A 119,156-nucleotide genomic window follows, 5' to 3' on the forward strand; every position below is an offset into this window, starting at 1 on the left:
TATTAAACAATAAATTGTGCATAAAATATTAACTTAATCGAATATTACAATATTAATTTTCAAAAGCACATTAAAAAATAACACAAATTATAATTAATTATAAAATTTAAATATTCTAAAGAAACAAAACAAAATAAATCTAAACAATAATCATTTATCAGTGAATGATGGGAACATTTTTTAATAGTATCGCTAGATATTGTTACTACTTAATTTTATTTTTTAGTTTAATATTACCTTCAGTCATAAATTGTAAATAATCTTTACGGATTAACAATATTTTTCAGTTATACTAATCGAAAATTAAATTAATATAGTAAAACAAAATATTAATGGAAGACAAAAAAACAGGGAATTTTGTTGAATTTTCCTCATATGAATTTTTTTATTATTAAAAAATATGACACCATTTTATTATAGAATTAAAGTTTTAAATTATTTTTTAATTGTAACTATTTTCAAATATACTAAATTTTTCAAATGGCAGTTTTGGTCATTGTAAATTAATTTCTATTTTTTATAAATGCAACACAAATAATACAAATTATCATGACATTAAAAAATAAAAACAATTCGTTGGAAAAACAATTTAAATAAAATAATACTTATAACATGCATTTTCTTGTAATTAGCTTTAAACCAGAGTCTTTCATTCTTTTAGTGACCCCATGTTATAAGTCAGTACAATAATTATTAGTTTTATGTATATAATATATTACTTCGTGACTATATTACTATACTATATGCTTTTTATTACACATATTATTTATGAAGCTATCAATACCGTAATGGCGGTATAGGATAATGTAACACATAAAAATTGACACCGATCTATTATGATAATTTATATGCTGTTGAATTAGAGCGGATAAAGTTAAAAATATCAGTCGGTTGTTACAAATTGTAATTTGTATTCAGAAAAAAACGTTTTTGCTCTAAACATGTATTAGATATTAAGATCAGTTTGTTTCAAATTAAATAACAATTTTTAACTGTACATACGTACTATAAAGAGCTGTTTTTAGGTAATTTATAATCATTACGCCAATTGTTTATTTTTAGAATTGGGTTCTACTAGATTCATACTAGATTTTTTCGAGCCATCACAACTATGTTATCTAAAATATCGCCAATAATTCTATAAAACCAATTTTAGCATTGAAAAAAGTTAATAATAATATTTATCATTATTGCATCTAATATAACTAAAAACAAGGATTTGGACCCATAACACTTTCAAGACTACATCTACATTAGTTAAATTTGACTATAATAAGCTAATGTGTTATATTATTACGTATAGGTACACTTTAGGTAGAAATAACTAAAACTAACGTATAAGACTTTGTGTACACCGTATATATAACTTATCGTCAGCTTAGTTATTAAAGGACGTAACTCCAAAATATCAAATTTTACACTAGAAGGAAAAAACTTGTAATATATTAAATTTATTTCAATGAACAATTGCTAACTGTTTATCACGCGTTTCATGGAACAAAACACTGAAATATTATGATTAGCCGTCGCACTATTTGTTTTTTCTTTTAAAAAGTGTAATAATATACTAAAAAAATGAGTTTTTTTGGAGTTACGCCCTTTGCTAACTAGACTGACGATTTATATACATATTTTATAATAAATGTAATAGATATTGTTATCTATAAACAACGGTACCGACTTCTGTACATTTTTAGACTTAATAAAGCTAAGAAAAAGAAGAATCTTTAACCACAAATTAATTTACATATTATACAATAAGTGTCTATAAGATTACTAGGATTTTATCCCATCAGCAAAATGCTAATGGCTTGTGCCGATGAACGTACATATCGGTTTTGTAGATAATGGAACCGTCTAATGATTACCGGGACCCCGTCTTCTTTTTCTTCTTACCCTGCCGCCCTTGTTGTTACTCATGTTGATGGAATAATCATCGTACCAGTTTTGACGACGTCGTTTCATTTTGGCGACGGTAGCCTTTTGTAGCTGCATGCCGGGTCGGCGGCGGTCGGAATGGCCCGACGCTATAGGATGGGCGCCGCCTTGGTCACCGCCGCCAGCCGGATGCTAATCCAATAACTCAAACGTCTCCAGAAAACGACGCCACGGCATGGCATTATTGCACACACCATGCCCTCGCCACCACTCATTGATGTTCCGGTAGTGTTTGGACGGGTAGTTGTCGTGCAGTACAGCACAGAGCCGACAAAAGAACTTGGTGTCGATGAATTCGCCGGTGCCCTTCCAACGGAAGTACTCGTTGTAAAGTTGGTCGTCGCCATCGAGCTGATGCAAGTATTCCGCCAAAGCTTTGGGTGACTCGTAATCGTCGACGTGGATGTAAGAGTGCTTAGGTGCTATCCGATCGTAGTCCTCACGCTTAGCGCCCATCACGATGGGCAACACGTTATGTCTGAAAATTCCGGTACAATAATTAAAAATAATGATTACAACACGTCCTAGAAAAAACCCTGACCTACCACTAATTATTATGGTTATGTTCAGTTAAGTAATAAAATAATCAAAAATACCCTTCATAACAATAAAAAATTATACACTTGGGCTGTGACCGATTATGGACTAACAATCTCGTCCACTATATCTACATATATAGCAGCACTTATCTACCGGAAATAATGACTCGTCGTCATTCCAAATTTAGAAATTTTGGTAAAAAAAATTTCGTAATGGACATACATAGAAGGGTAATGATAACTTATATCTTGAAGAAAACATCAAAATCAAGTCTTTATTCATCAAGTATTTATACCTAAACCAAATTTTTAGAAAATTATTGTTACAATTTTAGTATAATTTTAAATCTCCTCATCAAAACTTCCGCCAAGTAGGGTGATAAAGAATTAATCATTGCTTGCCTTTAGTTAGTACAAAATCCCTATTCTGAAACTGAAAAATATTTTGACTTTACTAAAATATATTGTTAAATTTTCTAATTCATTAATTTTATCTTTTTTTAATTTTAATTATTTCGCCAATTATGAAACCTATTATTATATCTATGGAAATACTTGGAAAGCTACCAGGCTTAAGGAATCAGCCTGTCATTCAGAATTCAGTTTATGTAATTAATTAATTTGTTAACCAGCTCGATGTTGTTCCTAATTGTAAAGCTATCAAATTTCTTAAAATATAAAAACATTTAAACCTATTGTTAAAATAAATTATAGGTTATACCTACTATAGTCTTAACTCATTCTTAGTTGAATTCTAATCCAATCATAACATTTATTTTTCTTTCATTTTAATTCTATAGGGATGTACGTTGTTACATTAGGAAATTCACTATCTCATACGTTTTGACGTCCGTTATTCTTACCAATCAGGGCTTAGACGGTTTATATTTGTCATTTTTGGGCTTATAGCTGGCTGGCGACCTAACGCTACCAAACAAGTTGGCCCCACTGCGAGGGGCAGGAGGGGGTAACTCCTCCCTAGCTTCTCTGCGAGTCGAAACAATTTATATTAAAAATCCCAAGTTTGTTTAATCTATCACTAAATCATAGGCGGTCCCTGCCGCCTAGGAATTTTCACCTGCGGGCACCCTTGGCTGTACCTATCACCAATTTAGTAGCTGTCGTACTTACTGTAGTCCATTGACGAAAAACTTTTCGGTAACGTAATCGGCACAATTGGAGTTCTCAAACGCCAAATAGAACTTGTAGTGATCGTCTAGTAACTTGAAGCATTTGTCCGATCGGGGACACTTGAATTTTCCGCATACGCCGTACACGTCTACCGGTATGTATTTTGCCAATTCTCTGGCGTATTGCAGTCTACCGTTTTTGGCACCACAGTTGGACACGAACCACGCCACGTGCTTGGTCTTATTGAACGCGTAGTTTCGGTCCATCTGATCTACCTGGGTTACCGATGGATCGTAATAAGCCCATCTTTCGTATGGCGTTACAATATCGCTTTCGTGTCGGTAGGTGGCTGTCCAATTGAACACATCGTTGTACGTTATGAGCTCCGTATGATATGGCGACTCGAGCAAGTACAAGATCCACACCTGGAAAAAAACAGTTAATCAAAGTTTATTTGGCCACTAATTTGATACTGTTAACGTCTATAACGAATACAATTTGGATCGTTCGTGCACAAAGGCACGGAGGAAATAATATTCAACGGTACGGTGTTATAGCATGGTACGCGCTTACTTGATTACCGGATTTCCTGTGGCCAGGATGTGAAAAATGGTCTCTGAACAAAATAGCATCCGCGTAGGGCGCTTCGGACTTCTTGGTTGTGATTACACATCTATTGACGGGACAGTTTTTTGCTAGAAATACACCTTGGCCCTCATTTACCATCCAGTTGCTGAGACCGTTAAACAGTAAGATTTTTTTCATCGGCTCGTCGTCGTACTGGTAATACGGAGGGACAAACATAAGCTGCTCTTCCACGCGATCGCCGTTTTTCTGTTCTTTGGGCCATATGTGAGAAGTCCTGTGGCCAGTTCTGGGACTTATCCGAGATCTTTGGGGTTTTAAGGAACCATCTAAAATGTAAAAATACACATTACATTAAAACAAATAATCAGTGCTTTGCTGTAAATGAGGCTATCGTAATGACTGTGAAACTACTAAGAATATAACTCAAAGGGTAAACTGAAAGAAAGTTAGGAGTGACGTGTTTTTTCTCTTGTGGCTTTCGCAGATTTGGCAGTTTTCTTTTTTTTGGAGGGGGCATCATTAAGTGTTTTGCCGTGTCATGGAGGAGAATGGTAGCCTAATTGTGGACAGGTGACGTGGTGAAAAGTTTAAAAATACTGTTATGCCGATAAAAATGAGTTTTGGGTAAAGAAGATAAATACGAAAGATTGCTGTAAACAAAGATGAGAATTAAGTTTTACGTACCTTTAAAATACCATGGTAATTCTTTTTTAATGTCCTCGTTCAGTTCCATCGAAGCTATAGGGTCTATGTGTGATGAATCTAAATATTGCTGTAATATAAATAATAAACCAGATATTAACTTAAGTTGAATTAAAAATATTAATTTCATGTTAAAAAAGTATTTAATCTCAATGTAAGTTATAAACAAGTATATTTTATAAAAACAAATTTAAAAAAAAAACCTAAGTACAAATAGTTAATAGAATTCATGAGACACCGTAAAACAATTTCATAAAAGAAATATATATTAAATGACAAAAACCCAATACAGTGGGGTCGGGACATTGTGGGAGCAGAGAATATTGGGGTGGGGAGGTCACAGGTCTTTATGAATTATTACAACTGAAAGTGATAAAAATCACTTTAAAATAAACACTTCGATGCGAATCTGTAATGGTAGACTTACAAATATCAATTAAAACATGACAAAAATATTCCATATAAATTTGGAACTAATTGGACTAACTTTGAAAAAGTTATAGGGTGGCGTAAGTTTTAGTTGAAAAATATGTAAATTGTTTGGGTGTTTTTTTGATTTTGAAGGGGAAATCGGTTCAGTAGTTTAAAAAATGTTATGGGTCCAGATGGCACACACAAAAAAAAACGCATCATTGTAAAAAACCCTCAGCTATCCATCGAAGCTAAAATATGAATTGTATTTTATTTATTTATTTTAGACCATACATACGTCTTATCATAATGTTATAACTTTGTTTATCAATTTGTATTTTACCTAATACAACTCTTTAGATACAATTATAAAATAAAATATTATAATTTATTTTATTTTTCCAAAATAAAAACCACTGTCGTCTTTCTTTTCGTGGGAAAATTGTCTATATTTTTATAGCACTATTTATAATGAAATTGATATGGAAATATTTAAAAAATAATCATGATTGTAATCGGACTGAGCACTGTTTCGACTATATGAAAATACTTGCCTACGTGTTATTTTTATTTTTTATTAAATGCTTTCATTGCTTACAGCGAATTAATTTTTTCACATGAGTTTTGTGTCCCATATCGTTTTGATAATTTTACAAAATATTTCTATGAATCATTATCAAAATTATAGTTAACGATCTGTATTTTTGCAAGACAACAGAATTCAAGTAAATGCCAAAATAACTATTTTTTAATACGCATAACTATAATTTAAGTAGTAACGAATGACCATAGTCCATAACTGTTATGGTTACTTCAACGGCCATACTGGCTTCTGTTATGTTATAACATAAACATGTTTAATATAGATTAAATACATGTATTTAATCTATAGTTATAATTATTGAAAACCATAAAAAAATAAACATATCATTATAATGACGCCCGTTACGAAAAAGTGTACTAAAATGTTTCATATTGTGACAAACGAAAAAAAAAGGTGTATTATCCCACGTTTTATCCCACTCGAAAACTTGTGTAAATAAAAACTATGTATAATAAACTAGTATATTTATATCTGTCCTAGATAAAGTATCTCATACGTTACATTCTTCCTGAAGAAAAGTAGTATGATCGGTTTAATAGGAGTTTTGATAAGCGAAACACTTATCGAAGCGAAATTCTGAAACTTATTAGCATTCAGTATAGATTTTACAATTTATACTTAATGGTATTAGATTACGTGGTGGTAAGCAAAACACGCTAGTTTTCTACGTGATAAACGCAGATATTATACTACTTTTTGTGGCGGTATGCGAAACACGCCAGTTTTCGACGTGACTTAGGCCAACGTACTATACAAATGAAACTAATTACTTTTGGTAACGGGCGTCTATAAAATCGCAATTCCTCCTCCACTTTGCATCGAAGCTAACAATTATTTAGTAACCGTTTAGCTTACAAAATCCTGCACACACCACTGAGTTCACTATGTGCGAAATACTAGTGGCTTATAAACCATACAGGAGGTTTTTTACAAAACGATCGCGTCCATAATCAACTGTTCTTCTTTTACAGAGCTAACATTAAAGGTAAGTATCGAAGCTTCATATGCCTTCGAAGCTCCAGTGCCGAAGCTTCGTAGGAGACAAGAAGACGAAATGTATTCAATATTACTTTGTTTAAATAACAAATAATCATGTACACATTTTGAGTACGATTTTGTTTTAGAAATCTTTCCGTTTACGAGACTCACGTTACTGGTGGTTACTATAGTTTTTTTAATTGTTTAAACACATTACCGGGTCGCTGTAGTCGACTTGGAGTCCAGCTTTCCATTGTCTTAGGCTAACTCTGGAGCCGTAGTGCCCGTCCGTGGCCAGCAAGTAAGCCGTGCGACCGCTGTGGAGCACGATTGCGAATAACGCCACGCACAGCAACCCGTACAGTACCCGACGGAACTGGCGGCCGGTCATAATTGATCTCTTACCAAGTCCCCACTGCCGCCGTTGGACTCAGCATCAATTTCCTGAAACACGGTAAAATGTTGGCTTATCATTTCGAAGACATCAATCTATACACGCACAAAAACTTCAACGGATGAATGATACGCGTCCATCGCGCCGCGGCCGTTGTAGCGTTTCTATGTTTACACCAAACATTAAGAGGCAGGCTCAGAATACAAAACTCGAAGTTTGGATTTATTTTTAGAATGATTCAGTTTCACAAAACCATTGGAATGCATTAGCATCGCACATTCGTTACATAATTGTAATTCCAACAGGCGCTTCTCCCGAGACTTTTGGCGTTTTCGAGAACGTAAAACCGATTCGACGAGATTTACATCGGTGACATTGACAAAACGTGTTAAAAATACCAGTAGTTTTAATTACTTATGACGATTTATATTCAATTTTTTACATAACGGCGACAAACGATGTAGTGACCTAGTCGATTTTAGGGCCTCCTTAAATCCCCAACAAGTGTTCCGTCTGCTCCACTTAACGCTTTCACGATTGATTTGACATAGGTAAATAAATAACCATTTGAAGCACTACTAATCGTATCATATCATGTAATAGTAATTTTGTATAATAAACTATATTTAATATATATTATGATTATGTAAATAATGAAAATATAACAAAATTGTGCTTTTATTAGTGTATTTTTTTAAATAGTTAATTTTTTTTTAATAATAACATTCATAGCTAAAGCGGCGCTCGCTTTATGCATTTGAACAACGGTCCGCACTAGACTTATTGTTGATTTGTTTGAAATATATTATGGCGCCATGCCAGATCAGCTTTCGTCGAGTGTTTGGAATAATAATAATAATAATAATAATAATAACAATACAATTCACACGCTTATGTATACGTGACGAACAACGATTTTGTTATTCTAAATTTGTCTTTACTCGAGCTAATCATTTAAACTTATCATCGTTCTTACTAAAAATTTAAGTCAAAACGGACATTTTAATTGTCATGATTTGTGACTATAAAAATTACATGGTAGTTGCCAGAATTATGCTAAAAGTTTGCATACTGATATAAGTATCCGATAGAATCACTTCCATTAAAAAAGCTAGCACTTTGGGAACGTGCATATTGGGGAACAGGTTGAACAGGTCTTCAATAATAATTATAACTGTAAGTGATTAGCTTACCGTTTACTAACATAACAAATTAATTTATCTAGTTACAAATAAACACGTTGATGCGAAACTGTATAAATTTAAAATATAAATAAATGAGATTTTTTATCTTGTAAACTTCTTGTCATACCTTAGCGCACGGTTTTTTATTGTCTTCCTTGACCACAGAGTTTTTTTCGTACATTTTAAATTTACAACTTTGTCTATCATCAGTTTTGTTTGATTTAAGCACTTTTTTTGTCGCGCTATTTTAATTATTTTCTTCTTATTTTCACGATAAGTTTGATTTTTGCCGAAGTACATTTTTTATAAACTTATTTATCCAAACATTGTTTACTTTTTCTTCCTATGTTACAAAATAACACTCTTTTATAGAACTACGGCGATGTATTTTTTTTATACAACTTTGTTGCTATTGTTATCCATATACATATATCACCATAATCAATAATGAAAAACATATCATCAAATACGTGTTGATTTACTCACACGTAGCATCCTAAAAATTTAATACGGTGTTTTTTTTTTGGATTTTTTCTTATAAAAAAAAAAAATTAATTCATATTTTTTTGAAAGTTTTATGTGTTTAGCCTCACTATAGAATTACCTTCAATTTAATTTTCAGATCTTAAGTCATATAACTAACCACATTTTTTTTACGTGTATCCATAGAGCCTCGGGTGGGAACTAGCCTGGTGGGGCATTACTTCCCCCCCCCCCGAGTCATAAAACTAAACCTAAATTAGCGAAATAAAAAGTTCCTACCTCTTCTAGAGAGTGTTAATAAAATTTTCTTGGGTTTTCACTGTATGTTCACTCAAGTTTGGATGTAATTAAACAATTTTTTAGAACAGTTATAGCGCACCGTAATTTTAAGATGAAACATTTGAATATTTTTAGTTTTTCTCGATTTAAAAGGTAGGTGTGAAATGTTTTAATAAGATTACTTTTAAATAAACAATTTGATTCAATTAGATGGTAGAAATACAATTGTCGATAAAAGCATTGCATGCAATTTTAGTATTAGAGTGGATACGATTAGAGTTAGTCAAAATGTAATTTTCCTTTTTTTTTGTCGTAATATTATGTTAAAAATGATGTTAATGTGTTGGGTGTTTTTTTTTTAGATTTTGAAGGGGAAGGGGTGAACTTTTTTAATTTTTGGTCCTTTAAAGTACCTTTTAGGTATGATTTCGGATTAATAGACCTGTTACATGAAGAAATCGGTTTAGTGGTATCCAAAATTGATATCCATCAGAAGTTGATATCCAAGGGTAAGAATAAACAATTCATTGTAAAAAACAATACCTCTCAGCTCCTTAACGAAGTTAAAATAAACGCTTGCCTATAATTTTAAAGTAAAATACTAACAATTGTGGCTAAAGAAAGAGTACATTTTACTACCAACTTTCAAACGTGACAACAAATGAAAAATAAACAAAAACATATTTTCTATTATAACTAAGTCCGTGGTGACTAGTATACGATTAAAGAAATATTTAAGCCACCGCGCTATTCCCTGCTCTTATGTACAGTTTTGTTAACCAAATTTTAAACATTATACACACGTACTATTACAAGATGAAATGGGATTGGTAATAAGATTTTCACACACGGACTGTTTATAATAGAAGACAATTTGTGCATAATATTGAAACGTATTTGTATTCAAATAGGTAACTTACTACTAATTACTCAATACTTATTGTATTGATTGTCGGAGTTACATTGCATCAAAAATCTCTAAAATGTATATTGGAGAGTCTGAGACTATTGTATAATGTACAGTAAATTTATTAGTTTGTGTGTGTGATCTTTGTTTTAGACCATATTAATTAACTATATGTACGTAAATAAATCTGTTACCGTTCCATTGTTAAACATATTGCATTTTAAGGTGTTTATAAATAAAAATAACGATTTCTTAAGCGGAGGATATACATAGAGGATAATTTCTTATAACGATTTTCTTTTATTAATTTGATTTAATTGATTTTTAGTTAGTCATTTATAATGCATACATATGATGAAGTAGTTAATATTATAACTTATAACCATAAGTGTTGCTTAAGTTTTTTCTAGACGTATTAATTAATTACGAATTCAGTATTATGAATTAATTATTTAGTATGAATAATATATATTTTATAATTTTATAAAGAGCAGCGTATATCTTAACTTTACTCCAATGATTATCAGACAACTGTCTAAATAGCACATTTAACACATAATATAATTGATGCATCTATTGATATTAACGCGCTTTCACTTAGTTCTCAATGGGTTAACGTCCCCTAGACCCTTACCAGCAGTTAACAATATCCGCTCTGCTTAATGTTGTCACTCATATGAAATGATCACTTTTATCCAATCTTATTCAATTGCATTTTCCAATAGTTAAAACACGGGTTGAGTACAATTTTAACAGCTATGTGACGTCATAAAGTTAGGTTGGGTATATTAGCAATTTAATAAATAGAAAATCAGTAATACTTATTAAAGAGTACATAAAAAGTTTCGATTACTTCCAGGAAAAAGTTTTTAAGGAAGGGGTTAATTGTAATTTTTGGTTTGTCAACGTTTATCGACAGTACTTTACCTACAGAAAATTCTATACAAATTTGAACCTTATTTGTATTATAATATTGTGATTTGTAAATATGTGTTTAATCCATTAATTGTCATTTTTACCTCTATTACGACCCCCCACAGGCTACACCACATTGACAGAGATCAGGGGGGGGGCTTGGGATACTAAAAACCTTCAAGCTATAATTAGTGATTTTTAAAATACCTACATTTATTTTTTAGTAAGAAATTTGTTGAATTAAAAATAAATGTACCAATCATTTTGAGTTATAAAGTTTTTTTTTAGGTTTTTAGAATCCCAAACCCCCTGACCTCCACCAATGCCACACCGACAAGTTCAGAGGCAATGAGCATTATCTTTTTGAATAAACAAATATTAATAATAAAACATTATAATAATAGCTAATCACAAAATTGTGAAAATAATCGACCAAATTAACGGATTTTTGAAACATTCACCTCAAACTCGTGTGGCCTGTATTTGTCTTTTGACAATACAGGTATTTTAATATAATTTTGTTTATTACTTAGTTATATTAATACAATTGTAAACGTTTCCAAATGTTCATAAATAATGAAAATGGGTTTTAGTTTTCTTAAGTACGTACAGCGAGTAGTAAGTAAGTACTACAAGTGTAGTATACAGTACAGAGGTGTATTGAGTATATTGTAATTTATCATGTCAAATCGAGCTAGCTCCGACGTAGTTAAAAAAGTCCCTTTTTTTAAAAATAAATTTGAAAACTTATAACAAAAAAGCTAAACAATAAACAAATATACATATTTATCTGTACGTGTTTTTATTTATTTTTTTAAGTATTTTTAAAATATTCTTTCATAAAAACAACATGAGTTAATGGCAAACTTTTCGAATGACAAGAAACTAGCAAATAACTACAACATTATTAGCGAAGATTGAACATAACTGTTGTTCATTTATTTTTTACTTTTCATTCGAGAATCATAACATTATACTTAACATTCTAAAATGTATTTGTATATTTATTTATATATATATATATATATATATATATATATAAATACTTATTTAATCAGAAATATAAAACCTTGGGGAGTATAGAACTCCTAAAATATAAAGCGGATGAGCATACGGTTTATGGAAGCATCGAAGTAGAAAAATATAAATTATGTCATTGTTAATTTAAAATGACGGCAGGTTGCCAGCTAAATCGAAACTCGTGTAAAGGCTGAATAAAACAGCAGCCGCGTAGAAGTTGTTAAAAAAATATATGCGTAAAATTAATTTTAGTTTTATATAGAATTACGATTTTTATTTATAAAATTGTAGATCCAAATATAAACCGTATAGAAATTAAAAACAGAAAATTTAAACCATTAGCATTACATTCTGCCTTAATAACTGTCATTTTCCTTACTTCCAATAAAAGCTGAGTGCAACTCTAAGGAAAAGGATTTTATGTCATAATTATTTCATATTAAGACCATAAATATATAATTAAATAATTTATAATTTTTATCTGAAATTAAAAAATATATAATATTTTTATAGCATATGCAATGATCTATATAATTTTGATTTTTTTTTCTGATAATATTAATTTGTTGCGGATATGTGCTGTGATTAATTGTAATTATTATTTTTGTTATATTTGTGCTATTTATTTATTTTTTGTATTAGTTTTTAGTTATTATTCCTGTACTCTTGCCCCTGTGGGCGTAAACAATTTTAAATAAAAAAAAATAAATGTTAACTACTAATTTAATATTAGAATAAAAAAAAGAAATACGACCAAATACAAAATGATTAAATGTACACATTGAGAAAAAGTACTTGGTGTTATATATAACTATGTATATATTGTAAATATATAAATTAAAGCTAGTAGCTACAATAATACGTATATATTATTAATTGTATACCTGATAACTATTTGACTCTAAAACTCTGTTGAAGAATACATTTGGTTGTACACTGTCGAGTATCTATTAACGGAGACAAAAATGTGTGCGAAATTACTTTCTCATTACTAATATTTTACTTAACAGTTATTTGTTTTTTTTTTTGAAATTATCGTTTATGAAATATAACTAATGTGATCCAAATTTCATTTTAAACAAGTTCAAAAATGTTAATTTTAGCGGTATGATTTCAGAGGTGCTCAATAAGTGTAGATAAAAGTGTAGAATAAACAAATCAACTTAATTTTTACACGAGCACGGTTCATTCTAAAAAGTTTAAAGTCTGTTGTAAACACTAAACTGTATACCTACTGTAAATTATTAACGCTAAAGAACTGTAGTCAATAGGACCATATTTTGTGTACAATAAAAAAATATGTATTATTTGCCTGTTCAGATAATATACATTCGTGTTTCGTTTTTCATTGTTATTGTGGTGCAATAGTTAAATGTTTAGGCCATATCGTACAGCTTTTCGCAGCTGATGAGTGAGTTTATGGCGTTTGTTTAGATATAGAAATCAGGATAAACTAAGAGTGTGTATATTACTATGACTAATACACATTCTTTTTAGGATAAGTGAGTATTGTTTTTACAACTGCTACACTCGGCGTTAACGTTAAGTATCAATGCCAGATGCCAAACAGTTATTTCGTGTAAATAGTAATTTTTAAACAAAACCAAAAACTTTTATATTATTATTATTACTATTATTACGTATTAGTGTTACATTTCTAAAGTGGTTAAATTTCAATTATTTTACGTTAACGTTATTTTAGTATTTTTTAATTAATTTGAAGCGTATTTCGGAAACACTATGCTTGACTGCAATATTTGCGAGATTTAGATTTTCTGTATACACATTGAATGCATAAAACAGAAATTGTTACATGCTCGCCGATACTTGTAAAAAACACTATTAGTTTTAATTCAATTGCAGGAAAGCAAATAATTATTACCATTGACCATAGTGTCGTATCGTTGAATCTAATAAAAATTTGGTGATAACTACAACATATTATAATAATAAATATAATTTTTACCATATTTTATTTCTCGGTCTGTATAGCAATAATAAAATAACGTTTGTGATTGTGTTTTTTTTTAGCATATATTATTAAATGTGCATATATTATTATTATTATATGTGTTACTAGTTATTAAATGTTATACTTACTTAGTTTAATAGAACTTAGTCAACGAAACGCGTTTAACTATGGTTGCATTTTACTGTAATCTTTGTAATAATAAAAGTTACCTTATAAAAAATGACCAGGTAATTTAATTTACTCAAATAACGGTGAAATACATAAGTACTATTTGACACGATATCGTTTATCTTCACTGTTTCGCACTCGCATTACAATTTTGTACCTACCTAAGCAAATTGCGTTATGAAAGTAGTGTAGTATATGAACTATTAGAGTACTGTAAACTACTAAAAAAACAGATATGTAATATTACTACATAACTGTTTTTTATTATGTTTACAAATGATGAGGTAGTATTATTTTACGCTCACATTTGTTATTTCAGTTGTACCGAATCTTGACATGTTTCAGTTTAGTAAATATCATGCGGATTATTGAATTCGAAATTAAAAAACAATAATAACCATTAGAATTGAAAAAACTAAAACCTTTGCAGGTTATCGCATCAAATATAAACAAAAAAAATGCTCTGAATTGTAAAAGAAAATTAATTGTATTTAATGTTACCATTACTTAAATTTAACACCATTTGCATGTATAGAGAATAGAGACACTCAATAGATATGTAAGGTTAAGAACATATTCTGGTTTTTTACTCATGCATAACAAAACAAAATAAAAAATAATGATAATAATTTTTCCAACTTTTCTAGACGATTAATCCAATAATAATTAAATTTAACTAATAGTGTCTATTGTTTGTTACATCAATAGAGTGTAATATATAATTAAACGAAAAACAGTAATAAAATAATAATAAATGAAACGTCCTAAAAACACAATATTAGCTCAAAAAACCTTTGCAAAAAGGGTTTAAACATTTGTCTAAACGTTTTAAATACATAGGTACACAATAACACAATACCGATCCAACAAGTTTTTTGTTTGGGCTATTTCTAGATTTGGGTATAACAAATTTATAAAAATTAAATACTATATTATTTAACCACCTTTTAAATCATTATTGCATTCATCTTATAGCAGATATATAGTTGGATAAAAATATTAATATACTTTCAATTTATTTTGTTAAAATCCTCGTTTAAGAAACAGCGTTCAGAAAAAAAATTCTATAGTTAGAAAATTAAATAAGAACCTTTTAGGCTAGGCGTAATAATGAATATTTATTAATTTAACGGTTCAATCAAAATTATATGAGGGGCATGGTGTGGCGCAGTGGTTATCCCACTTGTCACTCGGCACCCTGAAGTTAAGTAGTGTCTATTACTGCTCGATCACGGATGGGTGACCGCCTGGGATTTTCAGCGTAGGCCAATGTCATGTCCCCACATCACGTGTTTGATACATACACAAAACTAACTTACCAAAACCAACCAACAAAAAATAGAATAAATTGCAAAAAAAAATCGTATAAACAAAATATTATTTTCATACTGAATGCGCATTTTATTTATCCTTTAGACTTAAGACTATATTTTGTAAGTTGTAACTATACATTTATTATGTCATTTGTAAGTTTCACTTATTATATTTTTATGAAAGCTTGTTATGTATAATACATTAACCAAAATAATATATATTTAAATTTTGGCAAAAAAAAAAAAAGTTATATTTTGCTAACTCCTGTTTTTATACAAATCATACGTATTCTAATATTTCAGTTAATGTTAAGTAACAATGTCACGGTTGTGTTCATGTTCACAATGATTGATATGACGGTAAAGTGTTTTTTTTTATATTTTACTTCTCTTAATCCGGACAATAGGTAAATATTTACATTTACGTTTCAGTTAATATAAATAAAAAACAAGTATCGAGTGTTACTAGTCGACTATCATCAATTATAGGGAGTTATACAGTAGCATAAAACACAATTCTAATAACAATGATTATCACAGGACTCTCTGGGCGATTCCTGTCTTGTTGCATTTGCATCTGATATTAGGATGTATGTTATGCTTCTTTAATATTGCTTTGGTGGACTTACCCTCGCCTCGGAACCATGTCCGCCCAAAACGAATCCATATTATTGGTCTCCTCTTTTGCCGCTTTGCCTGGTCTTCGACCATGTTGCGGTTACGGTTGTTGTTGTTGTTGTTGTTGTTGCTGTTGCTGTTCGAGTACTGTCCCTGCGACCGCCAGACCCTTGTGTTGTCGCGCTTTGGACTACAGAGAGAAACTTTCGCTTACACAGGGACGACGGCGGCGGCGGCGGCGGCGACGACGACGAAGGCAACACACGCACGTACTCGTCCAGGCCAAAATCTATAAGGGGTCCCTTCATTCATTCTGCTCCACACCCCGGTGCCATTCCAGCAAGCGCCGGTAGCGGCGTCGGCGGTCGCAGCGGCGGCAGTGGCGGCGGCGGCCCATGCGCATTGCCGGCGCAACGTTTTTATTGTACTATTATTTTCATCGTGTTTTGCGGCAAAACTCGCGATTCCGCCCGGCTCGTGACCCTGCCCCGTTTTCATTGCCGCACATCCTTATATGTTAAGTAATTGTGGACGGCTAATTATAACAGTAGTTATAAAATACAGAAAAGCACTTATTGACAAGTGGATATTGTTCATATTAAATGGTCGATTAAAAAAAAAACCTTAAACAAATCAATAAAATAAAGTAAATAGTATGTGTTATCGTAAAGAAATGTTGTTAATTTTGCCCAGAAAAATGGGTAAACGCGGTTTAACTGTTTTATATTTGATCTTCTCATTGATTTAAGTGTGCAAATATTTTTGTTGCGATTTGTAAAACAACTATATCGTTTTAATAGTATACAAACATTTAGATTATTATCAAGCTATATTTTGCATCAATTTATTGTATTTTACAAGAAAACAATATTTAAAATAATATTTATGAATTAAAAAGTTTTAAAGATCATCTAGCCCATTCCTAATGCGATAAGATAAGATAAGATATCCTGATACAGTTTTGATAGACATTTACTTAGTCACGGAACTTGAAATCCTTACCCTCGAAACTACTAATGTAATCTTTTTGTATTCATAAATAGTTTTATTTTCATTATATCGAAAAACTGTGGTCTTTTCAGCATATTCAGTATTATTTATTTTTAATCGGCTTGATAATTTGATGCACTTCTGAAAATAAGATTTGAAAATATAAAAATTTGAAAATACTAATGTAATATTAAGTTCCCCTAAAATTCAACTATAAGTGTGATCACGAGATGAAAAATTGGTTCCTTACACGGCAAGAAGCAATTGACATTAAAATTAATTACCTAAAAGTTTTGCTTCGAGACTGTGTAACCTATTATTTACTTAAGTGGGTTAATCGTTTATGGATTAAACTACAGGTAAATGTACTTAAATAGCCGTTTAACACAACAACCACAAAGGAACACAAAAATACAAATAGGAAATCTATTTAATATTTTATTTTGTCAAAAAAAAAAAACTATTAACCAACTGTGTAAATGAATTCACCCGTACCTTCATAACCATTTTACCATTTGTGTGTATATTATACATTTATTTATATTGTAGAATATTTATGTATTTTGCTAAAAAACGTTTTATTATGTATTATCAGTTTGAATGAAATCGTTTATTTTGGTGTCACAATAATGGTTGGGTATCGTCAGTTAAATATTGGAGGTCACTTTGGGCTTTTTATTTTGTACAAAATATGTAAAATATACATGTTTGAATTATGATCAGTAATATCTATTTTACTGCTATACCATAGCCACACAGCTCGTTTGAAGGTATCATTCGGCTATATTGTACTTTTTGTTTTTTTTATTGTCATATTGAATAACTGTATAAGGTCAAAATTAAACGTGTACTCAAACGTTAACATTTAGACGTACGTCAAATATTAATTATACTTGATGTTCAAACGTCAAAACCAAGTTTGAATAAATAATGGTTGCGCCTGCTTATTTGAATAACTAAAATAAAAAGGTTTTTTTTTATGCACCCCAATCTTGTAGGAATTTCAAAAATTCATAGATAGCAGTTCAGCAAACAAACATAAAACAAAACTTTTTATAAAAACCTTGGAAACGCCCTAACCCAACAAATGTAAAGCGTGCGAGTAAAATAGAAACGCAAATAAAGTAAAATAGAGCCATTGACGATCGGTTTGTTTTTAATTTTACTCTTCAAAATTAGAACGGGACGATGTCGCTTTTTAAGGTTACATAACTTATATTTTATACAAAAAATCATACCTTTGGGAAATCGCTAATGCATTTGCAAACGATAAACACGACTGATGATGATAAACCATAGAAAATGTTTTTAATTCAAAACCACACGACATATTAGCGAGTTATCTTTGAAATCGGGTTTTATTATTATAATATTATTATTTATCATGACCCGTTAATGTAAATTGACTTGCAATATATTCTTACAACACTGGCTAAAGCACGAATCGGCTGTAAATTGGAATACTCGTCCGACGTAAATCATTATGGAGTCTAGACGTACACTTCTATAAGCCATTAACATTGTTTAATAGTTTTTCCAAAAACCCCGCAAAATAAAGCAGAAATGTACATGAAAAAAATGCACGGTGTACCTATATTCCACATACAATAGAGTTGTGGGGTGTGTTCCCCTGCTTGATATTCCATACAATACTCGCCCCTTACAGCAGCTATATGTGTTTTTCCTTCTTAAACAATATAATTGGTAGGGGACGAGGTTTGCTTTATGCCATTTACGAGTATGTGTGTTTGCGTGGGGTAGTCCGATCGAACGCGAATAGTACCGGGTACGAATCCCGAATTCTGATTTCTGACCGAATAGTACAAATTATTTAAAACGACTGCATAAATCTAAAATTCGACGATATTTTAGTCAACAGTGTTTTCATAATGTTATCAGGGATTTTTTTAACATTTAAAAAATATTTCACAACACATGTTTTGCTAGCAATTTAATGTTCTACAAGTATTATTTACAAAATGTTTGCGATTGTTGTTATTAAAATATTGATAAATATAAGACTATTCCATATATTCCATGATAATCTAACAATATTTTGTGAATAATTTTTGCAAACATCGAATTACTGGTCAAAAATTTATTATAATGTTAAACAACTTTTGAAAACATTTTATTTTTCTGTCGACTCTAATAAATTATTCTACGGTTCACATAGTTTTTATAATTTAATATGGAATATTATTAGTAAATCGATTTAACCATATTTGGTCAATTTAAAAAAAAAGAACCTACTGATCACTTCCACTTCTGCATTATAAATCACCTTTTATTGTTCAATGATAAGTTTTTAACTAATTTTTAAAATAAAATATACTAACTTTCATCTCAAAATAGAATAATTAATTTGTCATCGAAAACCATTTTGTTTTACCTAAATAAATGTAAATTACTTGAAAACGACAATTTAATACAATCAATTCAAATCTCATTTTAAGAATTTAAGGTTAAACTCTGAATTAGTATTTTCAATAGTCGTTCGTAAAGGTTTAAACTTTAATACGATAAACGGTATACAAAATACAACCAAAAAATAAAATAAAAATAAAAATATTGTTGTACAACAAATATTAAAGATAATTTTATTTTCAATAAAGTAATACTTTATAATAATAATAATAATAACTAGATGTAATTTTATTAAACATATTCAACATAATTTGAAACAAATAACACTCATGGTGGTTTGATTTATGCAAACAATCGACATCAATCGAAGTACACAATATAATAATAATAATTGTTAAAAAAATGATTTATACATATTTTTATCACAACAATAAACTTGGTACAAAAAATAAAGGAAATCGTTACGACAAAAGTGAAAAAAAATATAGAGGTAACAATGAAACATAAATTATTACCTAAAAAGAAATAATTATTATTATAAATAATTTGTATTTTTTTTACAAAGTTAAATAACAAATCAATAATAATGAAAGTCATAAAATGTTTATGGAAAACACGAAACAAATACGCACGAATATATAATTATAGAGTATAAAAAATAAATTATAATTATATACATCTGTGTAGTTATTTATTGTTTTACATAAATTATTATGAGGTAAACATCGAAACGACACGGCAACACTGCAAGTAGCAGCTTTTATTTGCTACCGATACAATCAGACGTGGAAATAGAACTCTACAATATAATATAAATTGTTGAAACCATATTTCAACAGCCTCTATCTCGTAAGATTAAATCTGCATTACTGGGCGTCAATAGAAATTCAAATTCGGTGTTAAGTTGTCCCTTAAAGTCGATGTGAAATTGTTTGACCATCTGCAAAACAAATTGATTTTAAAAACTATTTTATTTGTATCTGTATATTTTTAAACGTTATTATCGTTGAGTAGTAGGTGCTCAATGGTATTATGTTTTTTTTTTCATTTATAAATGACCGCCAAACCTTAGCCAAGACGACTTGTAGTTCCAGTTCGACGAACCGTTTTCCCGGACACATTCGCTTGCCACATCCGAACGGTACCACCAGGAATGGCGATTTCTTTGTTAGCTCGTCCAACCACCTTTCCGGCTTGTACGACGAAGCGTCGTTGAAATTGTTTTCGTCCAGGCACGCCAACCACGTGTGAAGCAAAACGACCGTCTTTAGAGAAAATGAAAATTATTAGAATTAGTGACCTTTTTCGGTAAACGGCTCGTATAGTGTTTACCCCAGTAGGTAGTCGATAATTGCCGTACTCAAACGACGTCTCCAACACTCTTGCAATACAAGGCGCTGTGGGCAACAGCCTGAAACAATACACAAATGCATTACATAATCGGTATCCGGTGAATTTATCGCCAAGTCAATCAATGGCAAGGCCGACTGATGGCTAGGATAATAATCGATCGCCAGTCATTTGATTGTGAGCCAATAAAGAACCAATCAAATTTAATCGATCGTCGAGGCAACTGTACACTGGCAAACGTCGAGGGCTGAATATGCGATTAAGTCAGCAACGATCCATCCAAGTGAATCGAATTAAAAAAGGTTAATTGTACGGAGCGATTAGGAAAGATAAAATTAGTATTGAGTAGTATTTAAGATATTTAAGTTGCGCCAATATCAGGTCTGAGCGTGTGGAAAGATGAGAATTTAGATTGATGATCTTGCGCACCAAGTATTTGGTGTAGTATATTAATTATTCGTTGTGTTATACCGTACCTATGGGCCTCTGAAATGCAAGCGTGCAAGTACGTAGCATTGTGTAAGTGTTCAGCGGTTATCGGCGTACCCGCGGGCGCTAGTTTCGTTACCTCGTCGTAGATTTTTTCCTGAACATCAGGATGTTTGGCGACCAAGTAGAGCAAAAACACTAGGGTGTTTCCTAACTGCAAACAATCGGGAATTAAGTCAATACATTGTTCGCAAGCGTGCACATACCGAGTGTGCGATCTTACAGTCTTAATTCCGGCAGCGATGTAATCGATTATCGCCGCTTTCTTATCTCTGTTGTCCAACTCGGACGCCTGTAGTATGGATACGAACACACTACGTACATCCATACAGGACTGGAGTTCGTCGTTGAGCGCCGAATCCACAATATCCGAAACGATGCTAAATAATAATAATAAAAAAAAAAAAAACTATAAAATTAAAATCGCAATTCAGCACCGTTTGTTTGAAATCGTTATTTATTCTTTATGGTTTTTTCTTCAACGCGAAGCAAAGATTTGGAAGTTGTACTTGCTCGTAAATGGCGTTTTCGCTGACCACGAAATCTTTGTAAGCCTTTGTGGGGAACAGCTTCCACAGTGGAAGCCCGTAGAATGCTTCCTGCGATGCTCGGAACTGATTAGTCACAGAGTCCGCCAGACTTGTAGCCATTTCGTTGATCTCTTCATCCAAAAATCCAAATCTTCTGCCTAGGATCAAAGTGCACGTGCCTGTGTAAAAAAAAGGTTATAAAAACTCAGTAATGTACCTTTGTAATGTATTCAATACGAGACACATTCAAATAACGTTTTATGAGGCTTTGGCATGCACTTTTATTGTATGAATTCGGCAAAACTAATCTCACGGCTGAGTACATGTGATTTTTTTGCATCACTTACTCTCTAGACCCATCCGGTTACAGTAAGATTCAAACCCCTTGACGACACCGTCACCATCTCTGGCTTGGGCAATTAACGTGTTGAAATCGTCAGCGAGTTGATTGACTTCGGGCAAGAAACGTCGTATTGTTCTCGGACTGGTTAATTCCGGAGTCAATTTATTTCTCAATATCGCCCAAGTCTCACCTTGCCTACGAAGAAGATTAAGTATTATTAGTTTATAGTTGGCACAATAACAATTTTATGACTCATTTTCATTAACCTCCAAGTCTATTATAATGTTATTTATTTTTATATTTATTTTTTTATCAACACTTGGAAGTATTTCAAATCTTCCAAACAAATAAAAAATAATAAATAAAAAAACGAATAATTTAAATTTATTATTTATTCGTTTTTCATAAATAACCGAATAATAAATGATATAATTAAATAAAAGATATAAATCATTCTAGAATAATGTCTAGCCCAGACACACACACTTATTTTAAGGCGTTTTATATAGGCAACTTTTTTTACCAAAAATGCATTTTGAGCTAAATTGTCGTGCATATTGGAATACTAATGAAAATTCTTGATTAGTAATTATTTTTTTTCAGACTATAACAGTGACCCAGAGATAAATAGTTTTACCAAAAATTGATAAGCTTTTTTGAAAATTCATAATATAACTTATTAGTTTAGTCGTGTTTTTTCGAAAAGTTTTTATTTACATTAACAAATTCAGTAATTTGTATTTTTTAAGTAGCTTTTAAAATGACATTGCATGGACAAAATCAAAATATATTTCTCGGACCCGGAAGTTGGATTCAACAAGACAAATCTTTAAAACTCATAGTACATAGGTTCTTGTTGCCAAAAACCACGCTGTACAGTGTAATTAATCAACGAGTACTTCGGTAAAGTAGTTAAACGGGGATTTAGTTTTATCTTATGAATTTTTAATGGTCGTTGAGATAACAAAACATTAATTAGCAAAAATTAGCTGTTGGATTATGGAGTAATTTTAGCTTCTTATTTCCTTGAATAGAATATAATCGGTTCCAGTTTCTCATAAATAATTAATGCTAAACATTAATTATTTATGAGATTCTTTTTTATTAATCTAGGAACTTATCTAAAAACAATTTCTAGCTAATCTATTCAAATTATAATAATTTTTTATTTGCATGTTTTGACGTGTAGGTACTTACTCATTGACCAATCCAAGGTTAGTGTATCGGTCCGGTCGAGATTTCCTATAGTTTGCAGTGACTTCGTTCGGAGGTCGGATCGGATATTTGCCACTATGCCTTAGCACTCGTTCAATGAAGTCTCGATCCATAACGCTAATGACGGGTACGTTCCACAAGGCTTCTTCGCGAATAATTTTGCCATACCGAGCGAACATATCTGTGGGAAGTAACAACTTGTTACAAGTATCCAGTACGTTAAATATTATATCCACCCAGAGGAGTCAGATGTCAGATGGGTTTTTTAATCCGGATAATGTACCACCTGAAACGAACAATATTACCTTGTAAAGATAATAACTTAGGATTTACTTTAACTATTAGTTTATCAGACACGCGTTTAGATGTTAATTTCTACGCTGTACTATCGTCGTAATATTATCATATTGGGTAATAATTAGGTAGTATATTATGCGCGGCCAACGGTTAAAATGTGGTACACTATCCGGGTTGTATCGAGTTGAAAAACATAACAAAATACACACTCTGTAGGTATTATAATACTCGTTGTTTGCTCATACCTTTGTAAGCCAAATGTACTGCGTTCAGTTTGTACAAGCCGAACTTCCAATAGATCCATCTGGTACCGAACACAGGTAAGGACCTTGGCCCTGGGACATCGGCGACCGTTTTGTATATTTTGCTTCGTTGGCCGTCTGAAACACAATGTAAAACAAAAACCATACGTCATTGAAGTCACTGACTTCAGCCATTGACCTTGAATGATAAGAAAACCGCTCAATTGCAAACGAATTGATGCAGGTTTATTAAACGGCCGCCGCGAGCTTCACTACTTATGCCTTAAATATAATGAAACCAGTTTGATTATATTGCCATACAATGCGGAATACAGATTTGCATTATTAATATTATTATAATATCGCCACTTCGAATGGCAATCGATTTAAAGGAATAATTAATATTCGAATTAATTGCTTAGCATACGATAATAACTAACGTATTCGTTGCGAATACCGTGTTGGGAAAAAAACATCACCGGGTTCAAAAACCGTTTAAACTGTTTTGTCCTCCGATTGACGTCATTGTCCCCTGTCTGGAGATAAAACATTATACTTTTACAGTTCCCATATGCAAAAAACATAATAGGGACATTGACTGAAAATTCAACTAAAAGATTATTACGGTAATTTCTCCAAGCAATGAATTTGATATATGATTATGTATCATAGACAGTTTACGCTTATGAGTGTTTAGAAAAAAACTATTTTAGAATTTTACATTATAGTAAATAGTCGTGGATATCGAGTAAAATATGGCGAAAATAATATTTTTTTATTGTGTACTATTTGTATTTTTAACGTGTTTTATATGAATTCTTGAGTTAATAATTCAATAAAAAAAAGTGTATGTTCATTTAAAATAATCTGTCCGAGGGTTTCGTTTAAATTTCCCAAGATTTAAATGATTAAAAAACTATACAATTTGGATTTTTCTAATCTTCAATTCCAAATGTTGCAAATTTCCTAATGTCACATTAATACAGGGAAAAAAGTAAAAGTATGCTTTTTGTTAAATGAACAAATAATTATTGAACTACATTACGGATGTAAATGTTATCACAATAACAATAATACAATTCAATTTTTGAGAGCTAAGCCTCTAGGAAAAATAATAAGTTTAACAATTCTTTGGTAAACGCTGTTGGTTATATTATAATCAAGTATTAAATTCATAGTACTAAGAGGTCGGGGCATAGTGGCGACTGGGAGGTCACATGCCTACAGGTATTATTATAACTGAAAGTGATAAAAACATTTTTAAATAAACGTTTCGATGCGAATCTGTGGATAGTAGGTTCAAATCAGTACAGTCCAAACCAAGCACAGTATAAACTAGCACCGTAAGAAAGTATTATAATATGTAAGTGAGTAAGTAACTAGTAAGGGAGGTGAGGGATGTCATACTTCCAATCTAGATCTACCTTCGGTCTAATTTTCAGATGTAAATCCCTAAAACTTTGCTTGAAAAATAAAATAAAGACAACATTTCTATCCTTTCTAGGGGAAAGGGTTTATGAAATATTTTTGGTTTGTCCGTGGTCGATGTTTATCGGTAGTACTGTGTATAAATAATATTCCATACAAATTTGGAACTAATTCTACTGTTTTTAGAAAAGTTAAAGAGTATCGTAATTTTAAGTTGAACATAAACGAATGAACTTTTTAATTTTTTGGTCCAATGAAGTGCGTTACAGATTTGATTTCTGATCTATAGAGCTGCTACACGAAGAAATCAGTTCAGTGGCTTAAAAAATCTTGTGGGTACAGAAAAAATAAATAAAAACACATCATCGTAAATACAACACATTCTCAGCTACGCATCCAAGCTAATATTAAGAAAAAAAATTAATAATTTATTGTCATTACTTAAATAAACATTATAAACAATATAAACGGTTATTTGCTTTAGATCGAGTCAGATTTTTAATCATATACGCATAACGCAGTGGAGTAGAGACAATATTTTATTGAAAATTTTAAGACAAAAAAACACTTAATACAACTTATAATTTTATATGTATATTAGAAACCGTACATTTGTTGGCCAGAGGACGTGAAATAACATTTTTTTACTTTTTAAAAACTACCTCCGACAAATTAGATACATTTTAACAAAAATTAATTTTCAAAAGTTCAAATAAACTAACTATTAGCATGCGTCAAAACAATATATATCATAATATCCGATGAATCCATTAAAATATGTATACATTTACACCTTTAACCGAATACTTAAAATGTAATTTTTTATTGTTTGTTGTTATGTGTTTATAATTAACAGATAAAATATGAAATGTATTTGCTACTGCCCTTTAGACTGTTTCTATTAGAGATTACTAATAATTACTTTTCAACGATGTATATTAATTATTGATTGATCTTTTTTTTTTAGATATTTTCCTAATTTAGTTTAACCAATTAAAAATAGTTTTGAATTCGGATGTTTGACAGGCTAAATAGTGTTGTGAACGCTTAATAGGGTTGGCCATCTAAAATGTATTTAATCTGTTTGGTTTTAATGTCAAAGCCTATTTATAAATAAATAATATTTATACGGTAGTTCAACGATATACAAGGCTTGTATACTGTGTGGTAGGCTCAATTGACGTCGGGAAATTTGACACCCACTATAGTTTTTTTTAAACGGGGGACATTTGATACCGGATTATTTATGCCTATCGGGTGGCTGTCAGGTAATGCATCGTGTAACTATTTCGAAAAAAGACAACAAAATTAACTATTCATTTATCACTTTGAATATAAATATACTATCCCGATTTCAAAGTTCTAGGTAACACTTTTAAATCAAAATTTACGAGGATTTATATTTTTAACGAAAACTGAAGGAACGAATGTGAAAATATGCATAATTCAATCTTATTATCAAAAATGTTAACGAAATTCAATCGATAACTTTTCTTCAGTGATGTAATAAGCCGCAGGTCATGGTCATCACTGATGTCTAAAATATAATAATTGAAAATACGTACAATTAAGTCGCAAATTGATCGGTTAAGAATAAAAAAAAATTTATGAAATTCGATATTTAATATTATCTTATTATATTTTTAGCTTACCAAATCGATACTTTTATACGGGAATTTAATGTAATTTTAATGTAACTCAATTTTTTTTCCATTATTAAATTTTTTATGATCAAACGTTAGATGAAAGTACCTACACACAAATTCCGCTTTGTATTCGTAGATAATTTGGATTCTTAGGTGAGGACAACCACAATGTAATATCCGTGTGCTGCTCAGGAAGACAGAGAGTAATTGAAAATATTATTATTATTATAGCCAGCGCTATAATATTTATGTAAAAATATTCATGGCCTACCTATATTGACCGTTTTATAGTTTTGCAATTTTCTGGGAACCAGGTGAATGTACCGTTGTAACGGCATTAAATTATTTTTTTATTTGTTTTTTTTTGCGACACACGTGCTATTGATTTTCATTAAATTTATGGAGTCTAGACAGCTTAACATTGGTTCATACCAATGGAGTGAGACAAGAAAAAAAACAAAGAAAAAAAAATATATAAATTATTTCACTTTCATAAAAACCGAAGTATGGGATTGTCTTAAACACATGAAATTTATACAGAATGATTTTTTAAGGATATTTTCTATGATATTAAATAACATAATTTCAATCTTAAAAAGAAAATGTCCTTAAAACTATGTTTTTTGAGTTGTGGCAATTATGCACCAAGGGTGCAAATTATGTATATACGTTTTTTGGGATAAGTATTTTTAAGTTATTACTTCTTTTAGGTAACTTGATCAACGTTTAAAATGAAAATAAATGTTATTTATATACAAACAATTTGAACTAGTAATAATTAAAAGTTAAATATAATACTCTAATGAGTATTATATTTTAATGTAATCATTAAAATTATTCGAACAAGAATCATCTGTTAAAAAAATATTTTTGTGTGCTTTATCCTTAACAATTCATCAATTATTTGGTATAATAATATTATTATAAATAAATGGTTGAAATTTATATAAATATATACAAATTTTTTTTGCTACAATTTGACTATAATAGGCAGTATTGTAGATTGTAATAAACTTCTATAATAATAATAAAGAGCAAAATGCTGAAACATGTTTTATCAAGAGGTGGATTACTAATGGGTAATAATCAATAATCGTATTTATTGTCTACAAATAAGATAACAATGTGTCAATATTTATTAAAAAAAAAAGAATTTGGCAACATATTATGATATTCACTAAATTACACAGTTATATTGTGAGTAAAAGTGTTGATGTTTCTTATCAAAATAAAGATAACGGGTCGATCACAAACAATATTTGACGGTCTAGAACGATATTTTCCAAATCAAACGTCTCCAATAACTCAATTGATATTAATATTGAATTTAATTTTTATAAAGTGACATCTTTCATTTACTTTAAGTTGTTTTAGCGGGAAATTTCAATCATTTAATTGCAAATAATTTGTAGGACGCGTGAACATACGCATACTCCAATTATGTTTTTCAATTTGAATTGATTAAACAGTTAAGAACAAACGACGTGATTTTAACTACTATAATCGCTGAAATAACCTCTCGCCGGCGATTTTTAAAATAGTTTTTTAATTATCATTTCTATAGAGTATCCGAATTCATGGAACAATTAATACTGTTAAGGACAAACAGCAGCATTGAACATAATTAATTTCGGGCATCAGACGATTTATTGCGAAATTCGTTTAAATGGTGTTGCGACTGGGCGTTTCTGTTAAAAATAAAATACACGCAGAACATTATTTAGATTTATGAATTTGTATCAAGGACTTACTATGAACTAGCCATCATCTCGAAAGAATCAATTAATTATAATTTTCTTATGTAAACTCTCATCGTATTAGACCTTTCCACTTTTAAAAAGGATAGAAATATTACAATCAAAATTACTACTATTATAGTGTTCACCTAAATTATAATTTGTATTCAATTTGAACAATACGAAGTACTATCAAGAAACATTGAGAGTTAAAATTGGATTACAATTTTAACCTTAAGCTACATATTATGTAGATACGCTGTCACCTGTCCCATAAATGCTGAATCACTTTATAAACAAAGCTTCGCCGTCTGCAACTTGCTGATAACCGATTGTAAAACAATTAATTGATGAATCATTTTTTTAGCGATGATAAATCAAATGTGTAAACAGTAATAGAGGTTTATGACTCAAATATTATATTTTTAATAATTGAGTAGGCTTTAATGGATTTATAATAGCAAAATATCGAAGTACTGCCGTTCAGATAACACACATTGTTAATGTATTTTGAAAACCGTTTTTCTTTAAGCTTTTACTTGTGTCATGTTTTACAACATGTTAATTATTTTATTCAGATCATGCACAGTTAACAAAAATTCATAATGTTTGCACATCGTATATAGTGTAAAAATAAAAACGTTTTGTAAATTGTACACTGTTGCCAGCCGATACACCCAAAACAATGGATCGCAAATAAATAAGCCGTTATCTCGAATACAAAGTAAGCATTTATAATGTATTATATATACAGTATACACAGAATCTATGTTGCACGATTGTTCTTTTATTTAAATTTATAGTGTGTTGACACTCGTAGAATTCCATTTGCCTGACTTATAAGTTCGGTTAAACAAGTAGAATTGTACACGACTGAAATTGATGTATTTAATCAAACGCGAATGCGAGTGGATCAAGTATGACACTATTTATACTGGTTTTCTTGGCCGTCCAAGTGGTCGGATATTAAACAATAATGGTGTAGGTATTATTTCCAATGCGACCGGGAAATCACAGTCGTGGTCATCTATCGTTATCGTTCAACAGCTATTATTGAAATCGAGAGGAGTCGTCTGCTGTTGGCCGTACTATTTTTGACGGTTAAAAATTAAACGCCGGTGATCCGAGTCGATCTCGCACGGGAAACAACAATTACGGCGAAAAAATGTCGCCGACAACAGTTTTAAAGCTGGCGCGGCTTACATCATCATTGTTTATAAACAGTGTTATTGGACCCGGCGCGCGACAATTTAGAAATGCATTCAATGTCAAGCAGTTATCGAAAATATGTAGACAAACAATAAATACGGAAACGCGGTGGTATAAATAATAACAAATGCAATTCGTTGCATGCGCCTGGCGAATTCACAGACACATTTCCCGACGCGGCGACCATCAAAATACTCGTGTTGAAAAAAAAAAACAATTACATACGTCACAAAATTTTGAATTTTGAATTTTCCACTTACCGGGTGTCGTCGTCGTCGTCGTCGTGTGGGCTTCGAACGGCTTTCTCGATATTTGCATGTAATTGGACACGAGCCTCGCCAGTGCATAAACGCACGTTGACACTATACAGTAGGCGGCTTCTATTTTGTTCCAATATATTCTCCCAAGTCCCATTTCTGAAAAATAAACGCACGTTAACCGCGCGAACATGGCGAGCGCGTTACACGCTGTACACGAGATGATCTCTTTGGGCTATTGGGTTAACTGCTGAAAACTAACACACATTAGGACGCCACAACAGCTGGAACGGACAGTACGAAATCACGATAAGGAAGGCTTGATTTGCTACTAAACACGGCATCATCACACACAAACAAACGAACACAACATGCTAACACGTATTGTTATTATTACACTGGGTGATCGATTAAACGTGAAAATAACAAATCATTTCGCATGACCAGTCGCAGTATGTTTTTACTGCACGTGCTTGAATTTAATTTGTTAGTTATTGTTAGTTGTATGTGTTACGAAACTTGAAAGTTAAGACAATTTTAAAAATCACACTAAAAACGCGTACGCACTAACAGTAAAATTACTGTAATAGAACCAATGCGCAGCTATAAAATATAAAAAATAAAAATAACCCACGTTTTCATTTTTTATTTACAATCTGCACTAGGTACACACATTACACGATGAGTAAAGAGATAACATAGCATTTTTTTATTCACAAGTTTCGAACAGTGGGAAACACCTATATCAAGTGTTAGCAGCCGAGATACAGCTGTTTGAGGCTACGAATTGGGTTTACAACAAACCCAGTTGGAGTGAAGTTAAAATAAAATCTATAATATGTAGAAGAACATTAGCGCAACTAGGGAGAAGGGGGGCTAAGGAAGTCCAAATTCATCTAAAATCCTCCTCGATCTCTCAAAAAACTTCATCAACTAATCAGGCAATGCCTCCAAGGTTACTTGGAACGATTTTAATTTACACTCAAATTCTGTGGCAGCTTTTAGAGTTTTAGGAAGGATATTGTTGAATGGTTGTCAACTATTGGTTGATGGTCAAAACGTATATTGCTATGGGTTTTTATTTTCTAAGTCATTATAACGTGGCTTGTGTAATTAGATATACTAAACACAAATTATATCTAGTCACAGAGTCGACTTTTCAAGATATTTTTAGTGTTTTTTACACTTGTTTAAAAGTTGAATAGGTTGTATTCAAAAACTGTTTACCTACTAAATATGTGTTTGAAGATGTTTAACAACAACGTGATTCTAAGGTTTATCCTATGTTATAACTTTATCATCTACTACTTGTGAAAGATCTTCTTCGTCATTGCACTTTAAAAAGGTTTTCAATTATCTTAGCACCCTCTAAAATTGAACACTTGACTCGATTACTTTATTGACTTAACTTAATAATATGCCATTATTTATTGTGTTCCACGGTAAGTTTGCAATGTTCTATGCAGATCGCGTGACAATACAAACATATTGCTCGTTCACATATACCCAAGGGTTTCTGTGTATAATAAAATGTAGCGTGATGAGACGCAGTTTCATTACAACTCGGCGACGTTGCTGTTTGAAAATCCAAACGTTAATGTCATTTGCACAATTTTCGTAATGTGTATACAGGAGGCCCATAGACTACAGTGTTCCAACTAATCTACATTTGAGTCATAGGTATGTAAATATATTAAAACAGCGTGAGACACCCGGGGTATATACTATAATTTATAGGCATAACGAATAGGTCAAACTTATGGTGAAAGTATAGGTTTTCATATTTTTACTTGTACATAATAATATGTAAATGTTATTCGCGTAAACATGTGCGTAATTTATCTTTATTCGAAATGTATGAATAAACATACATATATTTTATAATTTGTTAGTTACTTTAAATGTTAATCTAATGTGCTGGAGTTATTTTTAACAGTTTTCAGTTTCAGGTCACTGACCAGAAACCGAATTGCACGCCGGATTCAGGTCTTGCGTTTTTGATTGAATATTTTTTTTTCAGAGTACGAAAATGTCATTATAAATAAACTAAAAATTAAATGACAAAATGTTTGGTCGATTTTAAATTGGAAACTGCAATATAGTATTATTATACTGTAAGATTTTTTTGTGCTTACTATTTTACCCGAATACTGGATTTTGATTTTTTTTTATTCAAGTGTCGGATTTTCAGTCGGTTTTTCAGGGGAAGGTGCGTAAAAGTGAGGTTTGGAGTTAAGTTATTTTAGACTTTTAACTCGGCTTTGATGACTACTAGTCACTCAATCATAAAATTAATTTTTTAGTTTCAAGGATTAACTTGTTAACAATTATTTTACATTCATTGAACTATTGTGATAAAATAGTTTAAATATTAAGTTCTCTTTTTTTCTTATCTTGTTATACCTACTTATAAATTCACGGAGAAACAACGCACGAGGGGTAAGACTTACCTTTAACTTAGAAACGCCAAATTATTTAACTAAAAGTTTTCTACGCGTTTTCAATCTTGCAATACAAATTAAGAGCTTTGCTGTAAGCCTGTGCTTAATAATTATTAATACAAATGCATATAGAAGTAGTGAAGTAGCATATACAGTAGTGGTACTTGTATTACCTAATATATTTACAGGTTCATGCGGTTGGCCTTCGTTATTTTATAAATAGGAGATCTAACAGAACCTATTTAGTACCAAAATCCAATTATTGAGATAACTAAAAAATTAGGTAGAAACACCTACTCGTTTGAGCCACCCTAACATGTTGTATTTCGATATCAGTTGATGATGTATTTTGCTTCTTATTTTACAATACTCAAATGAGATTTGGCGCATTGTTTTTGCACCAAAACGTCGTACAGCAATAAAGAAAGATGAATAAGAAATAAAACAACAGAAACACCGGACAAAGTTGACAACGATTAACTCAATAGTACAATGTGTATACATTGTAGTGATGGGAATCGGAAAATCCGGATTTTCACAAAAAAACGCTATTTAAGCTACTTAAAAATCATATAAGTGTTAAATAGTTTTATAATATAAAGCTCTATATTTAAGTAACATTTTTTTGATAAATATGTGAAAATAAAACAAAACACCAAAGAGATAAACTGCTTTTGAATTTCGGATTTGTTGAAATCCGAAAATCCGGAATCCGAAAGCATTTTATAGACAAAGTTAAGAGTTTTTTTTTTTAAATTTTATCAACAAATTTTACTTAGGTACACATCTTTATATTGTAATAGTATTTAACAATTATATGATTTTCAAATGACTTAAAAAGCGTTTTTTTGATAAATCCGGATTTTCGGATTCCCATCACTAATACTTTGTAATGAACGATTGACAGTTTTCTTGTTGGAAGGAACCGAATGAACATGTATAATTGCATTATTATCGTTTCAAACGAATTCGGCCGTACACAGTACACGGGAACCTTACTTGGACTTTCTTCGTCAGCATTGCAGCTGTTGTTGAGGTAGGTAACTGATCGTGTTACAGCCACATATAAAACGTAGTGCACCCTATTATTGACAGACGGAGTGTGATGCGGAAATAGCCGTTTAAATTTAAAAATGAACTACGATCGAGACCTAACGCCTCGCCAATCATGTTCTACTTGCGGCGGGACGCTTCGAGGAGGCAAAATGAAAAAAAAAAACACTATTACACATAAAACGCACATTACTATACTGTGTAAGCCGTGAATTCTACATCGAAAACGTACACCGATTGACGACAACGTCGGCTTCGCACGCGATATAGATGTTCAAAAGTGGTGTTTATCTATGTCTCAATAGTTAAGCGAAATATAACGGATACGACACCGCAACGCTTTATCATCGGTTTCGTTGTTTTCTGTTATTATTTGTTTTACAATAAGTGTGATTATTTAATTAGCCACGGCGTGAACTATAATGCATATTATAGAAATTATTCATGCACTACTAGCATAATACGAAGATGATAATGTGTGTGATCATGCACTGACCGGCTCGTATTCACGAGAGAGTGGTGCGGTCTAACCCGTCTGCGTCTCGTCCGGCATGACAATAAGAAGTCATCGTGTAGTATACGTTATTATTTTTTAGGTACATTTTGTTAGCGGTTAAAGTCTAAAATATGTATGCACTATAGCAGTATTATATTATGTGTGTAACGTGTAATCGAATAGTACGGATGACCTTGAGACATTTAACTCTCGCGTGCGCGGGACTGGCCGGACGCCGTATTAAGACAGACGGAAAATCATAATATATTATTATTTTTATTATTATTGTATATTTAATAGGTTATTTACAACCCGGTTGATATGGGCGCGCAAACCTATATAGGTCTCACGAATAAACGGCGGTTGAAAAAAAAATTACAAGTATGTATGTATAATAAACAACGGCTAATGACCGGTTAGACATACATATTATAAATAAAACTTGAACATATGTTTTCCATATTATTATACCTATATATCACCTATACCTATACCTATATACATCATTATACATATGTATTACAATTATTGCGGTTCGCAGGTATATTACAAAAAGGGTAGGGTGCTGCCTGATCGTTTTGTAATCGTTCGGAAAAACGTTTGTTAAGTTTGGATTTTTTTAGAGTTTCGTAAGCGTTTAACTTGAGAACAGTTCTGAGTTGGCTCAGCACAGTGAGAAAATTTAATGGTGGCCACTAAATTAAAAAAAAATATATTATTTGGAGACATTAATGAAAATATACTATTAAACGGTACACAACATAAAACGTGAGCGGCTCAAATCGCAATGGACGTTTGTCAACCAGCCATCTACCACCTGCCACCTGGCCCAGTCCGCTTTTGGCTATCTAATACTATAAGATAAGACATATTTTATAAATTGCATTGAAAAACCAAAACAAAATACAATTTTATACACTTCTTTCAAAAACATTATTTCATCAAGAACAGTGGGAGTCACTTATTGTGGTATAATCGGTCAACATTCATTTTTTTGATTTCGTCAAGTGAATATTATATTATTAACAAATATAGTCCTAAGAATTGGACTTTGGTAATAAGCCAACCATGCGTTTATAATAAACACCAGATCATGTAAATCAGTAAATACCATAGTTATACACTACTACTAGGTAGCTCCTTCATTTCCCTTTATTTCGGAAAAACTATTGACACTCATCGCCATTAGCAAGTGGAAAACTAAGTAAAAATAAAAAACACGAGTGAAATAATAAACTATCATGTTATTTCATTTTAACTCTTATGAATAAATCATTGTTATTGTTCTTTTTAGAGTTTGTTTACCGTGTTTGTCTTCTCGCGTATAGCGTTATGTTTTAGTGATAACTGGGGTCTGGGAGACGGCTATCTTCTAGTGATACTACTATTGCTAAATGCAATAATCAGCATCCTTTGTAAAATTAGTAATTGAGTAAAATGTAAATTGAAAAATTTTAATGAACGCTATAATATATTGCAAATTATTTAAAGATTTGAAGAAATATGGAATGACGTATAAAACAACTCAATATTGTAAAGAAAAAAATTTGGGAGAGTGGAAAACTCATAATTTTGTTTTTAGACATTCGCGGCTGATGTCAGTCGATATATAATTGTGTTCAGGTTCAGTTATACATAAAACCAAAGAAAAAAACACTAACGTTTTTAAAATAAATCAAAACTAATGTTGTGTGCTTTATATAAAATTAGTTGCAGCCAAAAAAATGCAAGGTTCATTATTAAGATTACTTTTCTGAAAATAAAAATTCTTTAATCTCTCGTACGACGGTTTTTACTAATTTGGCTTAGTGTAGTTCTAGCACATAGTTTTGGTATTGTTAAATTATTTTAATTTTTAACCTTTACTAGTTTTAACGGCAAATCGATTTTTTATCGAGAATCTTTTGATCTTAAAACGTATACGAATTTATTGTTAGAGGTACAACCATTCTTATGTTACGCTTTTATATAAATTATATAGATTAGTGCAATGAGTTATCAACTTTTTTTTGATTGATGAATTTTGACTATGTAAAAAATTAGCTGAAAATTTGATACTTTTCTTATATACATATATTTAATGACTTCGTTTTTTGGGTAAATAGACGCACTTTATAACTTAAAAAATTTAAAAAGAGCGGATTTATGTTTAAAATAAGTTTTTTTGAAACTTTTGACTTGTAATGCGTATAAATTACTTTTAGTTAATGATTAAAAAAAATTGTATTTCTAAAAAAAAAAATTGCTTACTATGTCTAAACTAAATATGTATAGATGACATTGTACTTTTATGTGATGCGTTGAAACTTATTAGCACAAAGTAGTAAAATACAGCGTCGAACAGTTCGTCTCAGTGAAATCCTCGCCAAAGAGATAATGTAAAACATAATAATATATGAAGTACTTACTATAGTTGATCATATTTACTGTGACGTTATCGGTTCGTAAAATTCGTGGAATCCATTAGGTAAAAAATTATATTAATTTTCGAAAAAACGACTACTAAATAGCAAATCCATCAGGTGATCGGTGTGCTTCGTGAGACACGTCTGCTCGTTACCGGCGTTGAGAGCAAGACGAAACTCTGGAGGCACAACGTGTAATATTATGTATTATGTCTCAAGATTCAAGTTATAGACATTTGTACCTACACTAGCGCATTCTTCTTTTTTTTTTAACGACGACTTCCTTTAACTTCGCACCAAGGTCGTGATCGTCACACACCATCACTGGGCCGTACGATTTTCATTCATGCGTACTTCGGCCGGCCCATCCCCGAAACCCTTTTGGTAATTTTCCAAACCTAAAGGCAATTGCACCGCGTTCCGGTATACCTGTACCTGTTGTACCGTCTGAATTTAGGTTTTGAATTTTCACCATTTTAATTAGCCATCACACACACGAAGGAACACTGTGTTTATTTTTATATTCGACATGCTCTTCTGATAATATTATTCAACTGTTTATGGAAATTTGTATTTAATAATTATTTTTTTGTCACATTATAGAAATAGTTTAATAATAATATAATAAGCACACGACTGATCCCCATCTTGTAATGAGTGCCAAAGTCGAATTCTTTAACATATTTTGAACAAGACTTTTTATTTATCGGTTAGATATATTTCATTATTAAGTTAACTCAACTGCTATTTTAATAATTATTTTATTTTAATATTTGTACTTATTAAACAAAACGCGGTAAGAACCAAATATAATATTCATACATCGTACACAGTATAATATAGTTATAACTAAAAAATGTCTTGTACTTTTTAGCGAATAGGTAGTAAAATATAGATAAAAATTATTTAAACATATTTTTGGGTGGTTGCCAACCGTTTAAACCGTGCTTTTGATAATATATTCATTAAGTCTACTTTTAATAGTTTTATTCATCTCCTTCCACGATTTTATAAGTTATGTTTTAGAGCCTTACAATACTTGCGGAGAAATCGGTTAAAGCCTAACGTGTTGACAATTCTTAAACGATCGGTCAATTTCATTTAATAATATAACGTATAAAGATATAAAAAATAATGTTATCCCTTCAGAGCCGTTGCTCGTTATCATCGAGATTATAACTTGTGGTAATGGTCAATGGATTAACACGTCAATTTCAAATCAATTTTGTTATTATCTTTTCGACGTAATATTATGTTTGGATGACGTTATGGACGGTTCGCAGTACAAATCCAGTAATTGTTGTACTCGACGTTCAGAGCACAAATTCCTTAAATCAAATATAAAAGGTTTACACACGTGTCGCGGGCCGCGGCTTCAACCTTTGTTGTGCGTAATCGTCTGAATCTTTTATAAAAATCGCAGTTCGGAGCCGCAGACAGTTATCGCGAATTGTGTTTGTATACAGTATGTAGTCAAGATATAGTCATACCGATCCAAGTCCGTCGTGTATTATTTAATAAGCAAAAAATCATCCTAAACCCTTCAAGTGGTACGGACTTGACCACAATTTTGGTTGATCTAACCGTACAAGTATCATGTTAGGTAACGGATATAAAAAAAAAAAAACAACGTTGCACCGACATAATCATTGAGAGACTCCAATGTGCCGGCGGACACGAATTTTGAGTTTTGACGATTTCCATCCAGTATATATATTATACTAAAATAATTCAATAGAAACTTCTCTGCACCGTTGTGCGTGAGAATCACCCCTTTAACGCATGTGTTCGTGCCGGCGATGCCGGTAGTCGTTCATTAATCAAACGTACCCGACGTCCAGGTGACTCCGACATGTGTGTGTATTAAACATCAAAACTACGTTCCTATTTATTTTCTATACTAGCATCCCGTGTACCAGGACCTGGGCGAATATCATATGAATTACACGAGGTGTATAATAGGTATTCAGTGGTACCGTGCCGAGCTACTTGCTGCACATACATTTAATGAATAGTGACGCCCGGAAGTGTGTATTATTTTTATTTATTTAGCGTATGGCTTGTAACAGATTTATAACATTATCATACAATAAATATATGTAAGACAAAACAGATTGTCGAATTGAATGTGTATATGTGTAGTGTGTATTAGACCTACGATCAACAGAAAACTGTAGAGAAAAAATATTATAGGTAGTAGGATCATCGGAATACTCTAGGTACTTATATTTTTCGTGTGTTTTAATTTCAGTTCTACGAGAAAAAGAAGATGTGGAATATATATTGTTTCGCCGTCGCAGTTTAAGTATTTTGACACCAGAAAGACCAGTTTTTTGGAGAAAAAACCAGTTTTGAAAGTATGTGCGTACAAAAATGATTTTGACAAGAATCAAAACCAAGATATCCGACTTATGAATCCCGATTGATTTATTAAAACAAATAATAATGAAATAATAACGAGCTGAAAAATATTTTTAAAATTAAATATTCCAGTGGTGATTAAAATATACTTTATTCACTAAATTACAATTTCTACGCCGTTTGAATGAATCATAAATTCATAAGTAAAACTGAATTTTAAAAGGCGTCATACCCCCTAATTATTAAGGAGTTAGGTATAGACAAATTTTTAGTTTAGTAATTAGGACTCTGTTTCGGTAGCTAATTCATTTTTCGTACTATCACAGCATCCTTAACAGTGATTACAAAAAAAAATGTCATCTAAATATAGCTACGCAGAATGCGTTTTACTCGGTCTATAGTGGTTTTAGAGCAAAAACACTTATTATAAAATCGAAAGATAATAAAATTTCGGAGACAATGTTTTATGTCACATCTAATTTTGAAAATAATAACGGGAAAAAAAAGTTATAATTATTTTAAAAAAGTAAGAAAATGTGATTTTAAATGTTAAATATTAAGTTTATCAAAAAAAGGATATGAAATTGTCACCTAAATTTTGTGAGCTTTCGTTTTTGTTTTAAGTATTTTTGCTCTAAAATCATCACGGACTGAGTAAAACGCCTTCTGAGTAGGCCTGATATCTAAATAGCTGTATAACCAATCGAATATTTTCAAATTTTTATTGTAGGTTTGGTTTTTTTATTTGAATAAAATTATAATGTTTGTTTAAATTAGAAAAAGAATTTCTGAAACCGACGTTTGTAATTTATTTAGTGTATAAAAAAACTATAATATAACCTTAAATTACGTATTCAAATTAACTACTAAATGTTTTCAAAAAAATAAAGAATAATTTATCAAAAACCAAAAAAAACTAAAAATATTACCTTAGCGTAAGAGTCAAAATCCGCTTAAGATTTACTTAGATCATTACTAAATGAAGCATCCAAGAATCACAAGATTAAGACATCATAGTACATTACTATAAACATCGAATAATAATAATACAAATTAAAATAAATAAAAAATAAAATTACTTACTAATGTATCTAACAAGGCTGTTTAAAAAAAACCGTCTGTAATATGATATGATTAATTTGAACTATAATGATGGAATTAGAAGACAAGAAAACGGCAATCATATTCAATAAGTAGTAAAATATTATTTATGATGACGTATTAAAAATTAAAAAATTTGCTTATTCTTTTAATTAAAACAGTGTGATATTGCAATGATTTTGATGCCACTAAAGTCCCACGCAAATTTATAGCTTATTCAATACATTTTTTTAGCTTTAATGATGTTCAATTGTTTGTTATCGAATTAAATTTTTTCAGACATTAATAAAATACTGTATACACAAGTATCTACGTTTAACCAACACTAGACTATGTGAACAACAAGAATTGCTAAATTTTGATCCAAGTACATGAACAAGATAAGCACTCACAGCAATCGTATGTCTTTAGATTTTATTATTTATATCCAATAAAAGCAAACGTGTTAATTTTTAAAAAATGTTTAATTAAAAACAACTCAACATAATAAGGACATTACCCTTTATTTACTAGCAAAAATACGTTGGTAAAGTTCATTAACATTGAAAAGTTGAGTCTAAGACTTTCTTTTAAATTTTATTGTTACTAGAAATTTAACAAAAACAGTATTAGTGTGCGCAGAGTAAAACTATCAATCGTTTTTATACCTAATACTTTATTTTTTATTTTTTACTACTAGTAGTTTAATGTATAAGTTCAATTTAAAAACATACTACTCGCTAGAAATAATAAAACCACATAAACAAAAAAATGTTTTGTTTAAAAAAAAAATCACAAAAAATTTAATAACAATTGAAACAAAAAACACTTAGTAAATTATTTGATATTTATCCATTTTTAAATCGGTAAGCGTAAACAATTATGTTACTGACTTCTGTCAAAATAAACGTAATACATGATATGTTAGATTAAGTAAGAAAGTATTCAGGAATAGATAGGTAGTTTTTTTTGTTACAGGCAAGATTTCAAAGGACCAATAGAATGGAAAAACAATTTTTTTATGAAATAATCTCATAGTTATAATAAAGTAAGAAACTATAACAATAATACAAATGATCTTGTATATAAAATATATATTATTGTATTTAAACAAATGATAATGTTGTTAACACTATTTTTATTAGCCACTCAATAAACACAAAATCACAATCATAAAATTATCTAATAAGTTATACATTTTGTGACAAGACACTCCTTAAGTATGACTTCTCATTTCACATATCTAATTGTAAGTTTCAAGAAACCACGCTCACATCTTACTTGTGTGCAAGAGGTAGAAGAAACTTGTAGCATATAGATGACAGGACTCTTGTATATTATGTTGTTATATAAATCATACTTCACCAAGCAACTAAAAACATCATATTGTTGAAAAATAACTTTAATTCATAATTTTAGTTAAGGGACTCGCTTCTATAGGATAATCACAAGCATTATGAAAAAACTATCATGCCTTGAAGAGTAGTCTGATTGCAGTAATTTTGTTTTGTTGAAAAAAGGAAGCTTTACTACGGATGCACTGGACAACGATTTTCAAATTTTTTTTTCTAAACACTATAATAATAGTTTAAGTATGTCCTATTTTCACTAGTTTTACACTATTTTTTTTTCTTAGTTTTCAGTAACGTGAACGAAAATTAAAATCCAATGTGCCTTTGAGGAAGTCTTCCTCTTTATATTTACATATCTTTCAACTTTAACTATGATACTCTTAATTTTTTTTAAAAAAAGTAGAATAAGTTCCTAATTTGTATAGAATATTCCTTAATCATAGTACTATCGATAAACATTGATAAACCAAATACATATCATAAAGCCTTTCCAATAATAGGGATAAAAATGTTTTCTTTATTTCACTTTTTCAAGAAAAGTATTGGGGATTTTAGTCTGAAAATTAGACCGAAGGTAGATCGAGATTGGAACTATAACATTTCAAACATTTTCAAAAAATCTGTAGTCAACATTTTTTTTTATTAAGGAAACCCCCGAGAAAGGGGAAAATTATACTTTGACCGGAGACAGTTTCCAGGTTGTTGTGTTTGTTTGTGTGTGAGAGACTACAGTCAACAAGAAATGAAAATATTTTCATCATATTGTTAATTACGATTTATGGGTAACTATAGCAGTCCATTTTTATTGACAGACGATGAACCCTAATCGTATCCACTCTAATACTAAATATTATTTTTTAAGCACATAATTGTCATTAGATACAATTATTTTATTGGTATTTGTATTTTTATCTGTGAACACTGGGACCTCCCTTACTTACTCACTTACGTATAATACTTTTTTACGGTGCTAGTTTATACTGTGCTTGGTTTGGACTGTACTCGTTTGAACCTACTATCCACAGATTCGCATCGAAACGTTTATTTAAAAGTGATTTTATCACTTTCAATTATAATAATATCTGTAGATCTGTGACCTCCCTGTCCCCACTGTACTCGCTTTTCTTATATTTAATTTGTAAATTACATGTACCAGTTTTTGTTATTCTTATTAGATTGCTCTACGCAACTATACAAGTACATTATAATACATATTACATATTATTTACTAAATAAAAAATTAATAATTTTAATAGTACAAACAATTTAATAATAATAAGAGCACAGGTCAAATAATTAATATTATTTAGGTATAAAGAGTATAAATAATAGCCACAAGTATTCAGAAAACAGCGACAATGGAACAGTTGTGGAAGAACGGACAGAAATGAACTACATGTGATCATATTAGACAAGATAGGCACGTGCCTATGGCCTCCAAATAAAACGGCCTCACTATAAATATACACTCTTTACAGCAAATATTTGTTTGTGAAATATTTTTAGAAAAAAAATTATTGCCGTATTAAACTAAAGAAAACATATTGTTAAGAATAAATTATTCAAAATACTCAGGTTGCAGTTTTTCGTATTGTACACCTATTTATCAATATTCACAACACAAGTTTTCAGACTTTTTTCACAAAGAACTATATCATCGGAAATAATCAAAAATAATTTTAAGCTGCAAGTAATTCAATATTAACAGTGGTGTAACGGCCACATTTAGCCACAAACAGACATGTTACAGTAGTAACAGCCAACAGGTGCTTATAGTAAACAAATCCATAAATGATAGTATGATAAAATGCCGCAACGAGATGGCAATACCTGCTATCAATGATCGGAAGGTGGTAGTACACGTATCATACCACACTCACGCTAATAACCGTTTACGACTAACACAACAAAAACTCGGGTGGTGACGACATGATTAGAAATTGCCATTAATTTGCCCCTAAGTAAATACCCACTAGTAGGACCAAAAGGTAAAATATATTTTTCCCTATGGGCCTATTGACCCCTGAAAGTATTTAAATATATTAATAAATAATAGAAACAAAATGTGATGTATCTCAGTCACATTCCAACAACTAGTACCTATCGACTTAAAATTGTTAAAATATGTTTTAAAAAAATCCTTTTTCCACGTCGGTTAAAAACTATATCGATGCCCCAAAAGTTATCGATAAATTACATTTTTAAATTGAACTACTATTAAAATACATTACACTTTATATTCGATTAAATATGTATTATTTAACATTTTTAGATTATATACTCAATTTTAATGACTTTCTGTTAATCGAAAAAATACATTAATATTATTTCAGAAAGCTGAGATTATTTTACATCATAAATTGATTTTTAAATTTGTTTTGATGGCCGAAGATACTTAAAAAAAAAACCATAAATAAGAAGTGTCAAGAAAAAAACGAAAAATACTTTTTACGACTATAGTTAAAATAATCGAAAAAAAAATTGAGAACATTCTTTACATCGTAACAGACATGCAGTGTAATTTTCAAAAAAATCCGCAAAGGTCGCTCCAAACGTTCGTTCGTATTTGTCGTTTTTATCCATTTTATTATTTCATAATATAATATAATATGTATATATTATACATATATCCCGCGATCACGGTTATAAAGGTTACGAACACCGTTAGACGAAGTAGGTCTTGCTTCTTTTTTAGAATAAATTATAAAAATAATAAAAAAATAATTAATACTCCTCGAACACAGTTGTATACTTATGTAAAAAACATCGTTTATTGGAGTCGTGTTTATGGTTAATATAACAGAATGCTATACCGTGTCCTCTAGTGGTGGACATCATCCCTCAATAATCCCTGTTCAGCGTTTCAGCAGCATCGGCGGCATCAGACAACGGCTGTTGAACGACACGTGGCAACGATTGAAACGCGTAACGTTTCATTTACCTAAAGAATATTCCATAGAAATTTAAAAATAATTTGATTATTTTTAAACAAGTTATAAGGCGTTGTAATTTTTATAAATTGTTAATTTTTTGGGGTGTTTCTCAATTTTGAAGAAGAAGGGGTGAAGTTTTTTAATTTTTGACCCAACAATCATGGGTTAGACAAAAAAAAAAAATTATGAAAAAAATAAAAACCACTATTGTAAAACCAATCTTATCATCTCCACATCGAGGCTAAAACCATAAATAAATTTTGTACAACATTAATCGTTACAACTCGAGGTAGATATTTGAACAATTTCTAAATATTTTAGGAAATTCTAAATATATTAATATATACATAGTTAAGGTAATTTAAAATGGTCGTACAATTACATAAACACATTCACAAGAAAATAGATTTATAGCGTTGGTCAATTATAATTTATTTTCATCACTACATCCAGAATTAGTTTTTGTTAATAAAAAATTAAAAAAACATTGTTCATATGCTGAATGATAATTTTGGGTAAAACAAGTATAATATTAAACATAACTTAATTTTTTTCTTCCTGCGGAAGAAGGAGAGGGTAATGCGTTATTTATTGTACACCATGTTCATCCTTTTAATTTAGTTTTATCATATGATGTTAAATATAAATTTTCTAAACTCAAAAGCTAGAACATCACCATGGAATTAAAATATTTATCAGTCATTGCACATTTCATAGTATAAAAAAAACAACATAAAAGCGCTTAAAGCGTATTAAGTAAATATATAGGTATATTTTCAATTTGTTAAACCTAATGAACTTGCTGAACAGTGATCACGTAATTATTATATTTTATAAAGATAACGTTGGTGTGCCTAAAATGAGATTAAAACGTATATTGTATGAACACACATATTATAATGTAATAAGAAAGTACAAAACAAATTATGAAATATTTCCAATTTTTTTCAATGTTTTAAATGTAACTCAAATATAAATTACGAAAATTTAACATTAAAAAATTGATTAATATAAAATAAGAAAACAACTGACAACAAGCCTTTTGAAAGTATTTATTACCCGTTCTATGTAGTAAACACATTAAAGGTCAAACTGATTAAATTAAATGTTGTTTGTTTACTTGAATGGTAAGGACGATCAAATTAAATTATTGTGACTAGACAGAAATTTAACATACCTATTAATTAATTAATTATATAATAATACATTTTCATCTAGCCTAAATTATCTGAATTTATAATGTATTTATATACTATAGCTTTATGAATTTTAACTTTATTAGGCGTATTCCATACAGTACACTCTCTATTATAGGTACTTATAATAATTATACCTAATAGTACGAGAACGTTGTTTCATGTTTATGGGTAAGTAAATATTTGATTTGTGTTTTTAACTTTTCGACTCAAAGCTATTAATTTGTAACTAGATTAAAAGGTTTGTTGTATAATTAGTAATTACCTAAATAAATAATCTAATATTATAGAACTAAATCTAAATAATAACGATATAAATAATTGACAATCATAATGACGTCTATTAATTTTAAATGTACACAAACAATTGGGATATTTAGTATGAATAGGTTTGGTGAATCATGACTGATTAAAATTAATTCGTCAATTAAAATGACGCAAATGGACTAAATTGAAGGAACGGATAAGAATAGGTATGCCGGATGTGTTTTGACTGCAGTTGTATACAAAGTTAAAATCAAGGTTAGAGGTGACCCACGCAACAGCTTTATTTTTCAAATAAATAGCGATTTGTAAGTCAAAACGCGACTAAAACAGTAAATTATTCTAATTCCACCATCACTTTCTTAAAATTAATGTTATATTATACAGTTGTAATATTGTTTTACTTAAAATTTGATTAGAAAATAAATTTAAACTTTAGTTGTTAATAAATAATATTAAACATTGGAATCTTACACTCATTGGCGTACATACGGGGAGGGGGGGGGTTGAATGTACGCCACAGCTTATACTTCAATTTAATTTTAAGTAATTCAGTTGAGTTACTAATACGATACATATAGATTTAGCATGCCTAACATTCCAATTATACATTAAAATGGAGCAATGTAGTTTTTAAATAAGATACTAATAGCCTAGTAACCCGGATTCGAAATGGCAAAGGAAATCTGCAGAATCGCAAATATTTCTGTGTTTATCAATAATTGAGTTTATTTATTTTATTTACCTAGAAATATATATTCGTTATCTGATCAATTACAGAACAATAGTGAACATAAAGGGTACAAAGGCCCTACCGTTGTACGCAAGAGCGTAGCTCGAATAATATTTTAAGGAACGTTTTTAAATTTTCATCTCAATATAGATAAATTATTATTGTTTAAAAATTAAAAAAAATAAAATATGAAATAAATAGATACCATTTTTAAGGCTTTGTAAAGTAATTAATCAACTCAAAAGACTTAAATTGAATACATAAAATAAAAAAATTAAAACTAATGTAGATTTATTTAAATATTACTTTTATGTTAATCATATTATACGTTAGAATTAATTAGTATTAAACACCATAGCACTATCTACAATGTCTACTACACAGACTAGCTGTTATAGTCCGACTATCGGACTATCACAGCACCCTTGACAGTGGTTTTAAATATATTTGTTTCATTTAGAATAAACGGAAGTAGACTACTGTTTTACAAATAAATACTAAGACGCGAATTCACATTCAAAGGTGTCCACTAGGTTTTAAAACCTTTTTGTTTGTTTTAAAGTTAACATCTATTCTAGAGTCAAATAGGCCGATTGTTTATTATTGTTCTTAAAATCGTATTATAAGCGTTTATATTTTTAGTTTTTTTTATAGTTAAATAACAATTAGGCTTATTAGCTCCCATCGAGTAAGTAGTAAGCTTCATATAAAAACCAAACAAATTTGAAATCCACCCAATAGTAATGCCAAACCTGATTTCTGAAAAAAAATTATTTTTGATCACTTTTGCTAAATTTAAAAAAAAATCAAGTTTAGTACCTAGAAAAACGTTATATTTTTTACCTTCAAATTAGGGGGCTTGCTTAAAATGACACTTGATCAATTTTTAAAAAAAATATTGCCTATTATTTGCCCTTTAATAAATAGCTTCTTTCGTACCCCCTAAACATAGTCATAGCCTAATGAGTTTTTATCGGTCCATAGTGATTTTAAAGCAAAAGCACCCGTTGTGAAATCGAAAGATGATATAATTTTAAATCATATCCTAGATTTTTTTTGCTCATTTTTTTTATGTTATAATATGCACTAAATAAAAAATATACTAAAATCTACGAAAATAAAATTCGTAGAGTAGTCATTGATTTTAGATCTCTGGACGATTCCCATCTACTACGGTATTAAATGTTTAAAACATATGTTTTATTTCATTTTTCCAGATTTGAGGTTCTTTAAAAATGTAGTAGTCAAATATTTTTTTGTATCAAATCCACTTATAGCTACACCTCTTAATCCATCAGTAATCATTTTCCAATTCTTAAATTAATAGTTGTAATATAAAATAAAATAATTTTTATTTATTTTAATATTTTATTCATAAACCTAACTTCAAAACTTACATAACATAAAATATTGTCATAAAGTATTATACATACATATAATCTAAACTAACCGGTGACAACAATGAGCAGCTACAATATTTAAAAAAAAATATAATATTAATTGTTTTATAATACCAATAATTTTTTTTGTATTATCATGGATAGGATTTAATTGATTAATTCTGAAAATAATAATATTTGTAGTTTACATACGAAGAAGCATTAGATTGGCTTACGACTTTAATGATCTAATATAAATTAATGTGTAGGTATTGGAATTTGAAATTACATTATTAAGTATGCCGAATAATATTGGGTCTTCGCGTTTTGATTTGAAATGAAATGGACCTCCCGCCATGGAGTATAACCTCACAATTGTATATATAACCTATAGCGCTTAACGCTAAAGTGGTGAATTCCATAAACGCTTTTGCCCACGATCTTCTCTACATCGTGCTTTTGCCTTATTAAGCGGCAACTGATAACGCTGGAGTTGGCTGACAATAGCTTTGTTCGTTTTAAAAATAAAGTGTAGCTTATTTGGTGCAGTGTCTGGGTCAAGTGAAAGGGGTGTCATCCGGTGTGGTATTTTAAAGCAAACGTTTTGGTGTAGATTAATCAACTTATAATTTATTTCTATTGATAGTAGAATTGATCATAAAAATTTGTTGATATTAGTTGATAAGAAATATGATAACGACCAACACTGAAAATTAGGTATCACACCTATTCTACGGTCGGTGTGAAAAAAGTGTACTTTTTGTCAAAACGAACAAACCTAATTTATATATCTGTGGCTGTAAACGTTATCATTATACGTTATCATTTATCCGGCCGGATAAGATGTGATAAGAATTGTGAAGCGCATAAAATCATAATATTGTGTGTATTATGTGCAGATATCTGTAATATTATATGGTTAAATTTTTGCATTAATAAAACGTTTAGAAATAATATAACAGCTTTACTCACATCGTTTAATCGTAATAAGCACTATTTTTACTACAATGTTAAGTATAATCAAACAATCAATAAGCTATGCTAATATTTGTGGATCACAAACTACTACATTTGTACGCAGTCTGAAATCGTGGCCAGGTGGAATAAAATATCCAGGATTTACTTATTATCCGAGGTAAAGTAAACAAATAGTATTTGTTGTAATTTGATACATTATAGTAAATAACCACGTTTTGAAAAAGATAAACGTGATTATTTTGAGTGTAGATAGTGTACATTTTTACAGACTTATTAACATTAAGTATATTGTGGATTCATTTTTTTTATTAATTAGCTTTAAAAATCTAGATTTGTATAAAACAGCATACAACGTATACTTTTAGGCTCAATATAGTCATTGATTTTATATATCGTCGTTGCTGCAAAAAACCTCCATGTGCCAATTTTACGATTTTGAGATTTTGGTATTCCTGGATACAGAAATAAGCTATCATATTATGATAAAATCTCCAACTTGCAATCTCCATTGTAGAATAAATGAAAAATAAAACCTATGTATTACCTACTTTAATTAGTTTTACGCATTTTAGTGTCTCCTGAACGATTAGGTTTTAGCACATGGGAGTTTTTTTTACGGCAACGACGATATACAGATAATTGCTGTACATATAATCGCAACCACCAATGTTGTGATATGCGCCACATTTTTATATTTTAAAACCGACAATATAATTTAAAGATTATGATTTTATAGGGTAAAATACTCTGATACAAAGCGTATAATGTACCTTACTACAGTATTTGTTTTACTTTGTAGTCAAATTTTTAAAGAAAATATTTTTTTTACATTATTGTTTTAGTTGTTCTGTTGAATTTCTCTTTAGGCTTAACGTCTCTGCTTTAAAGCAAACCCTATTCTAAAGATTCAAACAACTTAAAGATTTAATTTCTCAAATGCTTTTTTATGTAGAGCATATTTTTGAAAATGGCGTTATGAAGTGGTTTAAGTCATCGTGTTGATGCGAGTATTTAAAATTGTTTGTTATTTCACTGACAATGAGACATTTACTTTTAATTTTTCATACAATGACTGGATGTTTTATAATAATTTATTGTGTTAGGTGTTTTATGTTTGTATGTAATCATAATTGAAAAACATTGTATACAATGAATTTTTAACAAAAATTAAATGTATGTTGTTACAGAAAAGGTGAAAAAGATCCACCATATGAACCAACAAAACTGTTAATGGTTCAAAGAACGAAATCATACATGTATAATCCGTATTGGCAAAAGAAAATTTTGACTGATTTAGGATTAGATCACAAGGTAAACAAATTAATGATTGTTAACAATTATTATTAAATAAATTTAAATGGATGTACTTGCTTTTTGTTTTTAGTCGAGTGATATCGCTATCGTTAAAAATACACCAGAGATGTGTGCTCGTTTATGGAAAGTTAAACATCTCATCAAAATCTTACCTCTCCAAACTCCCGATGGACTACCTAAAGATGGAGATTATTGGGGTACTTATTTGGGCACCGATGGAGTATTTAGAGTATCACAGCGTTTCCGCCCAGACCCTAAACAACTAGAAGCTACTGACAATTTTGAAACACTCGAAAAACGAGTTGATCGAGAAACCGTTGAAAGACAATGTAATCTTAAATGGTTAAACCCTTGGTCTTCCATTGTGTAATTGGCAATTTGATTTTTTAAAAATCACGTGTAGAATATTTTCTTAAATGTTTATGTTGTTTATTTTACTATTTGTACACAAGTTCAAAAAATATAATAATAGTGATATTAATAAATAACAAAATCTAAATTATTTATAAACAATAAATTTATAAAAGACAAATATATTATTTAGAATAAAAAAGATTTAAATGAAAATAAACATATGTATATATTAAAAACAAACAGTTTCATAATATCATTAAACATATTTCAGACTGATTTAATTATAATAATATTAAAACTACTGTAATGAAAACATTAAAAGTATTATTTGAATATAACTAAGTTATACTTAACAAGTATGAAGTATAGTAACAAAATGTTGAGGTAGCTATGTTTTAGTTCTTAGAATGTATTTTTTATCATATAAGTATTGCTTTATTTTAAAATTAAAGAAAAGCAATGATATTTTGATTATGAATTGCATTAAAAAAAAAAACCAGATTTGTAAAAAACTTAAATTAGTTAGTTAATATAAAATATGTAGGTAAGTAAAACTAATAAAAATAATAGTTATATTTTTAAAGTGCATAATTTATTTTTAATTGCATCAATTAGAATTTGATTAGTTATGGTATTATGTTATTTTACTATTTTACTACACACAATAAAGCTCGATTTCACCAACGTTTTAAATCACGATTAGAACATTGGGAAAATAAGGCTAAGTTTAGTAACTTAAAAAACAAACAGTTGATTTTAAAAGTGTAATTTTTAAAAAATGGAATATTAAAATATTTGAATGTTTTAAATAATATTATGTTATAAAATGTAAATTATACCAAGTGTATAAAAATTGTAATTTTTTTTTTTTAATCAAAGAAAAAATATATAGGTAATATAACAAACAGAAGATAACATGTGATCACAGAATTGGTATTATACATATTATGTCACCTATAAACAAATCTTAGTAATCTAAACAGTTAAAAAAAAATCGATATAGTTTTAAAAAAAAATTACAATATTCATGAAAATTATTATAATTCTCTTTTGTTATGTTTATAACACATAAATGTTTGTTAATTGTCATTAATGTATCTGTTGACAGTGAAAAGTAAAATCAGTCTGTAGTATTACCGTAGTATAGTATTATCCGAAAAGCATCAGGTAAACACTTTCAACTAGATTGAGTTTAATTTCTTTATTCAATTTGGTCTTGTCAGACTTTATCTGGAAACAAAAAATAACCCATTAATATTATTTATACGAATGTGACTATTTAACAATATAATTTATCATAAACAATTTTTCGTAAGTATCAAACGACTATTAGTCATAAACATTGGCTATCAGTAAAATATACACTCATCAACAAATATTATCGAGTAAAATAAATATCAATATGTTGTTTCATAGAGAGTACGATACGACGAGGCTCTTTTTTAAAATAAATATTACAATTGTAAACACAGGTACCTTACTCCTTATTAGTACACTACACTGTATACAAAAAATAAGATGATTTTTATTGGAACAATAACCACAATAAATAATCTTTAAATCCAGTCTCGGAATTTGTCTTGTAAGGGTAGTTGTTTTATATAGTCTCAAGCTCATTGTAGTCTTAAAAAGTAGCGTTAAAAAACATCTGTACTTTTTATTAGTGTTTTTTTGTACCTTTCAGTATTTTTAATATTGATTTAAAATTGTTATTTATTGTATTTTCTTTGCTAAATTCAGAACTGGTTTCAAAATTGACGTAGTGTTATTAGTATTTTTATAAAACAAAAAAATAAAATAGTAAAATTCTGATTATTGTTTTGTACATCGCTAGAAGGTTACAACTTTGAAGGCGATTTAAAAAACAAAATGACGGACTAGAGTAACTCTGAGGCTATATTCGGATTAAGAGAGAAAAAAAAGGCAGCGGTTGAGATTTTTCGAGGATATACCTAGCAGTGTACTTACGTGTCGTTTCCGTATAAAACTCGAGCTGAGCTTAACTTCGCTGCAAGTGATTTTCGACCTACCTCTGGACATCCGCCATAGCGTGTTAAATCTACAGTATTGAAAAAAAATTAGAACTTTTTGCCAATCGCAAGTGCAGTAAACGGATTATGATTTCAGTATTTTGTGTTTGTTGTATTTTATACTTACAAATTTTTACTAGACCGTTTTTCCGGCTTGATGTTTTCTTTAGTGATTGATGGCGATATCTTCGTCTTACGATTTAACAGCGTCTGCTCGTCGTCCTAAATGTATTAACAATAACTGAAGTTTAGCAAGCAACAAGTAAAGCCAAGCCTAGAAGGGTCGGATTATCTGAAGTCTAGAGACGCGTTATAATAAACATAATATCAATGGTTACACGGTAAAAGGGTCTTCTATCGATTCCATATTATGATATTATACTCAGGTTCTTAACTGTAAGCAAATAGTATTGTAATGAAAACGTAATTTTTTTTATATAAGCAAATGTGATTTTATTATTTTCTCTATATATATATTCCAATATTTTATTTGTGTAGGTGATACTGAATTTAGAAACAAATATTTTATCCTTATATTTTGTATAAACATCAGTTTTAAGAGGTAATGCATAATGCTTAATTTAAATCAAAACTACGTAAAACCAAACAACGATTTTTCACCTTTTTAATATATAAAAAATTGATTTATTTATGTTTCCTTATGGCACATTGGATATTGGAACCATACGTTTTACCGATAATTGTTGTATACACTTGGTCATCTCTAATTTGTTTGTGATTATTTATTTATTAATTGTTATTGCGATAACCTTTGTGTTTACTGTTTAGGTATTGTTTTAATAATTTTTAACGACCATCATACCTTTCTATATTCGTACGAAAATGTATTATCCGAAGAGTCCATTTCTTCGATTAAAGGTTCCATACAGATTGAATGATGTTTGGTAATTGACGTAGTTGTTTCCACGAGAGCGCTGTACGAATTATTGTGTGGTGGTCTCTCATTCCAATTTACCTTAAACCAAAAAGAAAGCTAAAGAATAAAGACTACTAACAGTCAAGTTGAGTTAACTAAAATGGATTTAATAATGAGTTATGGAAGAGTACTCCATATACTATCGTGTATACAAGAACAGAAATCCTCATTATACATTATATGTACAAACATACTTCATATTTCTTGTCCAATTGTAAATGGATATGACATGTACCTACTTAAATGTTAAATTTAATTATTTTATTCAAACCTCTGCGGACAATGGCGATGTGGTGCTGCTATCTGGAGTGCCCCAAAACTCTTCGCTGGAACTGTCATAGTTGTTATAGTCGTTGTCGTTATCGGAGACACAACAACTGGACACCGGACAATAGTCTTCAGGCCATCTAAAAATATGGCATACGATTTAAATAATTCATTTATAGTTATTAAATTAGAGAAATATGGAATGGAAAATTTAAAGTCCAAGTGAAAAACTTGTGAATACGACCTAGATCTAAGCAAGTAAACTGGATGAAGATTACGATAAAATAATGTTGCAACATAATGCAGTATTTAAGTATTACTGTCGATTTTTACAGAAGTAAAAATAACATCTTGAATAAGTCGTCTAATCAATATTAAATTTTAAATGAGCTAAGAAGGAAAATTTGGACTACACTATTCAACGTTTTAAATCATAACGACCAATCGATTTTTATTTACTTATTTTATTTTATTTAATTATTTATTTTTGATAAATTACCACGAACTATTTGTATTTATACTTAGCTAGTAAGATAAATGTATTGTTCATATAATGGCATACGAAATAAAAATAAATAAATAATTATAAGATTAAGCCACGTGGTATATTATAACTTCAGCATTAACAGAACATTCTGTAAAGTCATAGTAAAATATTATTTCGGATTCTAACCGGAAATCGGTCGTTGAGGAAAATTCCGTCTTGTCCAGACTATCGGTTGAAAAGTTGCTTTTGATATCGGCTCTATCCAATGTAGGCGTGGAAGGGTTTCGACGGTAAAAAGACCTTTGTGGCAGCTGGTAACGACGAGGAGTTACATACTTAAGCTTTGACCTATTCTTCTCTCTGTCACTATTGCTATTGCTATTGTCATTGCCAAACGATTTGCAAGATACAATGGTGCCATATTTTTTGCTTTTTAGATCCAAGTGCGAGAACGCATCTGGCTGTCGATTGCCATTAATGTCACACGTCATTTGACCCTTGTCGTGTACGATATTGAGCGCCGTTTTTTGCTGAAATCAAACACCGTTAAGTATTAGACATAGAAATATCGCGATAACTGCAGTGAATTTCTTAAGATCTCTCTCGCCCGCCAGCCCACCCAGCAACATAATATAAATATGTGTTTGATTGCTTGTTAGCAAAACATGTACATGCGTACAACACGCACATTTATATTTTCCCATCCCCTTATTTGAACAACAAAAAATATATTTTGTACTGTAACGATTAATGATCGTACCTCACCCATATTTCAAATATTGCATAGGTAGCGTTTTTAGGAAACGTGAAAACATTTTTTTTTAATTTAAGGTTAACACGTCTTTCTGTATTTTAAACCATTGTGACTGTTCCATAACGATTTTGTGACAAAAATACTTAACATTTAAAAAAATTATTGAAGCTTGAATGGGGTATTATATTCACACTATTTACATGACTTGACTGGTAACCGGCCAAGGCGAAAGGGCGTGGCCGTAGAAAACAGCTGGCAGCGGCAAGAGGAAGCGGAGAATGCGGTTGGGGGTATGGTATATAACCTACGCCCACGGAAGCGAATCGGTCAGTCTGCAGGAGAGCGCGGTACCAGCAACATTGAACCACAGCCCTAAAGATGGAACGTGCAAGTGTTCCGAAACGTTGGCGAACTAGTCAAGACATCCAAGTGGGAGTAACCTCAAGTCATGTAAATACTTAACATTTTTTTATGTTGGACTAGATGATCGCTTATTTTGTAGTTTTAGAGGGCACATTTGAGGTATTTTATATAACTAAAAATCTCTTAGAAATATTTTAAAGTGCCTATTTAAGTAATTTGTTTTACGATTTATTTGATACCACTTTTTATTTCATACCTCTAAACATACATGGCTGTCGTCTGGGCTGCTGACCCCTGATGCAGAGTCAGAAGTCAAGTACTCTACTATATCGCTGCCGTCCCTTCCGGTCAACCGACGTTGGATTTCTGCTTTCATGGCGTTCATTTGCTCCTCCGTCCAGCATTCAACTTTATCAGTCTCGTCGTCCGAGTCCGTCACATCGCATTCTGGTTCGTCGTCGAGACTACCCCGAAGTTCACCCTTAATCCACTGCGATATGTGCAACGCCTTGGCCTTGTCGCAAGTCGTTTTACTGAGCAGAAGACATTTTTCGTCCACCAGCAGCGACACGGCCAAAGACTATAATAATAAAATAAGTATCCAAACATGTCGCAGTTGGACGCAATAGCAGACTATGCGTGCAGTATATAATAAAAAAAATATTAAAAACGTTCTTGATTTGTAGCGACATATTAAACACTTGGTAGATCTTCAGAGTTGATACTTGAGCGTAATGTCACTGACACTATACTGACCAATTTGTTTCTTATTTTTTGTTATTACTCAAACAATTAAAATTAAGAATAGTTCACAGTGTGGTTACTGAGAGGCCAACAATTATGGATATTTTAAATGTGGGTAGATTTTTGTAATGGGAATACAAAAATTAAGAACGGTTAAATGAAGTAATTAAACAGAGTGAGATAAAAAAATTAATGTTTAGGCGGGCTCACCTAATAACAGAGAAATTGAAATGAGATGACTTGGGAATATTGATTATTGTGTCACACGTAGCGAGGAAGATGAAAGAGGTAAAAATGTAGTTGAGGATGCCGTTGCAAAGTGGCAAAAAGATACGATTAATTGTATCGTGCATGCTCAAAAAAGGCTACTGGCCATTCAATTGTTTAGCCGTATAGAAAATCCACGTAAAATACTCAAATATATTTCTGGTTTGTACACATGCATTGTGCATATTGCATTTAATTAAAAATTAGTGGTACCACTGTTGTATTCTGTGATGTAGCTGCAAATAGTAAATAAATTACATTATTGTTTTATTTACAGTACACACAAATATATCCAAATGCCTATTTAAAAAAATGATCTTTAGAAGCATTGTCACTGTCTTGCTGCTGCAGCGATACAGAACCAGTCGATGATCGCGTTCGTTCGTTAATAATTTCTTATTGCTAGACGCTATTTTGGCGGTTAGTCATTGTAAGTTGCAACTCTATTTCTCAATCATGACTCATGATGCATAATAAGTGCGCTCATGCTTCTCGAAAAAAAGGACAGGTCAACAAGTTGTTGTTTCCTTTTACATAGTTATGTTTATTTTATCCTCCATTTTTTACATCTTCAGACTGCTATCAGTGTCATACATATAACTAACATGATTGAGATATGTTCACTATCCTCTCTCACCATATTTTATCTGGTAAATGAGTAATGATGGGTTTCCACGCTTTAATAATTTTTAAACCATCTTCTCTGTACTTGGGAATGTGTGACTTCTTTTATATATATATATACTATTAATATAGAGTTTGGCGATTAGGGAAATGCGATTTAACGCATTATATGTAAAAGTAGATGTATTCGTTTTTTTGTCACCTTTCTCGATCGTAGATGAATGCATAAACATGTAGTGATAAGAAATGAAACAAGCAAAGTAGGCAGTAGCCAATATAATATTACAGTAGCGAGACAATGACAATACACTCTGAAATTAGTCTAAAACGATAGTAAAAACTGAACACGTGGAAAAATCTGTGAATATTGTAAATAATTTAAAAATCGATGAAAGCTTTAACGCATTCAAGTCATAAGCATTATTACTGCATACCTACTACAACGGCAACACTAGATTCACAGAGTTACTAGTTAATGATGTTGAAAATAACTTTCAAACCAAAGACATATGGATAAAACTAAATAATGCATACGTAGTACATAAGATGTGGTTAAATTAAGTTAACACGTATGGGTTGAATCTTAGAGGAGATAAAATAGTATAATACTATTCTTAGTGGTTATTATGGATCATATTTAATTAACAAAATTTAAGTTAGAGTTATTTGTGGAAATAATTTAATATTGTTAAAACCCTATCCGCAATAAAAATACAATTTACACGTTTTATGACTTGTTACCGGTGTAGTATAAGTAGAATATTATGTTAAAAACAAACAAATAAAAAATGACTGCAAATATATTTTTGAAAAATGTATTTATTTGAATTACACATTATTCTTTTTATCTACAGAAAAATAATATACTACAAAATGATTTAACTAGTAAAAAACGATATGTAAACGTAACCCATCAGTTTAATAGTTAACACGTTCAAAAATATCCTTCGGGACGGAAACGTTGACACTTTAATATTTACATATTGATAATAGATCAAAACAATATATTTAACGCACAAAACAAAGCGCAATTCATATGTTATACATGTAATAGTAATATTTGAATACATTCTATGGCAATTTTTAAAAAAATATAATAAAAACATTTTTTTTTTACATTATATTATTAAAGTAATGAGAATAAATACCCGACGAAGGCGACTGTCGTGTCTGGACGTTTCTCAGTAATTAATAGCGCATAACCACTAAATAAGTTACACAAGTTTTTTATCTTTAAAGGTAAATACGTTCTAATAAATGTGTGAATTTAAAATGTTAACTGTAGAGCATACTCTACACTTTATAAACAACTTATTTACACTAAATAATATTATACGAGTAATAATATTTCAATAGAATGCAATTTGTTTTAAAATATTTAAGTTTATATCACTGTTTGTACAACTACCAGAGCCGTATTTTGACATTATATAATCTTGCCGAGACAATTATTTTACAATCCCCCCCCCTCTAGATAATTTATTTGTAACCCTTTAATGAATTAAAAATTTGGCGCTGGGGAAACATGAGGAGGTATCCCCCCTCTATAATACGGCCCTATCAACTAAAATCTAATATTATGCGTCATAGCTCAATACATTTGGTTTTATACTAATTTATTACGATACGATTGTTATAATGCTATATTACTTTATATGTTATTAATTTAATAGTTAGAATAAATATATAAATTATATCGCAAATTTGCCCTTTTCCGGCGTCAAATAGATGCTGGCGCCTTGTGCTTTTTTTAAAATGTACTCTAAACTAACGAGTAAACCAATAAATAGAAAAAAAAAGATAAAATATATTTTTAGACAATGATGGAAGAAGCCACTACTCAGCTACAACGATTCTATTACGATACAATATAATATGGATGTGCAGCAATTATTAATTATTAAAATAAGTAATTACGATGCACAGAGTGATGTTATTTATTCATATATTACAATGCTATTATAATAGCTACACAGAAAAACATGCATTTTATAACGAAACGATATACCGCGCTCGAATAATAATAATTACTAATTTAATATTTATATAGCGCTAAAGTTCACTATATTAAGCTCGAAGAGCAGTATAATATGAGGTATATTTGATGTGTTAAACTCCACCACCGTTTCTACGTTTTCTACTTGTCCGCCCACGTTTAGTATCCTATCATAATTTTAGAAGAGAAACACTTTATCTTCTGTAAAGTACCAAGATAGAAATTGATTAAAATACTATTGTTGAGAGTCGTCTAGAAAATGAATAATAATTTTGCTAAATGATCCAAATAATGCGTTGTGAATGTAATTGTAAATTGTTAATGCCTGAGTTACCTTATTTACAGCTTAGGTTAAAATGTATATATATATATATTATATTGTATTGTAAATTCAAACGTCTAACTTCGTGTATAGGTATAGGTATAATATGGCAAAGGCTCTGAGTAAAGAATTAATAGAATAACTATAATATTAATATCGCATAGGTATGAGCACATTTCCAAGCGTGGATCCAGAGGGGGGACGGAAAACTTAGGATTAGAATAGAATGGTTCCGGGAAATTCAGCTGCTTCAAAAACCCTTCAACCTCTAACGAAATAGCTTTAATTGAGTGAGAGCTATGCTAGTTAAGTTGCTGATATTTTTTTGGGAGCCTGTTAAAAGTAGGTACTTTGAATTTACATTTCCCCAGTTCCCTTGCCCTTCCTGGATCAACGCCTGCATATTTTTGCACAAGGGGCACCCACTTTTCCGGTCTAAAACGCTTTAGAACCGAGTGGGACTACAACATCTATTAGGCCGGGGGCCGAATCTCAGGACGGCGGACGGACAGGGTAACGGTCGGAAGACGTGCTGGTTGGTGTAGTCGGGTTGCTTAGCGAGTGCTTAGACTGTACCTTTAGTCGGTCGGCGCCGACCCCGTCGTCCAGAGTGGCCAGAGAGTTTGCCAAAAGGCCGTCCGGAGAGTCAAGCGTGGCCAGGGAGGAGGCTTTGCATTTGACGTCGGCCGGCATGATTCCGTTCTTGTTCAACGCCAAACTGAAACAACCACGATTCGTACAGGTCAACATGGAGAGTTAATTAGCAGTAGAAAGTTTATATCAATACAATTGCAAATGCCGAACAATTTATAACACTGTGGAAAGTGCGGTTCAAGAAAAATAATAATAATCCCCTTGAAATGGTATTGTTCATAGTTAAAATGGAATATTGTAAGAACACAATTATCACATACTCTTAATTATTCTTCGGGTGTTGACGTATTCGACGAATATTGAATACGTGCATTAAATTTCATCAATTTTAAGTGATAAAATATATGTGACGGCTGAAGTCCGAAATCGGCTAAGTGTATTCCCCACCCGGATAATTTGCACATCAGCCGATTTTGAACTTTAGACCGTTATAGATAAAATGCGTATAAACTTTATTTGTTGGTTCATAACCGTTAACAATATTGACGTTTTCGACAAACTCAACATACAGGGTGTTCAAAAAGTACACAAATCGCTATGCTTTACATTCTGCGTATTGTGCAGCTATAAAAGGAGTAATAGTTTAAGTAAATATGACCCGTGGGTAAGGGGGAAAGCGTTTGCGAATAATCAAACTGTAAATAGTTCCATTGTGCGTGGAGGACGTAATCTCCCGGCTTAGGTCTAGTGTTCTTCAAATCACTATGGCGCTATTATTCGATAGGTTTTAATGGCGATATTTGTATATTGATCAATGTTACCCTCGTCGCCATAACATTGTCGATGCCGTTCTATTGTGTTGGAGGAATTAAATTCTGTTTGGGTGGTATTAAATTAGAAATGTCCGAAAAAACAATGGATGTAATATATATATATATATATATATATATATGTATAGATCGTTTAACGATTTATACACATCAAGTGTTCTCGACGATTTTTTTTTTAGACGCCGTGCTGTGGAGAGAAAATGAAAAAAGTGTACTTGTTACCGATCAACTTACATTTGTCGCTGAATGAGGTTTTGCCAGACGGCTTTTAACTCGGCCCTGGGCGCCCGGAGTACGATCACTCTACCCTTGATCTTGTTGGGAAGTCGGGAAAGAGTACCAGATAAATCGGCTAACAGCGGGCTGCACCCAATCATAGCAGGACTACTGTGACATGAACTTTCTGATGGTGTTGGTCCACTGTTATTGATTACCAGTCGGAATTCAGCGTCTAAAAAAAAAATGAAAGAATATGATGAACATGCTACACATTTTTATTGGCATTTAAGGCTTGATAAATAATATTGGAATCTACTTCACGAATATGTTACAAAATGTGAATCACGAATCCTCACGAATGTTTGTCACTGAATAACTTACCAAAAATATATAGACAAACTTTAGGTAAATAAATCCAGTGAAATACAAGTACAAAAACTAATTTATAAATTATATTAATAATGGATTCATAAATTAATAGTCTAGTAAAAATAAAAATAATTAATTTGTGTAATTATTTCAAATTATAAGAGTTTAATTGAAGATTTGTCAATGCTAAATTACTAGTCGCGAAATATGCATAGCGTGTAAATTTCAATAATAAATGATCAAACAAGAAGCTGTTATTGGTCTCCCCGAGTAATGTTTACAATTTGTACGTTACTGTTTATTGGTAAAAATTTCAGGAGAAAAATGAAGTATACATCATTACACATTTGAAAATAATCTATTAATATTATTATAATACAATTAAACGAAGAATTAATGATAATAAGATTAAATGCAATACATAAAAGTATTAAACTAAAGAATCAATATGTATTATTGAATTATTTCAAGTACTAAAGTACTCAATAATTGAATAACAAATTTGATTAGCCATTATGATGTGTTCGATGTTATAACGTATTGTTTTAGCTATACTGGGAAAGTATATTTCTATATAGTCGACGTTTCATAATATTGTAGGTATATATATATCAATATTTATCGGGGTAGACCAAACATTTTTTTTTCGTGTTTTTTAAAGTATATCTTATTAAATAAAAAAACAATTTCCTAATTTTTCCGTGCTTTTAAAATCACTAGTATTGCTTTTTACATACAAATTTAATTATTTCAAGTTTTTAATTTTTTCTAGTGTAAAATACTCTAGAGAAAAAGTGATTCACATGGAAATAATCAGCATAAAAGAGGAACAAACTCTGATCTTAAGGTTGATTTGAAAAAATATGTAGGTACTGGCGAAGATACAGGCCTTAAAAGATGAAATTTTTAAAATACAAATTATACAACCCTATTGCCTTTATCAGTAATTTTTAAAAAAATCAACTATAAGGTCATACTTTGTTTCTTTTTTGCTAAAAACTACTAGGTATGTGAATCACTTTTTCTCTAGAGAATATTACCTTTGAAAAAAAAATTTTTTTAATTTTAAAATAATCAAATTTGTACATAAAAACAATACGAGCAACCTCAAAAAATTCTTTAGAAAATCAGAAAAATCGGAAAATTATTTTTATTCAATAAAAAACGAAATAACATCTTGTGGTCTTACTTGTTAAAAATAATTATCGACATGATAATATTATCATTTTAATCAATTATTATTATACATATTTTTTTTTCATTCGTATGGTATTATTATAATTATGTGATGCTTTAACAAATATATGTAAATAAGTTGTTTTTAATCGTTTCAATATTTTCCGTGTACCTTTCTTTTTGACGGAGAACTGAGTTTGAGCAATTGATGATAGTGGTAACGGTTCGTCGGTAACGAATAGCACTCGGTCCCGACTGACTTTAGTAAATAGTAAAATGTCATTAAACAATAACACCCAATACGATCGGACGGAACGCCCTTCGACCCTACTCAGATCGCCGGCAAATATCCATTGACGGTCAGGTACGTTTAACGTAAAAGGCTGTAACACAATTTAAAAAAAAAAAACACATTTATCGACTATGATATTTTGGAAAAGACTTTTTTTTTTGTCCACCAGTAAAGATGCTTACCTTGCAACGGGTGAACACGAGCCTGGCTTCTAAGTCGTTGAGCGACAACAACGGCTTACCGTCCACTTCCGGTTCCATTAGGCCCGACTCGACAGTTATGAATCGATAAGTTGCCTAATACACAAATACAATACAATACAGTATGGTCGTGTCGTAGTGTTAATTGTTTTTGGCATTAAAAAAATAGTCAATGGTCAAATTTTCTATCAACATTTCACAATAATTCTAACTACACTTCTAATATATTTTCCAACAATTGCACTAATAATAATTTTTAAAAAATCCTACAAACGCAAATGTTATTTATTTTTTATAAAACTAAAAGCCAAATTATAAAAGTCATAAGATTTTTTTTACATTAAAAGGACATTAGTACATTAGTAAACAATTTATTTCAGAATTTCGATAACTATTTTATTTTCAACCTAATTTATAGATTACTGTATTAAACATTTTCATGTAAATATACTTGTATGAAGATGAATTATCATTTAATAAGACTTGTTATTACTTATTTGTATCCTAGAATATTATTAGAATTTTTAGTTGAAAGAAATTATTAAAAAAAGGAAGCACGTTTCAATCGTAAATATTCAATAAAACAGTCATATTTATATATTCCTATTTATAATCGTAAAACTAGTGAAATTTAGTAAAGCGCGTTAAAATATTGTGCAAGTGTGCGATTATATTCTAAATTTGTTTTATTACTTTATATTTTAATCATGATGTACATATGTGTACATATATATATTATTTATTTATTGATAAGTAAAATGAAAATTTTTTAATAAAAATTGTCACCCTCCTCATTTTATCTGTAATCAGTAAAAAGGCCTCAGTAATAGGGCCTCTAATCAGTCACGCATTTGGTTCCTTAATAAACCTAATTAAATTAATAGACCTGATTAAAGAGTCTTGGTACAAACAAAATTTAGGTTTAATGAAAATACACCTAAAAATTTTACAAATATAAATTTAAAAAAGCTATTAAAATTATTTGTAGATTGACCGAAAAAAAAGTCGTGAAAATATTTTTGCATAATATATTTTGAAAACGACGCTAGACGTTTTTTTTAATAGTAATTAATGTACCTGCATCTCGTGGACGATATGCGATAGAGCTTCGAAATCGTCTTCGTTGTTTTCCGTGTTGGTCTGTATGATCTGCATACACTTCAAGATGTATCGGTAATGCTAAACCGGATAAAATACATTAAAACAACGGCATTAAAAACGGGCAAGAGTAAAAACAGGCAGATTAGTAATAAAGGTAAAAAAAAAAAAAAAAATTGGTAATTCTTAGTTTTGACGAACCTCCAAAGGCTTGTGTAGAAATGTGATCAAATCCGGCCTCCGGTCGGGTATGGGCGGATCTTTGATGAGCTCGACGAATTTGGTGTTCTGAGACTTTTCCACCAGCAGACTGTCCGCCTGGATGATACCCTTGCAGTACTTGTAATAAGCCGCGTTTAGCCGGTCGATTTTTTTAACGTACACCTTGCACATGTTTCGCGCAAGATGTTTCCAGTCGTTGTCGATAATCCGTTCCAACGTGTCCTCGGTGATGCGCAGCAACTGCACAAAAAACCCCGTCCCCGTATGAGTTGTGCTCAACATGGGAATAATGTACATTGTGTGAGCGGTCAATTACCTCTTGTACGTTTTGAAAGAGAAACGCGTGCTCCTTGGACTTGAGCAGGTCCTTGCGTTCGGCCATCGGCAACAAATACCTGCCGATACCGAACTGCAAGCACAACACAAACTGCTGTTCGGCCGTGAGCAACTGATGAATCCATCTCAACTGCGAATCCACGTTTTCAGATAAATTCTTTAACCAAATCAAAAAACTGCCGTCAATATAGTTCCACTCCATAATATTATATAATATTCGCAAATTAGAATTGTATTTAGTAATTTTTTAGTCTTGTCCACTTTCCCAATTTTAATTTAATTTGTAAAAGAAAAATTTACAAGTGCACTAATTTGTTCAGGGGATACCGTTTCGAGAACCCTAATATACCCTTTTTGGACAACAGTTTTTGTTTTAAAGTAAGTAATGACGAAAATAAAAGTTTTTAATACGTCCTTCCCACCAAGATTCGATGTACTGTTTATAGTGCAATTCACAATTGTATAACTTGTTAAAAAAGTTTTGTTTGGCACAACAACGTTTAGTTTACTGAAATATTTCATAATTAGTCAAGTTATTGCCATGATGATATATACTCTAATAGTGTATAATACACTAATGGCATGACTTTACAGTAAATTAAAAGGATAATCATAATTTTATAAGAGTTTAATAACGGTTTTTTTACTTTTTATTGAATTTCATAGTTTCATGAGCTTAGTTTTAATTTATATAAAGTAACAACAATGTTTTTTAATAAAAATAATTATTTATTAATTAAGAAAAACTACTAAATTGAAATTATTTTAAGAGAAAATTAGTGTAGGACGTTTAAAAAAACACCCAGTATACATCGATACCTTAAAGCACAAAAGTGCTATGTCTATTTTTTTCAAAATCGGGTTTTTGGGTGTCCCTGAATTTGTGATAAGAAACTGAATCGAATGCATAGACCGGATATGTCCAAAGAGCATAAATAATATTGTTCGACTACAAATAGCCGTAAGAGTTAAAACTCTATAACTCAAAACCAAATAAAGTGGACATGGCACTTGTGTGCATGTTATCTTTGTGTTAACGTTTTCGTTTTCATTTGTAGAATGTACCGCTATTCCACAAAAAAAAAACAAAGGCTTTTAACAAAATTATAATTGTGTTTTTGTACATAACTTAATTAAAAAGCAACTACAACACCTATTATATGTTTCCCCTTATATTTAATAGTTCCACGCAGACCTTTTTTAAAAACTATTTTACTCTATTTATAATAAAATATTTGCAGTTTTGTAAAACTATTTAATTATAACTATTAATAATTTAAGGATACATTTTTAAAATTAATGTAATGAAATTAATCTCAATAAAATATACTCATTCTCTTTTATAAAGATGTTTTAAATTAAAGACTAATTGCTCACCATCAGCACATTCAAATAAAAAAGATATAAGCGCCGAATTCAGTTTACCTAAGTATAGCAAAATAACAGTTTCATACAAATATCATTTTCATAATACAAATTAAAATATAATTTTCCTACTGTTAATAAATAATAAATAAGGTATTTATGATGAATTTAACTTTGAGATTTAAGTTATAACTTATAACGTTTAAGGAATAGTTCACAATTTTTATTTTTTGGGGTTGAACTTGAAAAAAAAACAGAATTTTCATAATGCTGTACTATTATAATTTAGGCAATAGGAATTATAGTTAGAGGTTTACTTTTAGTTAAACGTTTGATCTCCTGCAAAAGGTTAAGAGAACAAATGGAAGAGCGATTTATCAAAGAGAAATAATTATATTATCCTTAAGTGCTATACACTTCAAGTAAACTTTCAAAAGCTGTTTAGCTTAAAAGGAACTTAGTAATAATTATATAGATAAGGCACACAAATATGTATATACCCACAATAGTGTTCCTTCTCGTTTATACTTACTGTATACATAAATAATATAATAAGTATCACTTTTCGGCCTTATATCTTAACGTACCTACATAACATTACGAACTTATACATATTAATCGTTATAAAATTGGTATTTTCTTTATTTAAATACTTTTATATTCAATTTTGAAGTCAGGAGTAGTATCGTTACTGACTATCAAATAATAATTGGTAAATCTATTAAAGCTTTCTAGGTCTGCAGCTAGTTTTTAAATTTGGATACACTATTATTAACAACATATAATATGCAAATCTTTGCAATGAGATTGTGTTTATCTGTAGTTTTAACTTTTTAATATACATATAACGACATCAACGTTGTGGTCGAGCGTTTGAAATCCTCAAAAACAAATCATATCCAAGAGAGTTATAAAAAAAATAAATAAAAAAAATAATAACATTAAAACAAAAACTAAACGCGTTTATGTACAAAAATAATAATAATAAAAAGTTACAAAAAAATAATAAATACAATTAGAAATTGCAGTTTTTTTGTTTCTTAAAAAATGTACAAACACATATTATAACGAGAGGAACAAATAACGACGCGTGTTAGCCGCATGCAACAATCAAATAAAAATAATAATGTAGAATAATACAAACATAAACAAGAACAAACATAAAACAATATTATGGTTTACTAATGTCTACAAAAATAAATAAAAAAGAATATATTATACTATGAGAGTTAAGCAAAACTTAAATAGGTACTAAACTAAATCTGATAAACACAAAATACTATGGATAGGATTAGTATTTTCCAATACATAAAAATTGATTTATACCATTATTAATATCGTTGGGGGTACTCGGTTAAATAAATATTTCTGTTTTTATTAAAATATTTTAATACTGGCATTTAAGTATACTGGCATGAGTTGCAAAAAAAGTAAACCTAAAATACGCGCCGCTGTCGTTTGGCGTTTTCGGGCGTACATAAATAAATAAATAAAAAAATAATAGTAATAATAACAAACGTTTGGGAGTAAAAACAAAATAAAAAATTATGATAATAAAAACCAAAAAGGATCATGTATAATGCGTAGGTATTTACAGACGATGAACAACATTCAAACGATCACACCGGAACCTACCTCGGATGTGAACGTCACTTGAGGTAAGTGAAATCGTCTCCTTGGCGGTTCTTGTAGTGACATAGTGGTGTCGCTCTGAGATACAGATGAAGTAGCCAGATTGAGCACTCCAGGGGTGGAAGTTGACCGAGGGGGAGGTTTATTGCTGCGGTTTGCTGTTGTTGTTTTGTTGTACACTTCTAACGACAGCTGATTACCGCAAGACCTGTAATTAAAAAAAAAAAACATTAATTATCTTTAATTAATCTCTCTTTAACTCTATAAGGCATACGTTTTTTAAAAAATTATAAATTGGAATGTAAAGTTATTATGCGGAAGTACAGCAAGTTGGGAATACACAGTGTTAGTTTGGAGGCTATCAATTGTGCGCAGAAAGTTTTACTTTCTCGAGTGGTAAAAACAACTGTTTTGTCATAACAGTTTCATCCGGTACTTTAAAGGAAAATATACACACATGTAACGATAAGAAAAAGTATTAAAAGCCTGCAAATGGTGAAACTATTTGTTAACATTTATATAAGAGCTGGGTGGAATACAAATCATTTGTAACTATTAATCTTATAAGAGTACTTTTTAGTTTCCACCATTGATTTCTGATTACTGATGGGTATGTGTAGTTAAGATAAAATAAATTGTAAATGCCTTAGTAATTTAACCGCATACTATGTTAAGGAGATGTGCAAATCAAAAAGATGGGAAAAAGTGATGGAAGATTGAAATGATAAGTATAAAAAAATAACTTAATTTTAAAGACTGGCGCCAAGAGAATACTTTTTGTGGCAGTCGACTGGTGGTAATGACTTTTCGAATAATTTAAGTCGTCTTTTTGTGTTAAGCGTTTTAAGCTCTACGCCCCCCCCCCTACTTTATAAGTGGTGTGGCTTAGTGGACTAAAGCGGCGGTTCCAATGCGCGCACCGCACGCCAGATTAGGCCCTTAAATTGTGGGAGATGTGGACAAGATTTTTTTTTCAACTTGTTCTATAGGAGTTAAATAATGGTTTCTGGCACCACTTGTTGCGGATAAGTCTGAGAAGATATTGGTCAACTCGCCGTACCTGTTATAAGAGATTAGAATTTAAAAAAAGTGAAAAAACTTTCAAAGTGCTTTCCATGCCAAAACATGACTGCAAACCGACGTAATATTTGGTTTCGGATTATGTTTACATTTTTTTTAACGTCATGTCCAGATTAAAAGTAGATAATAATTCCATTTTTCAAATTGATCGGTAGACTGAGGTAAGCTTATGGATTCCGACAAGGTTCACGATACCGTCGTTTGTTAAAACCCGTGTCCTATCCTTGACAAGTATTAATGATATATAAACACTACCGTAAACTAATATACAGAGTTGTGTCAAATAGGTCTTGAACAACCGGAATCTTAATATATATATATATATAAGATTATATAAGATTCTTCAATATATATTCAGAGAGAGAGAGAGAAAGAGACTCACTTGATTAACTCCATGACATCGTCTTCGGCCATCATCACCACGTTAGTCTTATTGATGAAGACCACATAATCGCCAGGTTTTAGGTCGGCGTGGTCTGCGGGTAAGCCACATTCTACTCGTTCCACCCTATACATAAAAAAAACATAAAATTAGTTTAATGCAATAAACGATATATTAATATCTTATAGTAGCCTAACGATTAAAAGGGGAGGGGGCAAATGTACCGAAACCAAAAATAAACGTCAAATTAATTTTACAGATTGACATGGTTTCCGTTATATACCATTAGTGTTTTATATTATTATAAATCGAAAACAATTTCCGTTTTCCTTTTAAACACAAACGAAATGCAAGTGGAACCATAAATTATTTATTGTGTTTATATTATGCAATAAGATCTAACTCAAAGAATTCATTAACATTAATCGCAATAAAAGGTGGACGAGTAAATAATATTTGTATATACATGGACTAAACTAAAATGACATCAGTTAATTGGAATTTTTATTAACTTGGTTAAGTTAATAACAGTTAGAAAAGACCTACTGAATTTCTATACCCTATTTTATTTTTAGACGGATATTAGTTTTTTCAGTAAGAATCAAACATAATTCAAATTAATTTAATTATTTCATCTTAATTTTAACTTATTAATGCCTAACTTTGAATGCATTATTTTTATTATTAATATCATATATATTATAATAGACTACAATATAAAAGATCACCTATGGTTAAATTATGACGTAATTAGGGTGAAGGTCTAAGAAAACTGAAGAGCTTTGTCGAATATAATAATAATTAACTTTAGCGCATAAAATATCATTAATTAACTTGGGTTTATTGTACACGCTGTATAACAACAGTAATTATTAATTTGTTGTTCTAGTCTGAAAGAGATGCGTTAGAATTATTAAGAGATTTAATACAGCTGTAACACAAATATAAAGAACCATTCATCCAACCCGTTGGTGTCCTTGCATCCTATGCAAGTCAAACTTCTTTAATATTTGCCATTTTTATGGAAAATAGGGTAAATGTTTTGTCATAATTACCTTGGTGGGTGGGTCCACGCTATGGAAAATCCAAAACTAGATCCCGATGGCTTCGACAACCGTTTGGTGACAGTGAAAGGTGTTCGGCCACACCGGCTGTCTCTGGACGTTAGCGGTGGATCCAGCTCCAGGTATTGCAAAAATTTGTTTTCTTCGTTACCTGCGTTTAAACGGTCAAATAAGTCTCTGAGATTTATTCCACGATTACATATTGTTATCGCTATTAATATCTGAGTGCAATTAATACTCATCAGAACTCAATTTTATCAATTTATTTTCTTCGTGCCATACAAAAAGGAAATTGGAATTTGTTTATTTTTATAGACGACTGAATTACCAAAAATCAGTAAGTTAGTCTTGGCTATTTTAAATTTTAAGTTAATTTTTCTCAGGTTTTCAAATGGTCGCACCGAGCTATACTATAGTATGTTACGGTCAATGATCAATAAAATACGCTTATATAATTCATTGCGCAATAAGAAAACAGAATGTGGCTTACGATAACTATTATATTATATTATTATTATTATGGTATACGTGCAGGCAGGCAAGTATCCTACTGTACATAGGTAGGGTAGCCGTAGGGGTATGAAGCGTGCACGTTGTCCGGAAAGTGTAATAAAAACCACGTGACCGGTATGTGAGAACGATGGGTTATAATATTTTAAGTTTGAGGATTGCGTGCGAGAAAACCGTCTTGGCCTAGTTCGGCGTCGGTCAGACTGCTATCGAACGAATTTTGCAAATTACACAATGCTTTATGGTATTACTAACTGTTGTGTTTCTATATTATATTGGGCTTGGATGTTGTAAACAACTTACTAGTTTTCGGCACGGACGCGTCTCTCCTCGACGTTTTCTGACTGCTCTTAGTTTTGATAGACACTGGAAAAAATTACATCATGGACGTTTATAATTGAAAATATTAGGATGACGAAGATGCAAATATATATATATACCTGAATGATTGAGGTTACTGGGTGTACGGTCGTCATCGATCATAATATCTTCTTCGTCGTCGGAACTGGCGGTTTTTATAACTGTTAGATCTGAAAATACAAAGGACGCGCTCATTAAAACCTGTTTTGATCTACGATTTACGGTATAAGTCCAATTTACTCACCTTGTGGACGATGAGCCGGGGTCGAGTGAGGCGGCATTCGTCCGGAACTTTGCGGCACCAGTTTGAACGTACCGTTTACCTCCTGTAAAAAAAATAAATAAAAAATCGACCATTAAATACGTTTAAGGGAAGATTTTTTCTTTCGACTCTTTGACAATAACTTCATAGGCAATTGGGTCAAACGTGTTTTATTTTAATTTTCCATTCCCTTAATGTGTGTGTGTGTGTGTGTGTGTAGTAAGTGTTGCGTTCAAGCGAAGGGTAACATTTCAATGGGCTCTCGACGGTTGAGAGGTTTCGTTAAAGGTAAACGCCACCCCGCGGCCGGAAATCTATTGTTTTTTTTTTCCAAACGTTAACGTCGATAACGCGGTCCGATTAAATTATTATTGCATATTAATATATTGACTATTACTACATTACGTGCAAGCACGTTGCACTTACCTTTTTCATGACGTTTTTCACCGCGAACGACATGTAGCCTAGGAACTCACTCCTTCTGAAAAAAAAAAGAAAACGAAAAAAATCATATTAACGTTGGGCCGACACGATAACAAAACATTTTCTCTTAAAATTACCCATATGGAATTAGCTTTAAAATAAAACAATTAAGATCTTTTCGGAAGAAAAAACTCAAATGAAAATAATAAATAAATAAAAACAAAGCGGACTGACGACGAGCCGGCGGCAGTAGAAACGAGTGACTACCAAGCTTGTGCTTGTGCGAGCCACCGTGGCCTAACGTTAGTGACAGAGCAAAGCGCCGCTGCGTGGGATCGATCGGTTGCAACCCCCTCGACCATTCGCTTTTGCCTCTTCGCCCTTAACCAGCATCCAGAAAATGCTCTCATCGCCCCACCACCGCACGACCGTTTCCGTATATTGTACCTCGTAAAATGCAAATCCGAATTGGCGACCAGCGCTTCACTTGTACCTCTGTGTATACAGTAATAAAACCGGTATATTTCCACTACGACTCGACGGCCTAGGTCGTTTATTGCCGATTTCCTAATATTGAATGATATATCGTCACCGGAATAACGCCATAACCGACGTGGCGACCGTTGGCGGCTCTCGATCGATACTTAAAAGCGTTTTGCCAATTGATACTGCACGAAAGCGACGCACATAAAGGGTGGTCGTATAAATAGTCTCAAGTAAAAAAATGGACTGCTCGATGTGTGTTATCTACCGATAGTTGGCCACCATCGCCACGTCGAACGTTGAGCAAATGTGACGTCATCCCATTAAAATTTTACCGGAATCATGGAAGAAATTATTATATTTTTGTTTTTTTCTCCGAATTTAACAACGAGTTTTAACGCTAAAAATGAAATGACAAGGTGGTCGAATGTGATATCACCTTTTTCGTTTACATTTGAAATAGAGGTAAAAATGTTGCAGCGATTAAACCGGTTTTTCATACCTCGTGCAACAAACATCTTGATGATTTTATGATTCCATGTTATTATTATTTGCCATTTAAGCGTTGTCAGCGCCTTTGTGCCTATTCATTGCCGTGGTCGATTCGCAGCGGCTCGCCATAAATCGTTTTTCGGCTTTATATTGACGGCACAAACATACAGTGCATACTGCATTATTATGATGTTATACACCGAGGATAGACTGCACGACGACAGATTCGGACTTCCTTTGAGAAGGGCCGACGTGGCTGGATGGCCACTCGTGTGCGACCGAACGTCACGGGGTGAATACGAGTCTTGTAATAATCGATGGGGTGAGAAGATCGTGATGATTCACACACGTGAGATAAGTAAGAGTTTTCGATAACGGCCGATTCGCCGACAACGAAAAACGGTATATTATTGTGAAAATTGTTTTCAAAAGGATTACGTGCGGATTAAAACCGTCTTCATCAAAAGCATTTAGAGCGAGAATTCCCATCGAACGAACCGCGCATCGTCAACGGGGTTCGACGGTTATTGGGATATTCAAAGTAGACACCTTCGCACCTGGTTCGCGCAGACTCCTTTAATCTATCGTTATAAAAATATAAACTAAAATATTACAGAGCAGAGTGACGTGACCGGGAAACTACCCAGAGTGTCTCGAAATTTCCTTTATTAAAATGTTCCAGGTGCGTTTGCCAAAAATGCTTCGCTCAATCCCATCCAAAAAAAGGGTTCTTCTATCGATAGAATTACACCACCCAATTACCTACTAAGGGCTTAAATAAATGCAAGACACCGTGCAACATCTATAACTAAGCTACCGGAATATCATGAGTATTCTGTTAGCACTATCAACCAACATAATATAACCTAAACAATCGGACACTTTGTACCCCGTTTCCTATTCAATCGTCTTTATCATGTGTTATCTTCAACGGGATAATTCTTTTCGCATAGATTTATATATTTGAAATTGAATTCGAGATGTTTTTACAGCGGATGAATTTTAGTAGTAGCGCACTATTATATTGGCAAAATCGCAAACGCGTCAGGGCTATGAAGAGGGAAATATTCGTTAACCTGACGCTCTCGAGTTATCCCCTCAAATGACAGATGAACGACACCCTACACCCATATTATCTTTCCAAACCACTTGAACACGGGAATTTTTCAGCCGAATTACGATCAGCCGTTATAATATTATTCAAAACTTAAATCCGATTATGTAAACAAAATGCCCGTCCATCTTATTCATACTAGCAATTATCTCGAGTAACGCGTAGGAATATAATATAGCTTTTGTTTGACATGTACCTTTTAGATTGGTCTCGGTGCCAAGCGGATATTAATATCCTCTTATCGCTGTCTTCTTGTGTGAGCGGAACGGAAAACGATTCATCGAATCTGGGATTGGTCGAATTATGCCGGACCCGAGTCCTGTGACAAGTTCCTTTTCCGGGTACCAGATAAACCTGAATACAACACATAACGGTTAGCATATCAGAAACAATAAAGGGTGTATTATATTTTAGCGTTATAACGGTAATTTACCTTGATATATGTATTGGGTGGTTCGCCATCGGAACAAACTAGATTTCTGCCTCTCTTCACTGAAAATAAAAATGCCTATTAAAAACCTGAAAACGTGATAACTATCAGTATGAATAGGGCGATATACTTACGTAGTACGGTTAAATGAGTCGAGTCTTTTAAGCCGATCGACACTTCCAATCCAGAAGCTAAAAACGATAAAAGAGCTGTTAGTGAGCTGTTGTTGAGATGATTTATTCAACAGCGAGTAGTAATAAATTATTGTAATGCAGGATTCAAATTTATTGAACAGGCTTTAGGGAGATACCTACAAGCATAAATCCTCAAAATCTTTTTCAAATTTAACTAGCACCGATTATGTAGAAAGTACAACTTTTTGTAACTATGAAATTACGATCATAATTAAATGTAGAAAATGTTTAAATGTATAATATAAATTTCATAACATTAAAAAAAAAATAACCTATGTATTTAAAATAAAGAAACAATTAAGTCAATACACGCGATACTGATAAAAACCTTAAGTCTTATTTTGATTATTGGGAACCATTTCCTATTCATTACTAGAGTGCATTACCGTACAACATCAATAATGTCTTTTAAAATATTGTCGAAGCCAATAGACGAGATATTGTATTATGGTTCTAGTTATAAAATGGTAGTGCACAATTGTATTATACGACTCCAGCATGTTAAAATCGTTTATGGTAGGCAATATAGCGTTTTGCTTACCTTTGTCGGTATTCTTTTTAACGGATCTCCGGTTTTTCCGCCTGGCCGGTGAATCCGAAACGGGTGACACGAAAGACAAACATCTCCTGGATTTGAGGGTAAACGTTTCGTCGAGCATCGTGGGACTTCTGGGATCGCAGCAGATGAGCTCGTCCTCGACGGTTTTGGACGAGGTAGTGGACAGGCTGTCCCCAGCGATGATTACCGGTCCCACGGGCGTTTTCCAGTAGTCGTCCGACTCGTCGGGATCCCGCCGCAGCGGGGTTATAGGACTGGGCGGTACCATCGTGTGCGGGGTGAACGGGCTGGGCAGACCGTTGGGCAACGTCAGGGCGCCCAAGTTGGGTCGCTTGCAGGGCGGCGCGGGTTCGTCGGACCACTTGCGTTTCAACGGCGACGATTTACGCAATCGGATTTCAGCCAGCCTCTTGGCCAGCGGCGAAACGATGCTCAACCTGTCACGGGCGTTGCCGTCCACGAACGTGCAGTCCTCCATGCGGATCTGGTCCATGTATTGGTCGATGAGCCTAGACGCATGCAGATCGTCAGCGGGCCGCTGCGGTAACCGCGGTAACTCTTTATGCAGCAGTTGTATCGGTTCGTCCGTCGGCGACATCGACACGCACAAGTGTCCGTCCGCTGGCGTTGTACTGGTACTATCGCCGCCGCCAATCACATGGTCTGTCGTACAAGGTTTCTTGCGCTTCACCCGGTCCGTCCATATGTCTTCCCCGGACCGCCTTCAATGTAATTGAGTAATTATTATTTATATATTGTTTCCAATAACAGCGTTTGGCCATTACACAAAACAAAAGGTAACATAATTTCATGAGGTAAAAGTATTAAAAACTAATAGACTACGTTTAATACAATATTATCGTCCCGACTATTTTAAATTAACACGTTAGGTGTTAAAAGAAGTAAAAAAAAAAAAAAAAATGGGACCAACCAAACTCTTTTGACCATATGGATGACGAGAGGCGCACGTTTGCCTGTCATCGCGCATAGGAAATAGCAATCAACAATAACAACGACTCCAAGCGTACATCTACTTGGCTTAATCGTTTAAAAAAAATGTTCGAGAAAATAGTGAAGAAAACTGTTTAAGACATCAGTCTGCTGTCGTGCAGTGCAAGACGTTCATTTTAACGGTTAACGTTATTTATGAATCCTATATATCCATTTTTATCGAGACAATAGAGGATTTATTATTGCCGTCGTTTTAACGGGCCAAATGGTCAAAATGAAATTAATCGATATAATTATAAAGGAACTATTTTACCTCGCCGTCCCTTCCGACTATTAATATTGACGTTACCCCTAACCTTCATTTAAAACGGTTCTGTAAATGCACAACACAACCCGAGCGCACTCTGCCCACCTCATTATAAACATTAACTTTACTCCATTTCTAATTGTACTATATAGATTAGTTTCCATGAGATAGTTTTAGATAGCTAGTTAATGAATTTAAAACACTTACCTTTTTTGAACGGGTATCCAATGGGTTTCTATGCAAGGACTCTTGTTTTTCCTGGCCGGGGACGCGGCTCCCGGGCTCTTGTGGTTGCTCAAGTCCCTCAGGCTTTCTCGACGTCGACGGCGACACGTCTTTACCGGAGTCACTTCCTGTACGGTAGAAAAATCATTGAAATAAAACCATTATATGGTTGTAACATTAAGGGGTGTGTGAGTTAATTCCAGCCAAAATGTATACCTCACAAATTAGTATCAATAATGAACCGATGTTTTTGTTCTGTAAATGTAGAGTTATCTACATTTTTGACCCATTTCACATTTTATATTAAGTGATTAAGTACTCAGACGACATTTACCCAAGTATAGAAGTAGTTTCGCGTGTTGTATTACTACAATTTGTATAATTTCGATATAAAAATATTTTTGTTGTCTGTAAAGGGAACATTTGAGAGGCAACTTTAAAAACCTATAAAATATTGTCCTCTGATATGTTGACCCCATACGACAACAGTACTTACCGCGCATGTCGAGTTTTCCTTATCCTGTGTGTCGGATATCCTTGAAGGCCTCCTTCGCTTTGGTTTGTCTGAATAACAGGACGTCGGTTCGTCGGCCGCCTGTCTCCACCCTCCTGCACCGCCCCGTTGTCCGGCCACAGTCCACTTCAACATTACCGGTGATCACCTTTAATAATAAAAACAAATTACGGTTAACCGTGGTGCTTTTTTCCCCATTAGCAAGCATACTGCAAAGACATTTAATTAGCTTTAGTTTTTTTTTTTTTTACGTTACGTGTTCAGTTAATTTTCATCTATATACGACTAAATCGAAATAATTGTTATACAAATCAACCCCATAACAAAAAAAAAAAACACCCTTCTATGGAAACCACCATACACATCCAGTGCCCGTGAGACAAACGTTAAAGCGCGGAACTCCCGGTTTCCGGTGCATTAGCCGACTACGGCGGTTCCGGAGTTTTAATTTCATTGTTTATCGCCTATTAGCATATTCTATAACGTGTGTGCTTATGGTGTACAGCCGCGGTATCTGCCCATAACCGATTTAGTCGTTTGGAAATGCACGCAGCAATGATCTATGCCGTCTGCAGTTGCCGTGACAACCTTTGTGGTGTACATAGTATACACACCAGTATGACTTATTAGCATATTATCTCGCCGTGTACCTACTGAACGGGCTAAGGCCGCCGCCAACGATAACAACAACAACAACGGGATAAATATCCTCTCCCCCTCTCGATTTCCAGATATAATAATACAAAAAAAAAATTCTCTATACTGTTATACTGTGTTTTTTCTCCCATTTTTTTTTTTATGCCACTAGAACAATACTCGAGTATTGTGTTTTTTTGTCGCATGCATTTTTCGCGCCGGATAGAGTGAGTAAGTCGGTGTTTTTTTTTATCTGCCCGTCCCGTCCCGTTTCCTTTCACGGGCGCCTACTTATACCGCTCAACCCTTTTTGCCGAACTCATAAATTTTCAGGTACGGTCCGCGGCAACCGCGTAAAAATAAAAACGCGGCCCGCGTTCTTCCCATGGATTCCTTTCTAACCGGGCCACTTAGACGCATGTATATTTCTTTTGTCAGCGATGTGCTTCCTATATTATATATCCGTCCCGCGTCTTTTGTGTCCACTGAACGATCAGCCGTCGTAAATCAGCGATCAGTTCGTGCGGAAACGATAAAAAAAAATGAAAGGAGATAGCAGAAAAGGACCCTCAACATTATAAGACACCCGTTGATGTTTTTCATGATCACGTTCGCGGTCCTAGCCGCACACAACAATATCTAATTAAAATGCGCCAGCGTAGTAGGACGGATTCAATCATGGGTCGCAGAGCAAACGGCTGTTGTGCACAATATACAATAACAATATTATAATATCTAGGTCGGCAGCAGAATACGAACCGTGTGTACTAAACGAAGACCGTTGCGTCTAAGATCAATCATCCGGGCCAAAATTATTATAATATTATTCTTTAAGTAGATGTGACGTGTACCAGCCGTTGTCGTCGGCACTGTTGCCCCAAACACAATTTGATACGCTGTGATTGTTTTGAAAAATAAGAAAATAAAAGGAGGAAACCCATTTTTATTCAAGCCGATCCCTCTGAGTTAATAACGACGTTTTAACGCTTCCGATTGTGTGACAAAGTCCTTTTGAAATTATCAGAAATAATTACCACTTTGAATTGAATACCGTAATGTGTAGCACGACGAAAACGGTTTTAAAACCGAGTCGATTGAGATAGCGATGACCTATATTTAATTATAATAATAGTCTGTAGTCCAACAGTTATCTAGTTAATTACCTTAATAACCGTTAGCATTAGTCAATAAGATAACATAATTTTCTTGTTTAAATTATATTTGTGCAATCTGGTAGCACATAATATAGTCAATTTGTATATAAAGCTCTTTTATGATTATATTCAAATAGGGGCAGTCTGATCTATTGAAAGACAGATTATAAAATAGTACTGTTATCAATTACACTGTGCGGTATCCAATTAGTCGTCTTGCGAAAAAATCTTAATCCTATTTATACAACCCATTACGAGGTCGTTAGAGAATAACATCCCTATTATTTCTATATAGGAATATTTTTTCTTCATCTTTTGGATAATACAATTAGTACACTTGTTGAACAATTATCTGCGATGTGGAAATAACGAGGGATTAGCATAATGTTATGCGATCGCGGTTTAGTAATAATTGGCAAATTATTTTGTTGACGCACTGATGTGTTTTTTAGGGCCCCCAACATATATAGATCTGTTTGCTTACCGACGCCAATCTAATATCTAAATACTTATATTCCGCCCTGTGAATGAATACATAATATAGTTTCCTATGTGGGGTAACTTTTATACTGCAAAAAATAATAATAAAAAATAATATCTGCATAACACGGTGGGGAGTGGGTACTATATAATATGTGGATTTTACGACCCGTGACAGTTGCCAAACTCGCAGTGGGGCAATTAAAAAAATAAATAAAAATACGATTCGCGTTTCGTAATTTTGTGTGAAAACTATTCGTTAAAAATATATATAATATTATAAGGGAGAGACTTATACACACACACGGCCATAACCTTTATTCACCCGAACGCGTTTACCAGTTAGTTCCGGTACCTACCTATATTATTATTATTATTATTATTATTATACTTTTTTATATCCTGCATTTGCTAGGCTGGAAGAGGTATGGGGGGGGGGTTCGAGCGATGTACAAATAACAATAATTGGTCGCGCATATACCGAGGCATACCGTCTTAAAATACTGGATAAACTGAGCCGTTCGATCAACCGTCGACGACAGGTCGTGTGCGTTTGTGTGCGGGTTCGATTTGCGGTTTGAACGTTTTCAAAGGGCTTCCTTGGCGGTGGCAAACGGATACACACACAGTCCACAATAACGTCTACAGTAATAGTACTACAATATACATGACCGAAAGCGCGGTAACAATAGGCTTGGAAATCATCGTGTTAAATTGAGTTTCGGACGTCCGAAACAGGTGTGTGTGTGTGTAGTGTACTATACGCCCGCGAGTGTGAATATAGAGTATATACATATATATATATATATATATAGTAGTAATACAGCCTTATATAGGTACTACAAGGTACCTATGAACGGGCTGTGGCTGTCTCGTGAGCACAGGTGGTTTACGGGTCATTTTTATATTATACTTATAATATGTGTATTTTCCCCCCGTCGCTTTTAATAAAATTTTGAATGCCCACGGCGTGTCCATACGCATTATACATAATGTAATATACTACACGGCTCAGCCAGGGCACACCGGAAATTCGTCGTACGCATTACTTGCCATTATAATTTATATACCGTTTCAAAGCTCACGCGCAGACGAAGCTGAGCATACAACGCTATTATATTATGTATGTGTACGGCCGTTTTTCTTGAATCTTTTTTAACCTCTCCCTCTTAAATCGTTTAGAATCGCAAACAGGCTTTGTAGCGGCAGGGTGACGATTTCAACGAAATTGAATGGAAGTTCTGACGCATATACAAACACATAACTCGTTACCGCGAGCAATAAAAGGCTAACTAATTTTGGAAGTATTGATCTCAAAACACCTTTACTATACAAACCAAAAACCAGAGAAATGTTGACCCGTTTTAATTAGCTATTTTTCATATCATTCGATTTGACTTTTGGCACAAACGAGGATGAAATCCATAAATGGCTAAATATTTATTTAAAATTTAAATACATAACAAAAAATACTATAACTTTACTATTATTACAAACGTGACGATTTGCGAGCCAGTTAATAGAAATCGGGAGTATTCATTTTAATGCATTTTGATTTTGATAATGGTACTTTGGATTTTGGGGGCAAACGGGTATTTTGCATGACGGTTTCGATTATTATTGCAGTTTACTATTTAGGTTCGGTACCGTGCCATAAAGGGTTATGCGGCGAGTTCTTTTATAGCACAACACACGTTTACATAATGTAATATATTATTATTTAGGCTTTGGTGACGGGGGTGAAAACGCATATTGTACAAATCTACTGCGGATTTATGCGGAAAAAACCGCTAGTCATTCTTACGAGGTTGGCATGTGGGCCGCCTGTATGTAAGTGTGTATATTATTATTATGTATATAGAAATAATACAGGGTACCCGCACAAACGGCGGCGACGGCGATGATAATGTTCGCGACCGTGTTTTGCGGATTCTCCCCGGGAGGTCGTCCGAATGATTGATGAGTTCGACATCAAAAAGGGGTTAAGAGACCTCAGCCTAAGTCCGGGCACGGGGATTGTCGATTTTCCGTCGTTCTCTTCTGTTTATGTTTTCAGCTCGATTGACGGTCACCGAAAACTGCCTGTGGTTGTGTATGTGTGTGTGTGTGTGAGAAAATTCAATTCAACTTAAGCGGTTCTTGTTATCGCTGTGTAGATATCCACGTCCGGCCGCCGGTCTTGGAAGACTTGTCACAGCGGGGCAGACCAAGGCACTGTCGGGGAAGTTCGTGTCTGAGAACATTTCTATTCGAAGGTCTGAATTTTATTATTTTTTTCGCCGCGGAACAAATTACAGTCATTACTATACTCCGAACAGACCGTTTTCGTGTGAAAGAGACACATTTATAACTTACCCCGAGAGACTATAATTATATTATTATTGTCGTTGTTCGAGATAATGCGCCAGTGTTTTCTCATGCAATTAAAACGAGTTGTGTATTTTTGGTTGTTATAAACCGTTCGGAAGTCTTCTTGCTACCACTATAGGAAATATACGTATTATTTTAATTTTGTAAAAAACGATCGTTACAGTACTATATACATATATATATACGTAGTATACCTACTTACCGGAAAATATAAAATATGAACCAACAACCTACAACTGCATAGGGGACCCGCATTTTAACCACAATTTCATGTAAGTGTGGCTATTATTATAATATTATGTTTTTATTGTTAAAGATTCGATGGACTGGATATAGCTGATGGTACCTTTTTCCACAATATGCACTCGATTTTTGATCTCAAAACAAATGTAATCGCGCATTATTTATCGCATAAAATGAGATGATATTCTATAATATTATTTAAATGATTACTGACTATTGAGAATCGGCAATAAACATTTGGATAACCTCAATGCGGGTTGCTTTTATTTGGCTCAAAAAATAAATTTTCTTGGCGAATTCAAATGATATTATTAAAAATTATGCAATGAATAAAAATACAGTAAACCAAAATAGTACTATTTAGACACACTCGACACGGATATTCGGAAATAAAACGAACGATAATTATGTTAAGTTATGTACATTTATAATTTCTTTGGTCTCAACACGGATACCGCTGTAGGTAGATTATCTTTTAGCAATATTAAAATAAAACAAAACTGTCTCTCATTAACATAATAATGCAATTTAATTACTAAAACAGCGCTTTACATAGTACTAAATTTAATAAAACAACTTAAAAGCTACTTATTCGCTAAACGAGTTTCGTATTAAATAATATTACCTATGTGTATATAATATACATATATAAATATTTTGAGCTAAAAAAAGTACTTTAACGTTTAAATAAAACCCAATAAGATGTACGACTTCTAAGTCAGATATTAATCATAATTCATAGTGCTCAATCAGCCGTATTTTCGTTGGGAAGATCAATAGGCTTCTCTACGCACTAAGATGTGACATCCTTTCAGGGCTAAAACTAAATTTCTATTATAGAAATCTCATCCGAACCGCGAAATAGTGCTGTAATCCCCCTTTGATATCACGAATTTCTCTGGAATGTCAATACATAACCCAATGTAGGTGTTGTGAAGATAAAAAAAAATTGATATTTCTGATTAAAACTTTGATCAGAAGGAAAAAGTTAGTCTTAATTTTTTTTTCCGATAAGTTCAAGCGTAGACTAACGTTTGATTACTGCCCATACACAAAAAAGTGTCATGTGTACAAATTTATAATAGCCTATGCTTTATATTTGCTACAATGATGTACACTATGTTTTATGGACATTTGAAATAGGTTCAACCAGTTCTGCTCGGCACTTGGAATTGCTGGGATACAACTCTTCGCAGTAGCATTTCCAGCCGAATATAACCATGGCCATGGTCGACTCTATTAGGGCTTGCTATAATTCAAAACTGCACCGATTTATAAATGGTGGCCACTGTCCGGCCGTTAGCTGCACCTGGAACTAGAGGATCGAAAGAAGATCCATACGGATCTATAGATGTACCTTATGTATTAAGACATACCCGGGGTTCAATTCACGTTCCTAAACGTACATGCACAATAATAATAAAACACGATTAAATCGTACTGGTCTTTTATATCAAATGGACATTGGACGTATTATTGTTATCAAGAGCAATATAATTGTACACGTATCTGTATGTTGTTACAATAAACGATTTTCATTCATGATCGATCCCCGTGACAATGCGATCAGATCAAAACATTGGGTACAGAGGGGACAAAATTGGCTATAATATTTTTGTTTTCCTTATATTATAAATACAAACGTACGGCGGCATTGATACCGACTTGTTACGGTTCCACGACTGTGAAGTAGTAAACGTGGTGCCGGAAATGGATTTGTCGTTGGACAACAATGGTCAGCATATCAATGTCATCGTCTACAATAGGACCGTGTTCTGGATCAGCCGAAGAAATCTTCATTTCGCGCACCAAGAGGGGTAGCTTAGTGCAAGTATTTTCCGTTGTACAGCTTTATTAAAATATACACATAGGTATAAGTAGGGAGGACGAACGCGAGGCATGTGCACTGTATAAACGTCAACGTCAGACCGTTAAATTTGGCTTTTTTCTTTTTTTTGTCCAAAATATGTTACGCTTAGGTTAACAGGATTTCAGACGAACATATCTCTATATTTTATTGGACATTTTTTTTTGTTTTTTTTGTCCAGTAAACGACAAGGAGGGTATGTACCGAGTGCACGTTTGATTACGATTTGAAACGCTCCGTTTGAAATGGACAGCAAACGTTGGACGTCATTGACGAGCCGGTTTTGTGCGATTTCAATGAAAATAAACGGCATTCTGCGCATTTGTTATAATATTTACGTTTTTTTTTTGTATTTGTATTACATATTGTATTAGGCGCGTCTACGCCCTTTCGGTTTCGGTTACGATGCAACTGATACGTCGCGTCGGGCCGAAAACGAGAGCGTGCCCGTCTTAAAGGTCAAAACGTATCCGGACCTTAATACCCGTGTGGTGGTTGGTTTAATTACACGTTTTTGTGTTATTGTGCCGTCTCGGGAGGAGGTAAGATCTGCGACATGCAAAACGCAGTACCTCGGGGGGGTTCACCGCCGTCACTGCCGCCTCCTCCTCCAATACTTCTCCTTCTCACCCCAATACCTTCCCTACAGACCCTTCAGAAGTGTCTGAATTAGCCTATACAAACGTCAATAACCGTTTTTGCGTTCCGGGCGAATATACCGCTTGTGTTTCCGGTACACGTGCCCAATACTAACTAGAAATAGTATTACTACAAACCTCGAGCGATATATTTGTACGTTTCCGTTTCGGATCGCATTACCAACACACAGCGGTCTGTTCTCCTATTCTATAGTAAAATTATATTTAAATCGGTGTAATACGCTCATCGAGTCGACGAACGGGGTTAAAGGACAACATCTCGGAGGATAGCGTGAAACACACCTGGACTACCTTATACATATTATAATACCTTTTACCTACATCTACTTCGGGCAAAGGCGTGCACGACTAAATAGGCCATCTGCTCGTGGTAACAATACGTCATACATATACGGAGAAGAAGCGTGCCTGGGCGTTGCGTTAGTGTCTGCGGACAAAATCTGAGGCAAAGAACAAATTTTAAGGAGAAAAAAAAACACCCGTGGCAGCTGAAAACGCGGTTGGACAAAAGTAACCGAATTTCGCGCAACAACGGCCAAATTTTCTTTCTTTTTTGTAATCAAATTTTGCCTCTGCCTCGACCAAAAGGCAAAACAATAATATTAGTTATAACTTATATAATATTGTATATATATATATATATATGAGGTGTTCCTAATGTGAGGTTTCCTCCTTATGTCATTGTAAATAGTTTAAAAAAATACAGATAGTAGGTTTCATTAAAAGATATTTTAACTAAAAAAAAGCCGTCATTAGCCGTCTCATAACGTACCGGTTATACAATACTAAAGGTCATAGGTGTGTGCTTTGGTTTTGATTAAGTCATTTTACATACAAGTTATTGATGATAAAACGGTAACCCAACGACTTCTAAATTGCTCTATAACTTATGCCATAACAAAACCGCAGCCGCATAGCAAACAAGGTAATAAAAACGACCGTGGCAAATTGTTAGATTCCGATTGGGCGGAGTTTTTTAAGATAGTAAAATTTATTGTCGCGCCAAATGAAATTGAAACCGAACACTGTCGAATTTGGTGGTTACTTCTTTTATTATTGTATGCCGAGCGGTTATAATATAATGCTAAGTTGGGATTTGATTGTAATAATTTCTTGTGAGAAAAAAAACAACGCGACGACTTGGGAGGGCGAACGGTGTAAATATAAAATATACACAATGATCGTACTAATTTGCCGCACACAACAACCCTTTGGGCATTATTATGTAAAAACGAATGCGGAATACATAATTTCATACCGAACTAGTCCCGAGACCAGTTCCCAAAGGGTGTTTGCCCCAGAGACGGCGACGGTGGCCGTACCCGTACACGCTTCCCCCTATACGTAGAAGTGTTTTAATCCGCAATAACTGTCTGGGTTTACGACGGCCATAATATTGTTACGGTCACCCCGTAAAGATGCGCCGTGTCACCTGACTCGTCGGACTTTCCAATTTACGATGGCCATCGGGTGATTTCAATAAGTAGTTCCGGCGGTCGTGGAAAAACATAAATTTCGATTGGTTTCAGAGTTTCGAAGGGATCGAGCGCGATGGGAAAATTTTCAAAAATCCCGGACAAAAGGGAGAGAAAAACCAGACGTCTGATCTTTTGTGGATTGCCCCTCCGTCTGGCCGAAAGGCGCTTCACTTGACCTTTTTTTTCGCTCTGTCTCCCCGGCTAACGTTTGGGGGGTCGCATCCCTCTACTGCCGGAGACGACGACAGCGGCGGTGGCGGCGGCAGCAGGTTAACATTATTATACAGTGGAGTCTTACACGGAGGGTCGGCCGCCGAAAAGACAAAAAAAACGGCGTGTTTAATGCGCAACCGAGATGGGGTGCTCAGGGGGAAGAGATCCAGTTTTCGCCACACCGTTGTTGTTTGGCCCCGATTGGCCCGGAGATTTTCTTATTCCCATAAAACATTATTTATAACGTTTTATAAATTGTAACGGACCGGTTCCGCCATGTCTCTATCTCTCTCTCTTCAGTTTTTTTGTCGTCTGGGGTCTCCGAGGTTTGATACCTCTACTAGAAATCCGTATACGAGCTCACGGTCAGATACGGATCTGCTCTATATTATATACTTGTACATCATAATAATTGGTGTACCTATACGAGGGACCAAGGGTCGGCCTTGATAAAAATATCTCCGTCGTCCTGTGCAAGTAATCGGCTTAACTCTTGCCAGTGCGGTTAGTGAAGTTTAGCTGGGACCAAAGGTCCAGGTTGGACCGTTGGCAAGATATGCTAATCAGAAGGCATTATTTTCAAAATAATAAATATAGTATGCCAGTTGTCTGATCTTTAGACAAGGTCTATAAATGCCAAAAAAATCTGTTTGCAAAATTATTAAGTAAATAGAGTTCAAGACAGCTTAGGCAAACTTTCCCAAACGTTATTTTACTTAAGAAGCTTTATATGGGTATAAGGTATAAGAAAAACGACTAGGGTGGAAGTGGTGTTAATAGTGTATTTAATTTCACTTCGGGGCGGGGTACCGACTGATAATATGATACAATGGGTCAATAATAACTCAGTTAATATGTCACACTAGAATGTGTCCGCAATGTAGCGTTTTTAATGGTTTTCCTTACTATTCGTTGGTCGCACGAAACGAGTCACAAAGTTAATGGGCGATCCAGAACATAAATGTTTTCCAGTTGACCTATAGAGCGCGATAATGTGGCCGTCACAAGTGAAGAAAACTAATATATTATTCTTAGCCGTTGCGCTCGGATTGCGCTGAAAGTGAACCGTGTACGATGAAAAGTGATATCCGATTGTAATATCTCTACAGGGCTACATGACTCTACGGGGCGTTAGGGATTGTCGTCATTTTGGCTTGTCATCGGATAGGTTGCAATCAAAACAAGTTTGTTCTATTTATTTTCCTTCGGCTATTTAAACGTTAAATATTTGCTTTAGAGTCGCGTACGCGCAAAAGGGTTGCCTCGTATCCGTTTTCGGTTACTTGTTTTTTTTCCGTCTCCTTCCATATCATTACCTAAATAATTGTTTTGTCTTGCTACAGTTTTTCCGAACCGATTCCCTTGACCGGTCGTTCTCCAACGACGGCCAAGACGGGGCGCCGACAAAATGCAAACCGGTTTCCCGCGGCAGGGCACACGCATCTTCTATTCTATCCATTACCATACTACTACAACAACAACAACAGTATAATATAATATGCACACATATTGTTGCCTTGCACAAACTCGATTACCGTGCAGTACTGAACACCACCGGCCGGTCATGCGAACCGAATTTCTCATGGGCACCGGTGTGCATAATAAACGCGCACGGAATGTCCAGCTGCGATATTGTTGCCGGCCGATTGTCGCGAATCTTCCTTACGTAAACACACGCATTGGACGACTCCGCATAGTCTGCAAGACGACCCTTTGGAAAAAAAGGCCCATGCACGTGCGTCTTTTTGCCCTTCCAACGTGATACCGCGTTATTGTACTTAGTGCGTACGTTTATGCGTACCTACCTGCCTAATAATATCATCGTTGTTGTGTCAAATCGGCGGATAAACCTTAATGGAATCCATGAAAAAAAAAAAAGAACCGAGCCGAATAGATACACAAATTCATAGAAAAAGAAAACTCGGATAATGTCTTTTAAATTATCATCCCACATATCACTAATTACATAAAACTTTAACGCGAAAATTAGACCTTTAACGTATCTGTCCCTGATGGTGTGCTATCCCCGAAAAAAAAATATTTTAACTATCTTAAAATGCCAAGAAATATTGTCGTACCAAGCAAGTTTCGAAATTTTTTTTATTTTTCTCGACTTCAAGTTAAGACTTTATTATATTAACTAAGAGAACGATATACCCCCTATTTATTAAGGAGTTAGGTATGGGCAATTTTTTTGGAAAATCTTAATTTAAAAGTTAAACTGTAGTGTGTATAACCCGCCCAGTTCATCTGACACTCAGTGACGTCATTTGTCTGAACAAATCAGGGGTACCGTAACAGTCACCAGGTGTCTAGATGAACTGGACGGGTTATAAAATTGGGTGTATAACGTTTGGTTAGGTTGGAACTTACTACCCCTTTCTTATGGTTATGCTTCAACCTAATCTTAACTCCAGTAGGAACCAGTCAAACATCGAGTGTACTTTCTAGTTTCTTTGTGACGAACTACATACGATTTCTACAAAATCTCTAAATTCTATGTAGATCAGGGATAGAGAATATCAACATTAGGTACCCCTAACAATTGTCCTCAAGATTTCGGTAATTTAAAAAAATTGCTTGAGATTCCTACCATTTTTTGTACACGGTTTTCTCTATTAGTTTAGCTTCTGGTTGAATGGCAATGGTTTGTGGGTTTTGCTGTGAAATTGAGGCGGACCCGTCGTCGGTTAGAATTTAGCGCCGCGGTTAATATACACGTTGGTGGCCGCGTGCTGTGGAATTGGTACGCGTCACGCACACACCGACGAAGGGGGAGGAGCAGAGAAACGCCGGGTTGTGCGCAAGCACACATGTATTATTATTACTATTATTGTTGTGTGTGTTTTTTGCGCACCATAACGGCGAATATAATGCATTGTACGCGCCGCGCCGGGGAGACGTGATTGACAAGTACATTTGCATTATATAGGTATATAGTAAGTATACCGGCGGAGACGTAGACGGTGGCTGTTGCCGTCAGATACGAGACGGCTAGGAGTCTAGACGCATGTGACGTGGTCGGGGATGAAAGGAGAGAGGCGGAGGAAACCAGTCCGGTGGCATTGTTTGGTCTGGAGCACAGACGACGGGGGATTTACCGCGGTCCAGCTTTTTGGTGACAAAGGAACCACGGCACTGTGCATAATTATTATTGCCAAAATCAGCGGTTGACCGGGTAGTCAAAAAAAAAAAACTTAAGAAGCCATACGACTATAGCTATACATGTATAGGCATTACTTTTGTAGCGCCGATTGATACACTAATGGCTGCGTTTAAATGTAGATTTATATCGGAATTCATCTGCGGCTTACCCATAACCCGATTGGTATACTATAGCCCACGTGATACCAAAGCGGTTTGCAAACAATTTTTTGTCGCCAACATGAAAGTAATCCGTCAACCTTGGCATGTCATTAATCGGCAGGAATAATACGACTTGACGTGGCCCATACTACCTACCCGTACAGGTTATAAATGTGTAATAGTTGAAACGTTCAAAAAATCATATGAAGAACGAAAAGAGCGTGATGGTTCTTTTTTTTTTTACAATACTGGAGTACCTTTCAAAGGATATCAGCAGGTAATACTTGGAAATTCGTTATACATTCATTTTTGCAATTCTGTTTATAATATTACCTACAATCAATAATAGCTAATAATAAAAACAGTAATGCTTAAATCATTTGACAGTCTGACTATCAAAGTCAGGAAAACTTTTACTTCGTCGGCTACTTCATTCGTTTTATAGTGTGAATAAAAACTGCTGAGCGATTGCATAATATATTTTGTTGTTACTGTTTCGGAATAATAAAAAAAACGTTCAAACGTTTACAATAGACTGTTTTCGTTAAGTGATAACCCGTTTTCGTCGAGATGAAATACTAGATCCTTTGAGAAGCGTGTGGCTCCCGTCTCACGGGTTGTTGTTTGTGTTTCTTATAAAATTTTAATGTATTCCGCCTATCGGTGGCCCGAGACATAACACGACTGTACAATGGTATACAGAACGTCGTTATCTGGTAGTTGTATCTGGAATTGGGTGTTTTTTCTCCCCTCGAGCACGCGCCAAGGAGCCGTCTTATTAACATTAAAATAATATATACACAAACGTGTATGCATTTGCCTATAAAATATATCACTATATAGCTACAGTACTCGCCCATGACCATATGGCAAGAATGACACTTAACATATTCGAGTAGCCTGACCAAAATATGCACGTATTTAGTTAGGTAGCTGCTGTTTTGTTTTGTTTACACGAGTTGTGTACATTCAACGGCACAAACCGTTTATTGACTTTTGAGTACCTAATAAAATTGTAAATAAAAAAAAAAAAAGATAAAAACGTACGTTGTAAAACATCGAGTTGTATCTGATAACAAATTGCCCTAAGCGACGCTTTACATTGAAAGAATGATGCTGATAATCGACACGATCTATTATGTAGGCGAGTGTAACGTCTGATAAGGACCTTGATCGTTGCAATTGATAAATGAGTCTTCTAGATTTTTGACGGTCGAGACGAGGTGACCTTTATAACAGGGGAGGAACACACTATCACGACCCTCCCCTTTTGCTTTGACCGTGTCTGGCGTTTGTATAATATGTATATTGTAAAAGAGTTTACACGGATCGCCGGCGGTGGAGTAACGATTTAGCTCGCCCTAAGCCGCAGTTGAGCTTTCACGAAAGTTTTGGCGGGTTCTTACACTAAGAAGGTTTATGCACTTACTTTTGATAGACTCCAAGTACATCTGTCGAAATCCACTGGCTTTTGTATCCAAAAGATTTTTGCATCACATTTATAAAAAAACGGTTTTAACGAAAATGTATTGAGCTCACGAAAGACGAATTGAGTGTTTGAAAATAAAATAACGTATTGATTCGAAGGTCGAAAATTCAAACGCGAATTTACAATGCGTTTTTTACGGTCGCGAACGAGACGTCATGTGCGCGAGTGCCGGTCGTGCAGCGCCAAGAGTCAAACGATAACTGAGTCGTGCCGGTACAGTGGTAGTATAGTCGAACGACTGGTTCGTACTCGCACACACACACACACACACACACTACGGCGTACATGATGTGTTTTCTATTACCATTTTGGCGATTTACAGCTGCTTGCTTGGCCCCATTATACACACGTTATAGTGGCGCGCCACCTTTTGTGCATTATACATTTCTTTCTTTTTTTTTTGTACAGTATTGTAATACCTGTGCCTTTTCGGCGGTGTTACCTGGCGTAAGGAACCCCGCGTGGTATTTTTATTGTATGTGTGTTTGGGCAACGCTCTTGGTTCGTCTTTTCGGGTCTCCTCCTCGACGTAACGTTTCCTCGACGGCCGACTCAGGTACGGAGATTTAATTAATGTTTTGTTTCGATTCAATTTTTATTGTTCCACCATATACAGTGACACGAGTATCTATTCTACATATCGTATAAAGCGGACACGGACACACGAAAATCGAACAATAGCCGCGTAAAACAATATGAAGACCCCGATGAAATTAAGGGATGCGTGACGACTCAAGGCGGTCAAAGTGGTGGGTTTCACACAACGCTGTTTCCGATCGGGACGCGAAAGAGTTATGACAACAATATAGAAACCGATTTATTTGTGTTGTTGACATAACCTTTTATGCGTTCCGGAACATCGAAGGACACCGCTGGACTGAACATAATATAATATGTATCCCCTATGTATATATAATATACATATAATATATACGTATATGCAACGTAATTTCCTAACGGCAAGTGTAGAGTGAATATTGAAAAAAATAATATGAATAGTTCCCACCACAAGTCTATTAACTTAAAGGGAGCGGGTATCTAATAATATTATAACTATAAGATGTATGTTGTATATAATATTATAGTATGTAAAATTCAGAATTAGTTATTAAACATGTTATTATTTTGATTCTAATAAATAAGTAAATAATAAAAAATAATTTTGGTATTTTGACAGTTCGATTGAAGTATTGATTCTTAAAACTTACACAAATGTTATATGCATATTAGGGTGGTTCTTATTTGCACGATTTCCGAATTTCAATTGTGCCGCCCCCATTCGATTAAAACAAATTAAGCCAACTTTGAACTTTCTTATCCGATCCTAATCATTCCCTTTAACGAGGAGAAGTTTTCCGTTTAAAAAACATGCAATTTGCCTATTTTTACTTGTAAAAATTACATTAAATTACCCATACATTAACATGATTAGGATCGGAGAAGGAAGTTCAAAGTTGGCTTACATTTTTTTTTAATCGAATGGGGGAGGGGAGGACGGCACAATTGAAATTCGGAAATCGTACAAATAAGAACCACCCTAATGTATATGAACTGATCTAGTAAAATAATTGGCTATACACCACCTGTCCAAATCTAGAACATTCATAAATTATAATATATCTAAATGTATTATTATTGATCCATTTATAATAAAAATATGATTATTGAAACCCAAACAATTAGGATATTATTCGACAAATCGAATAGATACTCATTGATACATTAATATTCTTTTTTTCATCGCTGAATGCATTACGCAATCTTCGTGTGATCAATACATTTGAAATAATAATGCTTTTAAGGGTAGTACTATGTTGGGTGTGATATGACATTCATGTTTATACAAGATATATATATATATAAATATTAAATAGTGTCTAAAGTTATTGATCTATCTGACACACTTTGATAAATTATTTACATTTTTTTCTTTTGAATAATTTAATTAAAATTATTATGTTGTGATTTATAAGTAATCATTGTTATTTACTTAACTCACACCTAAACAACTTACCTGCATGCAATTAGAATATTGCCTAAACTAACCCCTTAAAAATATACTTAATCAAAAAACATTTGTTAAATTGTAATTATAATTTATACATTTTTAATTAGAATAATACATATTTTATGAACTTAAAAAAATATTGTTATGAAATAATTGTTCAAAATAAGAAATGGACATTTTACAAAACACAACATTCATTTAAGTTTTAATAATATTATTAATACTTTTTATTATAATAAAAATAATATACAAATTATTAGTTTTAATGATATTACCGGATAGGCCCAAAAAATGCACTTATCGAAGAGGTTACGCGATTGAATTTTTTTTAAATTTGAGACACATGTGCTATAAAATAAATTTGTTTGAGTCAAATTTTTAAAGTCACTTTATTAGAAGCTTCGAGCTTTGCTAACAATAGTTTAATGTTAAAAATTTTGTTTTACTACAAAACCTTAGCATACATAATTAGTGTTGATCTATGCATGGCCATGCGTATACTATTTTCTGGCCGTGTTGCACCAACAGTCGTCGGTGAAGTGTAACGAAATAAGTAATTAAAAACCAAAAAAGTTTTGTTAAGGGTGCCCAAACATATGTTTCATACAGTCGATCGCTTGCTATGATAATACAATCTATATAATTAATTATTTTTGACCGTCGAACTATGGCATAAGAAGAGGCGGTCAAATTTCAAAATCATAAGTCGCGCGGGTGCTCTATCATGCGGAGAATATGACAATAAAACAAACGAAACCCATTCTGTGGCCACTGATCCGTTAACTTTCAAACGCATTATTATTATTATTTATACAAGTTATGGTATATGTAATAAATAACCGAACGTACCTATGTAACAATAATTATCGGTTCGGGTTGACAATATATTTTGTTATAGTTTAACCCGCTTATTTAGTAGGTCGTAAAAAAAGTATAAAACATGTAATAAAAACCAATATATTCTTTATGCAAACCTATTAGGGTTGTAAAAGTACATATAAATAGTAGTTACCTACTAATTGTTATGGGTACCGCCGACTTTTACCCTGAAAAGCCGTTGAACCGTAAGTACATAAAATAATAATAATAATAAAAAGTGGTAACTGACAATGTTTTTTTGCAAGGTGCGGACGACGACGATGACTGCGGCAGTCAATTAATGTTACCGGCCGATCACTTTTCGTTTTCGCCAAATAACAATAGCCACGATTCGGACGACAGAATTAAAACATAAAATGTGTGTTTATTATACAAATACCGACTATTATACTTGTATACAATATTATATTAGATTAAAAAACAAGTTGTCTTGTGCGACGGCACGTTAAACGACCACACGGGTGTTTTTAACGGCCCATGAATCGCGCAGAGGTGTCATCCAAAGTGACTTTAATGCCCATCGACCTCTATATGTATGCTTTGCCGCCCATTTTCGAAGGGTGCGGGTTGTCGTCTGCGACCGCCGTCAATTAGCATATATCCAGTACATACACACAGACACACTTACCTACGTTTGATAGTATTATATTATTATTATACACGATTACCATAGGGCAGCGTTGTGATACACATAGTTAGTTGTAGTTGTCGTATATGGGGTGATCGTTATAGTATGTGCGCAGGTTTCCATAGAGAACATTAGCAATAGCATTATATATAATAGTTTTAATGTCCTGCGAACAAGTACACTAATATTGTTGTACTATAGATTTTATCTAGTGCAGAACCGACGAACGGGCGTCACTACCGGGGTGTATGGTATATTATATTCATCAACAGTTTCCGGCCGTACTATATTATAATATGTAATGACTAATGGACTATAGGAACGGTTTTTGTCTGGTACGTTTTAATGGACTCTGGTGTTTTGTTTGTATTTGAAAATGATTTAAAAAACAAATAAAACATTAAACCCGTCTAAATGCAATTCTATGTATTTCGTTCGGTGCAGGATACATTTATTTCGCGTACAAGTACTCCGCATTAAATAGGCTTTCAGTTGTCGTATAAGTGATTTCGCTTATTTGTTTACATGTCACCAAAAATACACAGTAAAATAATAACGCAACACCGAATTCATTGGCACAAAAATAAAAGCTTACAAATGAATCGGGTCATAATTTAACACAAGGAGCTTAATGGTTTTTAAGATAAACCTGTTTCAAGACACATAAGAGCTTATTTATTTTAGAAAATATAAAAAAGCTGCCTTAGCTATCTTAGCCCTTCTTCTTACAGACACGCCTTTTTTGTGTCTTTATGATTTATGTTGTATTTATTTATCAACATTTTGGTCACGTAATTAATTACTTAATTTGATCATATTTTGTTTTCTATTTTGAATTATATATCAATTACTTTCTATTAATATTGTACATTATACAATTGTATTGTTTTATTTGGCCATTAGTCTTTTGTTATCATTAAACAATTAAGCACAAAATATGAATCATCGACCAGTAGTAAAATCCAATGACAGTATAACAAAAAAAAAATGCTTAATAATATTTACAGTCGGCACGTGATGGTACCGTATTGAAGGAGTCTTAACTACAAACAAATAATAATATGATTGACCGGTATCATTGTACAGTAGAATAATAATAGTAATAATAATTGTTGTTATGATGATTGGCTGACATAAAAATATACCTAAAGGCTCGAACAATGAAGAACATAATATTATGTAAAACGCGGCAGGCAGTCTACATTTTACATTGATGATTCAATTATGAATGATAGAATAAAGCGGACATTTAATGACAATATATAGCATCTGACAAATTGACCTCCATTAAATAATACAAAAGAAAACAACAATAGCAGGATTATTGCTGTGCTACCGGTACATGTGCTGCAGTGAGCTCGGTATCCGCGGACAGTAATAGTTTCAATGAGCCATATACATTTCAAGCCTGTTATACACGTATTTAAAATCTCCCCCGTTTAAATAACGTTTTGAAAGTTGGTAAAAAAAAAATACCCTAGTTTAAAATATATCCAATATTATAGCCTTTTTAAAACGCGTATTGGGGTCCATGTAGTACAAAGAAATATAATGGTACCTCGAAAAACTATTACAATTACCTCATAAACACACTAGCTTTTTTTTTATCGCACAATAAGTATGAACATGATAAGAATTTAAATGCGTTGAATTAATATAAAGCTCATATTTTCTCAGTAAAAAAATATTGCGGTTCCAAGTAGCACTCGTTTGAATATGTGTGTCAAAATAAAGCTAAGCTAAAAACAGTTTTCATAATTTAAAGAAACATGTAAAAAAATTCAACTAAAATTAATAATAAATAAGAATAGTATTAAAATGGAATGAAAACGAATATTAGCCTTAAAAAGATATTTGGTAATAAATAGAAATCTTTTTGAGAATACTGGAAATTATAGTGGTTACTTTGAACATTTAAATGTTACAGATTACAGAATACTTAATATAGATAATCTTCTTTTAAAATTATACTTTTTAATTATTTTATCCTGCCTTAAACAATAATTTTTATATACTTAATATTAGTAATGATCTTATTAAAATATTCACTATTCAAAAATATAATTAAGGCTCTGTAGTCTGTAGTAAACATATATTATTACATTTTATATATTACGTCATCCACATGCAATTTGTAGTATAAAAACGTATTGATGTGTTACTCAATATTTTAAAAATGTACTTTTTTTGAAAAATTAAAATTTTGATTGAAAAGTATTAAGAGAATTTTGCAGGAAATGTCATGGAATAGACTATTTGTTGTTTACACTACTATATAATAGAAAAAAAGAAAACCTCACAAATTTGAAATCTGACAATTTTTTTTTAACTTTCCCTTTGGATTATGTCCCTATATAAAATGACATTAATTTCTTTAAATCCATATATTGACGTTTTTATAGGCACGAGAGGCAAGTGTTAATATTTCAATTAGGATCTGAAACTTTAGGAGGCATCCCAAATGAAATTCGATGAAACACAAATAAGGAGCACCTAATATACCATACCTAATACACCATACCTATTGAATATTAGAATGTCTGCTTTTTTATAAATTCATCTAAAAAAATGTTAATATTTTTAATAAATAAGAACAACTACAAATTATTACTTTTTTATCAACTTAATTGAATTTATGTTTATTTCTCAAAGTACTTTTAAGAACATGGGAATAACTGTCATTTCCAAATTCTCTTTGAAATCTACTCAACATCGAGTGTTATGGGTTTTTGGTAGATCAATTATTATTATAAGAACAATTTTTCAAACGTGCAGCTGCGGAAATCCGATTACCGATTGTTCTTCCATTTGTGTCAGTTTTATTTCCAATCCAATGATTTATTTGAAAAAATGAAAAATCCACAACGCTGAATAATGCGTATTACAACACAAATAAATATAGGAAATTCGGTCAGTTCTATATTATGTAATCCACCGGCTGTTAAACCCACACGAGTTCTTTTTTTCGCATCCCATTGAACAAATATTTGCTCTCAATGTGTCAAAATGCCGCGGTTTTTTTTTTAACTTTTTTTTTCATACCATTCATTTTTTCACCCCTCGGTTCGGTCGTTCTAATTTTTTTTCTCACACAAACAGTTATCCATGTGTCATCGTTTCTCATGGTCTCATTCGTAATTTGCAATGAAAAACTCACACCCCTGGGGTCAGGTCGCGGTTTAACTCGTTCACAAAAAACCGATACATAACATAGGTAATATACATTTGTTACAGGGCGAATTTGTCAACCAAAAGGGTAACCTCGGATGAAATTGATACTTGCCATAACGTTTGTATAAATCAAACTGTTGTTACGGTTTCATTTTCGTACAACTGTTGCGTTTCAAATCAAACCGTGAAAGGAAGGGTTCTTGAGTCTTACAGTCGGCACAATTTCACGTCTATTGAAGGAAAAAAATGTTAACATGCGAAAATGACGCAAGTACACCACCGTGGTTCTGAGCAATAAAAAAATCGACCCTCGCCGTATTGCGACGATGACAGTACAAATCTTCACATGATATCGAAAAAAATAGGAACGCTTGTAAATGACAGCACATCATGTTGATTAAAAAAAAACGCTGACATTTTTTTTATACTGATACCTATATTTTTTCATATATAAAAAATAACAGATAAGTAGTTCATCACGTTTGCAAGTAGTTCTCATACATGTATCGCCCTTTCCTCAAATCATATATTTTTTATTATTATACCTATAGGATTGATAATAATAATAATAATTGTAAGTACGTATAACAAGTCAATAACATTCCTAATATAGATTAGAAGATTCTAAATACAAAGACGTTTGAATGTCATAGTCACATGTATTAAAAAATGTGTCTTATCTTTAATGTTATGACATTTTTTTTATAATTGTATTATTAAAGCAAAATAATTTCAATAAATAGTGTTGTTGTATTTTGTAATGCGGCCAAGATAGAAAAGTTTATTGTATAGATTCAGATTAGTCAGTCGAAATGTAATAAAATCACCGTTGTAGTTCATGCAATTAAATTTTACACCAAAATAATCTCAACCCGTCATTTTATAGTGCTATGAGTTTCCAGTACATTAATTTTTGTTGAATGGTTCCGTTTCTTATTTATATTTGTTATTATTGTACATTTCGTATATTATTGTCTGAAAAACGGCTATTATTTTAACTAGTACAGACTGTAAATATTAATGCAAATTAACAACAATTTTTGTAACCACTAACCTGTAAGAAATTATATTATACTAAGTTGTAGGTATGCATATTTTTTCTCTTGTACGGTTGATTACAGTTTACTTCCACTAGAATTGTAGATTCCTACCAAAAACTTTATAAACTGAGACTTAAAATGAAGCTATTAAAAATCAAATGTATATTGTAGTGTTGGAATATAAGTAGTTTTGGTATTTTGCATCGAAAGTGCTCTACAAGATACAATCTGTACTTATCAACAATTATAGTCAAAATACTATACCTAGTTAAACATGATCATTATGGATAGATCTACTATTGTACTCCTGTGTAGGTAGGTGCCGAATACACTTGACATTATTACTCTTGACCAGACGTTTTACGCCGGGATTTACTGTTACGACTTTATCCTGACTTTCGGCATGAGACTCTTAAAACAAGAGTTGCTAAGGACCTTCAGACATCCGGTGCTGTTATATGTACTATTTTAACCGTATTCTTTATCAATTCGGAATAGTGGCTAGCGGAGAAAAATTAAAGCAACCGCAGTATAATTATTGTGCACTATAGGCGATCAAGAACCGCTGACGTTGTGTATACCGACTTGTTGAATTTGATATTGTTTTTGTTTTTTTTTTTACAATTGAAATCGGTACTAGAAAATCAAAGGAAAAACGGTAAGTCAGCAGTGGCGACAGCGGTGGTGGCTTTTGACGGGGGTGACCTACGTCGCCGAACAATACTCCAAAAGCGGACCAAAAAACAATGTCAACCGCCGAGCCGTGCTTGAGTAAAAGTCACCGCCGAAGTCATCGATCATTTTGCAGAGAAGGTGCTCGACACGTCAAGTGGCGACCACCCATTCAAGTCCAATTTATTATTAATCCAGCGGTCCGTCGTGCCGGGAAATAACGGGCGTCTAGCCGCCATAATATAGACCTGGTTATAATAGTAATAATAATAATATGTATAGGTAATATACGTGTGGCGTATATACCCAACCTACTATGGTACGCTGCAGCCGGGGCACGCGTCTTTACCGTCAGATTTATATGGAAAGAGAAAGAGATGTCGAAAAAAAAATACAAAAAAGAAACGTCCGGGATTTCTTTCGAACTATTGTTGCGCACGATATTTTTTTTTTTGTCGATACAACAAGACGACGTTGCCCCTAAGCCAATCTTAACATCTGCCCCAACGGCGAACCACCTGCGACACCGCCGCGCCGCCGCCGTTGCGCCACGTTCTTCGGCACCGCGTCTTTGCATCGTCGTGTCCTGGCAAAAAAACAATAATATTAAACACTATAAACATATAATATAGGATACCAAGCGTATCGGACGACATAAGCCGCAGATAATAGGAAAAGATTTTTATTCGATTTTGCCCGCGCAATGGTCGGTATTAGGCGATCCACGGGGAGGGCAATGTGGATTTTTACGTGGAAAAAAATGAAGCCGACCGATCGGTTGTGATTGTTTCATCAACAGACAAGAAAACGGTACGTAGGTATATACTATTATATTATTATGTCGTACAAGGACATACAGAGAGCGGGGACAAAAAAAAAAATAGTGTACGTTTTTACGATTGTCGTTCCCTATTCTTATTCTATTGCGTTATTTAAGTGTATTGTTGCGGTTTCTCTGAGCCGTCACGTGATTATTATTATTATTATACATAGCTTTTCAATACCGCAAAGGACAATCGTCGCTAATCCCTGTGTTACAGTTCGTGCGTTCACCGGAGACTTGTTAGTTTGTGTGTACATTGCTTATGTGTGTGTGTGTGTAGTGTGTCCGGCCAAACTAACCGTAAATCTAACCACAAATCCGGAATAAACGAAGGCGCTGCTTAGAGGGGGACCGCCACTCTGTTATTGGATTTTCGGCTCAAAAAATCCACTATGGTTTCTTCGTTTTTAAAATTATTACCATACATTTCAACAGCTAAGAGGTAACCAGATGTCATGCGGATTTCTTTAGAATTCACACGGAGCCCCCGATTTTTTTCCACATAAACGGACTTTATAATATACACAACAAGCGATAATATTAATTTATAGGCAACTCCGGCGAAGATTTAAGCTACAGAAACGCGTGGTCGTTCCATAATAGTGTAGATATTAGAAGTTCACGATACATTATCCCGAATTAATTCCATTTAATTTATTTCAGTTTAGCAGATCTAACCGAAACACTAGCAACGTAAAACATTAGCTTTATTAGCAATCTTTAGTTTACATCCGTATATTGTTATATTAACATTTAATTTCATCATTATTTGATATTTTATCAAAAATACCTTAATTTATAATAATTATAAATTATTAAAAACGTAGGACAAAATAAACAATAATCAACTAAATTGAATAGTCAAATGTATGAAAAGATATAAAACTTGAAAATAACATTAACGTTATAAATTTTGGTTTAAGCGAAAAAGTAATTTGCCATAAGAATTAAACATTGAAAACACGTTCATAAAGTTAGGAGTCTTGAAAACTATAAAATGAAAATGTGCAAAGGAGACTTGAACGATGGGACCTCTTTGAGTAACAAGCAAAACAGTGCTGATATAATTGAGGATGGCCTTAATAAAATTTATATTTTAAAATAATATTTATAGCGCTATTTTTAAATCTTTGTAACTTAAATATAAGCTTATAAAATGAAACTTTTGGGTTTTTTTAAAAATATTTAATAGTTGACTAAAATTTTTAGTAGTTTTACTAATAGATATTGGAAAATAATACCTTATGGCTTATTCCACTCCTAAAGTACTCCATAAGGCCAACCGTCGAACAAATTATCTTTAAAATATAGAGAAAACACCCTGAAAATTAACATATATTTCAACTTATAGTACAATAATCTTTAAACTTTAGAAAAAGTAGTAGTAGGTTTTTTGACGAATTCGCTAAAAAAAATGTATATGCCAATAATTGGTATCAATTAAAAACTTAATTTTTTTATCCCTAATGTTGGAAAAAGTGACATACCAAATTATGTCATCCAACTACAGATATAATAAATTAGTTTATAGTACAAAATGTTATGTAACATATTTTGGTAACGTTTTGGCGACCCTGTCATGTATCACTGTTTCAACGGTTAAGAGTATGATTAAAACATTTAAAACGAATAAAATGTTTATGTGTCTATGAATTGATCTAATACAACCATTATAATCATGAGTAACGATGACAAAAATGGCAAAATACACGCGATAGGATTTTTTTATAAACTATTATTGATTTATCCCAAAAAAGGCGATCGTAAAAGTACATGATTGAAGCCGTACAGAGTATGCTTATAGTTAATTCAAAATGTATCCTTTCTTTATTTGCTATTAAAGGGAATTCCGCAAATTCGCAGTTATGACGGGGAATCGTTTTATAAAAAAAAAAAACGCATTATTTCTTTAGACGATTCTATTAAACTACGTTCTAAAAGGTGGCGCATTATAACGCATATCTAGCGGATTTAGAAAAAAAAATCCGTTGTACGACTGCACTGATACCACAATTTATTGACCGTACCTCGGCTCTCAACCGCTCAATCTACCCCAACTGGCTGATGGTATAAAATATGTAGTGTCAAAGGTCTAAGAGGTATTTTGACGTCCCATCTTATATATAATGTGTTATCCGTTTACCGGTCTGCGGATTCGTCACCCGGCATGCGCGTTGACGGCATAAATAACATTAGCGCACAATACTACCGCCACGGATCGTAATTTAAAGATGTCCTCGACACACCTAATATTATAAAAGTGCTGGCCGCCAAAAAAGACGTCCCCCCCAAGATTCTGATATATGTGCATTTAGGGGGGACAATGTGATAGGGGACACGGACCGTCCGTCAAACGAGTACGCGTGTACAAAAGCTTTGTCACGGCCGGGCACCGTTTTAACGTGATAACATACCATATTATATATAGCATAAGGATGCGATCACAGACCGTTGCTAACAGTACTATAAGGGTATAATAGTGACTGATTCTTAGGTCCGTTGTAGAACTCCACATAAGACCCTTGAACTTGGACAAAAAATACTTTATTTATTTTTAATATCTGACTTTTTTTCATACATTTAAAAAAAAGCAATAAGATTGTTATACTTATATTTAATTACCAACTCGGAGCTCTTATTAAAAATTTCGCAGTCATTTCTATACATCTATCAATCCACCAGACATTCTCAGGGGAAAAATAGAAAGAAACCTTGGACTTCTTAGTTTTTACTACTGTCAACAATAAAACCCCATAAAAAGCTCGAAATACTCAATCAAAAATCACATTTTCTTAAGGGTCAAGGATAAAAACGGCAACAAAGTATTATCTATTCTCTAGAGATTAACAATAAACCGTAACCAATCTTATATAAAAAATACAATTTTAAACACATTATTGTCTTTACAATAATATTTATGGATAATTCATATTTTGAACCACATAATCTACAGATTTGCGCAGAAGCGTTTGAGAGTGAATTTACGGTGTGGTCCTGCCTATTATGATCTATAAAGATCTCGATTTTATATTATAATTTAGTCTTTACTCAACAATACGTCTAATGTTAGCAGTTTTATGCGGTAGAGTAATTCATGCATTATCGAGTAGCATTCATGCTTCAATTCCAAAAAACAGACATTTTTTTGTTTTAATAAATATCTTTTAAATTAAATCCTGTAAGACTAAATTTTGTAATTTTCTGTTCAAATCGACCGGAATAGGACGTTCGACCTTGTATGACAATTAAGTCAACTCATAGCGAATTTGATTAACTCCTCCTTAATGTAATCCATTGGAGTTCTCGAGAATAACAATTTCACGCCTTTGGGGATTATTATACATGGCACATACAAAATGGACGTGTGTGATGTCTTCCGGGACTCGCGGAACAGCGTTCCGGTATCGGAAAGATCATTAAGACCGACGATCATTAATCTTTGTCGCCGCTTCTCGATCTTTGTATTGAGATGTTAACGCAGTACACGCGCGAATCGACACACTGCAATAATAATAGTAATAATTATCATTATTATTATTGTTGTTGCTTGCCCGGCCGGGTATAACGCACGGCCATGTAATAGCCGGCAATAGGTATACCTATACAATATAATATTATAATAGTAGTGTAACGACTCGCAGGTACTGTACTACCGTGTTACTGCCGTATTGTATAATCGTCTGTACATTATTATACGTCTCAACGATCTCATCGATTTATCATCGATCGAGTGCATGGGTATCCCCGTGGGACGGTGCGACAACCGATGATCGCGAAGAAGATCGCGTGGCGCACAACGAAAATAGATCATTAGGGGAGATTATATGCGTACCTATAACGTTTTGGGAAAATTGGCGAGATCAAAAAAACGGTGTTTTATTTTTGTTATTGCCCTTCTAGCACGAGTGTGTATCCTACTCACTAACCTAACCCGCCGTGTACCGATCGTACCTAACACATAGTATATTATTATTATAATGCGTTTCTATATATTTTAACTTTTATATTGTGCCCGCACGGTCCAACGATTTCGCTGCTGCTGTTGCTGTTATAACGAACACGTACGGTTAATTATATTAATTTATTATTACTATTATTATTAATATTTAACCCTTTCATAATACAGTCGAGTGTATTTTTTATGTAAATACATAATGACCACCTACGCGGCCGCAGCGTACTCACAATTCATGTGGCGTGTGTCGTGGGTAATTATTATTATCTCAAGCGTATTCGCGACCCCATCATACTATGATTGGGTAGTGCACAACCTCCTGCCGGTGGTAATTTCTAAAAAAAAAAATAAATAAAAACGTACCGATTGAAAAACGGCCGTTGGACTTGGGCGAGATGGAAAAAGTCGAAAGTCACGATTTTAAATGGGACCCGCCGTTCGGGCACCGGTTTTTTAGACGCGGCAAAAGGGTTGGTTGGTCCCTCGAAGGTAAACTACATGTAGGTTATTTTTTATATGGGAAAAAACCCGTGCGTGGGGGCCGCCGCGCCGTGATCTAAGTACACATGCTCGCACCCCGTTTAGGGGAGGATCTAAATGTCACAAAGCCGTCGGAATGACCCTCGCCGTGCACGTATACTATACTTGTATGTGTTCATCGTGTTTATTATAATGACGGCTAAAATGTCGTTTCGACTTTTTTTTTTTCGGATTGAATTTGTTACCGCGGTGGCGGCGGTGGCGTCGACAGCGGCTAAACGGTCCGTTTTGCATATTATATGACCTCACGCTGACCGGAACAAATTGAATTATGCCAAGTCACTGCCCACCGAATGACAGATTTTTTTTTTCCTGACACAGAGTATCCCAAGTCTATTGTTTCCAAAGCGTACGACACGTGCCGTTGACAGCTGCACACTGCAGAATCCCGATGTGTCCACATATATTCTATGTATAACATTCAATAATATTATAATACATTTGTGTGTTTAAGTTACGAAAATGTTTAAATTACACGTACTCGGTAAGGGTGCGATTGTAACGGTGCGGGGACCAATACATAATGTTGTAGTGTCATTTAGACGTCCACCCCGTTCGCTCGTTTAATCCCATCGATTACACCACTAAAAATAATATTTATTTTTCGACCCAAGCCCAAATGAACCGTCACCGGTTATACTCTATTTGCCCACTATACGCATATCACAATATAATGGTCAACCGCTGTAACGAAAAACGATAGCGGATTATACGTGCACACAAAAGTACTTGAGTAGCCAGTAGGTACAGCTTATATAGTTTGCCTAGTCATGATATCTATATTTACATAATTTACCCCATTGAAGTTCAAAAAGTACTCGAATAGGTACAGCTTATATAGTTTGGCTCAGTCATGATATCTATATTTACATAATTACCCCATTTAAGTTCAAAAAGGTTCGAGTGCACTCAGACTCTAAAACAAATATCATGCTATCATGAGATGGTTTCTTGACGAATTCGCTATCCGGGATGGGTCGTCAGTCTGTCGCCAGAGAGGAGGATGGCGACTCCTTTTCACCTGACGATTGCTTGCCCAGCAAACGAAACGCCTGTAACAGAGTGTCGAACCAGCGACAATGAGCGCTAACACACTGCCGCCTTACCCACTCGGCCACTCCTCCTCCTCTATTATCTAACCCGTTTCTGAAAAAAAAACGATAAATCAATATTGTAAATAATTAATGAAAAAAATCATAAGTAGAACTAAGAAATTGATGATCAACTTGATGGTATATACTTTTTCGCTATTAACTTTTATATACTATTATATAGATATGGTTTAAATTGTAATAAATAGTTACAAAAAAAAAATAAGAAAAAAATAAGCTTTGATAAGAATGAAATATTCAATAGAAATAAAGGTAATTGTTGGTTCCTAGATGTCCCTAGACCCTAGATTAATTCTGTACTATGAGTGTATGGATTTTCTGCTTATATTGTGTAAAATCAACGAGAGCAAAGGTACCGATCACGATGATTGACGATACTTGTAAATACCGCATGTTTTGCTCTAATTGAAAATAATAGTTAACACGCCATTTACTTATTTGAAAGAAATATCGAGGGGACGATCGACTCGGTTTTGGGCAAAAATGTGTATCGTTTAGCCTCAGCCGTTGTTGAACTGGTAGTCGACCAAAGAATAGACACGCAAATACCCGTACACTTTTTTTTTGTTATTGTTCGGTTTTTGGAAAAATAACGAGATAAACTGGTGTCATAAATAATCATTTACTTGTTTTTCACAAAATGTACCGAACGTCCTGAAAATTCGATGGGAATATTCCATGTGCAAGTATACTTACAATAAAGAGAGGAGATCCCCCCAAAAAAATTAAAAAAGAGTAAAAATCAGAGCATGGTCTATGTTATTTTCCTAAAACGGTACTTCTTTTTGTATCTGTTAAGGGCGGCTGTCGATCGTTTCTGGAAACCCATTCAATTCCACTTTACTAAGCATTAGCAAAGGTCGTGGCCCATCGTTCATGTCGCTATTCATTGCAATTGTCGTGTTATTTAAAAAAAAAAAAAAAAACACCTCAGTATCGTTTTTATAACGTACCGTGTCGTATTTGGTTGATGTTTTTTTTTATAAAGTTATTAGTTCAAACTTCAAAGCCGACTTGTCCATAATAATATTATAGATGTGTACGGGGGTGTGATGCTTGTATATGTATATTATATTTTATACGGTATCGTAGGGGGCCCTCCTGGCGTCAATATTAGGAAATAATTTGAAAACACGCATTAAAATCCCATTGGCGGTAGCGTTTCAAAAAAAAATAACTACCGGACATTATATTATTATAATACACACACGGGCACGGGTGCAAATCCATATGGGGGCGCATTCATCCGAGCAGTGATGGTTACTCGTCGTGGTCTTCACCGGTAAGCGACAAGGGAAACCCTTTGGGACCGTTCGATGCGCGTTTGTTTGTCAATACCGTAACTATAATACATTTTGCTTTAGGCGGTTTTCGAATGTCATTGAATAACGACTATATTATAATAAAAATATATAAAAAAAAATCAATTTAATGAACAACGGACAAATAAACGTCTGACAATGAATGTTCATCGATACCATCATTATTTTATACGTGCACGTTATCCTTAACGCCCCCCCTCCTGGTAAAATTAGTGGAAAAAAATACTATAAAATACAAATTTTTGAATAAAATCAATAGAAATGTCATAAAATCAATACGATCAACGTTGAGTAACAATAGGTACACGATATTATTCCTTGGTTGTTTTTATTACACTACACCGAGTATTGCCTACCTAAAAATGGTAAAGCTATACAATTCAAGACCGACAATGAGAGATATCGAATGTTTAAATTACAAGTAATATACTCGTATAGTATCTTTTGAATTTGACTAGTCATTTCCAACTATTATTAACCTAAATCATAACAGTAACTTTTTAATTTCCGAATCAACTTAGTAACTATTCAATTAATTTTTACAAATGGGACGTTACAAAATAGAGCTATCAAGTCAGCTCAAAATCGAGACCAGAAACCATGTTCTTGTTAACAACATAATATAGGGTTAACAGGCATCTTTATCAGACTGACTTGAGTTAAAAAAGGCAGGCCAAGTCAAACCTGTTTTTATTTTGTGTATTATGTATGCTATTTTGTTTTCACCGAGTACATGTGAAAATTGTAGAGTGAATGAGATTCTTAAACCTAAACATTTTGTTTAAAAAAAAAGTTCAAATTTGATATTTTTATTACTGTTGACAAAGGAGTCAATGATTTTCTACTCTATATTGAATCTTATTATTTACTGTATAATATTCTTTTTGCAATTTGTTTTTTAACGAAAACTTTTTAATTTAGAAACTACCATAGAATACTAACATGGATAAGTATATTTAAATAAGTACACAAGAACTAAAAGGGAACATGCAGCTGAATAACCCATTATTTTTTGTATGCATAATTAGTCGTAATTAGTGTCTTAATAATCGATTTTTGTATCATGTACATATATTATCACTGAATATATTATTCGAAAACCAGATATATTGTGTATTTATTCAGTTGATATTTGAAAATTATTAATGCCAACTAATATATTATGAATATGTTATATGTAAGACAAATTGAAGTCAGCTAATTAGTTATTCCAGTAAAAAAATTAAATAGCTGCCACCACCTGTATCTATTATAATAAAACATACAAATTAAACAAAACTTTTTGGCATTTTTTTATACTAATATTAGTGGCATTAAAAATGTAGTAATACCATTGAGTAACACTCAATAAAAATACTGTCAATATTTTTTAAATGTAAAATTTACTTAACCTTTAACTAGTGACGTGCGGCACGACTCATTAAATTGTGGCTGTACTTTAAGTTTTTGGGTAAAATCATACAAATTTGTTAATCAATTAATTATTAACGGAGTGGTATTAAAACACATTGTGGTAAGACATAACTATAACGTTCCCGTTAGAGATAATTAAATTCTGTTTTTTATTGTAATGTTTGTAACTCTAAAATGGTCAAAACATATTATCTTTAAAACATTTTTACATTATTTTCGAAAAAAGAATTTTATATATTGCCGGCTGGGAACATAATATACTACTAGTTAACGCACACACGTGGAATTAATGTATATCATGTTATATATTTTATAAACATGACACTGTTGATTGAAAAATAAAACATGAATAGGGACATTTTTATTAGAACGTTCGAAGATGTCAACATGAATAAGGATTTATATGGCAAGGTTTTTTTTCATAGAAACCAACGTATTTACTTCTACCGTCGAAGCACAATATAATATATTATTAAGTGAACGTGTTACTTCAATTTCCAATTTTTTCGTACATTGTCCCGTCGTGGAACGCATGCACGTGTGTGTATATGTTTCAGCTGCTGCTATCGCGCATTGTTAAAAAGGTTTAAGGTATCGCGTTTTAGAAAACGTTAAACACAATTCAACGGTTTCGGAAGGCAGGTATGGAACACGTCATGTTGGATTACTTTAAATAACAATAATTTTAAAATGCCACCGAACCGCGGTCCGGCCTTTGATAAGTGTTTATGATTTTGTTTTTCCCCGTCCAAAAAACGTCCTCTTCCGCGGTTATGAAATTTGAATAAAAAACGATATCGTTAAAGTAAAATTTGTTTTTTTTTAATGGGAAATTAATTTCTTCTACACGGCGGGTATACACTCGAAGCAAGGACCTATGTCCCATACTTATAATACGTACTATTATTATTATTATTATTGTTACATGTCGGTAGTCAACTGTGAACGCATACGTTACGCACAATAGCGGCTTTTCTAACCGCGATTAATACGTGTAATGATTATTTTATGGTAATTTTCTACTTGTGTGTGCATGCGGAAACCAAGTGGCGATGCCTTGGCGAAATTGAGCATGAACAACAAGATGAACGCACGCGCAAAGGGTTAACGCGGCAACGAACTCGACCGGAGAGATCAACCGCCGCCGTCGATAAGATGCATAACTGATGTAGATCTGCTGCTGAACACCTGGTCGTTAATTACCAGGTAGGTATATATAGGTTCAGAGCCCTTGACTTCTGTCGACAACCGCCGAGCGATTTGCATTTGTGATGACTTAAGTGGCACACAAGGTTAAATGTAAATCACTCGAGTGTTCTTGTTTTTTCTCATTGTTATAATGTAAATGTTATTTTATCGAACATGGCGATAAGTCGCGTGATCCGCGGTGTTATTAATTAGAAAATAATTTGTATACAACCAAAGGATTGCATATTCTAATAAACGAGATGTAGCTAACCCGACTATGTTCACACAATCGAATGTGTGATTTATGATAAAATCGTCATATTTTTAACATAGGTTATTTAAATTTTTTAATAAAACAATAAAAATTAATTAATTGTTTAAGTTTTGGAAAATTCATCGTTCGAAGAACTCCAAATTTACCACTGAACATAGGTAGCATAAATGCTAGGAATATTTTAAAACTAATATTACACGAATGTTTTTTTTTTCATTATTTATTCGAATAATTTTTGATTAAAAATAGTATCTAAATCGGATACAGCCTTAAATACAAATTTCTAGTTATTAGTTTTGTGATCAATCTTCGGCTACTAGATGTATAATGCGTGTTTCTTTTATTACTTGAATCCTAATGTCCGGCCACGTGTTACCAGGTTTTTCGGTGTTTTCGATTCTACAGGGATTTTGACTGAATGTTTGGCAATTATAATAATAGTATGAAAAATTAAAGTGCATTACATAATTTCGCTTAGTGCGGTGCGATATTCACCGCGTGTTATTATATCGACAAATAACAACAATAATAGTTTATAATATATGGGTAACGAACCGTTTTGCGGTTAACAACACAGCGTTTATGCTGTAAAAACCTTTTGATTGCCGATCACCGTTTGCGGCACTTTCCATTATGAATTTTTAATATTCGTTATATTTACCCAAACTCCGGTCGACAGCACGTACCACATGCGGGCTGCAAGTCCATTGATCACGCCATTCCGTCGCCAATCAGTCGCGGTGCTTTATTATAATATACTTTTGTACTCTGCGAACGATCATTATGCACTGCCAAATCTAATAACTTCTCTAAAAACGCATAAATAATTAATACCGTTGTACGATATCTAAAGTGTGTTTAGACAGGGACAAAAAAAAATTAAAAAACGGTATTACGATCGCCATTTATTGTTGCCGTTGATTCGTGTGTACTGTGTAATGTATACCTGCTCCGCCCTGCGTTTTATACATGCATATTAAAGTTATACCCACATTAAGACGGTACTATTATTATTATTATTATACACCTATCGGTCGGTGTATAATTAATAGTGAAACGAATGCTTTTTAACGGTTGATTGAACGTCGAACATATATAATAAATATAATAAGCGCGAGTGTTTACTCGGTCGACCAATTATTTTTCGCCCCGGGGACGATAATTAGGGGAAGAAGAAATACATGGAATATCGGAGCGAGGACAAGACGGTTGTTCCCGATTGCCCTCGGCGCGGCGGGGGGAAGGAAACCTCCCGACGATTCCGCTTCCTTTCCTAATCGAATCAGCAGCAGTCAGTAAGTAGCAGCGACGACCGCGTTAATTTTATTTTCATAATAATAATAATTATTAGTATTATAATATATCGGTATATATAGGTACCGCAGTTTTAAAAAAAAAAAACTATCGGTGTATTATAATGTTCTTATTTGTCGGACCTAGTCAACCGGATGGTATATATATTATAATAACGTGTATTATATTATGATCAGGCAGTCGATCCTTGGACGGGATACGGAGAGAAAAAAAAACAACAAACAATCCTATGAAAATAATAGGTTTACATATTATATTAATATATTCTATTAAATATTATAAACAAGCCGGCCCGGCGTAACGGTTCATTGGTGTACGCATGTAGACGTATTTGTGTGTGTATAATACATCATACCGTGAGAATCGCCAATTTTCGGGTCCGCAAAGGTGTGTTTTTTTTCCATTCGGGGAGGATTCTGCGTGTGCTATTTTTTCTCCTCCTCTCGCCTTTTTCTCTTATGTCCTTTGCGTTACTATTATAACAGTAATACATACTTTTATTATTCTATATGTTATATATATAGAATACTGTGTGTCTTCGGACATTTGCTGGGCGGCCCAGCTGACCGTGAACCGAACGTGGATGATTTTGGCCAAACAGATGTCGGTTACGCCTTTGGTCTCGGCCGCGAGATGCGTGAATAATGTAATCTCGCATTAGCCACCGTCCGTACCACCTATATTAGAGACCTAAGTACAAGGTATAGACACTGTCCATGTACACTTCTATAATATAATTTCATTTGTACACCCCTTGTGGTAGTGTACATTTTATACTTAGCGGAACGTACCCATAATATAGGTACACTACAGAGACGCAACGGATCCGGAACCGATGTGGTGTTTGGACTCGATTAAGGAAATGGATACATATAACCTAGCGAATTTTACACGTTAAAATTGTTTTTATTGTTTTATCGGCCGGTACGTCATGTGCTGTTTTTTAATTCTGTCGACCGAGTTACCGGTAAATAATAAACAGCATATGATATTACCCGAGAGTTAGTTCAATACAAATGCAGCCTAAAACCTAAGTTAATAACTCAGTATGGCAGGGATAGTCTGAAACACTGCCCCACTGTCCTACAGAATGGTTGGCCTTCTTGCTAACGGACCAATTTTTGACGAACGAACCATCATTAAGGGACTGCTACCAGTTCAGTATTATGTATTTTGAGTAACCACTGTATTACATTGATCTGAAGAATAGACAGTATTGAATTTCCTTGAAAGTACTAAAGTCTCTTTAGTTTCCAAAAAAACTTGTTATTTAAAAATGAATAACTTAAAAGGATGCCGTCATGCCTATTTTTGTATAAGAGAAAGTGTTATAATATCTGTAAACATTTCTGAACATATTTACCGTATAACATGATGTTTACATTAGTAAAAAGATTTAAGTATATCCTCTCAGAAAATTTTTTTAATGTTTGAAATCATTTAATATAGGGAATGAAGTATTGTTTTAAAACTTAAATAATGACTTCAATTAGTTAAATTATAAGAAAAAGACTTTTCGATGGTGCCCAGTTAAAATGTCCATCTTTAAAAAGCTAATAAAGTAATTTCTATTTGAAGTTTTGCTACAGATGACACCAAGATATCCTACTGGATTAGACTATGTTATCTATAAATTTTTGTGCTACTCAAATTAAACTATTCATTTATAAACCTATAATATATTATATATTACGTACATATTATTAATAAACCAATAACTTAACATAAGATAAATCTCAATGAAAAGACAAGTAATTGTTCATAAATTATTGTCTTCTATAATGTTTGGAAGTATACAACTAATTTTCGATCACTTGAAATCAAGGAAAAAAGATCTTAGTTTCTGTAAATCTCAATAACTATATGTAATACATTTTTCTTATGAAAAAATAAAATTTGTTAAAAACTAAAGATAACGTTGGAGTGTGAAAATTGTAGGTATAATTTTAAATTATTAATAAATTTTAAAATATATTATTTAGCTAATATTTATACAATTATGAGTTATAATATAATAAATATTTAATTTAACACAATTAATAGAATTACTTAATTCGCTTATGATATACAAAGAAGTACATTTTATAAGACCCGAAAAACGAAAAATCAGCACATCGCACTATCATGCATTACGAAACAGTCATTTTTAGGGAACCAATCCCTCTATTGGGAGAAAAGTATGTTTTATAGGACATGATATGATTTTTCTAGTTTTCGGGTTTGTAGTTTGTACGCTATACTATTTACCATACCAAGTATTTAATATTTTATTCAGTCAAAAACGTTACATATTCCCATGTATAACAGTTTGTGTATTTTTTTTTACACATATTGTAAACTATACTTCAAGAAAACCAAATAAAAAATAAATACGGTACAAAAAATCAACAAGTAAAAAAAAAATGCTTATAATCATACTGTTTTAAATTGAAAGGGAAAAGTTACCCCAGATGTATTTTTTTGAGTCAGTCGTGATGGGGGTTGCAAACCTTTGTTCGCTTGAATTATGCACAAACCGGGTTTTTTTTAAATATCATCAGTTATTCCCCCTTATTTCATAATCACGTCGCTTGAAAAAAAATGGTTACGCACCTCCGGTATTAATCTAATTATGGTCCACATAATACCATACATATTAGGTACTAGAAATTAGAACATAATAATCGTATTGAGTTTCGTTTTTTAAAGAAATATTAAATTTTAGAATAATAATCTTATTTTAGTATTTTAATTTTGTTTACTTCTAACTACCTTTAATTAGCATATGAAGTGTTAATCTATGTATGTGTATCCTATTCTAAGCTCAAACGTTATTGAATACTATTTATTTAAATCATTTTAAAATTATATATATTATTTAGATGGGTCACGTTTTTCTGACAAATAAATTAAAATTTTATATTAAAATTATTTAGATACTTTATGTTTTTTTATTAATAGCATAGATAATTTGATATTTATGTTATTAATTAGTAAATTACTTAGCTGTCAGAAACACTTTTTTACAACATATTTTAAATTGTGAATTTTTGTTTTTTTACCAGTTTCGCTGTCTTTTGAATATTTCAACTTTTATAAATACCTAATAAATAAACAAATGTTAAAAAAAATGATAATTATTTGCATATATTAGTCATTATTTGTGTTACATTTACAAACGAACTGTTATGTAAATGTTAGGACACGGGTGGTAAATGCTAATATGCGTTGAAAAGATTTTATTATATTTTTCATTGCTAAATGTGTCACATGTTTGCCCTCCAGTGCTTGTCAATTTAAAACATATAATTAAAACAACACTAACTAGGACTAACAATACAATTAAAAATCGTCAAATCATTAGGGGAGGATCCCGCGTTGAGTAGTATATCATTAAATCTATATCTAATTGAATGGACCCCAAATATGTCGGTTAATGGGGAAAAGTCACCCTACTTGCATATAAAATACTAATAGATCAGAAATCGTACATGAAATGTACACTATTGAGCAAAAAATGCCCTTAAAAGTTGAGAAATACACTAAAATATTAACTGTATTCTTTAACTTCCAAATTTTTATTTTATTTTAGTGTTTGTAAATGAAAAAAGGAACTACTTAGTTTTTGTGTTATTACTTCAATGTGTAAATTTCAGAATTGATGAAATACAATATCGTTATTCATGACATCCAAAAGTCATAAACCTATGACCTTCCCTGGCCCAACAAGCACCGTCCTTACAGTACCCCGGACTCCTCTGTACTAGCTTTTTGTTCTTAGTGTTAATTAATTAAATCTTAAGAGGAACAACTGTTCAAAGTGTGCTGCCTGGCAAAAGACACAGCCTTCTACTCATTATACAAGTAAATAAGACAATTTTAAATTTACGATACAAATAAATATTATTTACTCTTTAACATTAACGACTTATAATTCAATAATATATTAGATTATATATAATAATACAATTTTTTAATTTTAAGACAAAGAATAGATTAATAAATTATAACCATAGATATAACTAAATTCGAGTACTTGAATTAAATGTCGAAATTATTTGTTTTTTAAACACAAATTACCTTAATTAAGAACTGTGAAGAACAATACGGTTTGGGTTTCATAAGTTAATTAGTTTTACCATATTAAGTACCTACGTATAAATAGTTTTATATTTGTTACAATTATAGTCTCTAGCCTAATGCGTTTATTTTGTACACAGATGGACAAATAAGTTACGCTCCAGAAGACAATGACTTTATCAAGCAAGTTTTATGGAGAATTATGCGCATATAAAATGGTATAATGGTTTAATTGTAACGGAAAAGTTGACGATAATTATTATTACTTATCGTATTTATTAACCAATAATTTCTGTAATCTTTTATAAAAATAAAACAAAATTAGATATATTTATACATCTTATTAGAAATAAAATTGTATTTACATTATGTTGATTAATATAAATGATAATTACTGAACATATAACAATAATCACACCACTATCAATGACTGATGTCCAGTTCAAACAAAATATATAGATTAAAATATATTTATAAAGCATGCTTGTAGTGCATTAGTGCACCATATTTATAAGTGGTATATTCATTTATACAAGTCCATCAAAGAGTGCCAGAATTTTTTGGCAATTACATTTTTATTGATCAGTTAATCTTACGTACCTAGTAAATAAAATTAATCATTTTCTATTACGATTTAAGGGGATTGAATGCCAGCATTTTTAAGAAGTTAATACGTAATTAAGTATGTAATATTTAAGAAAAAAAATTGTTTCAATCAATTTCGACCATGCCAATTTGTTTTCAGGTCAATTTGTATAAGGCCCGAGGTATGTTTTTTAACTAGTACAAAATTTTTTATGAGTAAAAGTCATTTTGGTGTTAAAAAAATACTTCTGCTGTGACAAAATTGTAAAATTTTGGCTTGTCCGAATTGAATTTTGTAAAAAGTAATAATTTGTTAGCCTTGGTTTAACTGGGTTATGATGGAAACCTATTTTCATTTTAAAAAAATCAACATTTTGTAATTAAAAAAATTAGATTTGAACATTTTTTTCTCATAAAAAATTATAAAATTTGTTTTCAACACACCTAGTAAAGGAGCCAAAAAGCTCGTATATCTTTACAGAATTGAACTTGGAATATTCTAAGTAGTCAAAATATTGTCGGGCTTTTTGGTCTAAAAAGTCAAACAAACAGACTACTTTAAAAGGATATAATATCTCAAAACTTCTAACATTGATTATAAATAATATTATTATTATATAATTTATGATTATTAATGATTGTAATAAGCAATAATGATCGAAGCTAAAATCATTTTATCAAAATTTGAATTGCATGTACCGCAACTGACCATTGTTATCTTGATTATATTTTGTATAAGTCATAAAAACAATTATACAATTTTAATAACTTTAATTCATCCTCAAAAAAATAAAAAATGTTAACAGTTTTCGCAAAATTACCTCTACTTAAACGACACCCTTTTTGAGCTCTGATCATGAATAATGATGTCATACAAAGCAGATGTGATCTAAGCGGTTAATTTGTATGTGTAGATGACGTTAACTGACAAGCGATGCTTTCAACCGACCGAAACCGTTGGTTGCACCGCCGCTATAAATTCTGTTCCTGTATAATTCGAAGGCAATTAAAATTGTAGTCTAATAACAATCATGCAATATATATATACACGCAATATATTATATATACATAATACGTATTTACCATATTGACTATTGTAATGACAAATGATATTCATAACGTCTATCAGTTTATAAAACTAGATACACGTGCACAAAATATAAAATATTAACAATTTTTAGGATTTTTAAATATTTAAGTCAAACTATATCAAATCTAATTTATCTTACAGCTGTTACAGAATTATACAGAATTTTAAAACCGGTCAAAATCTGTTTTTCGTGAAAAATAACTTAAGAACTCTCTATTTTAAGGGTAAAAATGAGTGATAACATTTTTTTAAAAATGAAGGTCTTATATTAGACCATTAAATGAAGTTTATAAAACAAATTTCGAAAAAAATTTAGGAGGTCGGGCCGATGACCGCGTGGTTTGACTCAGAATGCTTATTATATATTGTGTATATACATTATATTTATATGTATTATTCTTGGCCGTAATAGATACACTAAGTGCCGTTCATAATTGTTCGTCTCTTCTAATATATAAATATCGAGTTTCAAAACTTTGTAGGGTTTATTTCAATAATAAGCTGTTGTTACCAAACTAAAAATATACACACAAAGTTGTATACAATACAACATAATGGATGACTATTAGGCTTTAACTACTATTCGACGAGACGCCCAAAGAAGCCAAATATATATTTCGAGTTTGATTCTAAGTTTAAAAAGTATTTTATAAAAACAATTTATATACTATTGAATTATTTAAAATAACATGTATTAAAAGAGTTATAATTTTGTTCTGTTAGACACTAATAATACAATATATAATAAACTTTTTTTTAGACACTCATGTTTTGCATTACGACACATTAGTAATTTTTATATAATGTAAAATATGTGTATACAATAACCGTATTTCTTTTTTGTATTAAAAAATAAACGATATTTTCCACCTGTCAGTACACTGTATGTTGTGAAGCCTAAATCTGTTGTGAGCGTTGCGACGCAGAAAGTTGAGATTCGCAGTCTTTTATTGAATGTATTTAAGTTTTTGGACGCGAACCTTGCCAAATAAAACAAATTGACGAGTGCGACATCTTAATCAATTGTTTAAAAACATGATTTAGGGTTTTCCGACCAACAGATGTTAAACGTTTACAATATCTTGTAACTTATATGTATATCGCCACCACGGTAGAACAATGACACAACTGCAATAATTTAAATTTTACAAGAGAACCACAAAACAAATTATTTTCACTAAAATGTTAATAATTCATGAATGCGCAATTAATTATGAAATTGGGGCTTGGGAAAGTATTACAATACAAGTCCACAAGTCTAATTGGTCTACATTTTTTTGTTCGCTATATCTAAAAACATTGAAGCATTTAGATTTTAGTCCATTTTACCGAATTTCGCAGTTGTGTCATTGTTCTACTGGGGTGGCGATATATTCTAGTTATTATGATATTTATGAAGTCCCTTTTTAAATTTACTCCAAAATCCATGTCTTTTCATACTTATAAAATTGTTTTCTCTAGATTGGTAAAAATGGTCTAAATACGTAATTACCTCTTTGTTATCTCAGAGATATTAAATCAAAAGAAATGGAAATCATGGCTTTAAGAGATAAGAATGTGCTAGAAATACATAGGGTTATAACTGTTTATTTAAATGTTAGTAAATGTTTTATCATACATTTACACCTTATATTTAACCATGGGGCTAGTGTAGCACAGTAGTCATACAGCCGGCATAATGAAATTATTATTGCTAATAATCAAGCCAAAAAGATATTTTAATCGGTCAAAAATGCTAAAAAGTAATCCTTTCCATTTCAAAATCGAAACCTACAACAGACCAAAAACCATCGTTACTCTACTACGAACACACAGTAAAAAGTGGCGCTAATGACCAAATAAGGGTCGCCGCCACAACAAACTTGTCATCGGAATCGAGAGCAACGAAAAACATTTTTCTATTCGACCATTCTTCAATAAAATAATAAAAACAATAATATTTTTTGGTTTAAATAATTATTCCACATTTTGTTTGTTTGTTTTTTTTTTATAAAAAAAATCTACTCATCCAAAATCATCCACTCATCAACTTTGGATCAAACTAAAATACTAATATATTTATATCCAATACGTAAGCCTAACCTATTTCTATAATATTCGATATTATTACGTAAAACCCGGTTGGGAAATAT

At 32.5% G+C, this 119,156-nt stretch overlaps 4 protein-coding genes across 10 annotated transcripts; 1 reads left to right on the plus strand and 3 right to left on the minus strand.

Annotated features, from left to right (window-relative positions):
* Positions 1–422: 422 nt before the first annotated feature.
* On the minus strand, positions 423–16,419 carry LOC126839152 (glycoprotein 3-alpha-L-fucosyltransferase A-like). Of its 3 annotated transcripts, none has more exons than XM_050574237.1 (6): positions 16,156–16,419; positions 7,109–7,335; positions 4,881–4,968; positions 4,182–4,522; positions 3,609–4,033; positions 423–2,416 (listed from the first exon to the last, which is right to left on the minus strand). In XM_050574237.1, exons 2-6 carry the CDS (start codon positions 7,280–7,282, stop codon positions 2,071–2,073), a joined length of 1,374 nt encoding a protein of 457 aa, XP_050430194.1. In that variant the 5' UTR covers positions 7,283–7,335; positions 16,156–16,419; the 3' UTR covers positions 423–2,070. The 3 variants fall into 3 exon arrangements, with proteins under 3 accessions (XP_050430194.1, XP_050430195.1, XP_050430196.1); XM_050574238.1 differs by lacking the exon at positions 16,156–16,419 and adding an exon at positions 14,174–14,402; XM_050574239.1 differs by lacking the exon at positions 16,156–16,419 and adding an exon at positions 7,393–7,451.
* Positions 16,420–19,720: 3,301 nt separating this feature from the next.
* Positions 19,721–36,824, minus strand: LOC126839151 (ecdysone 20-monooxygenase). Of its 4 annotated transcripts, none has more exons than XM_050574232.1 (11): positions 36,642–36,824; positions 30,247–30,402; positions 23,971–24,105; positions 23,411–23,609; positions 22,218–22,408; positions 21,854–22,049; positions 21,564–21,720; positions 21,328–21,494; positions 20,834–20,912; positions 20,569–20,766; positions 19,721–20,441 (listed from the first exon to the last, which is right to left on the minus strand). In XM_050574232.1, the coding sequence occupies exons 1-11, from the start codon at positions 36,652–36,654 to the stop codon at positions 20,334–20,336; spliced, it is 1,599 nt and encodes a 532-aa protein (XP_050430189.1). In that variant the 5' UTR covers positions 36,655–36,824; the 3' UTR covers positions 19,721–20,333. The 4 variants fall into 4 exon arrangements, with proteins under 4 accessions (XP_050430189.1, XP_050430190.1, XP_050430191.1 ...); XM_050574233.1 differs by lacking the exon at positions 36,642–36,824 and adding an exon at positions 33,684–33,974; XM_050574234.1 differs by lacking the exon at positions 30,247–30,402.
* Positions 36,825–48,656: 11,832 nt separating this feature from the next.
* LOC126838098 (39S ribosomal protein L30, mitochondrial) lies at positions 48,657–50,761 on the plus strand. Its single transcript, XM_050572224.1, has 3 exons — positions 48,657–49,071; positions 50,102–50,225; positions 50,299–50,761. The coding sequence occupies exons 1-3, from the start codon at positions 48,944–48,946 to the stop codon at positions 50,596–50,598; spliced, it is 552 nt and encodes a 183-aa protein (XP_050428181.1). The 5' UTR covers positions 48,657–48,943; the 3' UTR covers positions 50,599–50,761.
* A 757-nt stretch (positions 50,762–51,518) lies between these two features.
* Positions 51,519–91,136, minus strand: LOC126838097 (uncharacterized). 2 transcript variants are annotated; one of them, XM_050572223.1, is made up of 28 exons: positions 90,892–91,136; positions 77,039–77,204; positions 76,525–76,670; positions 75,042–75,781; positions 74,441–74,497; positions 74,310–74,368; positions 74,073–74,230; positions 71,791–71,845; positions 71,347–71,428; positions 71,183–71,272; positions 71,046–71,108; positions 70,224–70,383; positions 69,169–69,294; positions 67,710–67,914; positions 64,690–64,866; positions 64,353–64,613; positions 64,131–64,232; positions 63,036–63,149; positions 62,734–62,944; positions 61,032–61,248; positions 59,950–60,091; positions 55,677–56,000; positions 54,640–54,833; positions 53,821–53,956; positions 53,436–53,588; positions 52,740–52,834; positions 52,551–52,641; positions 51,519–51,812 (listed from the first exon to the last, which is right to left on the minus strand). In XM_050572223.1, the coding sequence occupies exons 2-28, from the start codon at positions 77,189–77,191 to the stop codon at positions 51,732–51,734; spliced, it is 4,392 nt and encodes a 1,463-aa protein (XP_050428180.1). In that variant the 5' UTR covers positions 77,192–77,204; positions 90,892–91,136; the 3' UTR covers positions 51,519–51,731. The 2 variants fall into 2 exon arrangements, with proteins under 2 accessions (XP_050428180.1, XP_050428179.1); XM_050572222.1 differs by having other exon boundaries at positions 54,490–54,833.
* Positions 91,137–119,156: the final 28,020 nt, after the last annotated feature.

Source organism: Adelges cooleyi, unplaced genomic scaffold (assembly GCF_023614345.1).
Source record: "Adelges cooleyi isolate 19-005CV unplaced genomic scaffold, UGA_ACOO_1.1 ACOO_flye_CR_arks_rails_tigmint_CR_PRNA_30, whole genome shotgun sequence".
Lineage (NCBI taxonomy): Eukaryota > Metazoa > Arthropoda > Insecta > Hemiptera > Adelgidae > Adelges > Adelges cooleyi.

Coding starts and splice junctions, on each gene's coding strand:
- LOC126838097 (XM_050572222.1), bottom strand. CDS start 77,191: ATGTTGAAGTGGACTGTGGCCGGACAACGGGGCGGTGCAGGAGGGTGG. Junction 71,846..74,072: donor CACCGAGACCAATCTAAAAG/GTACATGTCAAA, acceptor TTTTTTTTTCAG/AAGGAGTGAGTTCCTAGGCT. Junction 54,834..55,676: donor ACAGCCATGTATGTTTAGAG/GTATGAAATAAA, acceptor GTTTGATTTCAG/CAAAAAACGGCGCTCAATAT.
- LOC126839152 (XM_050574237.1), bottom strand. CDS start 7,282: ATGACCGGCCGCCAGTTCCGTCGGGTACTGTACGGGTTGCTGTGCGTG. Junction 4,523..4,880: donor ATTACCATGGTATTTTAAAG/GTACGTAAAACT, acceptor TTTACATTTTAG/ATGGTTCCTTAAAACCCCAA. Junction 4,034..4,181: donor ACAGGAAATCCGGTAATCAA/GTAAGCGCGTAC, acceptor GTTTTTTTCCAG/GTGTGGATCTTGTACTTGCT.
- LOC126839151 (XM_050574232.1), bottom strand. Junction 21,495..21,563: donor TCGCTGCCGGAATTAAGACT/GTAAGATCGCAC, acceptor GATTGTTTGCAG/TTAGGAAACACCCTAGTGTT. Junction 20,767..20,833: donor ATTATCGACTACCTACTGGG/GTAAACACTATA, acceptor TTTTCTCTAAAG/ACGGTCGTTTTGCTTCACAC.
- LOC126838098 (XM_050572224.1), top strand. CDS start 48,944: ATGTTAAGTATAATCAAACAATCAATAAGCTATGCTAATATTTGTGGA. Junction 49,072..50,101: donor GGATTTACTTATTATCCGAG/GTAAAGTAAACA, acceptor ATGTTGTTACAG/AAAAGGTGAAAAAGATCCAC. Junction 50,226..50,298: donor ATTTAGGATTAGATCACAAG/GTAAACAAATTA, acceptor TTTTGTTTTTAG/TCGAGTGATATCGCTATCGT.